The sequence below is a fragment of the Hordeum vulgare genome, chromosome 7H (genome assembly GCF_904849725.1).
Source record: "Hordeum vulgare subsp. vulgare chromosome 7H, MorexV3_pseudomolecules_assembly, whole genome shotgun sequence".
Lineage (NCBI taxonomy): Eukaryota > Viridiplantae > Streptophyta > Magnoliopsida > Poales > Poaceae > Hordeum > Hordeum vulgare.
This window is the reverse complement of record NC_058524.1, coordinates 136,653,872-136,798,050: the sequence shown is the minus strand read 5'-3', so window position 1 is coordinate 136,798,050 and position 144,179 is coordinate 136,653,872. Positions and strand designations below refer to the sequence as shown.

General features: G+C 44.6%; 1 protein-coding gene across 1 annotated transcript; it reads left to right on the top strand.

The window, feature by feature from the left end:
* Window positions 1-67,851: 67,851 nt before the first annotated feature.
* Window positions 67,852-68,745, top strand: LOC123411254 (chaperone protein dnaJ 11, chloroplastic-like). Its single transcript, XM_045104188.1, has one exon. The coding sequence runs from the start codon at window positions 68,143-68,145 to the stop codon at window positions 68,476-68,478; it is 336 nt and encodes a 111-aa protein (XP_044960123.1). The 5' UTR covers window positions 67,852-68,142; the 3' UTR covers window positions 68,479-68,745.
* The last annotated feature ends 75,434 nt before the right edge of the window (window positions 68,746-144,179 follow it).

The window sequence follows — 144,179 nt, the reverse complement described above, 5'->3', positions numbered from 1 at the left end:
AGTCCATAAATGGATCGCTGGAGCTTGCACACCCTGTCAGCATTTTTAGGATCGACAAAACCTTCGGGTTGCATCATATACAACTCTTCCTTAAGGAAACCGTTAAGGAACGCCGTTTTGACATCCATCTGCCAAATTTCATAATCGAAAAATGCAGCTATTGCTAACATGATTCTGACGGACTTAAGCATTGCTACGGGAGAGAAAGTCTCATCGTAGTCAATTCCTGGAACTTGTGAAAAACCCTTTGCCACAAGTCGAGCTTTATAAACGGTCACATTACCGTCAGCGTCCGTCTTCTTCTTAAAGATCCATTTGTTCTGAATAGCCTTGCGGCCCTCAGGCAGCATCTCCAAAGTCCATACTTTGTTCTCATACATGGATCCTATCTCGGATTTCATGGCTTCTAGCCATTTGTTGGAATCTGGGCCCACCATTGCTTCTTCATAATTTGCAGGTTCATTGTTGTCTAACAACATGATTGACAAGACGGGATTACCGTACCACTCTGGAGCAGCGCGTGATCTCGTCGACCTGCGTGGTTCAACAGAAACTTGAACTGGAGTTTCATGATCATCATCATTAACTTCCTCCTCAACCGGCGTCGCAATGACAGAGGTTTCCTCTTGCCCCGTGCCACCATCCAGAGGGATGAGAGGTTCGACAACCTCGTCAAGTTCTATCTTCCTCCCACTCAATTCTCTCGAGAGAAACTCCTTCTCGAGAAAAGTTCCGTTCTTAGCAACAAACACTTTGCCCTCGGATTTGAGATAGAAGGTGTACCCAACTGTCTCTTTTGGGTAACCTATGAAGACGCACTTTTCCGCTTTGGGTTCCAGCTTTTCAGGCTGAAGCTTTTTCACATAAGCATCACATCCCCAAACTTTAAGAAACGACAACTTTGGCCTTTTGCCATACCACAGTTCATATGGTGTCGTCTCAACGGATTTCGATGGTGCCCTATTTAAAGTGAATGCAGCTGTTTCTAATGCATAACCCCAAAATGATAACGGCAAATCAGTAAGAGACATCATAGATCGCACCATTTCTAACAAAGTACGATTACGACGTTCGGACACACAATTACGCTGTGGTGTTCCAGGCGGTGTTAACTGCGAAACAATTCCACATTGTTTTAAGTGAGTACCAAACTCGAAACTCAGATATTCACCCCCACGATCAGACCGTAGGAACTTGATCTTCTTGTTACGATGATTTTCCACTTCACTCTGAAATTGCTTGAACTTTTCAAATGTTTCAGACTTGTGCTTCATCAAGTAGACATAACCATATCTACTTAAATCGTCAGTGAAGGTGAGAAAGTAACGATATCCGCCGCGTGCCTCCACGCTCATTGGACCACACACATCGGTATGTATGATTTCCAACAAGTCACTTGCACGCTCCATTGTTCCGGAGAACGGAGTCTTAGTCATCTTGCCCATGAGGCATGGTTCGCACGTGTCAAGTGAATCAAAGTCAAGTGACTCCAAAAGCCCATCAGCATGGAGTTTCTTCATGCGCTTTACACCAATATGACCCAAGCGGCAGTGCCACAAAAATATGGCGCTATCATTGTTTACTCTAACTCTTTTGGTCTCAATGTTATGTATATGCGTATCTCTATCAAGATTCAATATGAACAATCCTCTCACATTCGGTGCATGACCATAAAAGATGTTACTCATAGAAATAGAACAACCATTATTCTCAGACTTAAAAGAGTAACCGTCTCGCAATAAACAAGATCCAGATATAATGTTCATGCTCAACGCAGGCACTAAATAACAATGATTTAAGTTCATCACTAATCCCGATGGTAGTTTAAGTGACACTGTGCCGACGGCGATTGCATCAACCTTGGAACCGTTTCCTACGCGCATCGTCACTTCGTCTTTCGCCAGCCTTCGTCTATTCCGCAGTTCCTGCTTCGAGTTGCAAATGTGAGCAACAGAACCGGTATCGAATACCCAGGCACTACTACGAGAGCTGGTTAAGTACACATCAATAACATGTATATCAAATATACCTGATTTTTCTTTGCCCGCCTTCTTATCTGCCAGATACTTGGGGCAATTGCGCTTCCAGTGACCCATACCCTTGCAATAGAAGCACTCTGTTTCAGGCTTAGGTCCAGCCTTGGGTTTCTTCGGCGGATTGGCAACAGGCTTGCCGCTCTTCTTCGAATTGCCCTTCTTGCCTTTGCCGTTTCTCTTGAAACTAGTGGTCTTGCTCACCATCAACACTTGATGTTCTTTACGGAGTTCAGACTCTGCGACTTTCAGCATCGCAAACAACTCGCCGGGAGATTTGTTCATCCCTTGCATGTTGTAGTTCAACACAAAGCCTTTATAGCTTGGCGGCAGTGATTGAAGGATTCTGTCAGTGATAGCTTCTTGCGGGAGTTCAATCCCCAGTTCAACTAGACGGTTTGAGTACCCAGACATTTTGAGCACATGTTCACTGACAGACGAGTTTTCCTCCATCTTGCAAGCATAGAATTTATCGGAGGTCTCATACCTCTCGATCCGGGCGTTCTTCTGAAAGATGAACTTCAACTCCTGGAACATCTCAAATGCTCCATGACGCTCAAAGCGACGTTGAAGTCCCGGTTCTAAGCCATACAAGACTGCACATTGAACTATTGAGTAGTCCTCCTTACGCGCTAACCAAGCGTTCTTAACATCCTGATCAGCCGTAGCGGGTGGTTCATCTCCTAGCGCAGCATTAAGGACATAATCCTTCTTTCCAGCTTGTAAGATTAGCTTAAGATTACGAGCCCAGTCTACAAAGTTGCTTCCATCATCTTTCAACTTAGCTTTCTCTAGGAACGTATTAAAATTGAGGATGACACTTGCGTGAGCCATGATCTACAACACAAACATATTCAAAGTGGACTTAGACTATGTTCAAGATAATTAGAGTTCAACTTAATCAAAATACATGCTAAACTCCCACTCAAAAAGTACATCTCTCTAGTCATTTGAGTGGTTCATGATCCACCTACACTATCCCAAGTCCGATCATCACGTGAGTCGGGAGTAGTTTCAGTGGTAAGCATCCCTATGCTAATCATATCATCTATATGATTCATGATCGACCTTTCGGTCTCATGTGTTCCGAGGCCATGTCTGCACATGCTAGGCTCGTCAAGCTTAACCCGAGTGTTCCGCGTGCGCAACTGTTTTGCACCCGTTGTATGTGAACGTTGAGTCTATCACACCCGATCATCACGTGGTGTCTCGAAACGACGAACTGTAGCAACGGTGCACAGTCGGGGAGAACACAATTTCGTCTTGAAATTTTAGTGAGAGATCACCTCATAATGCTACCGTCGTTCTAAGCAAAATAAGGTGCATAAAAGGATTAACATCACATGCAATTCATAAGTGACATGATATGGCCATCATCACGTGCTTCTTGATCTCCATCACCAAAGCACCGACACGATCTTCTTGTCACCGGCGCCACACCATGATCATCCATCAACGTGTCGCCATCGGGGTTGTCGTGCTACTTATGCTATTACTACTAAAGCTACATCCTAGCAAAATAGTAAACGCATCTGCAAGCACATATGTTAGTATAAAGACAACCCTATGGCTCCTGCCGGTTGCCGTACCATCGACGTGCAAGTCGATATTTCTATTACAACATGATCATCTCATACATCCAATATATCACATCACATCTTTGGCCATATCACATCACAATCATACCCTGCAAAAACAAGTTAGACGTCCTCTAATTTTGTTGTTGCAAGTTTTACGTGGTGACCAAGGGTATCTAGTAGGATCGCATCTTACTTACGCAAACACCACAACGGAGATATATGAGTTGCTATTTAACCTCATCCAAGGACCTCCTCGGTCAAATCCGATTCAACTAAAGTTGGAGAAACCGTCACTTGCCAGTCATCTTTGAGCAAAGGGGGTTACTCGTAACGATGAAACCAGTCTCTCGTAAGCGTACGAGTAATGTCGGTCCAAGCCGCTTCAATCCAACAATGCCGCGGAATCAAGAAAAGACTAAGGAGGGAAGCAAAACGCACATCACCGCCCACAAAACCTTTTGTGTTCTACTCGAGAAGACATCTACGCATGAACCTAGCTCATGATGCCACTGTTGGGGAACGTCGCATGGGAAACAAAATTTTTCCTACGCGCACGAAGACCTATCATGGTGATGTCCATCTACGAGAGGGGATGAGTGATCTACGTACCCTTGTAGATCATACAGCAGAAGCGTTAGAGAACGCGGTTGATGTAGTGGAACGTCCTCACGTCCCTCGATCCGCCCCGCGAACAATCCCGCGATCAGTCCCACGATCTAGTACCGAACGGACGGCACCTCCGCGTTCAGCACACGTACAGCTCGACGATGATCTCGGCCTTCTTGATCCAGCAAGAGAGACGGAGAGGTAGAAGAGTTCTCCGGCAGCGTGACGGCGCTCCGGAGGTTGGTGATGATCTCGTCTCAGCAGGGCTCCGCCCGAGCTCCGCAGAAACGCGATCTAGAGGAAAAACTATGGAGGTATATGGTCGGGCAGCCGTGAGAAAGTCGTCTCAAATCTGCCCTAAAAGCCCCATATATATAGGAGGAGGGAGGGGGACCTTGCCTTGGGGTCCAAGGGATCCCCAAGGGGTCGGCCGAGCCAGGGGGGAGGACTCTCCCCCCCCAAACCGAGTCCTACTTGGTTTGGTGGGAGGGAGTCCTTCCCCCTTCCCACTTCTTCCTTTTTTTTTCTCTTTCCTTTGATTTTTTCTTCCTTGGCGCATAGGGGATTGGTGGGCTGTCCCACCAGCCCACTAAGGGCTGGTGTGACCCCCCCAAATACCTATGGGCTTCCCCGGAGTGGGTTGCCCCCCTCCGGTGAACTCCCGGAACCCATTCGTCATTCCCGGTACATTCCCGGTAACTCCGAAAAACTTTCCGGTAATCAAATGAGGTCATCCTATATATCAATCTTCGTTTCCGGACTATTCCGGAAACCCTCGTGACGTCCATGATCTCATCCGGGACTCCGAACAACATTCGGTAACCAACCATATAACTCAAATACGCATAAAACAACGTCGAACCTTAAGTGTGCAGACCCTGCGGGTTCGAGAACTATGTAGACATGACCCGAGAGACTCCTCGGTCAATATCCAATAGCGGGACCTGGATGCCCATATTGGATCCTACATATTCTACGAAGATCTTATCGTTTGAACCTCAGTGCCAAGGATTCGTATAATCCCGTATGTCATTCCCTTTGTCCTTCGGTATGTTACTTGCCCGAGATTCGATCGTCAGTATCCGCATACCTATTTCAATCTCGTTTACCGGTAAGTCTCTTTACTCGTTCCGTAATACAAGATCCCGCAACTTACACTAAGTTACATTGCTTGCAAGGCTTGTGTGTGATGTTGTATTACCGAGTGGGCCCCGAGATACCTCTCCGTCACACGGAGTGACAAATCCCAGTCTTGATCCATACTAACTCAACTAACACCTTCGGAGATACCTGTAGAGCATCTTTATAGTCACCCAGTTACGTTGCGACGTTTGATACACACAAAGCATTCCTCCGGTGTCAGTGAGTTATATGATCTCATGGTCATAGGAATAAATACTTGACACGCAGAAAACAGTAGCAACAAAATGACACGATCAACATGCTACGTCTATTAGTTTGGGTCTATTCCATCACGTGATTCTCCCAATGACGTGATCCAGTTATCAAGCAACAACACCTTGTCCATAATCAGAAGACACTGACTATCATCGATCAACTGGCTAGCCAAATAGAGGCATGCTAGGGACGGTGTTTTGTCTATGTATCCACACATGTAAATGAGTCTTCATTCAATACAATTATAGCATGGATAATAAACTATTATCTTGATACAGGAATTATAATAATAACTACACATTTATTATTGCCTCTAGGGCATAATTCCAACATGCTATACTTAGGAATGGGTCTTGTCCATCACATCATTCTTCCAATGATGTGATCCCGTTATCAATGACATCTAATGTCCATGATCAGGAAACCATGATCATCTATTGATCAACGAGCTAGCCAACTAGAGGCTTGCTAGGGACACATTGTGATCTATTTATTCACACATGTATTACTGTTTCCTGTTAATACAATTATAGCATGAACAATAGACGATTATCATGAACAAGGAAATATGATAATAACCATTTTATTATTGCCTCTAGGGCATATTTCCAACACCTAAAGCTTATTGCTATGGTTAGGCTTTGCCTTAATTTCTCTCTTGTATTTGTGGATGCTTGCGAGGAGTTTAATCATCACAGTGTACTTGTCTTAACCTAGATGGTGCACTAGTTAAGATCCACCCACATAACACTTATCAATACAAAACATAGTACTAGACAGAATATGGCGAAATCACTTGACTATCTCTCCCAATGTCCTCAGGCATGCCTTAGTCTTTATAAGTTTAGTCCCTCGGCTTATACTTTGTGTTCAAAAGGATTGGGCTATTTGCTGCACCTCAGCAACATTTACTTTCCTTGCATTTATTTCCTTGTTGCTTATACCAGGAAACCTATAAAAAGTTACCTTTCGGTACTTGGAGTTATTCCTTGCTCAAGATCGCTTGTCAGTACCTTGTGCTCCTCGTTGGGTTCGACACTATTACTTATCGAAAAGGATACGATAGATCCCCTACACTTGTGGGTCATCAAGACCATTTTTTGTCGCCGTTGCCGGGGAGTGTAGTGCAATTGGTAAGTGAAATTGGTAGGGAAACCTTTACGCTATACGTGCTGTTTTTATTTTGTTGTTTCCGCTTTTTGTCCCTATGGACAACTCTGCTCTTGGTTTGTTGCTTGTGGGGAACTGCCCCAACGCTATTGTGGTGGAGAAGCCTCCCCCACCTACTGAAATTGTTCCCTTTAAAATACCAACTGGTATTATTGATTGTGTCTTGGCTAATCGATATGCAAGAGATAGACATGCATGCGAACACTTGCTATATCTTTCACAACTATGCTCCTTATTTAAGCTTACAGGTATATCGATGGATTTTGTTATGAGAAAGCTATTCTCTCTTTCATTAAAAGATAAGGCTTTGGATTGGTATAGGCTTCTAGATAACTCTCATTTGCTAAATTGGCAAGATCTTATGCATCTCTTTTATGCAAAGTTTTATCCTCTTCATGAAATACATCGAGACAGGAAATATATTTATAAATTTTTGTCTCGTGACGGAGAAGCATCGCTCAAGCTTGGGGGAGATTGAAGTCCCTAACGCTCAAATGTCCCAATCATGAGCTCCCCAAGGAAATTATTGTTACAATTTTTTATGCAAGGCTTTCTCGTCAAGCTAAAGAGATGCTTGATGCCTCCTCTAGTGGGGCATTCTCCAACAAAAGCACTGATGCTAGGTGGGATCTTATTGAAAGGATCCAGAAGAACACTGAAGATTGGGATATTGATAAAGGTATTGAACCCGTTACAAATTATGAGCATGATTACATTGAGAGCTATGTGAAAACTGATTACTTCAATACCTTTTGTGCTAAGATTGGTCTTCATTCCCAGCTTCTAATTGATTTTTGCAAAGACTTTGCCTCTCATATTGATTATTCTAAGAAGAGGGAGGTCAATACCATAAACCTAATAAGGAATTACCTGTTGATATCAATGTTTTTGACCCTACCTTGCCTACAGTTTTATATGAAAAGCCCCCCTTTCCCCACAAGGATGAGGGAGCATTCTTTTGTCACACGTATACCGAATAAAAGTGAAAGAACGACTGATGAGCATGAGGACCTAATTAAGGTCAATCCTCAAGTTGCATTAGTCAAGGATCTTGTTACTAGTAATATTGAGGATTCCAATATAAATTTTTGTGCTGTTTCTACTAACCTTGTTACAACGAAGAATAAAGGCCCAATTTCAGGTACTCTAGTTGTATCTGTTAAAATAGGAGATCATAATTATTATGGGCTATGTGATTCGGGATCCAGTGCTAGTGCTATTCCCTTTTCACTTTATCAAGAGATCATGAATGAGAGTCTGCTATGTGAAATTGAAGACGTTGATCTTACTATTCATCTTGCAAACAAAGAAACTATCTCTCCTATTGGAATTGTGCGAGATGTTGAAGTCCTATGTAGAAAGGGAAAATATCCTACCGACTTTCTAGTACTTGGTTCAGTGCAAGATAGCTTTTGCCCTATTATCTTTGGTAGGCCTTTTCTCAAAACTTGTGGAGCTATTATAGATTTCAGGAAAGGAAAAGTATCTGTTGAATTTAATGGTGAACCATATGAATTTAACTTTTCTAAATTTTCGAAGCAAACTCGTGGTACTGATTTGCCTAGTAATGATAAAATTATTGAAGAGATTGCTTCTATTGCTATTGCTCCTAATGATCCTTTGCAGTAATTTATGGAGGACCACGAGAATGATATGCATATGCAGGAAAGGAATGAGCTAGACGACATATTCTTGAGACAACCTGCTATCCTGAAGCACAACCTTCCAGTTCAGCCTTTGGGAATTTTATCGAAACCAAAAGAAGACCCGGTGTTTGATATTAAACCTCTTCCCAATACGCTCAAGTATGCTTATTTAGATGAAAATAAAGTATATCATGTTATTATCAATGTTAACCTTTCAGGATATGAAGAAGAGCGATTATTGGAAGTCCTTCGTAAACACCGAGGCGCTATTGGCTATATCCTTGATGATCTTAAGGGGATTAGTCCATCTATTTGTCAGCATACTATCAATCTTGAACGTGATGCTAAACCGGTTTTTGATCATCAACGACGGTTGAACCCGAAGATGAAGGATATTGTGAGGACCAAATCCTCAAGCTTCTAGCCGCAGGTATTATCTACCCTATAGATGATAGTAAGTGGGTAAGTCCGGTACATTGTGTTCCCAAGAAAGGAGGTACGACTGTGGTTCCTAATGATAAGAATGAACTAATACCTCAAAGAATTATTATTGGATATAGAATGTGTATTGATTACAAGAAGCTGAACAAAGAAACCAGGAAGGACCACTACCCGTTGTCGTTCATCGACCAGATGCTCGAAAGGTTATCCAAAAACACTCACTTTTGTTGTCTTGATGGGTATTCTGGCTTATCTCAAATCCATGTTAACACTGCCGATCAAGAGAAGACCACTTTTACTTGTCCCTTTGGTACTTATGCTTATAGACGCATGCCTTTTGGTTTATGCAATGCTCCTGCTACTTTTCAAAGGTGTATGTCTATTATATTTCATGGTTTTTGTGAGGAAATTGTGGAGGTCTTCATGGATGATTTCTCCGTCTATGGAACCTCTTTTGACCACTGTCTCCACAACCTTAATAAAGTTTTGCACATATGTGAGGAGACGAACTTGGTACTCAACTGGGAGAAGCCCCACTTCATGGTCAATGAGGGAATTGTTCTTGGCCACAAGATTTCTGAAAAAGGAATTGAGGTGGACAGGGCAAAGGTCGAAGCAATCGAGAGGATGCCTTATCCAAAGGACATTAGAGGTATTCGTAGTTTCCTCAACCATGCTGGTTTCTATAGAAGATTTATTAAAGACTTTTCTAAGACTTCGAAACCCCTCACAAATCTTCTCCAGAAGGATATTCCTTTTGTGTTTGATGAATATTGTAAGGAAGCCTTTGAAGTTCTTAAGAAAGCCTTGATAACCGCCTCTATAGTCCAACCACCTGATTGGAATTTGCCTTTTGAAATCATGTGTGATGCTAGTGATTTTGCTATTGGGGATGTGTTAGGACAAAGGGTCGATAAGAAATTGAATGTTATACATTATGCTAGCAAAACCCTTGATAGTGCTCAAAAGAATTACGCTACTAGTGAGAAAGAAATTTTAGCGGTAGTGTTTGCTTGTGATAAGTTTAGGCCTTACATTGTTGATTCAAAAGTCATCATTCATACTGATCATGCTGCTATTAAGTATCTAATGGAGAAGAAGGATGCCAAACCAAGTCTTATCAGATGGTTCCTTCTTCTTCAAGAATTTGATTTGCAGATTGTTGATAGGAAGGGAGCAGACAACCCTGTAGCAAACAACCTTTCCAGGATGGAGGACATACCACATGATCCTATTCCGGTCAATGATAGTTTTCCTGATGAACAGTTAGCTGTTTTGAAGGTACAATCTAATTCCAATCCATGGTATGCAGCTTATGCTAACTTTATTGTTGCAAAGTTTTTGCCTCCAAGTTTAACATTCCAGGAAAGGAAGAAATTCTTCCACGACTTGAGGTATTACTTTTGGGATGACCCACATCTTTTTAGAGAAGGTGCGGATGGGATCGTGAGGAGATGCATACCGGAGCATGAGCAGAAGGATATCTTGAGACAATGTGATAACAGTCCTTATGCAAGACATCATGCCGGTGAGAGGACCTCACACAAAGTTCTCCAGTGAGGTTTTCATTTTCCTACTCTATTTAAAGACACTAGAAATTATGTTTTATCTTGTGATAAGTGTCAAAGAGTTGGTAATATTAGTGGGAGAAATGAGATGCCTATGAATTATTCTCTAGTCATTGAGCCTTTTGATTGCTGGGGTTTTGATTTTATGGGTCCTTTTCCTCCTTCACACAAGTACACTCACATCTTAGTGGTACTTGATTATGTAACCAAGTGGGTTGAAGCAATCCACAATGAAAGTGCTTATCACAAGACATCTTTGAAAATGCTCAAGGATGTAATCTTCCCTAGGTTTGGTGTACCTAGGTACCTCATGACCGACCGAGGATCACAGTTTATACATGGTGCTTTTAGAAAAGCTCTAGCCAAATATGATGTTAATCATATAATTGCTTCACCTTACCACCCTCAAACAAGTGGGCAAGTTGAGCTCACAAATAGAGAGATCAAGTTGATCTTGCAAAAGACAGTGAACAGTTCTAGAAAGGACTGGTCAAAAAGTTAGGAGATTCCTTGTGGGCATATAGAACTGCTTACAAAAATTCCATGGGAATGTCTCCGTATAAGATGGTCTATGGCAAGGCATGCCATCTACCTTTAGAGTTAGAGCACAAAGCTTTCTGGGCTGTTAGAGAGCTTAATGCTGACCCAAAGCTTGTTGGTGAAAAGCGCCTCATGAACTTGACTTCTCTAGATGAGTGGAGAAGTGAAGCTTATGAGAGTGCAAAAATGTAAAAAAGAAAAGGTAAAGAAGTGGCATGACAAGAGAATTTTGAAATGTGAATTTAATGGTGGTGATAAAGTTTTGTTGTATAGATCTCGTTTCAGGTTTTCTCCACGTAAATTACTTTCCAAGTGGGAAGGACCGTACCATATCAAAGAAGTCTACCGCTCCGGTGCAATCAAGATTAACAATTTTGAAGGCACCAAACCACATGTTGTGAATGGGAAAAGACTCAAGCATTACATGGCTGGAGACCCCATTAATGTAGAGGTGGATGTGATACACGTAGCTACTCATGAAGAACACATTGCAACACTGTGTCAGACACTAGCAGAAGCAGAATAAGAATAGGTACGAAATACGGTAAGGATACTTCGCGAACATCAATAAAAGTTTTGTATTATGTGTTTTTGCAAAATTAGGAAAATTTTGAGCCAAAGTGGAGCCAGAGAGGAGCTCCAGGGGATCCAGCCGACCTGGTGGCGCGGGCTACCTCCTGGCCACGCCAGGAGGCTGCCTGAACCAACCAGAGTCCGTCTCGGACCCCACTTTGGCTTGTTACCTTCCTTTTGGTGCAGAAATTTTTGCTATATATTTTCTGGATCGTCCCGGTTTTGTATCTTGTGGTTTCGTGCATTTTCTTTTCGATCTGTTTGTGCCAGGAGAACTTTCAGCAAACCTAGGTGCCATGGCTTCCCCAAACTCCCCCAAGGACAACTTCCTCGTCAACGTCATCAACCCTTACCTCGCAGAGGCAAAGAGACACCCTCAAACACTTTGGGTGGAGGATGGTGTCCTCCACAAATAAGATCTGAAGGGACCTGTCAAGGAGGGGAGCACCAAGGCTAGGATGGAAGAAGTGGACCAAGAAGTTTTCAAGTACAAGTTGATGATCGAGCGTGGTGTCGAGGCCAACTTCGATATCATCGCCGAGCTGAAGAAGTGACACGAGGAGGAGATGAAGGAAGTGCGATCAATCATATCCGCACTGGAAACCAAAGTGTTCGAGCTTCAAGGGCACATCTATGACCTTCAAAACCAGAACTGTGAGTATGAACTAAAGTTTTTGCGCATGGGCTTATCCACCGAAAGCAGGATCCTGGAGACTGAAGAATCTTGTGCGGAGGGAGGACCTTTGCCATGGACGCTTTTAGCTAAGGATTACCTGAGGAACAAGAACAAGGATGAAGAGTGGAATCTTCTTGGGTAATGGCATTCCCTTAGCTTGTTCCAAGCTTGGGGGAGTGCTCAGTATCTTTATCTTTATCCTTTATCTTTTATGGTCAAGTTTAGTGTCGTATCATGTCTATGGAAGTTATCTTATGAAATAGGTGTTTGCATTGAGGTCTGTCACAAAGAGTCTTGTATCCGTGAGTGTGCAGTTGTCTATGATGGAATATTAATGAGAAGTTTATTGGTTTCTTCGCTGCACCTGGTATTCTCTTCATGCAATCGACCTTATATGCTGATTCTTATGGGAGTATTGATCTTATATATCAGGTATGGCTTCGAAAACTTTATTTTATCTTGGAAAACATAGCATTGGTCATAACAACAAGCATGAGTTTTTCTAGTAGCGACATAGGCAAAACCTTTATATTCTTATGCTTGAAGTGTTAGGCTGACAAGGAAGACAACTTGATGTTTCGTGCCAATTCTTTATGTTAAACTTTATATTGTTTTGCATCCAAGTCAACATCATTTGTCTACTCTCAAAAGCCTTTGCTAGCCAACCCTTGTACTAAGCGGGAATACTGCTTGTGCATCCATACCTTGAAACCTCAACCTTCCCAAGAGTCCACCATACCTTCCCTATATGTGGTATTTCACCACCACTCCTAAAGTATATTACTCATGTTCTATCTTTAAACCTTCAAAATATTATTCCCTATTTTGTGCCTCTGTTTCAGCTCATGAGGAAGTAGTAGATAATCCATGATCTTCTCATACTGTACAAGCTTTATCCTAGGTTTGCATGTCTAATCTGCGAACCCCTAATACAAGGAGGGACTGGCATGAGTGCGCCCAACTCGTAAAAGATAATAACAACAAACAAAACCTCCTTCACACTTTGTTCATGAGAAATCAGAAAACTTTGGTAGTGATAAACAAAGGAGACTAAGGGGATGTGATCGTCCCCACTTTGGGAGTCGTTCCTCAAAACTTGTCCAACATGAGAAGTATTGGGCTATCTGCTACCATTCGTTGACGAATTATGCACCTCTCAAAAACTTGTTTTACAATCTTGTTGATTTCAAAATCTGTAAAAGCTCTAGCACATGAGTTTTTCCTACTTCCCTGTGCGAAGGGCTAATCTTTTACTTTTATGTTGAGTCAGTAAACCTACTTCTTTCTATCCTATGGCTTTGGCAACCGTTCCACCCCCACCGACGGATAATTCATATTCTCACTTTGCAAAAGAACTTTGTCACTTGCTTGCTAGCGTGGAGGCTATTAGCCCTGGAACTGAAAGGGCGATTGCTTGCCTCTTGTTGGGAATGACATTCAAGGGCAAATGCAAGAAGGTGATTGATTTCCCTCGTACCGGTATTGTCACGCCCAAGATGCGACCCTATCCTCAATTTGGCACGAAGGCCTCGTCAGGGATAGAAGCGCATCTCGTCGTGTCGCAAGAATGGATATCGTTACAAGTACATGTACTGAAAAGAAGAGATATATAAAGAATTGGCTTACACTCGCCACAAGCTACATCAGAGTCACATCAGTACATTACATAATCATCAAGAGTAAGAGCAGGGTCCGACTACGGACGAAAACAAACGAGAAAAATAAAAACGACGTCCATCCTTGCTATCCCAGGCTGTCGACCTGGAACCCATCCTAGATCGATGAAGAAGAAGAAGAAGAAGCAACTCCAAATGAACAATCAACGCGCTCGCGTCAAGTAACCTTTACCTGTACCTGCAACTGGTGTTGTAGTAATCTGTGAGCCACAGGGGACTCAGCAATCTCATTTCCAAAGGTATCAATACTAGCAAAGCTTAATGGGTGAGGTAAGGTTAAGTGGTGAGGTTGCAGCAGCGGCTAAGCATATATTTGGTGGCTAAACTTACGAGTACAAGAATAAGAGGGGGAAGATCTACGCATATCGGTCGTGGCTACCGATGATCAAATGAATGATCCTGAACACCTACATACGTCAGACATAACCCCACCGTGTCCTCGATCAGAGAAGGAGCTCACGAAAGAGACAGTCACGGTTACGAACACAGTTGGTAAATTTAATTAAGTTAACTTCAAGTTATCTAGAACCAGTGTTAAACAAAGCTTCCACGTTGCCACATAACCGCGGGCACGGCTTTCCAAAAGATTTAACGCTGCAGGGGGTGCTCCAACTAGTCCATCACAAATTACCACAAGCCGCATAGAAATCCTCAATCACGAAGCTCGCGATCTCGTCGGATTCCCTAGTGGAAAACCTCAACACTGAGATTACCCAAAGCATCACCGGAATCCCGATGCACAAGATATCTCGTCAAAGGTAAAACTAATCCAGCAAGGCCGCCCGGCGTGTCGACGATCCCGATAGGAGCAGCATATCTCGTTCTCAGGACACGACGGATAAGCGAAGCGTACGAGTGCCAAACCTCGAGTTTCCTCACGGTGGCCCCGCACGGTGCTTTGTTTTGGACCAGCACTGGCCCTCCCTGTATTATGTAGAATTACTCCTCGGGTAGCGCTAACTCCCTATGCATTTCAATTTATCAAATTATTATGTTGGGCAAATGTAGTACCAATGTTGGGCCTTGCCAGACCAGCTTTAAACTAAAACGAATTATCAAGGGGGTCCCCATAACAACCCCGATCGTGTTAGGAGCGCTCGATTATGGAACATAACACCAGTAGCCGAAACTAAGGGGGCAAAGGTGGAACAAAACACCAGGCTAGAAAGGCCGAGCCTTCCACCTTTTACCAAGTATATAGGTGCATTAATTTAAATAGCATTAATATGGTGATATGACAAGGAACCCATGTTTTCACATGGAAGCATCTGCACCTGCAACTAGCAATGCTAACAACATGGTTAGGCAAGCAGTAACATAGCCAATCAGTGGTTTGCTAGGTTGAACATGTTGAAGGTTTTCATGGCATTGTTGAGAGGCTGATATTTAACATGTGGTAGGCAACGAGACATAAACGATAGAAGCAGTAAAACTAGCATGGCAATGATAGTAATGGTATCTGGGGAAATGGTCATCTTGCCTGAGATCCCGCTTGGAAGAAGAATGACTCCGTGAAGCAGACGAACCGACGTAGTCGAACGGGTCCTCACACTCCGACACGCTTGCGGAACTCTATCGAGACGAAGGAAGCCGGAAACAAGAATCAACACGCGATATTCAGCACACGATGCACAACACATATGATGCATGAGCAGCTGAATATATGCAAGTCGCGGCATGACAATTCAGACAATCAAACACTACACATTGAGTGAAGTTCAATACGCAACGAGTTGCATATTGACGAAACTCAACGTTTAATTATTTAGTTCACTCCCGGTTATTTACACGGCAATATTAATGTTGTCAAACATGCAAGAGGTGAAGTGGAAATTAAAGTACCTATCTAGACATTTTAAATGAGGTCGGAAATGACATATAGCACCTCCGAGACGACCTCACATGTTAATTCACAATTCTGTCCAGATCTGAACTAATGCATTTAATTAGTCGTTAAACAGCAAAACAAATAGGTTCACGTGATTCTACGCGTCAATACAAGCAATTTACACATTAAGAACATCTCCAACGAAGCTACGGGTCAAAAGTTACAAGCATCGCAAGATATGATGCCATGAATGCAATATGTGTGCAATGACGGTCACGAGCACTTAAAAACACACAACCAGCAAGAGAAAATGAAACTACACAAGATTCTAAGCAAGTTTCATGTAGGACACGATCAAATCGGAGCTACGGTTCAACATCTACGAGCAAAACGAGAATTCAGTGCAATCTGCCAAAATCAGCCACATAGCATTTTCTACACCCCCCAACTACGAGCTATACAACTCCAATTTAATCAACCAAGGCATGACACGAAAGTGGGCAAGAAGCACTACAACAAACAACTAACAACAACTAGCATGGCAGCAAGGAACACTAGAAAAAGAAGTCACAAAATGGCTTCCCACACACTATTTCAGACTTAGTGAAAATAGCACTTCATGAAAGTGCAGTTTTCGATCTGAAGCCATATTGACAGCAGCAAAATCATAAGATACAGGTCTCTAAATGGCATGAAAATTTACAGCATGCTAGAGAAACACAAGGGGTACAACTAACTCCATTGGACCAACCTCAAAAGAGCTACAGATCACAAGCTAGAAGCAAAACAAAACAACAACAAAATATAACAGATTCCAGACTTAGAAATATTTCAGCACCTCCAAATCAGCACTATTTCTAGCAACTTGAGAGCAATCAAACCACACCTAAACATGCTTTTATATTGCAACAAAAAATACCAGGAGCTAGACAAAACATCCAAAAACAACTTCCTAGTTGGCAACTCCGTCAAACGACGCACGGAATAAATCCTACGAATTAAACAAAAGGGCAACATGGCAAAATATCGCGCGAACTAACTTGCTCAAAAGCTAAAACTAATTGCACAAAAAAATCGAAACATATAAAATATGTGGGTTTGCAACACAAAATAATGCCGCACATAAATGCGAGAAAAATAACCTATACGCGGGGAAATAAATTGCCGGCAAACCCTACACGTAAAAAAACCAATGACCGCTCTAAAATACATGGCATAATGGTCCCTAAAACATAGGCATTTTATCTAAGGTATACGGGTAATCCGGGCACGCGCGAAAAATAATACGGGCACTATTCTAAGGGGACAACACGTTACTCTAGGTAAACAGTGGGTCAAACCTCATCAAACATTTATGCAAGTTGCAAAAACGGATACTACGCGAAATTCTACACCAAATACATATCTAATTCATCGCGATCCGACTTACGGATAATAATCTACGGGCGAAAGAAATTAACTAATATTCCTGAAATTAACTAAATCGCATGGGAAAAAAATAGCTAAAATACTACGGGCCGAATCTAGGCACAATGGGCCTAACAGAGGCGCGCAACATAATTTAACATCGCATTGTGCAAAAAAAAAAGAGTGCTCGGGTGTTGGCTCATTTTGGGCCGACCCGTTTGGTGGAGAGGAAGGCCGGCTCGGGATCCAGCTGGGCCGGCCCACAACAGCTGGCGAGGGGACTGGCTGAAGGTCGTCGTCCTCCTCGTGCTCCACCTGGGCAGGGGCTTGGGGTGGCGGTGGCCACATGCTCCACGCGCGGCGGCCGGCGAAGGGAGCAAGGGGAGGCCAGATCCCGGCGGCCTCGGGTGGTTCCGGGCACCGGGGATCAGTTCCCGGCGGTGCACAAGGCGGCCGGCGACTCGAGGAGCGACGCGGCGGGCAGAGGGCGGCGCAAAACGGGACAGGGAGGCGACGAGGAGCTGCGGGCTCGGCTCTCCGCGAGCTAGAGCCGGCGGCGGGAAGAGGGAATCCCCGGAGCGGCGCGAGCAGGCCGGCGGCGGAGGGAGCTGCGCCGCTCGGGGCAGCTCGGGGTGAGGCTGTTGCCTCGGGCGAGCGGGCGGCGGCGGCTCAGGGACGAACCGGGCTCGGGCGGGCCCTAGATGGGCTACGCGGGCCCGGCGGCTGGAGAGGGAGAGAGGAGGCTGGAGAGAGAGCTAGGGTTAGGGGAGGCACGAATTTCGAGGTAGGCCTAGGGTTTGCTGTCTAAATAAGTGGGGAGGTCTATTTATAACAAATGAGGGGGCTAGGTTAGCTAGAATTTCGTTCCGGATCCAACCGTGCGGTCGGATTCGGACGATTCCGAATGCGGGAACGGGTACGCAGCCGTGTAGAGGGGATAACTGGAGACGAGAGGGAGAACGGGCAGCGCGGCAACGAGTTTTAAAACACCGGCAAAGGTCCGACGAGTAACCGGAGACGGTGCCGCTACGGTCGACCGTTCGGGTACCAGACGGACTCCGACCGCGACGAAATTCGACAGGCGGCCTGGCTATAACTAATCATGACCGCATGACAAGTTTCATCCCGATCAGAGAAAGTTTTCAACACACTTTTAAAACAGGGTTTTAACGATGCCGCGGGCGCGTGCGTGTGTGGTCGGACTCAGAACGGACAACGACGCGAACCGACAACTAACAACGGATGCAAGTTTTTGAAAACTGGCGGCAACGAAATGCCGATGCAATGCTGATGATGCGCATGATGCGATGATGATGCAACAAAAGAAAATAGACAAAGGACGAAAACGAAATAAAGGGGGAATCTTCTAGGGAGTCGGCATCGGGCTGTCACAGGTATAATGAAGGGGAAGTCACTAAGGTGCAAAGGCAAGAAGAATGACATCATAGGTAAGGCACGCGCAGCTACTTAGTGCATGATTCTTGATCCCTCGGCTCATCTTCATGGCCTGGGTCGTCTTTATGATTTTAGCATGGTGCATTATCTTTTGTTGAGATGTTTTTGTCGGATTTTATTATGTTGTACAAGCATGAGAGTTATGGTTTTTATGTGTTGGAAGGGTTTGACAGGTTGCATGTGTGCTCGCGGGGTCTCATGATTGATGAATAGTCTAATTACGATAAAATTGTACTGATTTTAGCCTGATTTTCCATTAATTATCTGGTTAATTTTCTTTTTCTTAATTAATCGTTGAGGTAATTCTTTTGCCTTTGTTTTAAAAAAAGTTGTTGTTTTTGCAACAGTGAAACTGTGGCAACGTATCAACAGCGATCAAACAGCGACATGTATCTCTGTCGTTGCGCGTTCTCCGGAGAACATAGGAAGCGATCTACTCCCTTGTCTCATAATATGAACGTTTTTGACATATAAAAATGCTTTTATATTATGAGACAGGGAGTATATAACAAGTTGGTTACTGAAATTTGACGTGGAACGTAACACCTAGGAATTTTCCAGATGCTGTTTAGCACAGGTTGGAGAAACGTTACGGCTATTCTGTACTTGAGGGGATTTTTGCAAAACCGAAGCCTGGGGCATTCGGGTTCATCCTGTACCTACATTCCGAATCCAACGTTTTAGCGGTGCACGGAGGCTGGAGTACCTCGAGCACCAGATCCTTCCTCCCCACGGGCCCTCTGCATTTCCTTTTGGTTATTAGTAGTATTTTTTTTCTGGCTCCCACGCTTGTAAAGCTTCCGGCATCCTGGTGCTATCTTCTGCTCACAATGACGTGCACTTAGGATCCCGTTCAAGAGAAAAACATGCATTCATATATTGAGTAAGGCTGGCCATAACGAGAAGTATCATATAATAGTATCATGCATATGATACTATTATACGATACTAACTTCATAATGCATAGTATAAACTAGTATTATAGATGACTTTATTTATTAATATGCATGATACATAGTAGCATAACATTTAACATGTTAGAGCATGGCTAATAGAGCCGCCCGCTGCTAGCTCTATACGGATGCCATCTCAGCAGTAGCCTGTGTAAAAGAAGTCTCGTGTAATAAGATGGGCTCTATACGAGCTGCTGGATAGTCAGAGTAATTAATATTTACATGCAAGAAAAGAATAAAAAACACAGTTGATTGGCTGGTTGGACACAGGGAATCGGAAGCAGCCAGGGTAGCGCCAGCTTCGTGCTGCAAGCGGGAGGAACTTCCTCGGGTCCTGTGTTGCAGCCGAGCGCTTCGTCAAGCGCTCGCTTCCTTCTCTCTTGCCTTAACTCTTCTTCAAATCACAATTTTCGTGAGGTGGAATCTCTTATAGCCTGCTGAGTGGGACTATTGTACTTGCTTTTATGGTATCTACATATGTTACTTTAACCCTTTTTTTTTATTAATTATCTACCACATTAACATGTTTGCTACTTCCAAGTATATGATACCATATAAGTTACTCCCATAATGGTCAACCTAATGCTCTGAATGGGATTGATGTAACAAATGAACTAATCAAGCATGGAGTCCTCAACCGGCTACGCACACTTTTGCCAGCAGATCTGCAGGTGCAAGGGAATCCATCCCAAAAAGTGTAACAAGCTTATTCTATGATGTCTCTCGTTCCTAGTGCTCTGTTCATGCTTTTGTGGATTTCCCATCTCTTCCCTCTTGTTTTCATCGTTTTCTTCGATCTTACTGTCTTGTTCCATGGCTAAGAAAACTGGGATCTGTTAAATGGACCTAGGTTGTCTGCTCACATATATGAAGCGTAAGGGGTAGAGGTTGGTTGAAGGAATTTGTTGTTCACTCATATTTCACGCCAGGCTGGAATAATAGATCGTGCACTAAAGATTCTGGTGCTTGTTTGATCTATCACATTGAAAATGCTGCCACCTTTACAGAAAGCAAGGGCAGTATAAATTTAATAATGTAGAGTGCTCTCATTTTTCATATCTAAAATCGACGTCGTGGCTGATCCATCTATAAAATGTATCGGAACCAATAACCGGTGCAGTAGACCTAAAACGTACACCACATACACATGTTGTAGAAGTCACCATCATCGTCGAACCATTATCTCATCTTTAGAAGAGAGATCCGCATCATCCTTGCCAGTCCAGCTATATGGCGACGCCACAATGGCGCCCAACGGCGCTACCGCGCTACGCTCGTCCATCTTAACATGGAGACTCGGGAAGATCTGTCGCGCGTAGCACCTGTCGAACATGCATGACAATGCGTAGCACCGTGTCGGTCAAACATGACTTGACATCTTCACCGAAGCTCTGTTCAAGACGAAGCCGCTCCACCTCCTGCCTCTGTATTTCAGCACAACTCCACAAACAATGCTCCCAAGAGAGAAGCGACACCGTAGTGCCGCCACCATCCGATCTAAAAGACCAGATCCTAGGGATTCCCCTGGAGCGACACGAGTGGGTCGACAGTAGTTACGCGATGATGCCTTCATCAAGATAACGACACAGAACGCCGCAATCGCCTGTCGTCGACTCGGTTTTTACCGGCAATTGTGTCTCCCCGACTCGCAGTCGGGACTAGATGACGGATTTAAGATACGAACACCGAGGCTCAGGCCGGCCACCTCCGACGGAGAAGATGACCACCAATGTCGGCTGCACCGGCTAGATCAAATCCGACCGTAGATGCCGCCGAGCAGTCCACCACGCCCTCCACGCCGCCGCCGATCCTAAGCCAAATGGTGCGCCGCCGCAGCATAGCCACTCGCCGCCGCCCGAACTGGACCAGCCGCCACATGTCGCCGCCTGTGACGGGGCTACCCGACACGCCCACAGTCGCCGTCGCCTGAGGCAGGGCCGACTAGTGATGTCATCGTCGCCGCTCCAGTAGATCGGGCGCGCCTCCACACGTGTAGGGGCCCCGCACCACCCCTGAAACGCGGGAGGGAGGGAGTCCCCCGCCATCAGCGTCGGCCCCGGGCGTAACCCGAAGGCGTCCCGCGGTGGCGACGGAGGGAGGAGAGGAGGGAGTGTACGCCCCCCGATGGCTAGGGTTTGGGCGCCGCCCGAGTCACCCAATCAGGGACGACGCAGGGTTATGTAGTTCTAATTTTGTTTTATTTCTGTACATAATAGCACGAAAGTCCTTTTCTCGTGAAACTTTATACATGACTATAACGGTAGACTATATTTCTTGCAGAAATATATTTCACTTTTTACTATTTATCAATTTTCATTTTCAATACAGACGCACACGTGTTTACATCTGTATTTTCACGTAAACCTTCAGCTAAAAATATATACTTCTAAAGAATCTCCCTTATCTTCTAGAAGGTAGGCCCCATGGCTCAAAATACAAAGCATCCTACTCCTGAGTTTTTAAATTTTTTTAAAATTTTACTAAAAACTACATACGGATGTATATAGATATATTTTAAAGCATAGATTTATTTATTATATTTCATATGTAGTTCGTAATTAAATCTTTGAAAAGAAAAACATACTACGTCGAAACAACGAGATTATTGAGCATGAATACATGGGACCTAAAATCTACATCACAACAAGACCAACGGTGCATGAGTTCAACGGCCATGCCCTTGAGAGGGAAACGACGTAAACCGTCATATTGCCGCGTCCGACGGAATGAACAAAGGTTTTCACCTGGAATCATAACAAGGAAAGTGAAATTGCGATAACATCATCAAGAGTCTGTTTTTTTTCAACAATACTGATAAAAGTTCTAAGTGCGTGTAAAATTTCAGCCTTGCAGATTGTTGCTTTCTAACAGATACGCAGAAGAATAAGGACGACATCACGTGTTGGTCGACAGATTTTTCAAAAAGATCCGTCGCTTCGACGGCCGTTTGATCTAACATTATCCAACGACACATATATTTCCTTACCATTACAACAAAGACATTGTTGCAGAATCCTTCTATGCAATAGACCATATGTTGCAGAAACATTTACACAGGGCCGTCCTGGGGGAGGGGGGTCCGCGGGGTCGGCTGCACGGGCCCAAATTTTTTGGGCCCCCCCTGCATATATACATATACTAAGTATTGTACTTCCTCCGTTCCTAAATATAAGTCTTTTAAGAGGTTTCACTAAAATGACTACATATGGGTGTATATAGACATACTTTAGAGTATAGATTCATTCATTTTACTTCGTATGTAGCCCTTTAGTAAAATCTCTAAAAAGACTTATATTTAGAAACGGAGGGAGTAATTAATATAGAAAAGAAATGGAAACTAGGGCCTATTTCGTGCCAGGTTACTACATGGGCCAAGAGACAAATGGGACGGAGCAGTGGAGCTCTTATCAGGACACAGTTGGATCGCACGGATAGATCGATCCCACGGACGCATATCTTTACAGTCGTCTAAGACCAAGATCCGTTGGACACGCTGCCATACTAGTACGTCAATTGATTACTTTTAGTGATTCCTTTTTAATTTTTGGATAGTTTATGCCCTAATTTTGATTCGTACTTATTTATTTTTAGAATTATTATGAAGCCTAAATCAGGTGCTGCTAAAAGAAAAAAAGGAGGAAAACAGATAAAAAATTGGTAGATTCACAAAAAGGATCTCTTCATAAGTTTTTGAAGATTAACCCGGCCACTTCAAAAAATCCAGACGAGTTGGCGTTAGTTCTTGTGGGAGAACCAAGTAATGTGAATCTAGAAGATGATATCCATACAGAAGACAATGTTGACATCGAAGCGGACGATAACAATGTGAGTGATCGTGACCATAATTCATCTCCCACGAAATCTTCTAGTGTTGATGAAGAACCAGTTCATGTGGATATTTATGATGCAGCAAATTGGGCTAGTCTTGATAACAAAGCAAGGGATACAATAGTTGAGAAGGGGCCTATCAGAGAAGATGATATTACTTTTCCTTTAAATGGCAAGAGAAGACATTTTTCATATGCCCATTACTCTAGAACAATGAGCAATGGAGAGGTACGTGATCGAAAACGGTTAGTTTATTCAAAACAGGTTGACAAAATATTTTGTTTTTCCTGTAAGTAGTTTAATCCTATCAACTGCAAAAGTAGTTTGGCGCATGATGGGTATAAAGATTGGCAGCATATTAGTGACAGTCTAAAAGAACATGAAGCAAGTGTGGAGCATATTACGATCGTGATCTCTTGGAACGAACTTAAAAATAGATTGGGCAAACATGAAACAATTGATAAGGAGTTGCAGCATCAGATCACAAAAGAGAAGGAGCGCTTAAGGCGAGTAATGCTAAGAATAGTTGCTATTGTGAAATTTCTTGGTAAACAAAATTTAGCTTTTAGAGGATCCAATGAGCAACTTTATACTGATCTTAATGGTAATTTATTAGATTGTGTTGAGATGGTTGCAGAATTTGACTTGGTAATGCAGGACCACATTAGATGGTTTCAAAATAAACAGATCCAGTATCATTATCTAAGTCATAAAATTCAGAATGAGTTGATTTCTCTTATGGCTTCTAGCATTACAGAAACTATTTTGAAGGAAGTTAAAGAGGACAAATATTTCTTGGTTATTCTCGATTGTACCCCTGATGTGAGTCACCAAGAGCAAATTAGTTTGTTCGTTCGATGTGTTCGTATGGATGGTGCTCAAATAAAAATTGAGGAATACTTTCTTGGTTTCTTGGTGGTGAATGACACATACGGTGAAGGGCTTTTCAATGTATTGGTTGAATCCATCAAATCATATGGTCTTCTTATTGATGACATTCGGGGTCAAGGTTATGATAATGGCTCTAATATGAAAGGAAAGCACAGGGGAGTGCAAAGTAGGTTGCTTAAAATAAATCCAAGGGCTTTGTATATGCCATGTGCTTGTCACAGTCTTAACCTCACTCTTTGTGACATGGCTAAATCATGTGATAAGGTTGTTTCTTTTTTTGAAATAGTGCAACAGATTTATCTTTTATTTGCTGGGTCTACCAAAAGATGGAAAGTTTCGCTAGATCATGTGGAAGGTTTAACTATGAAGTCTTTGTCCAATACTCGCTGGGGGAGTCGAATTAAAAGTGTCAAAGCAATTAGGTATCAAGCTCCCCAGTTCAAATCCACTCTTCTATAGTTAAGCGAAGATGGTGATACCGAACCCAAGGATCGGAGTGGTGCAAAAAAATTATATAAAGTGCTTGGTAAATTTGAATTTATATTTGGTATGGTTATTTGGCATTCAATTTTATTTGCAGTTAACGCAGTGAGCAAGAAGTTGCAGTCATCATCCATGCGCATTGAGTCTACAATACAACAAATAGAAGGTATACACGATTACTTCCGCACCTATAGAAATGAAGGGTTTGCTTCTAGTTTGGATAGTGCCAAGGAAATTGCAACTGAATTGGGTGTAGATCCATCATTTCCAGTAAAACGTCGTGCTTCCAGGAAAAAGCAATTTGATGAAACTGAATGCCAAGAAGCAATCTTGCAAGCCTAGGAGGATTTTAAAGTGAACTACTTTTTGGTTATGGTTGATATGGCAATCACATCATTGCCGAGTAGATTTGAGGAGCTCCAATCATTCAAAAATGTATTTGGATTTTCAATGAGTTCAACATATTTGAAGTCGTTGGATGGTTCTCAACTAAAAGAAAGGTGCACTGAATTTGCAAATACTTTCACACAAGGTAAATGTGATGTCGAGCTAAATGATATGAGTTTTGAGTTGAGTGTCATGCAGTTTACTTTACCAGATAGAACAATGTGTGCTATGGAGATTTTTCATTTTGTGAGGGAAGCGGATTGTTATCCTAATACTTCTATTGCTTATCATATTTTATTTACTATGCCCGTGACTGCTACATCAGCTGAAAGAAGCATTTCTAAGCTGAAGCTATTGAAAAACTATTTGAGATCCATAATGTCACAACAGAGGTTAAATGGTTTGGCAAATCTATGCATCGAGAAGCAGTTATTGGACGAGATTGATATTGATTCCATCATCAACGATTTTGCATGCAGGAATGCAAGAAGGAAATTTTAGGGCGTGTTAGAATTGTAAAACTTATATATCATAGTGGAATTACACCTTTGTGCGCCCGTAGTTATTTTCTGAAAGGGTTTTCCACGTAGAAATTTTTTGTCCCATTTTTTTGTTATTTATTTTGCTAACCTACACTATTTATTTATACTAAGGGGCCGTAAATTTTAGTTTTGCCCCGGGACCCTGAAATCTGAGGATAGGCCGTGCATTTAGAACAGACATTCTGTTACGGAATTATTACTTTTTCGTTTAAACTTTTTTTTGTAACATGTGTGTTGTTGCGGAACGACTTATGCAATACAAATGATGTTGCAGAATATTTTTTGATCTTAACTTTTTTGCAACTTGAATATTGTTGCGAAAAGACTTCTGCAATAAACAGGATGTTGCGAAAAAATTGTTAAGGTGGCAGAGACACGCGTCGCCCATGAATTGAGTCAGAAGAATTGATGTCGTGACTCCCGATTCGATTTAGATGAAAGACTCGAGAGTTTCACAACATTTAGCGTGTTTCAATCCGATGGTTTGCAACACCTATTGTGTCCGATGGAATTTGGATCTAACGGCTGCACGAGTAAATAAACGTTACGCGTAATCGGCCGTTGATTATAATCATTTTCCGAAGAATAATTGACATAGTAGATAAATATGTGTACGGATAGAGAACAATCCCTAACTTACTCCCTTTGTTTTTTAAATATAAAACTTTTTAATTTTTTTACTACAAACTACATATAGAATAAAATAAGTAAATCTAGACTCCAAAATATATTTATATATATTTGTACGTAGTTTGTTGTAGAATCTCTAAAAAAATTATATTTAATGATGGATTGATTACCTTTTAGATCTAATGCGTATGGTACGCATGTGAATTAAAACCACGAATGTCAACACTTGCTGGTTCTCACGAGGCGGACATAGCTCTAGCGCATGCGCCTTGCCTCTGCGGCGGCACCACCCTAATCTCCTAGGTCGGGCCTCCCCTGCTGTGAGGAGATTGCTACGAACTACTCCCTCCGTTCCTAAATATAAGTCTTTTAAGAGATTTCATTAGACGTCTACATATGAAGCAAAATGAGTAAATATATACACTAAAGTATGTCTATATACATCCGTATGTACTCCACTATTGAAATCTCTAGAAAGACTTATATTTAGGAACGGAGGGAGTAGAGGCCATAGCTACGAACTTGCAACTGGATCGAAACTGATTTTGAATTTCAGGAAGGAAAGAGGAATTCCACTGCAACCAGCGTGTCTCACGCCTCTCTGTCTAGACACGACAGAGTTGTTAAAATCCTAGCCGCCTCCTACCGAAAGAGATAACAAAGCTTTACATCGTTACAACCCTTAGTGGGCCCAGTTTGGGCTTGCAAGCCACAAGGGTAGGTTCTTGGGCCTAGTGGATCTTGGTCTTCCCTGTTGGGCTTCATCTTCTTCTCCATCGCCTTCTGCATTGTGGGTCTCTGCTTCGCTGCGCCGACTTGTGCTGGGTTCAGTACCAGCAGGGGTGCTGACATACCCCCTGATGAGGAACGGCTTGACCCCAAGCCATGGAACGAGGAAACTGTTGACATAGTGACTCGAGATCTTCCCAAGTAGCTTCTGTTGGCGATGATCCACTCCATTGGGTCAACCCTTGAGAGATAGTTCATTTGCCCTGTTGTCGCACATGTTGTTGTAGCACACGGAAAGGCACCTGCAGATGGTTATCAAAGGCAGGTAATTCAGTCTGAACAAAACAACTTGGCAATATCACCTTTTTGAGTTGAGACACATGAAAAACATGATGTATCTTGTTGTGACTGGGAAGCTCCAACTTGTATGCAACATCTCCTATCTTGTCAATGATCTTGTATGGACCAAAAAACTTGAAGGCCAGCTTATGATTAGCTCGGTGAACTACTGAAGATTGGACACAAGGCTGTAGTTTCAGAAACACTTGTTCACCCACTTCAAACGATCTTTCAGTCCTGCTTTTATCAGCCATTTATTTCATCCTTTGCTGAGCCCTAAGCAAATGTTGCCTAAGTGATGATGTCACCACTTCTCTGTCATACAACCACTCTTGAATGTCAGTAGGTACAATAGCATCACTAGCAGAAATACCAAAATATCTGGGAGCATGACAATAAAGGACTTGAAAGGGTGATTTCTCCACAACTGAATGTCAACTAGTGTTATACCAAAATTCACACATGGACAACCACTTACTCCACTTGGAAGGATGAGAACTGATGAAACTTCTGAGATAGCACTCAATTTGCTGATTCACTCTCTCTGTTTGCCCATCAGTGGCAGGATGATAAGTAGTACTCATATTCAACTGTGTACCAATTCTATGAGTAAGTGTGTGCTAGAAATTGCTAGTGAAAACAGGATCCCTGTCAGAGACTATATACTCAGGCATATCATGTAATTTGTACACATGATCTAAGAACACCTCAACCACTTTCTGAGTGGTGAATGGATGTCTTAAGGGCATAAAATGGCCATACTTTGTGAACTTACCAATGACCACCAAAATACAGTCAAACTGATAGAAAGGAGGTAACCCAGTAATGAAATCCATGGTGACAGTCTCCCAAGCCTTTTTTTGTACTAGAAGTGGAGATAGAAGACCAGGATACTTGACTCTTTCAGGTTTAGCTTGTTGACAGACCAAACAAGATTGTACATTATCCCTGAGGAACTTCTTCATCCGTGTCCATCTGAAAAGAGAATGGACCCTGTGATATGTGACGGGTAACCCACAGTGACCCCCAATAGGAATGTCATGAAAGGCTAAGAAAATTTTGGTTTGAAGCTGAACATCATTTCCAATCCAAATACAACCTTTGTATCCGAGCAGCCCTTGGACCAATTGAAATTTGGGTATAGCATCAGGGGAAATAGTGTGACGCCCTCGGTTTAATCGTACGCTAAACATACACGCAAATGCATACGATCAAACCCAAGGACTCACGGGAAGATATCACAACACAACTCTAGACACAAATAAAATAATACAAGCTTCATATTACAAGTCAGGGGCCTCGAGGGCTAGAATACAGAAGCTCGATAAACACACGAGTCAGCGGAAGCAACAATATCTGAGTACAGACATAAAACATGGGGTGCCTTAGAGAAGGCTAGCACAAAAGAAACACGATCGAACGAGGCGAGGCCTCCTGCCTGGGAACCTCCTAACTACTCCTATCTTCAGCGGCCTCCATGAAGAAGACACCATCGGGACGGCAGGCATCGGCAGGAAACTCCACTTCTGGGCTCCATCATCTGGACGCAGCAACGGATCAAGGGGACAAAGGGGGAGCAAAACAGCGGTGAGTACTCATCCAAAGTACTCGCAAGACTTACATGAGAACTATGCTAAGTATGCACCAGTATCAAAGAAGGGGTTTTATATGTGGACTCACTGCAGCAATGCGATAATAGAGAGAGAAGGCCTAGTCCTATCGAACACTAGCATCTTCAGGATCTTGCAGCAATAGACGAGAGTAGAACAGGGGTAACACATTAATAGTCATATTGTTGTAGCAATATTAAAGTGAGGTCACGCCTAGAGATCCTCCCTCGACTCCCTGCGAGGAAGCAATCCCGAGGCAACTAATGATCGAGTTAAGTAACAATTGTAGTTGTATAAGATCAGGGCACAACTCCAAGTCGTCCTGTAACCGTGGACACAGCTATTCGAATAGTTAATTTTCATCCCTGCAGGGGTGCACCACATATCCCGTCACGCTCAGTAACACTTTGGCCGGACACACTTTTCTGGGTCTTGCCCGGCCTCGTAATATCAACACGTCGCAGCCCCACCTAAGACTAATCAGAGAGGCCAGCCCGCCGGTCTAACTCCTAAGCACAAAGGGTTCGTGGGCCCAGTTCCCCTTCGCGCTCCTGCATGTGGCGTGTGTGGCCAACGTTAGTCCTAGCATCCCTTCATCACAAGCGCGATGCATCTCGGAACCACTCGGGCGCGCGCCGCTACATTGCTGACATCTGAAAAGCTTCGCCTGATACCGCGACGCCGAGTACCCATAATTCTTCCCGCGTAGCCGGTTAGTGCGAAAAGGACTACGGGGTCAGAGGGGATGACTGCTCCACCTATAGTAAGCAGATTAAACGTACAGGACTGAAAGTAGCACTTCATCAAAAATAGGCTATGCATGAGATATAGGAGCTAACTACAATAGTAGCAAAATACTAATGCAAGCAGTAGGAAGAAAGACATAGGCGATATAGGAATGATCAAGGGGGGTTTGCTTGCCTTGCTGCTCTGCGGCAAAGGACTGATCGGCAGGGTCGTAGATGTACCCGTCAGCAGCGTCAGTCTCGGGGTCTACCGGCAAGAAGAGGGGGAAGAAACAATAAATAATAGCAATGGTGCAACACAATGCATGACATGGCAAGATGCAGGCTAGACATGAGCTAACGCAGCAACATCCGTCATAGACGGGTCGCAAGAATATCTGACGATATTTTCCGGGTCTCGGGCTACTACCGGTCAGACTGGAAACGATGGAAATGTTCCACGTTTTCTATGCTAGGGACACGTGACACACGAATGGACCGTGTATCCGGGTTCGTCTCATTCTGCTGATTAACTTTCATGTTCAAAATATTTTGATGTGACTTACGGATTATTTTATATTAATTTTTAAAGTTTTATTCAATAATTAGGAATTAAAAACAGATTTAATTAATTTAAATAAAAGCAAATATGACATCGGCATGATGTCATGCTGACATCAACAGTTGACTGGTCAACTGACTAGTGGGTCGTGAACGTCATAGACACAAGTTTTTAATTAAGATTAAATAGTAATTAACCAAATTAATTTAGTGGGGGACCCACGTGTCATACTCTAATTTGGTTAAGTATTTATTCTAATTAACAGATTAACTTATATATATATTTAGGTAATTAACTAATTAATTAATATAACTAATTATTCATTTTATTATTATTATTTTTAAGGGTGTGGCTCCGCGTGTCATTGGGACAGCGAGCACACACATACACTTGTGCACACACATATCTACTCATACATATTTTATATGTCCATACATTCCTTCATACATACATACATCTATACATGCATTCACATACACCATTATACACACAAATACATACATCTCATATGCATACTACATATTATCTTCTTTCTTCTAACAACTCACAGGGCTACTCCCCTCCTCCTCCTCACCAGCAGGAGGGAAACAACGCAGGGGCGAGTTGAAGGTCGCGAGAGACCGTGACCAGAACCAAACCGGAACGGGAAGAAGGAAACGGGGGGGAGGGTAGCTCACCGAGCCCTATAGGTGTGCAACGTGGGCTCGAGGGGGGCTCAGTGGAGTGACACGTCGACGACGAACGGAGGTGCGATGGTGCAGTGCCGGCGAGACAGGGTGGGGCCCGGCCGACGGGGTGACCAGGGAGGGGGGCTCGGTCCCGGTTGAGGACGAGGAGAAGGGCTCGCCGATCTGGGGGGTTGCTGGGATCCGGGAGAGGGAGAGGCCGATGGGGTGGGAGGAGGAGAGCCCTCGGCCTCGTGTGGGAGAAGGGATCGGGAGGGGTGGCGAGGCAGGGCGAGGGTGGATCTCGGGGGGTCGGCCTCCAGAGGGGAGAGGGGCTCGGTCCTCGGGCGAGCAGGGGGGGCGAGCAGGGAGGCAGGGGACGATGGGGGGGGGGTCTGTGCATGGGGGAGGGGGAAGACGAGAGAGAGAGATGGGAGATCGGTGGGAGGGGGGCCCCCACGAGGGGGTTGGTGCGCGAGACGTGCGCCCTCGCGGCGGCGGCCAGGGGGTAGCGAGGGAAACGCCTGGGGGAGCGCTAGGGTTCCGAGCACGGCGGCTGGAGGCCTGGCCCGCTCAGCCACTAGGCCCAGTTGGGCTAGGGGTGGTTTTTTTTTAAAAATACTTTCTTTTAATTATAAATTTTAATTCTTTTTATTATTCAATTCTATTTACTTTCTTTTATAATTTATTATATATACTTTTAATTCTTTTATTTATTTATTTGTTTTCATTTACTATCTTTCTTTTACTTATTTTGTTTAAAGCTCATTTTCTTAAATATATTGGGATTATCAATTATTCCAAAAGTGCCTGATTCATTTTTATACTTCGCTAGGTAATCTTTATAACTCCCTTGACATTCTCATTTCAACAACTGAATTCTTTTCTCGCTTGACTTAATCTCAAGGTTCGAATTTTGATTCGGTTTCAACCAACATGAGAACATAGATATAATCCACGATGGCGTGGCATCTTTAGCGCGGGATCACCGTCGCTTAACTACAATCATCACTGTAGCAAAAGTCGAGGATGTCACAATTCTCCCCTACTAACAAGAATTCTCATCCCGAGAATTAAGAGGTAGAAGGAAAGAGCCCGGGGTATTCATCACGAAAATGATCCTCGCGTTCCCAAGTGGGTTCCTCTTCAGAATGGTTTGACCATTGCACTTTAAGGAACATGGTGACCTTGCGACGAGTTTGTCGTTCAGTTTGATCGAGAATGGGGACCGGATGCTCTTTATAAGAGAGGTATTGTTGCAGCTCAAGCATATCATGATCCACTGCTCGAATAGGATCCTTGAAGCCGCGGCGGAGCTGAGACACATGGAGGACATCGTGAACCTGAGAAGGTTTCGCCGGCAGTTCCAATTGATAATCCACTTTTCCACGCTTTTCGAGAACAGTGAAAGGACCAATATAGCGAGGAGCTAACTTGCCATTGATTACAAAATGGTGTGCGCCTCTCATTGGTGTGATACAAAGATATGTCTTTTCGCCAGGTTGATAGACCATATCTTGATGATGACGGTCATACTGACTTTTCTGACGAGACTGAGTAGACTTCAGATTCTCATGAATAATGCGGACTTGACCTTCATCGGGTTGGGCCACATCCACACCAGAGAGGGATCGGTCCATTGAATGATGGCTTTGGAATTTCATACGAAGCCAAGTGCACAGGATACTTCGGAGTCAAATATGTACAGGAGAGTCAGGTTTCAATCCTGTGGAACTTTGGGTTATGGGACCACCATGTGGGCCGAGAGTAGATAGAGGGGTGACATCTTGTATGGTATTAGTAGCAAGACATGTCAGAGGACAACCTGTCAGTTATGTTGGCAACAACGTCAGTACCAAGTGCGGGGGACGAATAGAACCATTTTCCTGCTCGTTGAAACGAGGCGGACCAATAGGCAAAGTTCTCGTCCACCGGCGGCTACCGGAATGTTATCCACAATAGTAACACGGTCTTACTGACAGAGTTGTACACCAAGGTTTATACCTAAACAGGGAATTAACACTGCTTAGATAAGTTATGCCACAAGAAAGGCCAAAAAGGCCAATGGGAATGAGAATGTGTTTCACACACACAAGTATTAAGGTATACCATTCCTGAGGAGAACATAGAGTATGGTATACCTGATATGCCATCAAGTACTTAACCATTCAGATAAAGAGGCAAGAAGAATCATCATGTTTATCCATACCGTGCGGTTTGGATAATTGATCAGGAACAATTTAGCATCGCGCTTCCAATGTTCCTGTTGAAATTTGGAGTACCACATCCATGCTTCGAGGTAGCATCGACACGGTCATCCGATAAAGGTCGGACCAATGGGCACACAAAGAGGATTCATGAGGGTCAACTTATGAAATAAGTCATATAGTTTCCACATGAAAGGGTGGCGAATCTTACATATGGGAGCACTACAAGAAATATGCTCATACATGACGTTTTTTAAGATGTCATTGATAAATTCGTAATAAATCCATGACGATTTCATCCGAGATCGTCGTAAACCGTTTGAGGGGATCAAATCTACATATATATTACGACGATGTGAGACAAAAACGTCGTAACCGCATAAGATGAGATCGTCATAACTTTTATGACGATTGTAAAAATGTCGTAACATGTTCTAACTATGTTGACATGTCACTCGTGGGTCCATTCTATCCCACCTCATCCTAGTTTGTGAAGCAACCTACTATTCTGTCATTCCAAAAATTCTCGAAAAATTCTCATAAATACTTTGGATCATATATTCCTCAAATATGTGAAAACCCTTCCTTCCATAGTTCAAAAATAATTCAGCGATATTCATTTTCCTATTCTGTTCAGAATAGCACTTCGTGAAGGAAGTGCTATTTCTATTTCTTTGATTACCCTCATATTTTTTGGGAACTCTTTCCTATCCAAATCATTGCCCAATGAAAACTTTTGTAACGATTTTCCTAGTAAATCTTTCTCAGCAAATTTCCAAAGTTTGTGTTCAGCTAATAGCTTTGTGAAGGAAGTACTAGATAGGAATATCCTGATGAGTTGAATTTTTTCCACATCATCTATGTTCCCAAAACATAGCTCTCCATAAATTTTTAGCCACATCTAACAATCCATGTGAGCTCATGATCCAATCTTTGTTTCTGGTAATATTTTCATTTTGTGAAGCAACTACATTTTATATTGCTTTATAGTTGATGAAAATTTACCACGGGATGACAGTGACCATATAACCTCACTCCACCAAATTTTAGCTCATTTAATTCAGCCAGTTTCTCTCAATATTTTTCCCAATATTCTGTTCAGTAGAGAGCATTGTGAAGGAAGTACAATTTTGTTTATCCAAAATTTATGAAATTTTTACAGTACCTTAATGTGCCCAAATTATCATCCTCCTCCAAATTTCAGCTCAATCCAATCATCTATGGGAACCCAGTTTCAGTTACCATTTTCTGTCCAGATTGGCACATTGTGAAGGAAGTGTCACTTTGGCATGTCCAAATGGTATAATTTTTATACAGTGCCTTCATATGCCCAAATTAACATCATACACCAAATTTCAGATCAATACATTCATTCATTTGATCCCAGCTTCAACATTCATATTTCTGCACAATGTGTTACTTTGCAAAGCAAGTGCCACCTAGGTTCATCCATTTGAGCTAAACATTTGCCAGTAGAGCCTCCTTAGTAGATGGTCATCCTAAGCTAAAATTTAGGCCCATTGTCTATGTGAATTACCTGCACCGCTAATCAAACACTTGGGTGCTAATTCATGTTTGAGCTTAATTCAGTCTCGTCGTGAGATTGTTCTATTGTATTCTTCTTGCTAACACCTACCGAGGGATTGTCCAACCCACCAGACATGCATATTCCACCTAGAACGCGTGGCAACGCAACGGTCAGGCGGTGACCATGCGGCTCGCATGCAAGTTCACGCGCTCTAGAGTTGGGGCCCTCGACCACAATCCAAACCTCAACGTCAAGGCACCACACCATGTATTTCTGATTAAATATATACTTATATACCTATAAATGATTTTTGGGAAAAATAAAGAGTAAACTATAATGCATTTGCAGTTCAAATCTAACCCGCTTCCAGCTGAATCGACATGAATTTGTCTTTTTCACGAGAGGTGGATAAAAGTTTTTAACATCCAACCATTTTGTCAATTGTACATTAAATATGGACTAGTATTTTATAAAAATGATTTGGTCCAATTTTGAAACAAATACATGGTACGTCCTTCATAAAAAAACTCATTTTGGTCACTTGAAAAATGAAAAATGCATTTTTCATACAAGGAGAATGAAAACTTCCTTAATCAACTTTGTTTGCCATTCCAATATGCACCCTTGTGCATAATATTATATAATTTCAACAAACTATGTCATGAATGTGGCCATAAGATTGATCATTTGGCTTGAAAGCCATGAATCTTCACACATGATAGCCCATTTCTAATAACACTTGTTTCAAATAATTGTCGTATTACTAGTTTATTATTTTTACTGGTAACTTTGTCACATATAATGACACAATGCAATAGTTTTCCATTTTTTTGAATTTGTTTTGAATTGTTCATGGCCATTTCAAAATGCGGTCAAAACAGCGGGTATGACCGTTCCTACCTAGTGGTTGAATCTTGTAAATATTTTGGTGTTTCTATGATTAAATAGATACTTGTGTACCTAGAAATGATTTTTATAAAAAATAAAGAGCAAACTATAATGTAGCTGCAGTTCAAATTTGACCCCCTTTCAGCTAATTCAACGAATATTTGTCTTTTTCACGAGAGGTCGATAAAAGTATTTAACACCCAACTATTTCGTCAATTGTACATTAAATATGTCGTAGTATGTTAGAAAAATGATTTGGTCCAATTTTGCTACAAATATATGGTAGGTCCTTCACAAAAATACTCATTTTGGGCACTTGAAAAATGGAAAATGAATTTTTCATACAAGGAAAATGAAAACTTCCTTAAGCAACATTGTTTGACATTCCAATACACACCCTTGTGCATAATATTAGAGCATTTGAACAAACTATGGCATGGATGTGGCCATAAGATTGATCATTTAGCTTGAAAGCCATGAATTTTCACACACGATAGCTCATTTATGAGAACATTTTTTTTAAATAATTGCCATATTACAACTTTATTATTTTTCCTGGTAAATTGGTCACATATAATGACACAATGCGAAGGTTTTTCAATTTTTTATTTTTAAAAAAAATTTCATGCCTGTTTCAAAATGCGGTTCAAACGGTGGGTATGACCGTTCGTAGCTAGGGATTGATTCCTGCAAATATTTTGGTGTTTCTATGATTAAATAGATAATTATGTACCTAGAAATGATTTTTAGCAAAATTAAAGAGCAATCTATCAAATTGTTGTAGTTCAAATTTGACTTGCTTCCAGCTGAATTAAAAAAAATTGTCTTTTTTCACAAGAGGTGGATCAACAGCTCTTGGCACCAAACCATTTGGTAAATTGTACATTTAATAAGACTTAAAATTTTAGAAAAATGATTTGGTCCAATTTTGCAACAAATATTTGGTAGGTCCTTCACAAAAAACTCACTTTGGAATTATTGGTCATTCACAAAAAAACTCACTTTGGAATTTTGCAACAAATATTTGGTAGGTCCTTCACAAAACAATTATTGGAATCTTATTTCACCCACAAGGGAACAAACATTGCTAATAACAGTTCTTCCAATTAAAATTTCCCGTTGGTTCCAATTTAATTGGAGGATTAGACATTTACTTTGTAGCGGAAAAATGTGAATATAAAATTCATGCACCTTTACAAAAAAATATTCTGTTAAAATTTTAAAAAATTCATGAACTTTATAATCCCTTTTATAAAATCCATGAACTTTTCTTTTCTGAAAATGTTTCTTTTATTTTCAGAACCTTTTATTTTTCTTTTCAGAAAAATCATGTTACTATTACACAAAAATATTCTGTCATAATTAAGAAATTCATGAACTTTATAAAATCCATGAACTATTCTTTTTCTGAAAATCTTCTTTTATTTTCGGAACCATTAATTTTTATTTTTAGAAAAGTTAATATTACTTTTACATAAACTTTGCACATTTTATTTTTCTTTTTATAATCATGTTTTCGTAGGAAAAGAATTCCTAGAAAAAACTTTTGAATCCGCCTAAAACTCTAGGCAGAAAAAAAAGAAAATGGACCGGCTGAGCCGGCCTGGGGCCTTTCGGCCCGAGCCGGTGCCCTGTTGCGACCTGGGCCGGCCTGGGGAAAGGGCTCGAGCCGCCCTGGCTACTGTGGCCGAGCCGCCTTCGCAGCCCAAAGGCCCGATTCAGACCTAGGGTTTGGCACAGGAGAAATCCTGGCCATCCTTCGTCGTGATCCGTCGGTGCACCGCGCCACGTGGAGGGGCAAAAAGAGGCGAGCCGGCTGGGGAGGGAAACCCTAATCCCATTTTCCCATTTCGAACGCAGCTCTCCTCTCTCGCGCGTCGTCCCCGCCTCCCCCGAGCGCTAACTCCGTCCATCCACGTGTCCTACGCAGTCTCGCAACCCCCACTACTCCGGCTGCGTCCCCTCCACCATCCTCCACAGAAGAAAGGGCAATGAGCGACCACAAGCAGAGGCGGCGGAGGAGGATGGGGTTCATGCTGCGGGTGTGGCTGGCCTCCTTCTTCGCTGGCGCGGCTGCGACGAGGGCGGCGTGGAGGTTCGCCATGGCGGGGAGCAGCGAGTAGGCGGCGTCGACTCCAGGGGAGACGGGCGAGAGAACGTCGTCTCCCACGAGGACATGCGTGATCATGGTGGCCGGGAGGAAGGGCGCCACGCTGGCGGCGACCCAGAACCACTCCTCGTCGCAGAACTCGGCCATGTGCTGCAGATGTGAGTCAGGGACGGTGACGATGACCTCTTGGCCGGTGTTGGTGAGGGACCGCAGCAGCTGGTGGTCTCCCCCGCCGCACACCCGCGCTTGCTTGGTCTGCCCGACGATCCTCGCATCGTCTGACAGAGAGCTATCCCCCATAGAATAAGCGCCTGTGCTTCACGCATGAAGGTAAAATTCAGTTCAGTTGTTAGCGATTGTTCAGCGTGTGGCAAAGGTTTTTCTTGTTTGACCACATCTTCATCATTGGATCGATCGTAGCTTCTTCTTGCTGGCTGCAGAGTTATATTTACAGCCGCTCATGGCTTCAGGGTTCACTCTGTGCGGTGCTTGAGCTGAGTGAGTGAGTTGCCTGGGTGGCAAATGTTATTTGGATAACTGAAGGCGTGGATGGAAAGGGAGGAGCGATAATGTGGCTTTTACATGTGTCGATCATAGAGATTTTGCTTGTGATGACTCAGATCGAAGATAAAGAAGACTTGCAAAAGCCCCTTTGTACTGCTGCACACTTTCTTTCTTTCTTTCTGTGGTGCTCTAGGTACGGGAGGAATGTGTGTGGAGTTAATTAATGAATCTAGCTTACTGAATCTTTTCAAAATTCAGTTAACTCATGGTTCCAATCCGATGGCGCACGCGACTCGGCGACGGTGGCGACGCAGAACAACGAGCTGAGGTTCCGGCTGTAGGCCATGGAGCAGCACGCGCAGCTGCGCGACGGTGCGTCTCTTCCCAGTTCCCATGTCCCCCTCACCCACCCTGCCTGCTTGTCGTGCGTGCTCGATCTGCTCGTCAACGTCCGGCCAATCCATGGATGTGCTCGGCACTAGACTAGATTGGATAGATAGATAGATGGTTGTTATCGTATCACGGCTCCTGACGTTGACATGTTTATCTCTTGAGCGCCGTCTTCTCCTCAGGCTCCAGGTTGTTCGTCGGAGGTAAGATTCATACATCTCACTCCTGTCCAGTGTTCATGCTAATGTGTGAATCATACCTCCAGCAATAATGCGCTCTGCTGACTTATGGATCAGGATGCCTTGCGTTCAGTTTCTTGTCAATTGTTTGATGCCTGAACCTGAAAATCTTCACCATTTTAGATCTGAAAGACTTCTTATGAGTTATCTCTGTTGCTAATTTATTTAGTAAGTTCATGCTAGTTCATCAGTCATCCTGCTTGCTGATTTTACTACCACAATGCACCATTGTCGTGTGAAATAGACTCTGTCCTTTTTTTCACTAAATGTAAAATGCAAGAAGTGTGCCGATGACGATTTTACTAAATAAATGGTTCAGGATGTTCTGATCGCCTACTGTTTGGCATTGTTGATTCGGTGGGAGCGGGTGTTCTGATGGTGTACTCTGTCTCAAAATGTAAGGCCTTTTTTAACACTATGGGAATAACAACAAATTAGCACAACACTCGCACATTCATTCGATTCTTGTGTTCATGGAGTTTCTTTGCTCCAAAACTGTAGGGCTAGAAAAAGAAACACATAAATAATACACGGTTGCATGTGCAAAACAGAGGATTGCGAAAGCATGAGAATTTTGGGTGGTTGATTCAAAGGAACACATGAATCCTAAGATTATAGCCAAATCAGGGTCAAAACACATGTTTGGAATCCCTTCTTCACTAATGCAACTTCTGTTGTGTATTTATATCTACACATCTGATATAATTGGTCAGCCGGCACATCGGTTCTCTGTATGCTCCCATTTAGGTGCTCTTGTGTCGAATGAATTTGTGTCTATGTGCTCACTCCTTTCAAACTATATGGTGATTGCAGCACCTGCTCTGCTGTAACTATAGCTGCCATTTTTCCTCTTACAGGTTAGGAGGGGAACGATAAAATTATAGGAGTGGCTTCCATTGACAAACTGCCGACTCAGTAAAAATGTGTTCCTTCTAGTTACATGTAAGGTATCTCATGAAGTGGTATAGCTTTGTCTGTTGGAAAAGCTGATTATTGTAGTACACGTTCAGGCTATTGATTTTACAACCATGTTTAGAGTTCCTTTACGTAATGGATTTGAGATGAGCATGCTGCTGTTTGTTCCATGTTTCCCATTTGCAAATTTGCATCAAGGAAAATGGTATATTGCCGCTTTCTCTATATTTGGTTCGGATGCACTGGCATTGCATTCTATATCAATCTTTGTGCCAAGCATACTTGTCTTTCTATCTGTGGCTTAATTAAATACTATAATTCTACAAAACTATGAACATACCTTTCTGGCAACTAGTATTCAGTAGGAAACTACATGCACAAGTTATGCATTTGAATAGAAGCAAGTAATATATTCGGTGGTGATTGATTTAATGTGTTGGTATGCTTTGTTCTATTTTTTCATTACTTATTTTTCCCTACCAAGTGGCTATATATATATATTAGTTGATCATCATATCCCTCCTAATTTTGTTCTCCAAATCTCAGGCTGCCCCCCTCCTGCTCTTATGAAGGCTGACGTACCTTGGTCAGCCCGAAGAGGCAATCTCTCAGAATCCTGTCGCATCTCGAGCATGTCTCATACGAGAGCGGAATGAAGTCCATTGTACTATTGGGACAGTAGCAGATGTGTCATTGTTCTACTGTGCAATTTTGTTCATTCTTGTTATATTCCTGTGTACGAAAATGTATTCATGAGATGATTTATTGTGTTATGTAAACCTGGGATATGTATTTTGTGATGTTATATGATGGATGATTTTAATTCGACATGGAGTTTTCTTGATTTGAATATGAAATAGTGTTGGATTTAATACTGGACAAATAATTGGGTTGAAAAGGCCCAACAAATATAAATGAATACAAATTCTGGAACAAAAAGTTGCTGAATTCAAAAATGAAAAAAGGCTAAAACTGAAACTGGATCAAATGTATTTGGGCATGAAAAGGCTAGGGCCCAAATTAGAATGATAAAAAAATTCAAAAAAAATACTAAAGTGGCTGTAAATAGGCCAAGGCTCAAAAAGAAGCCCAATAAGAAAAGCCCCAAAAAACAAAACGAGCCCATGTGATCAATTGAAATGGGTTGGGCTGATTTCAACCATGACGTTTTGATTTCATCGTAATATTGCCACGTAGGACTGCCACGTAGGACTGGGTTGGATTGCCAACGACGATTTAGGATCGTCGTAAAGGTTTCGACGATCCAGGAATCGTCGTAAAGGTTACGACAATTTTGAGCAAAACGTCGCTGCTGTTCATTTCTGACGCTCCGTTTTTGACGTTTTGTTTTTCGTCGTGAGATCATCGTAAACTAAAAACCGTGACGATGTAGCGACGAAAATATAGCGTCGTGTATTAGCATATTTCTTGTAGTGGAGAGCTTATAACAATAGGTCCTTCGGCCCGGTGTGCCAGACAAGACATCACCGTACCGGTTTTCCTAAAGACCAAGGTTATAATTATTGGGATATGTGCCCGAGATTCAAATCTGATTGGCGCCGGGACACCTCAGTCTCAAGATGCCTGAGAAGAAAAATGAAGACGCAAGATTCTCATGATATGAACTACACAAGCAATCCTTGAAATACGAGTGTGATGGTAAGGCGCATGAACACCATGTCAAGACATTCGTGCCAACGTGAAATCCTTATCTCAAAATGCAACTAAGTTCTCATTTGGAAACCATCTTCGAGGATAACAAGGCTCCATGTGCAAGTATGGATTAGCTCTTATGAAGGAACTTCTTTTCCCTCGATCAAATCAGTCAGTGGCTTGGCGTGCTAAGAGAAGTTATATGAAGTGAAGATAACAAATCTTCAAAACATATAACACTTTGCACATGCGTTAATGAATTGGTACTTCCCGAGAGGAAGCGAAACAAAACTTTCACATATTCGCGGCGGAAAGAGTGCACATGAACTTTGGGCAAACACTTCTTATACCAAACATACCCTCCATGAGCTAGGCACAAAGATAGTGCTTTCAAAAGCTTCATCACGAACCATGGAGAACTTGAGGGTGCGACCGACGGGCTCAGCAACAATCCCTCAAGATTTTGACAGGGTCGAATTACCAAAATTATAATATCAAGGAGATAGCATTTGTCAAATCAAATGGTATAGTGTCGTATGCTCGAGGGAACAACAACAATTAAACTTTGGTAAAAAGGTGCACTCGGAATTACTGAGTGAGTAGCACGACAAATGCTAAAATGATGAGTCAACACCCTACACACTAAGAATGAAACAATCAATTGTTAACCTCAAGGCAACAGGGTTACCAGAAGTATTGGAATCACACCTTAGAGTTCACTTGTTGGTAGTTCGAAACAACACGGGACCAAGAAATGAATGGTGATGTCAAGAAGTATCACAATATCAAGAATTCTTAAGAGGTGCAATGATGCTCACCACATTCTTGACAGAAAAGATAGTAATACTCCAAGGTAGAAGATAACGTAAGCTGAATAGCAAGGGTTTAAGGGACAACACAAAACATGAACACGTTTGTGTTGGAGGGAAGGTAAACAATGATGCCGATGATAATACAATCATCGAGGGACAACGATGGTATTTGACAACATGCATTCGATTGATACCCTGCAAGAGCTCAGAATGCTGATGATGATCAAGACACATTTGTCGAGAAATTTCATGAGGACGTAAACGTTTAGCGACGATATCAAGCAAGGGAATGAGGAAGCAAGAGGTTGTCGGAATCACAGTTAAGACTGCTAGCTTAGAATTGAGATTGCCTTTCAGACAACCAACATGATGTTGGAACCTCTATGTAAGCTTAACACACAATTTGGAAATGTGCTCCACGGATGTAGGACAGAGATAGCATGGTCAAGCTTTCGCATGACGATGATATTGTAGCCTAACAACTTGGAATGCCATGATCGAGTACAAACTCGTAAACAAGGAAGGTTACTAAAAGTTGTTGAATCGCAATGCGGACTCGATTCAGTTATCGATGTACTCGCGTGTCCAACAACTCAAACACGAGGCAACTGGAATTAAGGAAAACATCATAGTTGACGCGGAGCTCACAAGAAGTTTCATAGCTCCGCGATATCCTCGAGCTACAAGGAATAATACGCGAAGGTAGATCAACTTTAAGGTTTGGACCGGTGTGTTGATCTGAAGAAGACAAGTACTTTAACTCGTCTAAGAATGAAATCAAGGTAGGACAACATGGTCGGAACCATGATTGCAAAGGACAAGATGACCAATACCAGATTTAAACCACAAATTGAATGATTATTGATACGAGAAGTTTCTATGATAGGTTCAAGGTCAACTCCCACTTCATCAATGCATCACCTTCCATTTATTCCTCGCCTTTGATCAGGTTGTAGCTTTGAAAGAAGATCCGGCATAATACCAGAAGACTAAGACTCATGAAAACTTTTCGATTCATATTGATTTAGGAAGGCATAGGTTCAACCAGTCGGGGCATATTAGGAACATATACCACAAACTTCAAGAGTAATTAACACATGCTTGACAAGAGAGCATGGCCGACAAAAGTATAGGATAGATTTTATCAGAGGGAGAAGACACAATTTACCAATGGCATTATGTATCAAGGGAACAATATCACAAGAATTTTTGAATGCAAAGGATGGCGTCGGATAATAACTCAGCAATGTGTCTGGCAATCCACAAAGGACCTCATGTGAGTGTCCGTACTCAATCAGAGGGAGATGGGATGCAATGCATCGGGTTATAGAACATCTGAAAAATATTGATACCTCATTACCAAAGGAATTAGGATTTCCAGGTTGGTGTATCATAATCAGATGCTCCGATCAAATACAAGTAAGCTAAATGGATTTAGATGGACAACCACCACAATTGATTTGTCGAGAACCAGCTCTGTTTGAAAGGACGTCTGAGTCGGAAAGATAATTAATAAGTATCATCAGATGATTGTATTCATTCACACAGAGGTTGAATCAATAAGATCACAGGAAATTCACAAAGGAATTTCATGAATGCGGCTAGACATATGGATTCAACTATAACACAAGTAGGTGAGAAAGGTCAAAAGCAATAGGCTACTGAGGATTCCGGAAGATCAAATAGCAGTTCGAAGAACTTTCGGAACCCATGACAACTGATGACGGACGGACCCCCAATAAGATAATTCGTTGCATCTCTTTAAACAAGAGAAATTGGAGAAGAAAGTATGAACGACATTTGTATGTAGTCATTTGTAGTGGATGACGAAGGAAGGGAAAATTGCAGAAGCAATGAGCAAAACAACTCAAGAGAACATCGAAGAGTAACTGCAGTTCTTCTGAGGGATAAAGCCATCGTCTGGAATACGGGGCTCTCCAGGAGGAAATATTTACGAGAACCTAATGTTAGAGTTAGCAAAATCTTTATCCTGAAAGAGAAGAGAGAGTAGAACCCAGAGTATAGGAAAGGAGTAAAAGATGCTTATACCACCCAATTGAGGTGGGGGCCCGTAAGCCACAACATCAGTGTTAGTAAAGTTTTTCAAGCACTATACTCAACTTCGGCCAAGGAGTTGGAAAGGGGGCTACCTACAGGCAATCGGCTCTGATACCAACTTGTGACGCCCTCGGTTTAATCGTACGCTAAACATACACGCAAATGCGTACGATCAAACCCAAGGACTCACGGGAAGATATCACAACACAAATCTAGACACAAATAAAATAATACAAGCTTCATATTACAAGCCAGGGCCCTCGACGGCTAGAATACAGAAGCTCGATAAACACACGAGCCAGCGGAAGCAACAATATCTGAGTACGGACATGAAACGTGGGGTGCCTTAGAGAAGGCTAGCACAAAAGAAACACGATCGAACGAGGCGAGGCCTCCTGCGTGGGAACCTCCTAACTACTCCTATCTTCAGCGACCTCCATGAAGAAGACACCATCGGAATGGCAGGCGTCGGCACGAAACTCCACTCCTGGGCTCCATCATCTGGACGCAGCAACGGATCAAGGGGACAAAGGGGGAGCAAAGCAGCGGTGAGTACTCATCCAAAGTACTCGCAAGACTTACATCAGAACTATGCTGAGTATGCACCAGTATCAAAGAAGGGGTTTTATATGTGGACTCACTGCAACAATGCGAGAATAGAGAGAGAAGGCCTAGTCCTATCGAAGACTAGCATCTTCAGGGTCTTGCAGCAATAGACGAGAGTAGAACAGGGGTAACACATTAATAGTCATATTATTGCAGCAATACTAAAGTGAGGTCACGCCTAGAGATCCTCCCTAGACTCCCTGCGAGGAAGCAATCCCGAGGCAACTAATGATCCAGTTAAGTAACAATTGTAGTTGTATAAGATGAGGGCACAACTCCAAGTCGTCCTGTAACCGTGGACACGGCTATACGAATAGTTGATTTTCATCCCTGCAGCGGTGCACCACATGTCCCGTCACGCTCGACAACACTTTGGTCGGACACACTTTTCTGGGTCCTGCCGAGCCTCGGAATATCGACACGTCGTAGCCCCACCTAAGACTAATCAGAGAGGCCAGCCCGCCGGTCTAACTCCTAAGCACAAAGGGTTCGTGGGTCCAGTTCCCCTTCGCGCTCCTGCACGTGGCGTGGGCGGCCGACGTCAGTCCTAGCATCCCTTAATCACAAGCGTGATGCTTCTCGGGACCACTCGGGCGCGCGCCACTACATTGCTGACATCTGAAAAGCTTCGGCTGATACCGCGACGTCGAGTACCCATAATTCTTCCCGCGTAGCCGGTTAGTGAGAAAAGGTCTCCGACCAACCGAGATCAAATACCGAAATCCATTAACATTTTAGTTAGGTCATCAACACAGTCTCGCGGGAATCCACCCGTCTTACAACTAATCACCAATGATCCCAGAACATGGCTGTGTAACTGTGTGGTTGTAACATCGGGAGGAATCCGAGGTATCACCCTCGTCGGATTCCGAACGATGTATCCGTCAAGGTGGGCTTAGAGGAATCACCCTCGGGGGTCCCACACTTGAGGGGTTGCACGACAGAGGCATCGTCGGGAATGGTGAAAGAGGAATTTTTGGAATTATGCCCTAGAGGCAATAATAAATGTGTAGTTATTATTATAATTCCTGTATCAAGATAATAGTTTATTATCCATGCTATAATTGTATTGAATGAAGACTCATTTACATGTGTGGATACATAGACAAAACACCGTCCCTAGCATGCCTCTAGTTGGCTAGCCAGTTGATCGATGATAGTCAGTGTCTTCTGATTATGAACAAGGTGCGTTGCTTGATAACTGGATCACGTCATTGGGAGAATCACGTGATGGAATAGACCCAAACTAATAGACGTAGCATGTTGATCGTGTCATTTTGTTGCTACTGTTTTCTGCGTGTCAAGTATTTATTCCTATGACCATGAGATCATATAACTCACTGACACCGGAGGAATGCTTTATGTGTATCAAACGTCGCAACGTAACTGGGTGACTATAAAGATGCTCTACAGGTATCTCCGAAGGTGTTAGTTGAGTTAGTATGGATCAAGACTGGGATTTGTCACTCCGTGTGACGGAGAGGTATCTCGGGGCCCACTCGGTAATACAACATCACACACAAGCCTTGCAAGCAATGTAACTTAGTGTAAGTTGCGGGATCTTGTATTACAGAACGAGTAAAGAGACTTACCGGTAAACGAGATTGAAATAGGTATGCGGATACTGACGATCGAATCTCGGGCAAGTAACATACCGAAGGACAAAGGGAATGACATACGGGATTATACGAATCCTTGGCACTGAGGTTCAAACGATAAGATCTTCGTAGAATATGTAGGATCCAATATGGGCATCCAGGTCCCGCTATTGGATATTGACCGAGGAGTCTCTCGGATCATGTCTACATAGTTCTCGAACCCGCAGGGTCTGCACACTTAAGGTTCGACGTTGTTTTATGCGTATTTGAGTTATATGGTTGGTTACCGAATGTTGTTCGGAGTCCCGGATGAGATCACGGACGTCACGAGGGTTTCCGGAATAGTCCGGAAACGAAGATTGATATATAGGATGACCTCATTTGATTACCGGAAAGTTTTTCGGAGTTACCGGGAATGACGAATGGGTTCCGGGAGTTCACCGGAGGGGGGCAACCCACTCCGGGGAAGCCCATAGGTATTTGGGGGGGTCACACTAGCCCTTAGTGGGCTGGTGGGACAGCCCACCAATCCCCTATGCGCCAAGGAAGGAAAAATCAAAGGAAAGAAAAAAAAAGGAAGAAGTGGGAAGGGGGAAGGACTCCCTCCCACCAAACCAAGTAGGACTCGGTTTGGGGGGGGGAGAGTCCTCCCCCCTGGCTCGGCCGACCCCTTGGGGATCCCTTGGACCCCAAGGCAAGGTCCCCCTCCCTCCTCCTATATATATGGGGCTTTTAGGGCAGATTTGAGACGACTTTCTCACGGCTGCCCGACCACATACCTCCATAGTTTTTCCTCTAGATCGCGTTTCTGCGGAGCTCGGGCGGAGCCCTGCTGAGACGAGATCATCACCAACCTCCGGAGCGCCGTCACGCTGCCGGAGAACTCTTCTACCTCTCCGTCTCTCTTGCTGGATCAAGAAGGCCGAGATCATCGTCGAGCTGTACGTGTGCTGAACGCGGAGGTGCCGTCCGTTCGGTACTAGATCGTGGGACTGATCGCGGGATTGTTCGCGGGGCGGATCGAGGGACGTGAGGACGTTCCACTACATCAACCGCGTTCTCTAACGCTTCTGCTGTACGATCTACAAGGGTACGTAGATCACTCATCCCCTCTCGTAGATGGACATCACCATGATAGGTCTTCGTGCGCGTAGGAAAATTTTTGTTTCCCATGCGACGTTCCCCAAAAGTGGCATCATGAGCTAGGTTCATGCGTAGATGTCTTCTCGAGTAGAACACAAAAGGTTTTGTGGGCGGTGATGTGCGTTTTGCTGCCCTCCTTAGTCTTTTCTTGATTCCGCGGCATTGTTGGATTGAAGCGGATTGGACCGACATTACTCGTACGCTTACGAGACACTGGTTTCATCGTTACGAGTAACCCCCTTTGCTCAAAGATGACTGGCAAGTGACGGTTTCTCCAACTTTAGTTGAATAGGATTTGACCAAGGAGGTCCTTGGATGAGGTTAAATAGCAACTCATATATCTCCATTGTGGTGTTTGCGTAAGTAAGATGCGATCCTACTAGATACCCTTGGTCACCACGTAAAACTTGCAACAACAAAATTAGAGGACGTCTAACTTATTTTTGCAGGGTATGATTGTGATGTGATATGGCCAATGATGTGATGTGATATATTGGATGTATGAGATGATCATGTTGTAATAGAAATATCGACTTGCACGTCGATGGTACGGCAACCGGCAGGAGCCATAGGGTTGTCTTTATACTAACATATGTGCTTGCAGATGCGTTTACTATTTTGCTAGGATGTAGCTTTAGTAGTAATAGCATAAGTAGCACGACAACCCCGATGGCGACACGTTGATGGATGATCATGGTGTGGCGCCGGTGACAAGAAGATCGTGCCGGTGCTTTGGTGATGGAGATCAAGAAGCACGTGATGATGGCCATATCATGTCACTTATGAATTGCATGTGATGTTAATCCTTTTATGCACCTTATTTTGCTTAGAACGACGGTAGCATTATGAGGTGATCTCTCACTAAAATTTCAAGACGAAATTGTGTTCTCCCCGACTGTGCACCGTTGCTACAGTTCGTCGTTTCGAGACACCACGTGATGATCGGGTGTGATAGACTCAACGTTCACATACAACGGGTGCAAAACAGTTGCGCACGCGGAACACTCGGGTTAAGCTTGACAAGCCTAGCATGTGCAGACATGGCCTCGGAACACATGAGACCGAAAGGTCGATCATGAATCATATAGATGATATGATTAGCATAGGGATGCTTACCACTGAAACTACTCCCGACTCACGTGATGATCGGACTTGGGATAGTGTAGGTGGATCATGAACCACTCAAATGACTAGAGAGATGTACTTTTTGAGTGGGAGTTTGGCATGTAATTTGATTAAGTTGAACTCTAATTATCTTGAACATAGTCTAAGTCCACTTTGAATATGTTTGTGTTGTAGATCATGGTTCACGCAAGTGTCATCCTCAATTTTAATACGTTCCTAGAGAAAGCTAAGTTGAAAGATGATGGAAGCAACTTTGTAGACTGGGCTCGTAATCTTAAGCTAATCTTACAAGCTGGAAAGAAGGATTATGTCCTTAATGCTGCGCTAGGAGATGAACCACCCGCTACGGCTGATCAGGATGTTAAGAACGCTTGGTTAGCGCGTAAGGAGGACTACTCAATAGTTCAATGTGCAGTCTTGTATGGCTTAGAACCGGGACTTCAACGTCGCTTTGAGCGTCATGGAGCATTTGAGATGTTCCAGGAGTTGAAGTTCATCTTTCAGAAGAACGCCCGGATCGAGAGGTATGAGACCTCCGATAAATTCTATGCTTGCAAGATGGAGGAAAACTCGTCTGTCAGTGAACATGTGCTCAAAATGTCTGGGTACTCAAATCGTCTAGCTGAACTGGGGATTGAACTCCCGCAAGAAGCTATCACTGACAGAATCCTTCAATCACTGCCGCCAAGCTATAAAGGCTTTGTGTTGAACTACAACATGCAAGGGATGAACAAATCTCCCGGCGAGTTGTTTGCGATGCTGAAAGTCGCAGAGTCTGAACTCCGTAAAGAACATCAAGTGTTGAAGGTGAGCAAGACCACTAGTTTCAAGAGAAATGGCAAAGGCAAGAAGGGCAATTCGAAGAAGAGCGGCAAGCCTGTTGCCAATCCGCCGAAGAAACCCAAGGCTGGACCTAAGCCTGAAACAGAGTGCTTCTATTGCAAGGGTATGGGTCACTGGAAGCGCAATTGCCCCAAGTATCTGGCAGATAAGAAGGCGGGCAAAGAAAAATCAGGTATATTTGATATACATGTTATTGATGTGTACTTAACCAGCTCTCGTAGTAGTGCCTGGGTATTCGATACCGGTTCTGTTGCTCACATTTGCAACTCGAAGCAGGAACTGCGGAATAGACGAAGGCTGGCGAAAGACGAAGTGACGATGCACGTAGGAAACGGTTCCAAGGTTGATGCAATCGCCGTCGGCACAGTGTCACTTCAACTACCATCGGGATTAGTGATGAACTTAAATCATTGTTATTTAGTGCCTGCGTTGAGCATGAACATTATATCTGGATCTTGTTTATTGCGAGACGGTTACTCTTTTAAGTCTGAGAATAATGGTTGTTCTATTTCTATGAATAACATCTTTTATGGTCATGCACCGAATGTGAGAGGATTGTTCATATTGAATCTTGATAGAGATACGCATATACATAACATTGAGACCAAAAGAGTTAGAGTAAACAATGATAGCGCCATATTTTTGTGGCACTGCCGCTTGGGTCATATTGGTGTAAAGCGCATGAAGAAACTCCATGCTGATGGGCTTTTGGAGTCACTTGACTTTGATTCACTTGACACGTGCGAACCATGCCTCATGGGCAAGATGACTAAGACTCCGTTCTCCGGAACAATGGAGCGTGCAAGTGACTTGTTGGAAATCATACATACCGATGTGTGTGGTCCAATGAGCGTGGAGGCACGCGGCGGATATCGTTACTTTCTCACCTTCACTGACGATTTAAGTAGATATGGTTATGTCTACTTGATGAAGCACAAGTCTGAAACAGTTGAAAAGTTCAAGCAATTTCAGAGTGAAGTGGAAAATCATCGTAACAAGAAGATCAAGTTCCTACGGTCTGATCGTGGGGGTGAATATCTGAGTTTCGAGTTTGGTACTCACTTAAAACAATGTGGAATTGTTTCGCAGTTAACACCGCCTGGAACACCACAGCGTAATGGTGTGTCCGAACGTCGTAATCGTACTTTGTTAGAAATGGTGTGATCTATGATGTCTCTTACTGATTTGCCGTTATCATTTTGGGGTTATGCATTAGAAACAGCTGCATTCACTTTAAATAGGGCACCATCGAAATCCGTTGAGACGACACCATATGAACTGTGGTATGGCAAAAGGCCAAAGTTGTCGTTTCTTAAAGTTTGGGGATGTGATGCTTATGTCAAAAAGCTTCAGCCTGAAAAGCTGGAACCCAAAGCGGAAAAGTGCGTCTTCATAGGTTACCCAAAAGAGACAGTTGGGTACACCTTCTATCTCAAATCCGAGGGCAAAGTGTTTGTTGCTAAGAACGGAACTTTTCTCGAGAAGGAGTTTCTCTCGAGAGAATTGAGTGGGAGGAAGATAGAACTTGACGAGGTTGTCGAACCTCTCATCCCTCTGGATGGTGGCGCAGGGCAAGAGGAAACCTCTGTCATTGCGACGCCGATTGAGGAGGAAGTTAATGATGATGATCATGAAACTCCAGTTCAAGTTTCTGTTGAACCACGCAGGTCGACGAGATCACGCGCTGCTCCAGAGTGGTACGGTAATCCCGTCTTATCAATCATGTTGTTAGACAACAATGAACCTGCAAATTATGAAGAAGCAATGGTGGGCCCAGATTCCAACAAATGGCTAGAAGCCATGAAATCCGAGATAGGATCCATGTATGAGAACAAAGTATGGACTTTGGAGATGCTGCCTGAGGGCCGCAAGGCTATTCAGAACAAATGGATCTTTAAGAAGAAGACGGACGCTGACGGTAATGTGACCGTTTATAAAGATCGACTTGTGGCAAAGGGTTTTTCACAAGTTCCAGGAATTGACTACGATGAGACTTTCTCTCCCGTAGCGATGCTTAAGTCCGTCAGAATCATGTTAGCAATAGCTGCATTTTTCGATTATGAAATTTGGTAGATGGATGTCAAAACGGCGTTCCTTAACGGTTTCCTTAAGGAAGAATTGTATATGACGCAACCCGAAGGTTTTGTCGATCCTAAAAATGCTGACAAGGTGTGCAAGCTCCAGCGATCCATTTATGGACTGGTGCAAGCATCTCGGAGTTGGAACAAACGCTTTGATGAGGTGATCAAAGCATTTGGGTTTATACAAGTGGTTGGAGAATCTTGTATTTACAAGAAAGTGAGTGGGAGCTCTGTGGCGTTTCTAATATTATATGTGGATGACATATTACTGATTGGAAACAACGTAGAGCTTTTGGAGAGCATAAAAGGTTACTTGAATAAAAGTTTCTCTATGAAGGACCTAGGAGAAGCTGCTTACATTCTAGGCATTAAGATCTATAGGGATAGATCAAAACGCCTGATAGGACTTTCACAAAGCACATACCTTGATAAAGTTTTGAAGAGGTTCAAAATGGAACAGTCCAAGAAAGGGTTCTTGCCAGTGTTACAAGGTACGAGATTGAGTAAGACTCAGTGCCCAGCAACTGATGAAGATAGAGAGCATATGCGCTCCGTCCCCTATGCTTCAGCCATAGGTTCTATCATGTATGCGATGCTGTGCACTAGACCGGATGTTAGCCTGGCCATAAGTATGGCAGGCAGGTTCCAGAGTAATCCAGGAGTGGATCACTGGACGGCGGTCAAGAATATCCTGAAGTACCTGAAAAGGACTAAGGAGATGTTTCTCGTGTATGGAGGTGACGAAGAGCTCGTCGTAAAAGGTTACGTCGATGCAAGCTTTGACACAGATCCGGACGAGTCTAAGTCGCAAACCGGATACGTATTTATTCTTAATGGGGGTGCAGTAAGCTGGTGCAGTTCCAAGCAAAGCGTCGTAGCAGATTCTACATGTGAAGCGGAGTACATGGTTGCCTCGGAGGCGGCTAAGGAGGGTGTCTGGATGAAGCAGTTCATGACGGATCTTGGAGTGGTGCCGAGTGCACTGGATCCAATAACCTTGTTCTGTGACAACACTGGTGCCATTGCCTTAGCAAAGGAACCAAGGTTTCACAAGAAGACCAGACACATCAAACGACGCTTCAACCTCATCCGCGACTACGTCGAGGAGGAGGACGTAAATATATGCAAAGTGCACACGGATCTGAATGTTGCAGACCCGCTGACTAAAACTCTTCCACGGCCAAAACATGATCGACACCAGAACTGTATGGGTGTTAGATTTATTACAATGTAATTCACATGGTGATGTGAGGGCTAGATTATTGACTCTAGTGCAAGTGGGAGACTGTTGGAATTATGCCCTAGAGGCAATAATAAATGTGTAGTTATTATTATAATTCCCGTATCAAGATAATAGTTTATTATCCATGCTATAATTGTATTGAATGAAGACTCATTTACATGTGTGGATACATAGACAAAACACCGTCCCTAGCATGCCTCTAGTTGGCTAGCCAGTTGATCGATGATAGTCAGTGTCTTCTGATTATGGACAAGGTGTTGTTGCTTGATAACTGGATCACGTCATTGGGAGAATCACGTGATGGAATAGACCCAAACTAATAGACGTAGCATGTTGATCGTGTCATTTTGTTGCTACTGTTTTCTGCGTGTCAAGTATTTATTCCTATGACCATGAGATCATATAACTCACTGACACCGGAGGAATGCTTTGTGTGTATCAAACGTCGCAACGTAACTGGGTGACTATAAAGATGCTCTACAGGTATCTCCGAAGGTGTTAGTTGAGTTAGTATGGATCAAGACTGGGATTTGTCACTCCGTGTGACGGAGAGGTATCTCGGGGCCCACTCGGTAATACAACATCACACACAAGCCTTGCAAGCAATGTAACTTAGTGTAAGTTGCGGGATCTTGTATTACGGAACGAGTAAAGAGACTTACCGGTAAACGAGATTGAAATAGGTATGCGGATACTGACGATCGAATCTCGGGCAAGTAACATACCGAAGGACAAAGGGAATGACATACGGGATTATACGAATCCTTGGCACTGAGGTTCAAACGATAAGATCTTCGTAGAATATGTAGGATCCAATATGGGCATCCAGGTCCCGCTATTGGATATTGACCGAGGAGTCTCTCGGATCATGTCTACATAGTTCTCGAACCCGCAGGGTCTGCACACTTAAGGTTCGACGTTGTTTTATGCGTATTTGAGTTATATGGTTGGTTACCGAATGTTGTTCGGAGTCCCGGATGAGATCACGGACGTCACGAGGGTTTCCGGAATAGTCCGGAAACGAAGATTGATATATAGGATGACCTCATTTGATTACCGGAAAGTTTTTCGGAGTTACCGGGAATGTACCGGGAATGACGAATGGGTTCCGGGAGTTCACCGGAGGGGGGCAACCCACTCCGGGGAAGCCCATAGGTATTTGGGGGGGTCACACCAGCCCTTAGTGGGCTGGTGGGACAGCCCACCAATCCCCTATGTGCCAAGGAAGGAAAAATCAAAGGAAAGAAAAAAAAGGAAGAAGTGGGAAGGGGGAAGGACTCCCTCCCACCAAACCAAGTAGGACTCGGTTTGGGGGGGGGGGAGAGTCCTCCCCCCTGGCTCGGCCGACCCCTTGGGGATCCCTTGGACCCCAAGGCAAGGTCCCCCTCCCTCCTCCTATATATATGGGGCTTTTAGGGCAGATTTGAGACGACTTTCTCACGGCTGCCCGACCACATACCTCCATAGTTTTTCCTCTAGATCGCGTTTCTGCGGAGCTCGGGCGGAGCCCTGCTGAGACGAGATCATCACCAACCTCCGGAGCGCCGTCACGCTGCCGGAGAACTCTTCTACCTCTCCGTCTCTCTTGCTGGATCAAGAAGGCCGAGATCATCGTCGAGCTGTACGTGTGCTGAACGCGGAGGTGCCGTCCGTTCGGTACTAGATCGTGGGACTGATCGCGGGATTGTTCGCGGGGCGGATCGAGGGACGTGAGGACGTTCCACTACATCAACCGCGTTCTCTAACGCTTCTGCTGTACGATCTACAAGGGTACGTAGATCACTCATCCCCTCTCGTAGATGGACATCACCATGATAGGTCTTCGTGCGCGTAGGAAATTTTTTGTTTCCCATGCGACGTTCCCCAACAGAATCACCCTCGATATCCACGACCGACTAGCTATACTACAGAGATATCATCAGGAGTACTTAGCGAGGTGTCACCCTCGGTACCCGATAGTATCCTTGTAGCGTCGTACAACTAAGGGGGGTTGTGTGATGTGTCGGGTCTGGCTCGTCGATCAGGGATCGAGATTTGAAAACAAACGGGGCAACTGGACTACGGGGTCAGAGGGGATGACTGCTCCACCTATACTAAGCAGATTAAAGGTACAGGACTGAAAATAACAGTTCATCAAAAATAGGCTATGCATCATATATAGGATCTAACTACAAGAGTACCAAAATACTAATGCAAACAGTAGGAAGAAAGACATAGGCGATATAGGAATGATCAAGGGGGGTTTGCTTGCCTTGCTGCTCTGCGGCAAAGGACTGATCGGCAGGGTCGTAGATGTACCCGACACGAGTGTCAATCTCGGGGTCTACCGGTAAGAAGAGGGGGAAGAAACAATAAATAATAGCAACGGTGCAACACAATGCATGACATGGCAAGATGCAGGCTAGACATGAGCTAACGCAACAACATCTGTCATAGACGGGTCGGAAGAATATCTGACGATATTTTCCGGGTCTCGGGCTACTATCGGTCAGATTGGAAACGATGAAAATGTTCCACGTTTGTTATGCTAGGGACGCGTGAGAGACGAATGGACCGTGTATCCGGGTTCGTCTCGTTCTGCTGAGCAACTTTCATGTTGAAAATATTTTGATCTGACTTACGGATTATTTTATATTAATTTTTAAAGTTTTATTCAATAATTAGGAATTAAAAACAGATTAATTAATTTAAATAAAGCAAATATGACATCAGCATGATGTCATGCTGACATCAACAGTTGACTGGTCAACTGACCAGTGGGTCCCGAACGTTATAGACACAAGTTTTAAATTAAGATTAAATAATAATTAATCAAATTAATTTAGTGGGGGACCCACGTGTCATACTCTAATTTGGTTAAATATTTATTCTAATTAACAGATTAACTTATATATCTATTTAGGTAATTAACTAATTAATTAATATAACTAATTATTCATTTTCTTTATTATTATTATTTTTAAGGGTGTGGCTCCGCGTGTCATTGGAACAGCGAGCACACACATACACTATGTGCACACACATATCTACTCATACATATTTTATATGTCCATACATTCCTTCATACATACATACATCTGTACATGCATTCACATACACTATTATACACACAAATACATACATCTCATATGCATACTACATATTATCTTCTTTCTTCTAACAACTCATAGGGTTACTCCCCTCCTCCTCCTGACCAGCAGGAGGGAAACAACGCAGGGGCGAGTTGGAGGTCGCGAGAGACCGTGGTGCGGGGCGTCGGAACCAAACCGGAACGTGAAGAAGGAAACGGGGGGGGGGGGGGGGGTAGCTCACCGAGCCTTGTAGGTGTGCAACGTGGGCTCGAGGGGGGCTCGGTGGAGCTACACGTCGACGACGAACGGAGGTGCGGTGGTGCAGTGCCGGCGAGACGGGGTGGGGCCCGGCCGACGGGGTGACCAGGGAGGGGGGGGGGCTCGGTCCCGGTTGAGGACGAGGAGAAGGGCTCGCCGATCTGGGGGGTTGCTGGGATCCGGGAGAGGGAGGGGCCGAAGGGGTGGGAGGAGGAGAGCCCTCGGCCTCGTGTGGGAGAAGGGATCGGGAGGGGTGGAGAGGCAGGGCGACCTCGGGGCGAGGGTGGATCTGGGGGGGTCGGCCTCCAGAGGGGAGAGGGGCTCGGTCCTCAGGCAAGCAGGGCGGGTCGGGCGAGCAGGGCGGCAGGGGACGATGGGGGGGGGGGGGTCTGTGCGTGGGGGAGGGGGGAAGACGAGAGAGAGAGATGGGAGATCAGTGGGAGGGGGCCCCCGCGAGGGGGTTGGTGCACGAGACGTGCGCCCTGGCGGCGGCGGCCACGGGGTAGCGAGGGAAACGCCAGGGGAAGCGCTAGGGTTCCCAGCGCGGCGGCTCGAGGCCTGGCCGGCTGGGCCACTAGGCCTAGTTGGGCCAGGGGGTGTTTTTTTTTCTTTTAATACTTTCTTTTATTTATTAATTCTAATTATTTTTATTATTCAATTCTATTTACTTTCTTTTATAATTTATTATATGTACTTTTAATTCTTTCTTTTATTTATTTGTTTTCATTTAATATCTTTCTTTTTCTTTTTTTAAAGCTCCTTTTCTTAAATATATTGGGATTATCAATTATTCCAAAAGTGTGTGATTCATTTTTATACTTCGCTAGGTAATCTTTATAACTCCCCTGACATTCTCATTTCAACAACCGAATTCTTTTCTCGCTTGACTTAATCTCAAGGTTTGAATTTTGATTCGGTTTCAACCAACATGAGAACATAGATATAATCCACGATGACGTGGCATCATTAGCGCGGGATCACAGTCGCTTAACTACAATCATCACTGTAGCAAAAGTCGAGGATGTCACAAATAACAAGAGCCTGCAGAATCTGAGTAGCTTTATCATCACAAGCATAGATGGCTAATATATCATCCATACACACAGGTTGAGCTTTGGATATATGGAAGATCTGGTCATTATGTGGCCTTCTAGAGAGAGCATCAACGGCATAATTTTCAACACCTTTCTTATACACTATAGAATAGTTTAACCCCATGAGTTTGGTAAGAGCTTTCTGCTGCCAGATAGTGTGTAAGTTTTGGTCTTGCAAATGAACCAAACTCTTCTAATCAGTTCTGATGGTGAATTGTTGGAAGAGAAAATAAGACCTCCATTGATCCATTGCTAAAAAAATAGTGAGATACTCCTTTTCATACACTGACAATGTTCTGTTCTTGGGGCCCAATGCTTTGCTGACATAAGCTAGAGGGTGACCTTCCTGCATGAGAACAACTCCAATTCCTAACTCACATGCATTTATTTCTATAACAAAAGGCTTGTCAAACTGGGGCAGTGCTAGAACTCGTGCTTCAACTAGATCCTTCTTCAAGGTGCAAAAGGTTGTGTTAGTGACCTCAGGACACACAAAGGGAACTCCCTTTTTGAGAAACTTTGTCAAGGGCTTTCTAATCATACCATAGTGTCTCATAAATTTCCTATATTAGCCACTCAAACCCAAGAAACCCCTGACTTCCTTCACATTAGTAGGAGTTGGCCAACTCTCCATTGTTTGAATTTTAATGCAATCAGTAGCAACCCCAACAGTACTAATGGTATGGCCTAAGTAACCAATTTGTTCTTGAGCAAAGGCACATTTGGACAGTTTCACTTTCCAGTGATAAGCTCTGAGAATAGCCAAAACCTCCCTGACATGAGCTAAATGTTCCTGATAAGTCTTGCTGCAGATCAAAATAACATCAAAGAATACTAGTGTGTTTTCTCTGTTAACAGGAGCAAGGGAAGTATTCGTGGCACCTTGAAATGTTCTAGGACCACCACTTCGACCAAAAGCTAGGACTGAGAACTCATAATGTCCCAAATGAGTTTGAAATGTTGTTTTATATTCTCCACCTTCAGCCGGTCTTATCTGATGGTAACCAACTCTCATATCTAATTTAGTGAACCAAGTAGCTCCAGCAAGTTCATCTAGCAATTCATAAATCACAGGTACTGGAAATTTCCCTTTAATAGTGATGGCATTTAACATTCTGTAATCAATTACTAACCTCCATTCACCACCTTTCATTTTGAGTAATAACACCATCGCGTCTCACACCTCTCTGTCCAGACACGACAGTGCCGTTCAAATCCTAGCCGCCTCCTACCTAAAGAGATAACACAACTAAATATCGTTACAACCCTTAGAGGGCCCAGTTTGGGCTTGCAAGCCATTGGGGTAGGTTCTTCAGCATAGTGGATCTTGGTCTTCCCTCCTGGGCTTCATCTGCTTCTCCATCGCCTTCTGCATTGTGGGTCTCTGCTTCGCCGCGTCGTCTTGTGCTGGGTTCAGTACCAGCAGGGGTGCTGACACCTGCACCTGCCCCGTTCAAATCCAGCACCCTCTCCACGCTCTCTTTTAGCCAACGTGCTTCTCCTCCCAGGGTGAGGGCATGGCTACCCATTCCCGACCTCGGGCCGCATCCGCATTGGCCGTGTCGGTGGCGGCCACAACTGCGTCGGCCCCTTCAGCCATGTCGTGCGTCGGCTCCCCGCTACCAGCTGCCCAAGCTCCGAACGTCGCTCTCGCCGCTGCTGCCCATGCATCCTGCCACTCCGACCCAGTAGTCCATGGGGCGGAGGGTGACCCGGACGCTCCTCGGGAAGGAGGCGACGATTTCTACGACAATGGCAGGTCCTTCGCTTTTGCTCCATGTGCTGGTGCGACGTCCATACTACCATCGTCATGCACGGCAGCGCCCGTCTCCGACTCGGCCCTGGCAGCGGCGTGTCTCCATCTAGAGCTCATCTCACCGTCGTGCGAGTGCTCACCCCGTCCTTTGGGTGAGACAAGCGTGAGCTTGGACATAGGGTGGCCCGTGTCATGGGCCTCTCTTGCTGATGTGGATGCCGACGATGGGGACTAGGAGGATTTGCCCTATCATCGCCGTTAGCTGTCAAAAGCTCTCTCGTGACAGCTCTATCGACTGAGATGTGTATGATCCATGCCTCAGGGACGAATGAAGGATGGCAAGAGGTGTTGCCTTGGTGCGGTCAGCGCTGATACGTCTCAAACGTATCTATAATTTTTGATGGTTTCACGCTGTTATCTTGTCTTCTTTGTATGTTTTATGTACCTTTTTATATCTTTTTGGGGACTAACTTATTGATTCAGTGCCAAGTGCCAGTTCCTTTTTTCCGTGTTTTTGACTCTTTTCAGATCTGATTTTGGAACGGGGTCCAAACGGAATAAAATCCCCGAAATGATTTTTTCCCGAACGAAATAAGAGGAGGGACCCTTTGGGCCAAGCCAGGTGGGCCCCAGGGAGCCCACAAGCTTGCACCACGCCACCAGGGGGGAGGCGGCGGTGGGCAAGCTTGTGGCTTCCCTCGCCGCCTCTTGACCTAGGTTTTGCGCCTATATATTTCCGCCGCCGCAAGCTTCCGTTTCCGCGAGATCTCATCTGGAGACCCTTCCCGGCGCCCTGCCGGAGGGGACTTTGGAGGTGGAGGGCTTCTTCATCATCATCATCGCCCCTCCAATGACTCGTGAGTAGTTCACTTCAGACCTACGGGTCCGTAGTTAGTAGCTAGATGGCTTCTTCTCTCTCTTGGATCTTCAATACAAAGTTCTCCATGATCTTCATGGAGATCTATCCGATGTAATCTTCTTTGGCGGTGTGTTTGTCGAGATCCGATGAATTGTGGACTTGTGATCAGATTATCTATGATATATATTTGAGTCTTTGCTGATTTCTTATATGCATGATTTGATATCCTTGTAAGTCTCTCCGAGTCTTGGGTTTTGTTTGGCCAACCAGATTTATGATTCTTCCAATGGGAGAAGTGCTTGGTTTTGGGTTCTGCCATGTGGTGACCTTTCCCAGTGACAGTAGGGGCAGCAAGGCACACATCAAGCAGTTGCCATCAAGGGTAAAAAGATGGGGTTTTTATCATTGGTTTGAGATTATCCCTGTACATCATGTCATATTGCTTAAGGCGTTACTCTGTTCTTATGGACTTAATACACTAGATGCATGCTGGATAGCGGTCGACGTGTGGAGTAATAGTAGTAGATGCAGATAGTATCGGTCTACTTGTTTCGGACGTGATGCCTATAGAAATAATCATTGCATAGATATCGTCATGACTCTGCATAGTTCTATCAATTGCTCGACAGTAATTTGTTCACCCTCCGTCTACTTGCTTTCATGAGAGAAGCCACTAGTAAACACTACGGCCCCCGGGTCTATTCACATCCATCGTTTACACCTCCGCTTTTACTTTGCTTTGTTACTTTGTTGCTTTCAGTTCTCACTTGGCAAACAATCTATAAGGGATTGACAACCCCTTCATAGCGTTGGGTGCAAGCTTTTGTGTTTGTGCAGGATCTTGAGATACTCTTCCGCCGGATTGATACCTTGGTTCTCAAACTGAGGGAAATACTTACCACCGCTACGCTACATCACCCTTTCCGCTTCGAGGGGACACCAACGCAAGGCTCCAAGGCGACGGGGGAAATCCTTTGCATACTTTCCTAGGAAGTCCCTTAAGGCGTAGCTGCAGCTGAAGGATTCCTGGTGCCGTTGCTAAGGAGTATCAAGCAACACTCATATTTTTGGCGCCGTTGGAAGGTCTTTTGTTGCAGTAGCAAGCGCCCACCAACACCAGCACTGCCCCGTCATCCCATCCCGGCTTGGATCTTTGGTAGGTGTTGCAGATGTCTTGTTCCTGGGATTCGAGCTTCCGATTGCAGAGATCCCGTGAGATGCCCCCGCTGTTTGGAGAACGACTAGTTGGTGCGTGGCTGTTGCAATGCTTGGCATCCATTCAGCTCACTTGCATGCCTTCCCATACTGTCACGGCCTCGTCCCATCACCGAGTATTGCCAAGCTCTAGCTCCTTGTGAAGGTCCGATGAAATCCCAACTGCCATCCAAGGTGCTTCATTACAAGTCGCGGGCATCGGTCGTTTCCGCTCATGTTTATCCGGCAACCCCATCGAATGTACTGCTCCAGTCCACTCTAACAGCCCAGGCCGAGCTCCTAGAACGCATTGGAAGATTTCTGGAGCCAGCGGAGGCTGCTCTGGGAAAGCTCTCTCTTGTATCGGTTGTCTTGCAGTCTGCTCCTACGCCATGTGCTCCTAGTGAGGTTGATGTTGGTGGCTCGGTGGAGAACAGGGTTGTGGAGCTCTATGGTTGTTTCTCCCCTAGAGCTGTGGGGAACTCATCATCGTCATTTTCCTTTCCCACCGTGTTGTCTACCGCTGAGGACGGGGCCAATGCCGTGGTTGTACCTCCGATGCTGCAAGTGATGCCCGAACTTCAAGTGCTCTGTGCTAGTTTTGATTCGCCGCTATCAATAGAGCATACGGTGGGACGTAGAAAACCACGTGTGAGGGATATGATTCAACCTTGACATGCGAGTTGCATGAGGTGAACTCACCTGGGCGCTCGGATATGGCTTTGGCACTCGTTCCACCCCCACCGATGGATAATTGAAATGCTCTCTTTGCAAAAGAGCTTTGTGGCTTGCTTGCTAGCGTGTAGGCTATTAGTCGTGGAACTGAAAGGGCGACTGCTTGCCTCTTGATGGGAACGACATTCAAGGGCAAGTGCAAGAAGGTGATTGATTGCCCTCAGACATGTATACTGAAGGCGAAGTTACTAAGGTGCAAAGGCAAGAAGAATGACATCATAGGTAAGGCGCGCACAACTACTTAATGAATGATTCTCGATCCCTCGGCTCATCTTCATGGTTTGGGTCACTTTATGGTTTTGACGTGGTGCACTATCTTTTGTTGAGATATTTTCGTCGGATTTCATTATGTTGTACAAACATCAGACTTATGGTTTTATGTGTTAGGAGGGTTTTGACGGGTTGCTTGTGTGCTCATGAGGCCTCATGATTGATGAATAGTTTAATTATGATATAATAGTATCAGTTTTATCCTGATTTTTTATTAATTAACTGGTCAATTTTTTTCTTTTTAATTAATCGATGAGGCAATTCTTTTGCCTTCGTTTCGAAAAAAGTTGTTGTTTTTGCAACAGTGAAACTATGGCAGCGTATCAACAGCGACATGTATCTTTGTCGTTGCATGTTCTCCGGAGAACATAGGAAGCGTTCTACTCCGTTGTCTCATAATATGAACGTTTTTGACATAGTGTAGTGTCAAAAATGCTTTTATATTATGGGACAGGGAAGTATATTACAAGTTGGTTACTGGAATTTGATGTGGAACGTAACACCTAGGAATTTTTCAGATGCTGTTTAGCACAGGTTGGAGAAACGTTACAGCTGTTCTGTATTTGAGGGGATTTTTTTGCAAACTTCGAAGCCTGTGGCATTCGGGTTCATCCTGTACCTACATTCCGAATCCAACGTTTTAGCGGTGCAGGGAGTACCTCGAGCACCAGATCCTTCCTCCCCACGGGCCCTCTGCATTTCCTTTTGGTTATTAGTAGTATTTTTTTTCTGTCTCCCACGCTTGTAAAGCTTCCGACATCCTGGTGTTATCTTCTGCTCACAATGAAGTGCACTTAGGATCCCGTTCAAGAGAAAAACATGCATCCATATATTGAGTAATGCTGGGCTTGATGTACAGACGTTAACAAATGAACTAATTAAGCATGGAGTCCTCGACCGGCTACGCACACTTTTGCCAGCACATCTGCAGATGCAAGGGAATTCATCCCAAAAAGTGTAACAAGCTTATTCTACGATGTCTCTCATTCCTAGTGCTCTGTTCATGCTTTTGTGGATTTCCCATCTCTTCCCTCTCGTTTTCATCGTTTTCTTCCATCTTACCGTCTTGTTCCATGGCTAAGCAAACTGGGATCTGTTGAATGGACCTAGGTTGTCTGCTCACATATATGAAGCGTAAGGGGTAGAGGTTGGTTGAAGGAATTTTTGTTCACTCATATTTCAGGCCAGGCTGGAATAATAGATCGTGCACTAAAGATTCTGGTGCTTGTTTGATCTATCACATGTGCACACAATGTGGCATTGAAAATGTTTGCCACCTTTCACTGAAAGCAAGGGCAGCTCCCCAGTACATGCACGAGTAAGAACGAGCTCTTGCACTCGAGTAGGAAACCTATAAAACTTGAACCAAAATATACGATTTGTGTGCTAGAACATATGTGTAATGTGTGCTATTTTTATAGAGCTCATAAATCTTCGGTGTGGAATTTTTAAACTTGGGTCTACGTGAACTAAATTTAGCAAAGGAAAGTGTTAAAAAAATAAATATTTTTGATCTATTTTTTGCAACAAACATGGTCTAGTGTTGTACTCGGGTATAAAGTTTCGTGAACTAGAACTTATGGGGACTTCTTGGCAAAGCAAATTGCAGCTACGAAAACGTGCACAGTAACTTTTATGGGTTTTTCTAGAAAAGGAGGTAAACCCCGGGCTTCTGCATCGATCGATACATGCAACCATCTTGATTTACTATCCAAAGTCATCAGTCACATCTATAAATTTGATAATGTAGAGTGCTCTCACTTTTCATTTCTAAAATCGATGTCGTCGTTGATCCATCCATGCAACGTATCGGAACCAATAACCGGTGCAGCAGACCTAAAGCGTACACCACATGCACATGTTTTAGAAACCGCCCTCATCATCGAACCATTGTCCCATCTTTAGGAGAGAGATCCGCATCATCCTTGCCAGTCCAGCTATCTGTCGACGCCACAATGGCGCCCAACGACGCTACCGCCCTGCGCTCGTCTATCCCGACACAGAGACTTGGGAAGACCTGCCACGTGTAGCACCTGTCGAACAGGCATGACAATGCGCACCATGTGTCGGCCAGGCATGACTTGACATCTGTTCAAGACGAAGCCGCTCCACCTCCCGCCTCTGTCTTTCAGCACAACTTCACAAACCAATGCTTCCAAGAGGGAAGCGACACTGTAGTGCCACCATTGTCCGATCTAAAAGACCAGATCCTAGGGATTCCCCTGGAGCAGCACGAGTGGGTCGACAGTAGTTACACGATGATGCCTTCATCAAGGTAACGACACAGAACGCCGCAATAGCCTGTCGTCGACTCGGTTTTTACCAGCAATTGTGTCTCCCCGACTAGCAGTCGGGACTAGATGACAAATTTCAAGATACGAACATCGAGGCTCGGGCCGACCACCTCTGATGGAGAAGATGACCACCAATGTCGGTTGCACCGGTTAGATCAAATCTAACTGTAGATGTCGTCGAGCAGTCCACCACGCCCGCCACACCGCCGCCGATCCTAAGCCAAATGGTGTGCTGCCGCAGCATAGCCAGTCGTCGCGGCCCAAACCGGGCCAGTCGCTACACGCCGCTGCCCGTGACCAGGCTACCAGACGCGCCCACAGTCGTCGTCGTCCGAGGCAGGGCCGACCACCGCCGTCATCATCGCAGCCACCGTCGCCGCTCCAATAGATCGATCGCGCCTCCACACGTGTAGGGGCCCCGCACCACCCCTGAGACGCGGGAGGGAGGGAGTCCCCCGCCATCAGGGTCCGCCCCGGGCGTAGCCTGAAGGTGTCATGTGGTGGCGACGGAGGAAGGAGAGGAGGGAGTTTGCGTCCCCAATAGCTAGGGTTTGGGCGCCGCCCGAGTCACCCTAGCGGGGACGACACAGGGTTATGTAGTTTTAATTTTATTTTAGATCTGTACATAATAGCAGGGAAGTCTTTTTCTGGTGAAACTTTATACATGCACTATAACAATAGACTATTTTCTTGCAGAAATATATTTCAATTTTTTTGCTATTTATTAATTTTCTTTTTCAATACAGACACACACGTGTTTACAGTCATACTTTTATGTAAACTTTTTTTTTGAGCTACAAAAGATATAGTTCTAGAGAATCTCCCTTATCTTCTAGAAGGTAGGCCCCATTGCTCAAAATACAAAGCATCCTACTCCCTCAGTTTTTAAATATAAATATTTTAGAGATTTTACTAAAGACTATATACGGATGTATATAGACATATTTTAATGCATATATTTTTATTTATTATATTTTATATGTAGTTCGTAATTAAGTTTTAAAAGGATTTATATTTAGGACTCGAGGGAGTATATATATGATCACAACAACTAACGTGCAGAGCATGGCCATGAAGTAAGCAAAGGACTTGACACCGTACGTTAGTTGTTGAGCTGGCATTTTCATCCATCCTTAGCCATATAGAATGTGCAAACCATTAACAGGGCTTTCAACCGCTTTATAGATAAAGCATAAATATAGATACATGACCAAACGATATATAATGGTGAGAAAACCCTCAAAGAAGCAGAAAATAAAAAAGAAAGAAGCAAAACATACTACATCGAAACAACGACGTTCTTGAGCATGAATACATGGGGACTTAAAATCTACTAACATCACAACACGACCAACGGTGCATGAGTTCAACGGCCATGCCCTTGAGAGGGAAACGACGTAAACCGTCATATTGCCGCGTCCAACGGAATGAACAAAGGTTTTCACCTCGAACTATAATAGGGAAAGTGAAATTGCGATAACATCATCAAGAATCAGCGCTCACACGCAGAGCTTTCATCTAGTTGTTTCCCCATGCCACGAAGGAACAACAAAGTCAGCCAACGTGATGAAGCCGAGACCTCCAAAATTACATCTAGGCCCGTCCCTTGCAAGACAAACACGGCGCCAAGGTCACCCACCGTCGCATCTCTCCCCGCCCACATGACTGAGAGGCACAACCACCACCGCCATCCAAGGCCGCCGCCCGGGCATCCCACTCCAAATTTCTCATTGACGCCAAAACATGCAAACGCCGCCGACCAGAGTGGAGGTATCAGATACACCCCCACCGATCCTCAAGTCCCAAAACTCCCAATGAATGAAGGACGTATCAAAAAGTTCATCTTACGGGTACCAAGACTGATGGGTATGAGAGTTCAAAAAATAAGACTGATGGGTCTAACCTATGGAAGTCATGTCGTCCATGAGCTCAATCTATACCTAATAATAATAAAGCGGCTATTGCTTTCGTCGGAAAACTCATCGCGGTATTTTTATAAAAAATCCCCTTAATTTTTGTTATTCAACCCGCGCTCCATCATTTATCTGCAACGCAAAAGAAAAAAACAATTCGCTGCAAAAATTATATCCGTACGCATTGCCTCCTCCTGTCGATCCTGGGCCACCCTGGCCTGTGCCCAGTCCGCCGCCACACCACTCGCCGCCGCGGCCGACCTCAACCGCCACCCCTGTCGATCTCAACCCACCCGCCTCCGCGACCGTACCTCTCCCCGCTCACTGCCCCCGTTGCGGCGCTCGAGAGTATCGCGTCGACCCTGGTCCACCCTGTCCTGTGCCCAGGCCGCTGCCACACCACTCGCCGCCGTGGCCGACCTCAACCACCACTGTTGTCGATCTCAACCCACCCGCCTCCACGGCCGTACCTCTGCCCGCTTGCTGCCCCCGTTTCGGCGCTCGAGCACAGCTTCTGGATCAAATCAACGCGGCAACTACAGTGACTTGGGATGATGCGTCTGCTCGATGCAGAACGGCGGCAACGCGACGGAGCGAAGTACTTGCAGGTGGAGGCGGTCCTCTATGGCTCACACGGGGAACTCCGAGGTTATGGCGCGGCAACGGCGACTCCTTATGGCCAGATAGAGGCGCCTAACCCTTGCTCCCCTCATCGTATCCCCTCCTCCGGCAGGAACTCATCATTTGGTGAGATCCCCTCCCCATGCCTCCAACCATGTGCCAAGCACCGGCAAGAAATTTTGTTTTGTGGGGATTTGTTTGCTGATGAATGAATGTATTGAATGTAAGATTGTATTGTTGTAGAGACAGAGAATGGAACACCACCTTCAGTTTGTCATCTGATCCCACATTCTCTACCCCATGAGTGAAATAAAATAACAGTACATTGATCAATTCACGTAGCCTCTATGTTTTGCTTTACTTGTCCCGCTCAATTTCTCAGCATGGTGGAATTAACAATGGACGGGTTGATTTCTCAACAAAATAGGATAGGACTGACTACATTAGTTAGTTAGCTTATTATTTTAATAAATCAAAATGATTATAAAAAGATTAAAAGCGTGTTGTATTTTTTTCTCCCGTTGCAACGCATGGGCCCTTTTGCTAGTATAAACTTAAGTAAAAATTAACTAAATTCAATAGTATTACCTTTCTATCAAAATATAACACGAAATATAAGACCTTTTTGCTGTTCAATTTGAACTGCAAAACTTCTTATATTTGATATGGATGGGGTAACTATGAAGAAAGAAATTACACTCTTTTTTTTTTGGATAACAAAGAAATTACACTCTTGAGCGGGAAGCTGACGACTTTACCACATCGTTGCTTGATGTGGATCAGATCAATAAAAGATCGAAATGTCGTGACCTGGCAAGCTAGACTGCTAGAGTGATGATGTCGTTCTAGAAGGCAGATGCAGCGAGGGCCCACACCGACGGCGCCTCAGAACCGGCCGACCCATGGTGCGACACCAACGGAAAACCATTCCCGCCCTCCTTCCTTCTACTCCGACAGTCGACAGTGACGTCCCATCCCCAACCTAAATAGCAAGTGATCGATGTCATGTCCCCACCTCTCCACCACCTTACATCCAAACCTATCTCGAATCGCTGGCATGCAAGAACCCTTCATAATCACAAGCTTCAGCTCCCCGCCCTCGCGCACACCCAGCCGAAGTGTTCAACTCCCAGCCCACTCGACCCCCCAACCCCCAACTCGACCACGACCAAGCCGAAGGTCTACTCTAGCCAATGGCGGGAGCAGCGCCTGTGGCGCCGCCGATGGTATCCGCGGCGAGGCCGGCGGCGGGGTCGCTGTACGAGGCGCTGCGCGTGGGGCGCTCGGCGACACAGGTGGAGATCAGGACCGCGTACCGCTCCATGGCCAAGCGCCTCCACCCCGACGTCGCCTCCTGCGGCCACGGGTACGGAGGGCCCGAGGCGTTCCTGGAGATCCGGAGGGCGTACGAGACGCTGTCTGACCCGGCGGCCAGGGCGCGATACGACAGCTCGCTCGGGGTGTTCCGCGGCGGCGGCGGCGGCGGCGTGATGCGGGTGCGGAGGTGGGAGACGGACCAGTGCTGGTGATCCATCCACCAAGCCATGATGTCCCAACTCCCATGAACGTGGATGAGCTGCAACGGCCTGCGTAGGTGCAGTTTTTTTTAAGTCGTTCTCGGCGCAGTTAGTGCTAGGTTAGTGGAAAGGTTGTGGTGTGGGCCCAGTCATCTGTCCCTCTATGTAGCTGGCCCCACTTGTTAGTCTTTTTTGCGGGGCCATTTTTTGGTTCGGTGGTGTAGCTTTTGTAAACATATATATTCAAGCTTGCTACTCTTCAGCTGTTTTTCGCCTAAATTTTTAGTTTCAGGTGTTTGAGAGTGAGTAAAATGCATTATATCATTGGACTTATCGTATACGCTCACTTTGATCACTCTACTCAAAAATATGATCACTATATACGTGTTGAGGTGGTTATACGGTCGCTAGTAGATCGTATAGCTCCGTATTTCATCTATTTGACCAGTTAAACAATCTCGTTAGCTCACTTTCTCTCTTTGCTTATGTGGGTTCTACTTGTAAGTGGGTGAAAGAAATAAGCATAGCGAAAATAAAATTATGCGCAAGCGGACAATCAAACCCTACTCGTTTAGCTTATGTGTCCTCAGGCTAACCAGCCGCACAGGACGCGCATCGGGTTTAGCTAGTTGATGATGAATAGTGAACTAAGTACCACGGCTAAGCGTGTCATGGATGCGTGGATCCGTCGTGCAGCGATGCAGCTAGTAGCTGCTACTTGATGAGATTCAATTTGACCAAATAGGGCAGGCATTCACAAGTCACTAGTGCAGGCAATGATCCTGATTCGTAAGGACCTTTGGTGCCGGTTCTGCAACCGGTATTAAAGGGTGGGGACTAAAACCCTCCTAGTGCTGGTTCATCATGAACCGGAACTAAATGTCCACCACGTGGCACGAGCCTATGTCGGGGAGCTCGGGGCCTTTAGTCCCGGTTATTTACACCAACCGGGACTAAAAGATTTAGGAGTTTTGGGTTTATGGTTTATTTTTTCTTTTAATTTTATGTTTTCCATTTAATTATTTTTCACTTCAAACATATTTTACGCTACTACATATTGTACATGTTATGCATATATAAAAATAGAATTTCTTGTAGAACAGATCATATATATATCATCGAATTTCTCGCACAACCATTCACACATACATATATATATGTATATGTATACACACACACACACACACACACACATATATGAATTTCTACTACAATTTGCAGATCATTACATGGAGGCATTACAACTTGTAATGATATTTTTCTTTGGGATCTATGACCCGGTCGAGCAAAAATCCCGCTTATTTCATCTTGAATTGCTCGTACGCGATCCGTTGGTAGGAGTTGATCCCGCGTGTCTTGCATCTTTATTAAAAAAGAAGATCAATATGAATATATTAATTGTGTGTGTGTATATATATATATATATATATAAGATCATGATAAAAAGAATTGTGAATAGTGTTTTCGCAAACGTACCCAAAGTTGTCTATCATTTTGGACCTTTGAGACGTCATCATGCGAATGTTGTCACAAACGTAGTATGCACATAAATTATTCCTCGGTGCCCGCATGAGGCACTTTACCATAATTGAATTCAATCAGGTAATAATTAATCAAGCATGATAATGGTATTGAAACTAAAATTAAAGAGATGGTAGCTAAGTAGTACTACTTAATTAATTACCCTGGGTCGCACACATTTCAGTTTTTGTTTTCATGGGCCTTCAACCTGTTTGATGAACTTTTCCCAAGCCCTACCCGTCGGCAAAGAAAATGAATAAAGGAGTTATTAATTAGTCGATATCAGGAAATGAACTAAAGAGGCCGACATATAGTTCGATAATGTTTGAAATTACCTATCGACCATCCCCCTCACGATTGTGTAGTCTCTATCGTCTTTAAATAGTGAGTCCAGTACTAGAACTTTTCCCTCGTCAACTTCAATGATTAGCAGGATCCAGTGAAAACTGCATGCGCACACGTTTGTATAATTAAGCGGGCATGTGCATATATAACTCATCAACTACACTTATTAAAATCTAGTAAGCAAAAAATGAATTTGTAGTACAAGACAGTGTCACTCACCCGAAGTTGTAAGGAAGTAGTATTTCTGGTTGGGTATTTAGTGCTGGGGATCGTAGTAATTTCAAAAAAATTCCTACGTCATGCAAGGATCTATCTATGGAGAAACCAACAATGAGAGAGGTTGTAGAGCATCTTCATACCTTTGAAGATCGCTAAACGGAAGCGTTGCTAGAACACGGTTGATGGAGTCGTACTCGCAGCGATTCAGATCGCGATGGATTCCGATCTATGCACCGAACGTTGGTGCCTTCGCGTTCAACACACGTGCGGCCCGGTGACGTCTCCAACGCCTTGATCCAGCAAGGAGGGAGGAGAGGTTGATGGAGAGCTCCGGCAGGACGACGGCGTGGTGACGGTGGAGCTGCGTGGTAACTCCGACACGGCTTCGCCAAGCACTACGGAGGACGAGGAGGAGGAGGTGTAGGGTTGCGCCGAGAGAGAGAGAATTCTTGTGAAATCAGCCCCAAACCCTCCATTATTTATAGGAGGAGAGGGAGGAGGGTGCCAACCCTTAGGGTTTCCCACCCTAAGGGGTGCGGCAGCCCATCTAGGGCAAGGTGCGGCGACCAAGGGTGGAGAGGTGGTGGCGCCCTAGTGTGGGCTTGCCCACCACGCCTAGGGTTAGCCCACAACCCTCTCTCTTGCGCCATGGGCTGTTGGCGGTGGCGCACCAGTCCACATATGGGGTGGTTCACATCCACCTTTTGGCCCAAATACCCTTTCGTGGCTGTACGCCCTTCCCGGTGGGCCCCGGAACCCTTCCGGTGGTCCCGGTACATTACCGGTGTCGTCCGAAACAATTTCGATGACCAAATCCTCACTTCCTATATATAATTCTTTACCTATGGACCATTCCGGAACTCCTCGTGACGTCTGGGATCTCATCTAGGACTCCGAACAACCTTCAGTTACCACGTACACTATTCCCTTATAACCCTAGCGTCATCGAACCTTAAGTGTGTAGACCCTACGGGTTCGGGAACCATGCAGACATGACTGAGACACCTCTCCGGACAATAACCAACAACGGGGTATGGATGTCAATGTTGGTTCCCACATGTTCCACGATGATCTCATCGGATGAACCACGATGTCGGGGATTCGATTCCCTTTGTCTATCGGTATGATACTTGCCCGAGATTCAATCGTCGGTATCCCTATACCTTGTTCAATCTCGTTACCGGCAAGTCTCTTTACTCATTTCGTAACACATCATCCCGTGACTAACTCTTTAGTCACATTGACCTCATTATGATGATGGGTTACCGAGTGGGCCCAGAGATACCTCTCCGTTACACGGAGTGAAAAATCCCAGTCTCGATTCGTACAACCCAACAAACACTTTCGGAGATACCAGTAGTGCACCTTTATAATCACCCATTTACGTTATGACGTTTGATACACCCAAAGCACTCCTACGGTATCCGGGAGTTCAACAATCTCATGGTCTAAGGAAATGATACTTGACATTAGAAAAGCTTTAGCAGACGAACAACACAATCTAGTGTTATGGTTAGGATTGGGTCTTATCCATCACATCATTCCCCAATGATGTGATCTCATTATCAATGACATCCAATGTCCATGATCAGGAAACCATGATCATCTATTGATCAACGAGCTAGCCAACTAGAGGCTCACTAGGGACACATTGTGATCTATATATTGACATATGTATTACAGTTTCCGGTTAATACAATTATAGCATGAATAATAGACAATTATCATGAACTAGGAAATATAATAATAACCACTTTATTATTGCCTCTAGGGCATATTTCCAACAGTCTCCCAATTGCACTAGAGTCAATAATCTAGTTACATTGTGATGAATCGAACTCCCATAGAGTTCTGGTGCTGATCATGTTTCGCTCGTGGAAGAGGTTTAGTTAACGGATCTGCGACATTCAGATCTGTATGTACTTTACAAATATCTACATCTCCATCCTTGATGTATCCACGAATGGAGTTGAAGCGGCGCTTGATGTGGTTGGTCTTCTTGTGAAACCTGGGCTCCTTTGCAACAGCAATAGCTCCAGTGTTGTCACATAACAGAGTCATCGGGCCTGACGCACTTGGAATAACTCCTACGTCGGTGATGAATTCCTTCATCCAGACTCCTTCATGTGCTGCTTCCGAAGCACCTATGTACTCCGCTTCACATGTAGATGCCACCACGACGCTTTGCTTGCAACAGCACCAGCTAACTGTCCCATTATTCAAACACGTATCCGGTTTGTGACTTCGAGTCATCTGGATCTGTGTCGAAGTTGGCATCGATGTAACCCTTTACGATGAGCTCTTCAGCACCTCCATATACGAGAAACATTTCTTTAGTCATTTTCAGGTACTTTCGTATATTCTTGACTGCAGTCCAATGATCCACTCCTGGATCACTTCGGTACCTCCCTACCAAACTTATGGCAAGGTTCACATCAGGTCTGGTACACAACATGGCATACATGATAGAGCCTATGGTTGAAGCATAGGGGACGGTACTCATCTTTTCTCTATCTTCCGTCGTGGTCGGGCATTGAGTCGTACTCAACCTCACACCTTGTAATACACGCGAGAACCCCTTCTTAGCCTTATCCATATTGAACTTCTTCAATATCTTGTCAAGGTATGTGCTTTGTGAAAGACCTATGAGGCGTCTCGATCTATCCCTATAGATCTTGATGCCTAATATGTAAGTAGCTTCTCCAAGGTCCTCATTGAAAAACTCTTATTCAAATATGCCTTGATGCTTTCCAATAGTTCTATATCATTACCCATCAACAATATGTCATCCACATATAAAATGCGAAATGCTACAGAGCTCCCACTCACTTTCTTGTAAATACATGCTTCTCCATAAGTCTGTACAAACCCAAACGCTTTGATCACCTCATCAAAGCGAATGTTCCAACTCCGAGATGCTTGCACCAGCCCATAGATGGAGCGCTCGAGCTTGCATACCTTGTTAGCATTGCTAGGATCAACAACATCTTCCGACTGTATCATATACAATTCTTCTTTAAGAAAGTCGTTCATGAATGCCGTTTTGACGCCCATTTGCCAGATTTCATAATCATAAAATGCGGCAATTGCTAACATGATTCGAACCGACTTCAGCATCGCTACGGGTGAGAAGGTCTCATCGCAGTCAATCCATTAAACTTGTCGATAACCCTTAGCGACAAGTCGAGCCTTACAGATGGTCACATTACCATCCGCGTCAGTCTTTTTCTTAAAGATCCATTTATTTTCTATGGCTCGTCGATCATCGGGCAAGTCCACCTAAGTCCATACTTTGTTCTCATACATGGATCATATCTCGAATTTCATGGCCTCAAGCCATTTGTTGGAATCCGGGCCCGCCATCGCTTATTCATAGTTTGAAGGTTCACTGTTGTCCAAAAACATGATTTCCATGACAGGGTTGTCGTACCACTCTGATGCGGAACGTACCCTTGTCGACCTTCGAGGTTCAATAGCAACTTGATCTGAAGTATCATGATCATCATCATTAACTTCTTCTCTAGCCGGAGCAGGCGCCTCAGAAACATTTTCTTGCGCTGCGCTACTCTCTGGTTCGAGAGGAGGTACAATTACCTCATCAAGTTTTATTTTCCTCCCACTTACTTCATTCGAGAGAAACTCTTTCTCTAGAAAGGATCCGTTCTTGGCAACAAAGATCTTGCCTTCGGATCTAAGATAGAAGGTGTACCCAATAGTTTCCTTAGGGTATCCTATGAAGACGCATTTTTTCGCTTTGGGTTCGAGCTTCTCTGGTTGAAGTTTCTTCACATAAGCATCGCAACCCCAAACTTTGAGAAACGACAGCTTAGGTTTCTTGCCAAACCATAATTCATACGGTGTCGTCTCAACGGATTTAGACGGTGCCCTATTTAAAGTGAATGTGGCAGTTCCAATGCATATCCCCAAATTGATAGCGGTAAATCGGTAAGAGACATCATAGATCGCACCATGTCCAATAAAGTGTGATTACGATGTTCATACACACCTTACACTGCGGTGCGCCATGCGGCGTGAGTTGTGCAACTATTCCACATTTCCTTAGGTGTGTGCCAAACTCGTGACTTAAATATTCTCCTCCACGATCAGATCGTAGAAACTTTATTTTCTTGTCACGTTGATTCTCCACCTCACTGAAAAGGTTTCAGACTTGTGCTTCATTAAGTAGACATACCCATATCTACTCAAATCGTTAGTGAGGGTGATAACATAACGATAAACACCATGAGCTTCAACGCTAATTGGACCGCATACATAGGTATGTATTATTTCTAATAAGTTGGTTGCTCGCTCCATTCTTCCGGAGAACGGAGTCATGGTCATCTTTCCCATGACGCACGGTTCGCATGTGTCAAATGATTAAAAATCAGGAGACTCCAAAGCGACACCTCGATATGACCAAGGCGACATTGCCACAAGTATGTGGGACTATCATTATCAACCTTACATCTTTTGGTACTCACACTATGAATATGTGTAACATCACGATCGAGATTCATCAGGAATAAACCATTGACCAGCGGGGCATGACCATAAAACATACAATGAGATTATTAATAAAACAACCATTATTCTCAGATTTAAATGAGTAGCCATCTTGCATCAAGCGAGATCCCGATGCAATGTTCATGCTCAAAGCTGGTACTAAATAAAAATTATTAAGGTTTAAAACTAATCTCGAAGGTAGATGTAGAGGTAGTGTGCTCACGACGATCACATCGACCTTGGAACCATTCCTGACGCGCATCGTCACCTCGTCCTTAGCCAACCTACGCTTGTTCCGCAGTTCGTGCTTAGAGTTGCAAATGTGAGCAACAACACGTGTATCAAATACCCAGGAGCTACTACGAGCGCTGGTAAGGTACACATCAATAACAAGTATATAACATATACCTTTGACGTTGTCGGCCTTCTTGTCCGCTAAGTACTTAGGGCAATTCCGCTTCCAGTGACCGGTTCCCTTGCAGTAATAGCACTCAGTCTCAGGCTTGGGGTCCTTCCTTTGGCTTCTTCACGGCAACTGGTTTACCTGGCGTGGCAACTGCTTTGTCGTCTTTCTTGAAGCTTTTCTTACCCTGCCCTTCTTGAAACTGGTGGTCTTATTGACCATCAACACTTGATGCTCTTTCTTGATTTCTACGTCCGCAGATTTCAGCATTGAATACAACTCGGGAATAGTCTTTTCCATCTGTCGTGGTTTTGTAACGGCAGATGTCCTCGTGAAAGGACTTAGTGATGGAGCCATCACACCTTGGTGGCGACTCAAAGGGGTTGAGCGGAAGCGAGACTCGGGTTTACCCAGGTTCGGCCCCTCCGATGGAGGTAAAAACCTACGTCCTGCTTTGTGTATTTTGATGGTGGGATCGATTACAAGGAGGGCGTAATTCGCGTGACCTAGCTCTCGACAGATTTTTACCTAACCTATCTGCCCTAGGGACTCGCCTTTATATATAGGTCGAGGTCCTAGGGTTTGCAAAAGTCCAGGCCACATTACAAATCGTGGCCTGCCGTATCTCTAAACCACCGTGTCTCCCAAGCTAGGAAACATCCACAACGACTTATCTTCTCCATAGATCTTGAACCGCCATCTAGGCTCATGGGCCCAGCCGACTCCCCGCTCAAGTTCTCCTTGCACCTCTCAGGTCCAAGGCCTTTGTTGATTATGAATATTGAATCGCCGTGCTCCTGACCCGGCCCAATAGGGTGGGTAATACCGGGGGTAATATCCCCAACATTAGGCCCCAGATTGACTTGAATTTATTCACGCCAATAAACTTTCATACATGTCCACGGCGACTCACACATGATCTCTTGACCTTTCTCCTTCAACAAGTGACAAGCCGCCAGTCTTCATGATTCGCCTGAATCGCCAGGTCTTTATGGGTGATGTCATCTTCTCCACTAGTCCAGGGATCTCGATGACGTCATGTCCAATGGATCTTTTGTCTTATCCTGTCATCCCGAGAATCTAGGCGTCATCATTTTTGATTTTCAATGCACCTCCTTGACTCCGGCGCCCAGCATTTCAATTCTTGCCCTAGGCCTTTAAATCGCCGCAGGGAGGAAAGGGGTATCCTCACCTACCTCTATTCCATCACCCCACCGCATCTTCTTCCTCGAGCTTGCGCCACGAACGTCGCGCCGTCAGCGAACCTCCGCTTCGGACCGACTGTTTCCCGGACTGATTTGTGCGTGGTCTTGATGCAAACTTCCGCGGCCTGCTTTCGTCACCGCCTCCACTCAAAAGTTAACTTTTTTCTCCTCTAGTAGATCCAAATCTCGAACTCCCCTAGTTCTTAGGGCGGCATCGGAGCTTCTTGAGCATTTGCGCGTCGCGCCATCGATCCGTATTGGCACCATTTTTAGATCTCTCACTCTAGCAAAGAACTGCGGTAGTCCATCAACACTCCTTGGTAGATCTGTTGTTCCCCCCATTTTGTAGGTCCTTACGACCCGCCAATCCTTCTTATGCAGATCTCCATCCCCATCCTTTAAGCTTGCAGTTATGGGTTCCATCTCCAAGTGCAACTGGTTACCAACAGAAATTGATGATGCCTACCTTGCGAACTTCGTGAAAGTGGGCAATCTTGCACCGAAAGAAACGATCAGCTAGCGAACCGCCCTAGGAGAGCAACACCCCCAACCCGCCGAAGGGGAGGAAGTCGTTTTTGCTGATCACCTCGAGCGAGGCTTTACACCACCCGGCTCAAAGTTCTTCAGGGATGCCCTGCATTTCTTCAACCTCCATCCCCAAGACTTAGGTCCAAACTCGATCAACAACCTTTGCCAGTTCCAAGTGTTCTACAAGGCGTATCTGCAGATAGAGCCTACTGTACTTTTGTTCAGGAAGTTCTTTTATTTGAACTGCCAAACGGAGTTTGCCAACGGGCCCTGCTGATACGTCTCCGTCGTATCTATAACTTTTGATTGTTTCATGCCAATATTCTACAACTTTCATATACTTTTGGCAACTTTTTATACTATTTTTGGGACTACCATATTGATCCAGTGCCCAGTGCCAGTTCCTGTTTGTTGCATGTTTTTTGTTTCGTAGATTATCCATACCAAAATAAGTCCAAACGCAATAAAAAACCTACAGTTTTATTTGGAATATTTATGATTTTTGGGAAGAAGAATCAACGCGAAACGATGCCCGAGGGGGTCACAAGCCCCCTAGCCGCGACCTGGGGGTGGGGCCGCGCCTGGCAGGCTTGTGACCAATCCCTAAGTTAGTTGGGGCCCTTCTTTCGCCACAAAAGGGATAATATCTGGAAGAAAATCGTGTTAAAATTTCAGCCCAATCGGAGTTAAGAATCTCCGGGAATTTAAGAAACAGTGAAAGGCAGAATCTGGGAGCGCAGAAACAGAAGGACACTGAGAGAGAGATCCAATCTCGGAGGGGCTCTCGCCCCTCCGCCACCATGGAGACCATGGACCAGAGGGGAAACCCTTCTCCCATCTAGGGTGGAGGTCAAGGAAGAAGAAGAAGAAGGGGGGCTCTCTCCCCCTCTCTCCCGACGGTGCCGGAACGCCACCCGGGACATCATTGTGTGACGGCGATCTACACCAACACCTCCGTCATCTTCACCAACACCTCCATCACCTTCCCCCATCTATATTCAATGGTCCACTCTCCCGCAACCCGCTGTACCCTCTACTTGAACATGGTGCTTTATGCTTCATATTATTATCCAATGATGTGTTGCTATCCTATGATGTCTGAATAGATTTTCGTTGTCCTATCGGTGATTGATGAATTGCTATGATTGGTTTAATTTGCTTGTGGTTATGTTGCTGTCCTTTGGTGCCCATCATATGAGAGCGCACGTGGATCACACCATAGGGTTAGTAGTATGTTGATAGGACTATGTATTGGAGGGAAGGGTGACAGAAGCTTCAACCTAGCATAGAAATTGATGCATACGGGATTAAAGGGGGACCGATATATCTTATTGCTATGGTTGGGTTTTACCTTAATGAATGTTAGTAGTTGCGGATGCTTGCTAATAGTTCCAATCATAAGTGCATAGAATTCCAAGTAAGGGATGACATGCTAGCAGTGGCCTCTCCAACATAAAACTTGCTATCGGTCTAGTAACGTTGTCAATTGCTTAGGGACAATTCCACAACCCCTACCACCACTTTTCCACACTCATTAAACTAACATAATTCTAACCAGCCCCTAGTTTTATTTACGTGTTCTTTCTTTTCTTCCAAACCTATCCTATCACTCCTACAAAGTAATTCTCGTTTCATACTTGTTCTAGGTAAAGCGAACGTAAAGTGTGCGTAGAGTTGTATCGGTGGTCGATAGAACTTGAGGGAATATTTGTCCTACCTTTAGCTCCTTATTGGGTTCGACACTCTTACTTATCGAGGAAAGCTACAATTGATCCCCTATACTTGTGGGTTATCAAGACCTTTTTCTGGTGCCGTTGCCGGGGAGCAATAGCGTGGGGTGAATATTCTCGTGTGTGCTTGTTTGCTTTATCACTAAGTAGATTTATTTGCTATTCGAAGTTGTTCTCTATGTTTAGTTATGGATATGGAATACGAAATACCAAAGAAATAGGTGTACTTGCTACTCATGGAGATGGGGAACCTCCTAAAACCCTCGATGCTCGTTATGTGGAAAATATTATGCACTTCTTTAATAATCCTGAGAAAACCCCATTAAATTATATAATGGGATACATGTTGGATCAACATGAATACTTTTGAGATTATCGCTTGGCTCAAAAAGGGAAACTATTATGGGATCAAATTCATTTGTTGAAATGGTATGCTTGGGAGCTATGCTCGAGATATGATATTACTTGTTGCTCTAGGATGAAGGCTAACCACCTTCCCTTTTCTTGTAAATTTAATGCTACTGAAACCTCGGCTTCTTATGCTAATGGTATATATGATTACTATGATGTGGAACAAATAGAAGATTTTGTTGCTTTTATGGGTGCTTATGAAATTGAAGCTCTATTTAAAGGGTGTGATGATAATGATGATGCTGCTTACCGATATGAAAATTTGGTTATGCTTTGTTATTGTTATACTAATTATGAATATAATGCCAATATTTATTGATTTATGGAGAAATTCTATGCTGCCCAAGAAGAGACTAATATTTTGCAGGAAACTATGGAAGAAGAAAATGCTGAAACTCTGAGCTCATTAGATGAAAAAGATGACGAGGAGAGTGAAGAACAAAAGGAGGAAGAGCGGACTAGCTACCCGTGCCCACCTTTTAATGAGAGTAACTCTTCAACTCATACATTGTTTAATTTCCCTTCGTTCTTACCGAAGGATGAATGCTATGTTGATTGCTATGATCCCGTGGATTCGTTTGAAATATCCCTTTTTGATCAACTTGATGCTTGCTATGCTTGTGGCCATGATGCCAATATGAATGATGATTATGAAGATGAACTTGCTATAGTTCTTTATGTTAAACATGAAATTGTTGCTATCGCACGCACTTATGATAGTCCTATTATCTTTTTGAACTCTCCCAACTACACTATATCAGAGAAGTTTGCTCTTATTAGGGATTACATAGATGGGTTTCCTTCTACTATTACACATGATGATTTTGATGAATATAATATGCATGTGCTTGCTGCTCCTACTTGCAATTATTATGAGAGAGGAACTACATCTCCACCTCTTTATGTTTCCAATACGATAAAATTGCAAGAAACTGCTTATGCTATGTATTGGCCTTTACTTGATGTGCATGAATTGTTCTTTTATGACATGCCAATGCATAGGAAGAGAGTTAGACTTCATCACTGCATGATATATGTTACCTTGTGCTCACTACTAAATTACAAATCATTGTTAATTAAAATTGGCTTTGATATACATTGGGATCCGGGTGGATCCATTACTTGAGCACTTTATGCCTAGCTTAATGGCTTTAAAGAAAGCGTTGCCTGGGAGACAACCCGGAAGTTTTAGAGAGTCATTTATTTCTGTTGAGTGCTTTTATTTAGTTTTAAAACAAAAAATATAGAGGGGAACTTAAAACTTTTTCAAAAAGAGAAGCGATTGAAAGGTGATGCATTGCGGAAGTGAGGGTCGACCTTGAACACTTGTGTTCATGCTCATGGAAACAATGTAGAACTTTTCATGGAAGTTTCTCGCAAAAATAATTACCCCCTTGTAAAAATCCATTGTATTATAAAAATAATGTGCCAAGTAAAGCCTTTATGATTAGTTTGGGTGATAGTTGTTTGATCATGCTGAAAAAGACAGAAACTTTGCACTCACGAAATCATTTCTTATTTCTATACACAGAGAGATATTGAGTTGATTATTTTTGCTGCTGATTGATATGCAAATTTCCCTATTTTTCATAATTGTTCAGAATTTTTGGAGAATCAGAAGTATGGTATAAGTTCAGATTACTACAGACTTTTCTGTTTTTGACAGATTCTGTTTTCTTTGCATTGTTCTCTTATTTTGATGAATCTATGGGTAGTATCGGGGGGTATGAAGCATGGTGAAGTTGGATTACAGTAGATATAATGCTAATATGAATTTGGAATGAGTTCACAACAGTACTTAAAGTGGTGATTTTCTTTATTATACTAACGGATCTCAGGAAGGTTTTGTTGAGTTTTGTGTGATTGAAGTTTTCAAGTTTTGGGTGAGACCACGATGGATGAAGGAATAAGGAGAGGCAAGAGCCTAAGCTTGGGGATGCCCCGGAAGGCATCCCCTCTTTCGTCTACAATCTATCGGTAATTTTACTCGGAGCTATATTTTTATTCGTCACATGATATGTGCAAATGCTTGGAGCGTCTTTTGTGTTTATTTTTCCTTTTTATTTTGTGCGCCATGCTGGTATGAGATAGTCCTTGGTGGCTTTATAGAATGCTTCATGTGCTTCACTTATATCATTTGAAGTTTGGATTGCCTGTTTCCCTACACATAGAAAACCACCATTTGTAGAATGCTCTTTTGCTTCACTTATATTTGTTAGAGCGGGGACTATCTTTTGTAGAAAGAATTAAACTCTCAGGCTTCACTTATACCTATTTAGAGAGTTAACAAGAGTTGGTCATTGACATGGTTAGTCATAAAATCCTACATAAAACTTGTAGATCACTGAATATGATATGTTTGATTCCTTGCAATAGTTTTGCGACATGAAGATGTGATATTAGAGTCATGCTAGTGAGTAATTGTGTATTCGTAGAAATACTTGTGTTAAGGTTTGTGATTCCCATAGCATGCACGTATGGTGAACCGTTATGTGACGAAGTCGGAGCATGATTTATTTATTGATTATCATCCTTTGTGTGGAAGTCGGGATCGCGCTAGGCTTAACTCCTACCAACCCTTTCCCTAGGAGCATGCGTGTAGTACCTTGTTTCGATGACTAATAGACGTTTGGAATAAGTATGTGAGTTATTTATGACTAATGTTGAGTCCATGGATTATACGCACTCTCACCCTTCCACCATTGCTAGCCTCTCTAGTACCGCGCAACTTTCGCTGGTGCATTACACCCACCATATACCCTTCCTCAAAACAACCACCATACCTACCTATTATGGCATTTCCATAGCCATTCCGAGATATATTGCCATACAACTTCCATCGTTCCGTTTATTATGACATGCACCATCGTTGTCATATTGCTTTGCATGATCGTAAGATAGCTAGCAAGTTGTTTTCATGGCTTGTCCGTTTTTTGATGTCATTGCTATGCTAGATCATTGCACATCCCGGTACACTGCCGGAGGCATTCATATAGAGTCATATTTTGTTCTAAATATCGAGTTGTAAGTAAATAAAAGTGTGATGATCATCCTTATTAGAGCATTGTCCCATGTGAGGAAGTAATAAAAGAGGCCAATGAAGCCCAAATAAAAAAGAGTGGCCAAAGAAGCCCACCAAAAAAATGTGAGAAAAGAGAGAAGGGACAATTCTACTATACTTTACCACACTTGTGCTTCAAAGTAGCACCATGATCCTCATGATAGAGAGTCTCCTATGTTGCCACTTTCATATACTAGTGGGAAATTCTCATTATAGAACTTGGCTTGTATATTCCAATGAAGGGCTTCCTCAAATTGCCCTAGGTCTTTGTGAGCAAGCGAGTTGGATGCACACCCACTAGTTTCTTTTTGAGCTTTCATACACTTATAGCTCTTGTGCATCTGTTGCATGGCAATCCCTAATCACTCACATTGATATCTACTGATGGGCATCTCCATAGCCCGTTGATACGCCTAGTTGATGTGAGACTATCTCCTCCTTTTTGTCTTCTCCACAACCACCATATTCTCTTCCACCTATAGTGCTATTTCCATGGCTCACGCTCATGTATTGCCTGAAAGTTGAAAAAGTTTGAGAACACTAAAGTATGAAACAATTGCTTGGTTAAAACCGGGGTTGTGCATGATTTAAATACGTTGTGTCGGGAAGATGGTGCATAGCGAGACTATATGATTTTGTAGGGATAACTTTCTTTGGCCATGATATTTTGAGAAGACATGATTGCTTTGTTAGTATGCTTGAAATATTATTGTCTTTATGTCAAATGATAGACTATTGCTTCGAATCACTCATGTTTTAGTATTCATGCCATTATTAGATTATATGATCAAGATTATGCTAGGTAGCATTCCACATCAAAAATTATATTTTTTATCATTTACCTACTCGAGGACGAGCAGGAATTAAGCTTGGGGATGCTGATATGTCTCCGTCGTATCTATAATTTTTGATTGTTTCATGCCAATATTCTACAACTTTCATATACTTTTGGCAACTTTTTATACTATTTTTGGGACTAACATATTGATCCAGTGCCTAGTGCCAGTTCCTGTTTGTTGCATGTTTTTTGTTTCACAGATTATCCATACCAAACGAAGTCCAAACACAATAAAAAACCTACGGGCATTGTTTTTGGAATATTTATGATTTTTGGGAAGAAGAATCAACGCGAAACGATGCTCGAGGGGGTCACAAGCCCCCTAGCCGCGGCCTGGGGGTGGGGCCGCGCCTGGCAGTCTTGTGACCAATCCCTAAGGCGGTTGGGGCCCTTATTTTGCCTCAAGAAAGATAATATCCGGAATAAAATCGTGTTAAAATTTCAGCCCAATCGGAGTTACGGATCTCCGAGAATTTAAGAAACGGTGAAAGGCAGAATCTGGGAGCGCAGAAACAGAAGGACACTGAGAGAGAGATCCAATCTCGGAGGGGCTCTCGCCCCTCCGCCGCCATGGAGACCGTGGACCAGAGGGGAAACCCTCCTCCCATCTAGGAAGGAGGTCAAGGAAGAATAAGAAGAAGGGGGATCTCTCCCCCTCTCTCCCGGCGGTGCCGGAACGCCGCCTGGGACATCATCGTGTGACGGCGATCTACACCAACACCTTCGTCATCTTCACCAACACCTCCATCACCTTCCCCCATTTATATTCAGCGGTCCACTCTCCCGCAACCTGTTGTACCCTTTACCCGAACATGGTGCTTTATGCTTCATATTATTATCCAATGATGTGTTGCCATCCTATGATGTCTGAGTAGATTTTCGTTGTCCTATCGGTGATTGATGAATTGCTATGATTGGTTTAATTTGCTTGCGGTTATGTTGCTGTCCTTTGGTGCCCATCATATGAGCGCGCGCGTGGATCACACCATAGGGTTAGTAGTATGTTGATAGGACTATGTATTGGAGGGCAAGGGTGACAGAAGCTTTAGCCTAGCATAGAAATTGATGCATACGGGATTGAAGGGGTACCGATATATCTTATTGCTATGGTTGGGTTTTACCTTAATGAACGTTAGTAGTTGCAGATGCTTGCTAATAGTTCCAATCATAAGTGCATAGAATTCCAAGTAAGGGATGACATGCTAGCAGTGGCCTCTCCCACATAGAACATGCTATCGGTGTAGTAACGTAGTCAATTGCTTAGGGACAATTCCACAACTCCTACCACCACTTTTCCACACTCGTTAAACTAACATAATTCTAACCAGCCCCTAGTTTTTATTTACGTGTTCTTTCTTTTCTTGCAAACCTATCCTATCACTCCTACAAAGTACTTCTAGTTTCATACTTGTTCTAGGTAAAGCGAACGTAAAGTGTGCGTAGAGTTGTATCGGTGGTCGATAGAACTTGAGGGAATATTTGTCCTACCTTTAGCTCCTCGTTGGGTTCGACACTCTTACTTATCGAGAAAGGCTACAATTGATCCCCTATACTTGTGGGTTATCACCTTCCTAGAGTTTGGAGGACTTAATATCCATAGGAGACGAGAATGCGGGTTCCGAGCTACTGCACTGCCTAGTCACCCCAAGGGTTGGGCAAAAACTTGGTTTTACTGCCGTGACACTTCTCCATCCAATGAGAACCCCTTACCAGGCTTTAGGCAGGATTGTCTACCCATGGACTTCAAACTGCCTGAAAAGCTAATTGAGGAGGAAGAAGTTTCATTCTTCCCTATCTTTGCAAAGCTCACGGCCTTAACCGTCAATGGTCTTACTGGCATTGATCTGATCCGCTGTTGGGTGGAGTGGAGAATCATGCCCTTGAGCCGCTGGGATGGCTTAATGTGTGAGTTCAATGGCGACTTAAACCATCCACAATGCTTCTACAACGTAAGACTTGAAGAAGAAGACATTATCGAAATTGTGAAGAAGTTAAGTGGCGAGTCTGTTGAAAACTGCTCCAAGATTGGGTTAAAACCTTTCTGCGTTTCTAATCCGGCTCCAAAGGTAAAACATCCCAACTCGCCCTTCTAGTTTTAGCATACTCAGGCTTGTCTCTGATCCGGGCTTTAATTACGTCAATCAGAGGGGTTCGGCCTTCTGGAACCGAAGACCGAAAACTGTCATCAAGAAAGCACCGAACCCCCCCCCCCAAAGAAGAAGAAAACCAGGGGCAAGGCCTCCACAAAGGAGTCATCCGTTGTGGGCGAGTCTCGGATCGCCAAGGAACAATCAGAGGTAACCGCTCTTTGTCTTTATTATTTTAATCTAATTTGTACTCATGCTTTGCCGCTTCAATTTATAGGACGATGACATTGAGAGCCAAGATGAAGACGTCGAGGTAATTTCCATTTTTTCCGACTCAAACTCTTCTCCTCCCAAGCCAGCAAGGTGAATTTGTAGGAAAGTTCCCCTGTCTCACCCGGATGCTTATTTGGATCCCAGTTTCCTTTTGAAGAAGGCAAGTTTTACGCCCAAACGTCATACTCAAAGCCACTCTAGGGACCTCTTGTCCGGCTTGCCCGAGAAAATGGTTGGTCGTAAACGACTGAACAAGGTATCAACACTTCTTAAACGTCCTTTCTTCATGTGTAAATCATTCTCGCGATGTACTCAATCTTTAAATCCTACATCCAATAGGTTTCACCTCCTTCATCTGGCTACTCAGCTGCCTCAGCTCTTCCCCCATTGATCCGCCTTCAGGGGTAAGTCTTTCATTAACATGCTCTTTTGGGTGCCAATGTTTCTATTTTAACATTTTTACCATCGTTCCGCAGGGCTCAAGCGAAGAACAGGAAAACTCGCGAGTCATCATCTACTCCCAAGGCGGCTGAAATATTTGGAATGAGTACTTCCATCCCAGAAGCTCAACACGAGCCGGCTGAAACTCATGCCGAGGCCTTTGATGATTTCCTTGACATCCGAGACGAGCTTCCAAGTCCTCAGAAGGAGTTAACTGAAGACCTCAATCCGCCAAGTTCTCACAAGGTGGCTGAAGACGTGATACCTGACCCAGATCTAGTCGACGTCACTGGTACCAGTTTTTCCAAACCTGCATCGGCTGTTTTAACCAAGCATGTACCCAAAGATGCCCCAGTTTTTGCAGAGAAGGACATCACCAAACTGAAGCTTCCCAATTATGAGAAACTAGAGTTTGGTGAATTGTACTATGGTTTTATGAGCCGCCTGGAGACGAGCCATGAAATGGAAAAAAGCTTGGTTAACATGATGCAAAGAAAACATGACGTATGATACCTCTTAACCTTCTTGACATGTCCTCCCATTAGCCCTCCAAAGGGCGAGTCATCTGTGACGAACCGTGCTTTGCATAAACTTTTAACCTGTAGCCCCCAAGGGCTGGGCCATCTTTTTAAAGATGAACCAGATCTATTAGCATGTATTTGAAGAAAGCTTCAACCTGTAGCCCCCAAGGGCCGGGTCATCTTTTTAAAGATGAGCCGGGTCTTTAGTTTGTACTTGATGAAAAGCTTCAACCTGTAGCCCCCAAGGTGCGATGGGTCCATCACTAAGTCCTTTCACGAGGACACCTTCCATGACAAAACCATGACACCATCCCTTGCATGTTGTAATTCATCACAAAGCCTTTATATCTAGGTGGAAGCAACTGGAGGATTATGTCAATGACCGCATCATCCGGAAGTTTAACTCCTAGCTGAGTGAAGTGGTTGTGCAACCCAGACATTCTGAGTATGTGCTCATTGACAAAACTATTCTCCTCCATCTTACAGCTAAATAACTTGTCTGAGACTTCATATCTCTCGACCCGGGCATGAGTTTGAAAAACAAGTTTCAGCTCCTCGAACATCTCATATGCTCCGTGTTGCTCAAAATGCCTTTGGAGCCCCGGTTCTAAACTGTAAAGCATGCCGCACTGAATGTGAGAGTAGTCATCACTCCGTGACTGCCAGGCGTTCCTAGCATCCTGGTCTACCGCGGGAATGAGAGGATCACCTAGCGGTGCATTAAGGATATATGCCTTCTTGGAAGTAGTGAGGATGAGCTTTAGGTTACGATCCCAATCCAGATAGTTGCTCCCATCATCTTTCAGCTTGGTTTTCTCTAGGAACGTGTTGAAGTTGAATGAGACATTTGCGTTGGCCATTGGATCTACAATATTTGTAACGATGATTTTAGACTAAGTTCATGATAATTAAGTTCATCTAATCAAATTACTAATGAACTCCCATTTAGATTGACATCCCTCTAGTCATCCAAGTGTTACATGATCCACGTTGACTAGCCCGTGTCCAATCATCACGTGAGACGGACTAGTCATCGATGGTGAGCATCTCCATGCTGATCGTATCAACCATATGAATCATGTTTGACCTTTCGGTCGCCCATATTCGAGGCCATGTCTATACATGCTAGGCTCGTCGAGTCAACCTAAGTGTTTTGCGTGTGTAAACTAGTTTACATCTGTTGTATGCGAACGTTAGAATCTATCACACCCGATCATCACGTGGTGTTTCGAGACAACGATCCTTTGCAACGGTGCACACTTAGGGGAATACATATCTCAAAATTCTTAACGAGAGATCATCTTAACTTTGCTACCGTCATTCTAAGCAATAAGATGAAAAACATGATAAACATCACATGCAATCATATAGTGACATGATATGGCCAATATCATCTTGCTCCTTTGATCTCCATCTTTGGGGCACCATGATCATCATTGTCACCGGCATGACACCATGATCTCCTTCATCATGATTTCCATCATTGTGTCTTCGTGAAGTCGTCACGCCAACTATTACTTCTACTACTATAGTTAACCGTTAGCGATAAAGTAAAGTAATCAACATGGCGTTGCATCTCATACAATAAATTAAGACAACTCCTATGGCTCCTGCCAGTTGTCATACTCATCGACATGGAAATCCTGAATCCTATTACAAGAACATAATAAATCTCATACATCACATATGTAACATCAAATCCTTTTGGCTATATCACATCACATACCATACCCTGCAAAAACAAGTTAAACGTCCTCTAATTGTTGTTGTAAGTTTTATGTGGCTAGTTAGGGTTCCTAGAAAGAACGTTTCTTACCTACGTGACAACGACAACGTTGATATGCCAATGATATTTACCCTTCATAAGGACCCTCTTCATCGAATCTGATCCGTCTAAAGTGGGAGAGACAAACACCCGCTAGCCACCTGATGCACCAAGTGCATGTTAGTCGGTGGAACCAGTCTCATGTAAGCTTACATGTAAGGTCGGTCCGGAACGCTTCATCCCACGATGGTGACGAATCAAGATAAGACTAGTAATGGCAAGAAATTGAGAAAATCAGCGCCCACAACTTTTATGTTCTACTCGTGCATAGAATCGACGCATAGAACCTTGGCTCTGGTACCACTGTTGGGGATCGTAGTAATTTCAAAAAAATCCTACGTCATGCAAAGATCTATCTATGGAGAAACCAGCAACGAGAGAGGTTTGATACGTCTCCATCGTATCTACTTTTCCAAACTCTTTTGCCCTTGTTTTGGACTCTAATTTGCATGATTTGAATGGAACTAACATGGACTGTGCTTTTTCAGCAGAATTGCCATGGTGTTGTTTTTGTGCAGAAATGGAAGTTCTCGGAACGTCCTAAAAATTTACGGAGAATATTTCTGGAAAATATGAAAAATACCTGTGCAAATATCCACAGGAGGGGACGGGCCAGTGGGCCACAAGCTCTGTTGCCGCGCCCCCTGGTCGCGACAACCAAGCTTGTGGGGCCCACGTGGCTCTACCGCCCCTAAACTCAGCTCTATAAATTCCCTTTCGTCCCGAAAAAAAGCAAGAGAGAAGATTTCATCGCATTTGCGATACGGAGGCGCCGCCACATCCTGTTCTTCATCTGGAGGGCAGATCTGGAGTCCGTTTTGGGCTCCGGATCAAGGAGATCGTCGCCATCGTCATCAACCTTCTTCCCTCTCCAATTCCATGAAGCTCTTCATCGTTCGTGAGTAATCTATTCGTAGGCTCGTTGGGCGGTGATGAGTAGGATGAGATCTATCATGTAATCGAGTTAGTTTTGACGGGGATTGATCCCTAGTATCCACTATGTTCTCAGATTGATGTTGCTACTACTTTGCCATGCTTAATGCTTGTCACTAGGGCCCGAGTGCCATGATTTCAGATCTAAAATTATTATGTTGTCACCAATATATGTGTGTTTTAGATCCGATCTTGCAAGTTGTAGTTACCTACTATGTGTTATGACCCGGCAACCCCGGAGTGACAATAACCAGAACCACTCCCGGTGATGACCATAGTTTGAGGAGTTCATGTGTTCAGCAAGTGCTAATGCGTTGGTCCAGTTCTTTATTAAAAGGAGAACCTTAATATCCCGTAGTATCCATTTGGACCCCGCTGCCACGGGAGGGATGGACAATAGATGTCATGCAAGTTCTTTTCCCTAAGCACTTATGACGACACACGGAATGCATGCCTACATCACATCAACGAACGGGAGCTAGCCACATATCTCTCCGTGTTATAACTGTTGCATGATGAATGTCATCCAACGAATTGCCGACCCATTGCCTATGAGTTTGTCCCACTGCTGCTGTTACTTACTTTTCTCTGCTGCTGTTACTACTGTTGCTACTACTGTTACTTGCTGCTGTTACTACTGTTGCTACTGCTGTTACTTGTTACTGCTGCTACTTGCTACTGCTGTCACTACTGCTGTTCCTTGCCACTGCTGTTACTCGGTACATTGCTGCTACCTGCTACAATACTTTTCTGGCACCGTTGTCGGGAAAGAATATTCCCCGTCCATGGGAAACTTCTGGCGCCATTGATACAACCGTTAGGAATAATCTGCCGTCAACAGATCGTATCTGGCACCATTGCTATCATACTACTTTGGTGTTGATACCTTGCTTGCAGATACTAATCTTTCAGGTGTGGTTGAATTTGACACATTCAGCTGCTAATACTTGAGAATATTCTTTCACTTCCCGTCGCGCGAACCAACAAATTTGGGTTGAATACTCTACCCTCGAAAACTGCCGCGAACCCACGCACTGGTGGGCCATTGCAAGACAATTGCTAATTGTTGAGCAACTCGGACGAGCTCTTTTCTAGCTCCGTTGCTGTGGAGGCATCAAGTCAGGAATAGTTGCACGTCAGCAGCATTTTTCTGGCGCCGTTGCCGGGGAACTGTTAGCAGCATTTTTCTGGCGCCGTTGCCGGGGAAGGATTTCTATATTCTCTGAGTCACTTGGGATTTATATCCGCTGATCACTATGAAGAATGTGAAGGACCCAAAAACCAAAGTCTTGCCCTCAACTACGAGGAGAGGTTAGGAACTGCCATCTAGCTCTGCACTTGATTCACCTTCAGTTATGAGTAAGTTTGCGACACCACCTCCTGCTAGAAATCTTGATATGTCGCATGTGCTTGATGATGCTTATGATGATACTACTAGAGATACTATGCCTGATACTGCTAGAGATGCTATGTCTGATACTCAACTACTGGAATTCAGTTATTTGCCGTCTGCCTGATCTTTGCCGTCCGCTGGCTGATGGCAAAGAGCCTCTTTGCCGTCAGCTGCGAGCAAACAGACGGCAAAGGAATGGCTGATGGCAAAGATACTCATTGCCATCAGTGCTTTCTTTGCCATCTGCTGGCGGACGGCAAAGATGAAATAGACAGACGGCAAAGACAAGACTCATGGCAAAGAATGATTTGGCAGACGTTAAAGGGTCACCGCAGCTCAAGTCGTTCCCGTTACCGTTAAGGGTTTCTTTACCATCAGCGTAGGGCCCCTTTGCCGTCTGCCTCGACCCCTTTGCCGTAAGCTTGATCCCCACGCGGACGGCAAAGGGGATGGCCTTTTAACGCCCCATCTCCCCCTCCCATCTGCCCTCTCTCCCAGATCCATATCCATCTGCCTCTCCCTCCCGTCCGTGCGGCTCGCTCCGCCATCGCGCTCCTCCCTAGATCCCATTCCTGCCGACGAGCTCGTCCCCGACCACCCATGGCCACGCCCGCCCCCCGCCTCGCTGCCGCCGTCTAGCCAGCCAGCTACCCGCGAGAAGAGCAGATCGGGCCACGTGACAGCGGATATGCATGGAGGAGGACACGGTCGCGACTGCTGGATTCGTGGGAGATGGGCGACCTCGACGGGGCCGTCACGACTGCCACACGACGGTAGCATCGGCGCCGCACGCCGCCCGACCCCGCCGTCCACGGACGCCCCTCCCATCCATCGTCGCCATCTCCACCACCCCCTCCTCTCCCTCGAGCTCCACCGGAGCTGTCTCGGCGCAAGCCCACGGACCCAAGCCCCTGCCCTGCCCCGCCCCAGGCTTTGGTCCTTCTTCTTAGGCAGGTGAGCACGTACCCTTCCCTCCGGGTTAAGTCCGACGATTAATTGCAGAATATGGTTGGTGCAGGCACCATTTTGCTCTGGCCATTCCAATGTCCTCTAGGTGGTCTGTGTGGTTCCTGTGATGGTTGTTTGTTCCGTGTGATCATCTTGGTCTTAGAGTCACCGGAGAAAAGCGATTCAAGTTAGTGATGTAGCGCTATGCAGCCCAGTTCATGTTCATGTGCTAAATGTGTTTTAATATTTGGTGACCAAGGCATATTCCAGTCCAGCGTGTATTAAACTTTGTATGCTGAATTTAAATTGGCTATCACTATATGCTCCCTCCATTCAGGTAGCTAACTACTAACTGAAAACTAGGATCGACCTCATTGTGTATATGCACAAGCGACTTGGTCGTTTATTCTGCTAACTGGAGGAAAACTAAGCTGGCTACTGAACCAGGCGAGGAGTTACATGTTCAATATTCATTATATCCATTCCTAGGACAAGTATTTCAGGACGGAGGGAGTACTTAGGAGGCAATGACATAACAGTATATGCCTATGCAGATTTATACATGGTTAAAGTAGAGGCTTTGCAAGAACTATTTTCTTAGTAGTAATAAGTCAGGAGTTGATTTTTGCTTCAGTAGCATGTCATACATTATAATCATCAGCTTATGTCATCTGGGATCAAACTTCACTTTTTTCTTAGAAATACAAACCATTACTATGCAGCAGCAATTGGGTATGGTTCATGGAGCAGCTGAGATATATTTTGTAAGCTTCTCTAATACATCCCAAGTGCTACTGTCTATGTTGATATACTTTAGTTTTTTTTTCGAAAGATCTGATGGACAACACTTGCTCAATTATTTGTAGTACTCCCATTACTATGCAGCAGCCAATCCTGGAAGTCTTTCTTTTTTAACAACAAGCTCTAAGTTTGTAGTTGCTCATCAATTCCTTGGTTTTACCCCAGAGATCATTTGTAGTTTTTTCTACTTAAATACTTTGTCTAAACTATAAATGCTTATAAAACTAAGCTAGCCAATTTTTATAGGATTTATTTATGCACTTGTTTGTTACTTTCTTAGTTTAACTTAACCTAAACAATTTTTTTCTCAGAAACTTCACAGTAGTATGGTCCCAAAATGAACTTAGTGGGTCATCATCTAAAACTTCACATTAATTGCAAACAATGTTGTATTGAATTGTAGGAAAAAATCAAAGGCTGAAGCAAGCATTGCAGCTACTTCTTCTCCTAAGACACCAACTAAGCAAGGTACTCAACCTGCTATTGCAACTTCAAGCCCAATGACAAGGTTGAGGGCACCAGCCATTGCAAGTGCTTCTTCACTTCCAAGTGCATCTACAAGAAGCAAAACTACTGATGCTAGCCCTCTTAAACAAGTTTAGTCCATTTGCTTGTGAGAACTAAGTGAGAAATGCAATTGGTACTTCTCTATGTTGAACTATTAGTGTGACCCTTTTGGTGATGTCTGTGACCTGAAACAATTATACTCTATGTTTAACTACTATGTGATGTTATGTTTCTGACATGCGTGCTGTTTCATCATCCTGTAAGGGGATTGAGTCTTCTTACGAGGTCTAATATGTGGGTTCATCTTGGTAGGCAGGCAACAAGATGAACCAAGAGGAGTCGACGAGTGCCGCCGCCGCCGCTGCGCAGCAGCCGATGAGCCGGCCGGCATCGAAGCTCAACGAGAGGATCATGTCGTCCTTGTCGAGGAGGGCAGTGGCCGCGCATCCGTGGCATGATCTTGAGATCGATGAGGACTCAGTTTCTGTTTCTGGATTTACCGGATGCCTTGATAAAAATAAATAAGCATATGCTGATTGCGTTTTTTGGTGTACACGCCTTGGGGCTCATGTCGTGTTCAATGTTGTAAGTGTGCTATCTTTCTGGCTTGGCAGCTGAACATCTTTGTCAATTCAGATATTTGATGTTCTCTTGTCGCAAAGTAAATTAGGAAGTTGGATCTTGGGCAATTGGACCTGGGAGTGGGTTCGTGCTTGCACAAAATTAAATTGCACTCTGTACTTGGGCAAATGGATGCACTTGAGTCTGAATCAAAATCTGGGTGCTTCATTGCACTCTATACTAGGAATTAGGTAGCAGTTGGTTTTCACTTTTAGTGGGATTTCAATGAAATCCACTGAATTTCAGTAGACACTGAAATATTTCCCTTCCGTTCAGAATATTTCAGTAATTTCACAAGTGAATGGTTTGGCTCTATGGTGGAAATGCAAATCAAAATCACTGAAATTTTCTTTTGGTGATTTTGGTTGTTGCTAAAATATTTCCAAAACTGAAAGTGAAAACCGACACATGCCAAACAAGCTATTTTTAGCATATACAAGGTTGCGTTGGGTAAAAGGTGACTTGGGCTATCTCTGAACCGAAATTACTGATGTTTTATCAGTGTAATTTTGTCTGGTTTGAGATTTATTTTGCTGAGTGTATTTTTATATGAATGAATCACACTATCAATTGGCTTGTTACTCACGCCTGTCGGAGTGACTAACAAACTATTGCTTTGATGCAGTAGAGTTTGCGATGGAATGGGCGCTTCCTGAGGTATACTCGTACGCCATGTGACAATGGTGGATGACGACATCGGCTACAAAACCCGAATGTTGAGCTCCTCTCCCTGCTCCGTTACGGTTTATTATGTGGTGCTTGCTTGTAAAGTAAATGATCTTGGGGTAGCTATATATAGACTTGTTTGTTGCTGTTAGATGATCTTGTGGTTAATTAGAATTCTACTCCTCAATTGATGATATGTTATTGCTATGATTCCTAATTCAGTTAGTGCTCTAAGTGGTTAACTAAACTTCTAAGTTTCAGCTATTAAAATCATATTAAACTAAATAATCCTTCTGGACTACTTGCCGCAACACTTGTGTTTATTTTTTGGTATTAAGACATGATTGGTTGGTCTATTTGATAAGATTTCTGGGCCAAAAAAACAGCCCAAACATACTTGAAGCTACACTTCTGTTTATAATTTCCTTGTACCATGTTTTGTTTCCTTCCTGGACATGGTGTGGTTCCTATAGACCTGTTCCTGTTTGATGCTCTTGTAGTTAGGATTCTACTCCTCGAAGTAACGCTCTTGTATTAGTCCCTAATTTAGTTAGTGGTCTAAGTGGTTAACATAACTGCTAACCTTCAGCTACTAAAATCCACTCCCAAATTAAGTTTATTCCCCTGGTTAGTGCTCCCGCTCTTGGTATACTAAATTGTATGCAAAAAATGTTAGTATTTTTTACTGAAAGTTCTAAATCGAATAGTGATAATAGTTAGTCTTTTCTTCTTCTTCTTCTTCTAACTTCCTTAATTACTCCCATTTTTGCAGACTTTATTCATTTCATTGAAGCTGGAATCGATGGACTGTTAGTGTTTAGTTTTTTTCCATTTGTGTTGACGAACAATGTAAAACTTATGTATGTATATATAGATGAACTATGTGAAACTATGTATTGTGCTAGCCTATGTGTTCTCTAGCTTGTTAAATATTTCGTGATGATGTTGAAAATATATATGCTATGAAATATATGTGTTGAAGATGTCTGAAACTATATGTTGTTGAAAATGTGATATGAAAATGCAGGGAAATAATAGAAAATAGACAAAAAAATGAGCAATGCAGGCTCTTTGCCATCAGCGAGCAGACGGCAAAGGGCTCTCGGCAGACGGCAAAGGCTATACAGGGTAGGCAGATGTCAAAGAGGAGGCCAGGCAGACGGCAAAGAAGAGGGCTAGGCAGACGCCAAAGAAGACCGGAGGCAGACGACAAAGCCTCTGTTAGCCCCTAACGGAGGCAAGGCCTGTCGGCTGCCGTCTCGATATCTTTGCCGACTGTTCTTGTCAAAAGATGACGGCAAAGCTCTTTGCCGTCCGCTTCGGGGAGGCTGACGACAAAGAAGTTATAATGCCGTCGTAGGCTGACGCGGAATCTTTGGCGACCGGAGACTGACGGCAAAGACCTTTGCCGTCCGTGGAGATCTCTTTGCCGTCCGCTATGGGAGACAGCAAAGAAGCTGATTCCTGTAGTGACTGCTAGAGATGTTATGCCTGATACTGCTAGAGATGTTATGCCTGATACTGCTAGAGGTGCTATTTTGCCTGATGATGCTATGCTTGATACTGCTAGAGATACTACTTTGCCTAATATGCCACTAGGGGTATTCCTTGATGCTCATATTGCTAGAGTTACTAGCAATGCTTGCTATGCTTCTGAAACTACCGATACTATTGAGATAGAACCTGCTTTTGCTCCTGCTAGATCTAGCTCTCCTAGATATGAATTGCCTGATATACCTGAGGGTTATGTTATGGAGGAAGAGATAGCTGAGGATTTTCTTGCGTGTAAGGATGCCTATGACGCTGAGAAATTACTTCTCAAGTGGAACGAAAAATCTCTGAAAGCTAGGATGAAATACGACCCGAAGTGTGCCACTTCACCTATCTTTATCACCGATGAGGATTATGAATTCCCTGTCGACCCTAAGATAATCACTCTAGTCAAATCTGATCCTTTCCACGGTTATGAGTCTGAGACGGTCGTAGCCCATCTTACCAAACTACACGATATAGCCACCCTTATCACTAGTGAGGAGAAGATCCGCTACTACTATATCCTTAAGTTGTTTCCTTTCTATCATGGTTTTGTCACGACAGATGTCCTCGTGAAAAGACTTAATGTTGGAGCCATCGCACCTTGGTGGTGACTCAAAGGGGTTGAACGGGAGCGGGACAGAGATTTACCCAGGTTCGACCCCTCGTTAGGAGGTAAAAGCCTACGTCCTGCTTTGTGTTGTATTGATGATGTTTCGATTACAAGGAGGGAGTAACTCGCCTGACCTAGCTCTCGATGATTTCTAACCTGCCGTCTCCTTCCCTGGGACTCGCCTTTTGGACCACCCCCAATGCTACTTCCGCACAACACTCACAGAGAATGATATTGTGACCATCATCAAGAAGTTAACTGGCGAGCCCATGGCCAAGTGTAGCCAAATAGGGCTTAAGCCATTCTGCAAGATTAACCCGGCTCCTAAGGTAAATAACTTAACCCGCCTTTGATTTATTCTTTCCGACTTACTTGAATTCTGATTCGCATAATAAAAATTCCACTTCAGAAAGGCGACCGATTCTGGTCCAAGAGGCCGAAAAAGATGGCCCTGAAGCAAGCCAGGACGCCTCCAAAAAATAAAACAAAGAGCAAAAGCAAAGCCGCCATCACTGAATCGTCCGATGTGGATGAATCCCAAATCGGCGACGTATCTTCAGAGGTAAAATTATATCTTCTTTGTCTTGACATCCGTTGCTATAATTTGTGCTTACACCTCTGCATCTCTTATGTATAGAATGATGGTAACGAAAGCCAAGAAGACTCCGTAGAGGTAATTTCTATTTCCTCCGACTCATCTTCTCCTCCGCCTAAGCCGGCCACGCGATTTTGTGGGAAGGTTCCCATGTCTCACCCAAATGCTTGTCTGGATCCTAATTTCCTTTTGAAGAAAGCGCAACATGCTTCCTATCGGAAGACTCGGAGCCACTCTGGAGATTTGGTGTCCGGGTTACCAGCGAAAACTCCTATCAAGAAGCGGCAGAATGAGGTATCCTTTAGCAGCGTCCCCCTTTGCTTCCTTTTGGATCATACTTATAACTTGCCCATATTTTGAGGTATTACTTTTGCAGAATTCTCCCCCTTCGTCGGGCGACTCAGTGATGTCAGCCCTTCCGCCAATGATCCGCGTTCAAGGGTAGGTCCTTATAATACTTACATTTGTCCTGATGATGATGATGCTTGCCTTTAAGCATAACCCCTTCTCTTCTTAGAGCACAAGCGAAGAAAAGGAAAACTGGCAGATCAACTTCCACTCCGTCTCCAGAACCTAAAGAAAAACCGGCGCAGACTCAGGCTAACCCGGCAAAGGATAAACCTGATGACCAAGCAGACCTCCCAAGTTCTCCCAAGGAAGGCACGAAAACGCCCAACCCGCCGAGTCCGTTGAAAACGACAGAAGATCCGGATGCTGTAATCATCATGGTACTGGCTTCTCTAAGCCGACTTCGGCAGTCTTGTTGAAGCATGTATCAACATCAACCCAGCCTTCTACTGGACATGAAATTTCCAAAGCCAAACTTCCCCAGTATGAGAATCTTGAATTTAAAGAGCTCTGCTCCGGCTTCGCAAGTAGCCTGGTGACAAGTTATGAAATGGAGAAGAATCTGCTCCTTATGATGAAGAATAAACATGAGGTATGCCTTAATGCATACCCTCGTCATTAGCCCCCAAGGGCCGGGTCATCTGTTGAAAGATGAGCCGGGTCTTGATATTTAGAAAAAACTTTCAACCTGTAACCACCAAGGGCCGGGTCATCTGTTGAAAGATGAGCCGGGTCTTGATATTAGAAAAAATGTCGACGTGTAACCACCAAGGGCCGGGTCATCTGTTGAAAGATGAGCCGGGTCTTGATATTAGAAAAAAAAACTTTTGACCTGTAACCCCCAAGGGCCGGGTCATCTGTTGAAAGATGAGCCGGGTCTTGATGTTAGAAAAAACTTTCAACCTGTAACCCCCAAGGGCCGGGTCATCTGTTGGAAGATGAGCCGGGTCTTAATGTTAGAAAAAACTTTTGACCTGTAACCCCCAAGGGCCGGGTCATCTGTTGGAAGATGAGCCGGGTCTTAATTTTAGAAAAAACTTTTGACCTGTAACCCCCAAGGGCCGGGTCATCTGTTGAAAGATGAGCTGGGTCTTAATGTTGTATAATTTTGTCTAAAAAATTATACATTAGCCCCCAAGTGTCAGAGATGTTGCTTGCAATAATTCTGAGACTTGCCCCTTGATAATATACTTGACAGGAATCTCTTGCCCAAGCTGTGTCGACGTTGGGCGACTTAAAGAAAAGTTTAGCCGCCAGCAAGACGCGCGGGCTAAATCGGAAGAAAAATATCAAGTGAGATGGAGAAGCTGAAGTCTGCCCACAAGAAGGCTCAAGCTGATCAAGCCGCCGTGCTAAAGCGAGCGGAAAAGGATGAAACAAAACTGGAAACCATGCAACAAGAGCTGGCCGGCTTAAAGCAACATATCTCCAACATGGCACAGGCTATCTTTGGTAAGAAACAACCCCTGATCTTGTACTTTGTAAAAAAAAACTTAGTGTGAAGAAGTTACTGACCATTATTATCCCTTATATTGGTCCGAGAGCCGCCAACCTTCAGGATGACTGTATCTTGAGGTTAAAGGCGATTTACACGTTGACGGAGCAGCTGTATACCGGAAGTGTGCTGACCGTGAAGGCAGTAATGGGCACCAAGGAACCCATAACATCAATCAAAAAGATGCTTGGCTGCTTATCTACCATTCCGCCTCAGATAGGTGAGCTAACCCGATCAGCCGCCCAAAAAGGGGTGCTGACTACGTTGAGTCGGTGTTTAGCATATGCTACAGAGCTGAAACCCGAAGAAGTAGCAACAGGCTTTCCCCAGCTCAAGGACGACGGGTCAGAATTTACTCAAGATGATTATCAGCGTGTTGTCAAAGAATCACGCTCGGCGGCGACTCAGCTTGCAGCAAGCTTGGATTTGTCAAAGTATCAAGCTGCTTATGATGACAAGAACAAGAAAATAAATCCGCCAACCTTTGTGACAACCAGCTTGACTCCTCGTCGGCCCAAGAACCCTTTTGATTTGGAGGCGGATCTCTCGTCATTTTTGAATGATGAAGATGAATTTGCTGCCCTATCCAAGTGCAATTGGGTGTTGGGCGACTTACAACTTGAAGTCGGCCAGAGCTCAAGGCAAGCTGACCCGGGGGCACCAGCAGAGTAGATCTTTAGTGAATTGGCCATCCGAGCCATGTAATAGGTTATTGTAGAAAACAATCATGTTCTAAGATTTTTTTTAAAATCCTTATGTCGCCCTCGGGGCGCCTTATGATGCTTGACCCGCCATGTCAGTAGAGATTTTGATCATCAACCTGTTGGGCTAAAAACATACATCAAACCACCTCACTGAGTAATGGATGATAATAAATGATAACCGACTCAAGATGTTCTGGTGAATTATGTGCAGAAGAGCCTGGTTCAAAAAAGATCCGGCGAGTCGTAAAAATTTGCGAAACCTTGTGGCAGTGCCAGGAAGGTGAAAGTAAGAATTTCCTCGGCTCGTTCAAGTCGCGATAGGATAGGACGAGTTAGATAAACTCAAGTGCTACCCGAGGGAGACTTTTTGTGTAAAAAAGCTTAAGTATTTAGACCGGCTGATCAGGCACGAGTCAAGCTTCAGTGAAGCAGGTTCAGTGAACGAATGGTTTCTCTATTCTCCATGTGGGGCGCTAGCCGGTACCATGCATGTTTTAACCAAGGCGAGTTCAGGGTCCATAAAGCGGAGTAACTCCCCAAGAGTTCATGGGTCCATATGGCGATTCGGCCAACACACAGTCCAGTATAACCATTTGTAATGCGGTAATTTTTCGCTAGCCAAATGGGTAGTAAGGTTGATCTCAGTGAGAGGAAGCCCTCAAGTGACCTATGATTAGGGGAAAGACTGGTCATAGGATTGTAGAAGCGTATACGCTCTTACCACAAAACGACTTGGGAGCAAATAGCCCCAAGTAAGCGGGCCTAATCCACAGAATCATATAAGGCGCCCATGTTTGAATCGCGCGCTTGTAGCGACTTGATCCTCTTTGGATTATCGATACCCAGTGTTGTAATAAGCACAGCATGGCGACTTATGCTCTCTGGTATGGATAGCGTCCATGCTTGGGCGACTTGTCGAAGAGCAATAAAGATCCATGCTTTCAATAAGATGAAGTGGCAGGAAAGCCCCAAAATTCGTGGGCATCAACTTTATTGCTTTATATGAATGAAAGACTTACAATTTTTAAGAGAAGAAAAATCGGAGCCAATAGCTCAAGTGTAATAAGGCCACAAGTGGGCTATGTTCCACGGGCCAGTTGACTCAGCCTCCGTCGTTGGCCGATCAGGCCGAAGATCCACCAGATAGTATGACCCGTTGCAAAGGCTTTTGCTGACGACGAACGGTCCTTCCCATGGTGGTGACAACTTATGCATGCCAGTGCGATCTTGGATCAATCGGAGCACTAAGTCGCCCTCCTGAAAAGTTCGGCTCTTGACCCGGTGGCTATGATAACGCCGCAAGTCCTGCTGATAAATCGCCGATCGGGCGGCAGCCAAGTCGCGTGCTTCCTCCAAAGCGTCCAAAGAATCCTGACGTGCCAACTGGTTGTCCTGTTCCACATAAGCAGCAACTCTGGGCGAGTCATGCCTAATGTCGCTGGGAAGAACGACTTCTGCTCCATATACCAGGAAAAAGGGAGTAAAACCCATAGAACGGTTTGGGGTGGTTCGGATGCTCCATAATACTGAAGGCAACTCCTCAACCCAATACCCCGGGGTGCGCTGCACGGGAACCATAAGTTGGGGCTTGATTCCTCGCAATACTTACTGATTCGCCCGATCCTCTTGCCCATTAGATTGTGGATGAGCGACCGCAGATACATCGAGCCGAATGTGCTCATGGTGGCAAAACTCCTGCATTGCTCCTTGTGATAGATTGGTACCATTATTAGTGATAATGCTGTGTGGATATCCAAACCGTAAGATCGGTTTTTTCAAGAATTTAACTGCTGTTTCTGCATCACAGGCGCCAACAAGTTCTGCTTCGACCCACTTGGTGAATTTATCAACCACCACAAGTAGATGAGTTTTTTTGTTGGATGACATCTTAAAGGGGCAACCATGTCTAGCCCCCAGACCGCAAAAGGCCAAGTGATAGGTATCATCCTTAGTTCTTGAGCCGGCACATGAGCCTGTCGTCCATAACGTTGACAGCCATCACATCGACGAACTATCTCTTCTGCGTTCGCATGAGCTGTCAACCAAAAGAATCCATGACGGAACGCCTTTGAGACCAGGGAACGTGACCCAACATGATGCCCACAATCTCCGGCATGGATGTCGTTCAGAATTATGCACCCTTCTTCGGAAGAAACGCATCGTTGGAATACCCCAGAAGTGCTTCGCTTATATAATTCGCCATTGATGATGACCATGGATTTGCTCCGACGAACGATTTGGCGAGCCAACACCTCATCCGAAGGTAAATCGCCTCGTGCAAGGTATGCCAAATAAGGAAGAACCCAATCGGGCATAACACGGAGAGCCGCCACAAACTGGGACTCAGGGTCTGGTATCACCAACTCCTCTTCTGAAGGCAACCTCACGGAAGGATTATGCAAAATATCTAGAAAAACATTGGGAGGAAATGGCTTACGTTGCGAACCGAGACGTGAAAGGGCGTCATTTGCTTCGTTAAGTCGCCGTTTGATATGATCAACTTGATAGCCATGGAAATGACCCGCCACATCAGACACAGCCCTTCTGTATGCCGCCATCAGGGGGTCCCGAGAGTTCCAAGTACCTGAAACTTATTGAGCCACCAGATCAGAATCGCCAAGACATCCGACACGCGTGAGGTTCATCTCCTTGGCGAGTCGCAAACCATGAAGCAAGGCTTCATACTCTGCAGCGTTGTTGGTGCACGGGAACATGAGTCGGAGAACATAACAGAACTTGTCTCCCTGGGGTGAAACCAACACCACGCCAGCCCCCGAGCCTTCCAATTGCCTAGACCCATCAAAATAAATAGTCCAGTACGTGAGGTCAGGCCTGTCTTTCGGAATCTGCAATTTGGTCCAATCATTGATGAAGTTGACCAATGCCTGGGATTTGATGGCCGTACGAGGGGTGTACCGCACGTGGTGCGGCCCAAGTTCAATTGCCCATTTGGCAATTCGCCCCGTTGCTTCTCGGTTCTGGATGATGTCCCCAAGAGGATCGGAGCTAACCACCGTGATGGGATGCTCTTGGAAATAGTGTTTGAGCTTCCGACTCGCCATAAAGACCCCATAGAACAGCTTCTGCCAGTGCGGCTAACGTTGTTTGGAGCGGGTTAACACCTCGTTAATGAAGTACACCGGGCGTTGTACCGTATATTCCTTTCCTTCTTCCTTCCGTTCGACAGCTTCTGCCACGCTCACCGCCTTGGAGTTCGCCGCGATGTACAGAAGCATAGGTTCCTTTTCAGTCGGGGCGACCAAAACTGGCGGGTTAACCAGCTGCTGCTTCAGGGCTTCAAAAGCTTCATTAGCCTCGTTTGTCCAAACAAAACGGTCAGATTTCTTAAGCAACTGATAGAGGGGAATGGCTTTCTCCCCCAGGCGGCTTATAAAGCGACTTAAAGCCGTGATACGACCCGCCATGCGTTGAACTTGATTGATATTCGCTGGTTTCCCAAGCGAAGTAATTGCCTCAATTTTGTCCGGGTTGGCCTCAATGCCGCGTTCGGACACCAAGAAACCCAACAATTTTCCCGCGGGAACGCCAAAGACAGATTTGGTAGGATTAAGCTTCATCTGATACACCCGCAGGTTGCCAAAAGTTTCCTTTAGATCCTCCAAGAGCGTCTCCCTCCTACGAGTTTTAACCACAATGTCATCAACGTAAGCGTGGACGTTGCGTCCGATTTGTCCACGGAGACAGTTTTGGATGCAGCGCTGGTAAGTCGCCCCGGCGCTCTTGAGCCCGAACGGCATGGACACATAACAAAAAGCCCCAAATGGCGTTATGAAAGCTTTCTTCTCCTCATCTTCCACAACCATCTTGATTTGGTGATATCCGGAATAGGCGTCCAGGAAACACAGACACTCGCAGCCTACCACTGAATCAATGATTTGATCAGTGCGGGGAAGGGCAAAAGGGTCATTTGGACAAGCTCTGTTAAGGTCAGTGTAGTCAATGCACATGCGGAAGGTGCCGTTCTTCTTGAGTACCAGGACCGGGTTAACCAACCACTTGGGGTGGAAGACCTCTACGATGAATCCGGCGGCCAAAAGACGGGCGACTTCTTCCCGATTGCCTTGCGTCGTTCCTCATTGAACCTGCGAAGATATTGCTGAATCGGCTTTGCTTTAGGGTCAACATTAAGATGGTGCTCAGCGAATTCTCTCGGTACACCAGGCATGTCAGAAGGTTTCCATGCAAAGATGTCCCGATTCTCAGGGATGAATTCGATGAGCGCGCTTTCCTATTTGGGATCAAGACCCGCCCCGATAATAAACTGCTTGGTTGAGTCGCCAGGAACGAAATCCACCATCTTAGTGTCATCCATTGGTTTGAACTTGAGGGGCGGCTCAGCATCTGTTGTTGGCTTCTTGAGGGGTGACATATCTACCGGATCAACATTGGCTTGGTGATACTTGAGCTCTTCTGCAGCACAAGCGATCTCTGCGTAATCCACATCTCCTTCCTCACACTCTCTTGCTATCCTCCTATCACCATCAACCGTGACGGGTCTGTTAGGACTAGGCATCTTGAGTTTAAGGTAAACATAGCAGGGGCGAGCCATGAAACAGGCGTAAGCCGGTCGCCCAAACAACGCATGATAAGGCCTCTTTAACTTGACCACCTCAAATATAAGTGACTCGCTCCTCTAGTTGGATGCTGTTCCAAAAGCCACAGTGAGTTTGACCCGGCCAATTGGGTATGCCGACTTACCTGGGACGATACCGTGGAATACCGTGGTTGACGGCATTAGGTCTTTCTCCAGCAGGTTCATCCTTCGAAAGGTGTCAAAGTATAATATGTTGATGGTGCTGCCACCATCCATAAACACCTTCAATAGGGTATATCCTCCAACTTGAGGGGCCACGACCAATGCTAAGTCGCCGGGGTTGTCAATTCTGGGCGGGTGATCCTCCCTACTCCACGAGATAGTCTTCTCGGACCAGTGGAGGTACCTGGGGAGCGCCGGCTCAGATACACTATACGTTCGATGCTTCACCTTCTTATCTCTCTTGCAGGCATTGGTGGTGAGCATGTGGTATTGCCCGCTGCTTAATTGTTTGGGATAGTTGCGGAACCCGCCATGATCATCCTGCCCCTGCGAAGCCCCTGCGGGGGTGGCTGCTGAAACACTCCGGGCGGGTTATACCACTGTTGGTTATGCACCGGATACTGGCCGCTGCTTGGTTGCGAGTCGCCCTGAGCCCCTGGTTCGGGGAAGCCGCCGAACGGGTTCTGACGTTGATTAGGTGCACCGAACTGTTCCTGCCGTTGGCCCTGGTCACCGTTTTGGCCCTTTTTGATTGCCTCCGCCCGGAATTCCTGCATCACGTAACAATCCTCCCAAGAGTGAGTCGCCGGTCCGTCCGCCATGGCATGGTGTGGGCAGGGGCCCTTAAGTATCTCATTATAATTGTGTGGCTTCTTGCCACTGTAACCCCTCTTTTTCTGGCGCTGGTTGCCGTTATTAGCATTGGTGTTGGCGAGGAAGTCCGTGGACCCTTCCTACTGCCTTCTCTTGCCGTTCCCCCCATGATTATGGTGGGCGTGTCCCTGGAGCCGGGTGTGATTTTTGGATGACTCGCCTTTCCTCGGCGAGTTAGCTTTGCTGCTATCCTCTCCTGGATCTTTAGTATCATCTGCTTTGGCATACCTAGTGAGGGTGTCCATCAATTCTCCCATATCATGGACCTTTCACTTGAGTCGCCCTAGCTTCTGCACCAAGGGCTCATAGTGGCAGTTTTGCTCCAAGATCAACACAGCCTGAGCCGCCGTGATGCTGTCTGACGAGTGGATGATTTCTGTGACCCGCCGCGTCCAGTGGTGTGCCGACTCATCGGGGCGCTGAACACAATGCTCTAAATTGACTATCGTCATCTTTCAATTCTGCCCAAGTCTGGATGGAGTTGGGTGGCAGGTTTTTGAACCAAGTGCGTGCCGTCCCTTCGAGCATCATTGTGAAGTACCTGGCACACACCGCTTCATTTACATCAAGCATGTCCATGGCGATTTCGTAACTCTCAACCCGTGACGCCGGCTCAAGGTCCGGGGTGTAATTGGGCACCTTCCTTGGTCATTAAAATCTTTCGGCATCCGCTCATTGCGAAGGGCGGGGGCCAAGCATGGCACCCCTACTTGCCTGCCGCCTCCAATAAGCGGCGCTGGGCCGGTTTGAATGTCCGGGTGATCCCGGCCCGGCGGGTCCCGATGGTCAGGCGGGTTAACCTAAGGCAGGTGTCGCGGTCCGCTGGTTATGGCGGGTTGGTCCTCTGGCCGGCTCCTGGTGGGGCTCGCTTGGGGGTTGGAGTGTAGCCGATCGAGGCTGTGCGAGAATTGTGTGTTCTGAACCACCGCCGTCTTCAACATCTCAGTGGCGTTTCTTGCTTCTATTTCAGCCGGAGTGTTGCCATAAATCGGAAGGGATTCTAAATGGTGAGTTGCGGCGAGCATGTTGTCCACGGGGTTTGAAAAGTGGCCCTGAGGCGTCTGGAAACGGGGAACGCGATCAACTGCTGGCTGAAGTGGCGGGTTTGGCGGCTGACCCGGCCCTCCCCCTGGAGCGTTTCCTGCCCCGGGGGTGCGTGGAGTGTCGAAAAGGCGGGTAGTGCCTCCTGTGATGAACAACGTCGGATGTGCGCTGATGCCTCTCGAGTCGCCAGTTTTTAGTGTTCAAGCGGGCTGTCTCAGCGGTGATCTGAGCTTGTCGGGTCTCGATCCTGGCGGCTTCTGCTTCAGCATCTCGCTGAGCTTTTGCCATCTCATCTCTTAGCTTTGCCAACTCGACATTTATCGTGCCCTGGTTTTCTGCTGTTACAGGGGTCGCCATGATCTTTGTTATCTCCGCCGTCAAGTCCACCAAGATCGCAGCTGGGCTCTTGGATGTTTCGCCAGCCCCGTCGTTGCGTGCAGGGTTTTGCTGGGGTTGAGTCGCCCCTGCCATGTACATGGCGATCTGACGGCGGGTCCAGTCGAGGACCTCGGGATCCATTGCCAGTGACAGGTCTCCGAGGCAGCCCCCGTATAGAGACTGAATTGAATCTGTCTCGCCCATGGATGATTCTTCATCAGTGTTGACCAGCGTAGTCTCCTGAGTCGCCGACCGCTCTGGTTCATCAGATCCCGGTGTGAAGCCAACGAAGACCGGGTGCGTTAGGTTTGGCATCGCAACAGGGCGGACATACCTGGCCGGCTCGACGATGTCGGTGGAGATGTCCGACTCAGGTGCACGCAATCCAACCATGCCGACAAAGATGTTGATCTTACCGAAGGGGACTCTGTAGCCAGATTCGATTGAATCGGCCTTGGGCCCCCACAGCGAGTTGTTGATGTAGTACTTTCCGTGGCGGTTCTGGGTCATGAGCCCAGTCGCGTAGCTCCCTGACCCTGGTAGGGCTCCCTTTGAGAACTCAACTCCACCATGCGTACGCCCCACGGTGGTGCCAACTGTCGTGGTTTTGTCACGGCAGATGTCCTCGTGAAAGGACTTAATGTTGGAGCCCTCGCACCTTGGTGGCGACTCAAAGGGGTTGAACGGGAGCGGGACAGAGATTTACCCAGGTTCGGCCCCACGTGAGGAGGTAAAAGCCTACGTCCTCCTTTGTGTTGTATTGATGATGTTTCGATTACAAGGAGGGCGTAACTCGCCTGACCTAGCTCTCGATGATTTCTAACCTGCCCTCTCCTTCCCTGGGACTCGCCTTTATATACAGGACGAGCCCTTAGGGTTTACAAGAGTCCTTGCCTTTACATAAGTCGTGATTCTCTCTATCTCTAAGTCGCCATCTTTCCAAGACTTGAAGATCGTCCCAATTATGGATCCCCCCGAAGACCTTGAACCGCCATCCGTCTCCTGGGCTTATTGGGTCAAAGCTTGCATTGCCAAAGGATGAGTCGCCCGCCAAGTGACCCGGCCCAACTAGGGTGGGTTACTTGACATATAATATCCCCAACACTTTCTCTCTAAAGGATGACGCTAAAGCCTGGTTCACTTCTCTTGCTCCTGGATGTGTGAGTAGTCCCCAGGATATGGTCTATTACTTCTGTGAGAAATATTTTCCTGCCCATAAGAAGCAAGCTGCCTTGCAGGAAATATACAACTTTGCTCAACTCCAAGAATAGAGTCTTCCACAAGCTTGGGGGAGGCTCGTCCAGCTACAAAATGCTTTGCCTGATCACCCTCTTAAGAAGAACGAGATACTTGATATCCTCTATAACGGACTTATAGATGCCTCTAGAGACCACCTAGATAGTTGTGCCGGTTGTGTTTTTAGGGAACAAACTGTAGAACAAGCTGAGACTCTACTGAATAACATCTTGATCAACGATAATGCTTGGATTATTCCCGAACCACCTCCTAAGCCAACTCCTAAGAAAAGAGGTATTCTATTCCTCACTCCCGAAGATATGCAAGAAGCCAAGAAATCTATGCAAGAGAAAGGCATTGCTACTGCAACAAAAGACCTTCCAACGACGCCCGAAAAAAGCATGCTGACGGGAGACTATTCTTGTCTTGATACTCCTCAGCAACGGCATCCGGAATCCTTCTGCTACGGCTATGCCTTTAGGGACTCCCTAGGCAAATATGAAAAGGATTCCCCCGTGGCCTTGGAGCCTTGCATTGGTGTTCCCTCGAAGCAGAAAGGGTCATGTAGCACAGCGGCGGTAAGTATTTCCCTCTATTTTGAGAACCAAGGTATCGATCCAGTGAAGGAATATCACAAGTACCTGCACAAACACAAAGAGCTTGCTCCCAACTCTATGAAGGGGTTGTCAATCCCTTATAGATTGTTTGCCAAGCGAGAACTGAAAGCAACAGAGAAACAAAGCAACGTAAAAGCGAAAGTGGAAACGATAGGTGTGAATAGACCCCGGGCCGTAGTGTTCACTAGTGGCTTCTCTCATGAAAGCAAGTAGACAGTGGGTGAACGAATTACTGTCGAGCAATTGATTGAACCGCGCAAAGTCGTGACGTTATCTATGGCAATGATTATATCTATAGGCATCACGTCCAAAACAAGTAGACCGATACTTTCTGCAATTACTCCACACGTCGACCGCTATCCAGCATGCATCTAGTGTATTAAGTTCATGAGAACAGAGTAATGCCTTAAGCAAGATGACATGATGTAGATGGACAATCTCATATCTATGATAAAAGCCCATCTAGTTATCCTTGATGGCAATAACACGATGCGTGCCTTGCTGCCCCTTCTGTCACTGGGAAAGGTCACCACACGGTATGAACCCAAAACCAAGCACTTCTCCCATTGCAAGAATCATAGATCTAGTTGGCCAGACAAAACCCAAGACTCAGAGAGACCTACAAGGATATCACATCATGAAAATAAGAAATCAGCAAAGACTCAAATATATATCACAGATAATCTGATCACAAATACACAATTCATCGCATCTCAACAAACACACCGCCAAAGAGGATTACATCGATAGATCTCCATGAAGATCATGGAGAACTTTGTATTGAAGATCCAAGGGAGAGAAGAAGCCATCTAGCTACTAACTACGGACCCGTAGGTCTGAAGTGAACTACTCACGAGTCCTTGGAGGGGCGATGATGTTGATGAAGAACCCCTCCAACTCCAAAGTCCCGTCCGGCAGGGCACCGGGAAGGGTCTCCACATGAGATCTCGCGGAAACGGAAGCTTGCGGCGGCGGAAAAGTGTTTTCGTGGATCCCCTGATTTTTTCTAGATTTTTAGGGAATATATAGGCCAAAGACCTAGGGCATGGGAGCGCCAGGGGGGGCACAAGCTTGGTTGCCGCGGCCTCCCCCTGGCCGCGGCAACAGGGCTTGTGGGCCCCCTGTGGGCCCACTTGCTTGGCCTTCAAGCCTCCCGATCTTCTTCCGTTCTAGAAAAAAATTCATTTCGGGGATTTTATTCCGTTTGGACTCCGTTCCAAAATCAGATCTGAAAAGAGTCAAAAACACAGAAAAAACAGGAACTGTCACTTGGCACTGAGTTAATAATTTAGTCCCAAAAAAAGATATAAAAGGTAAACAAAACATCCAAAGTTGACAAGATAACAACATGAAACCATCAAAAATTATAGATACGTTTGAGACGTATCAAGCATCCCCAAGCTTAACTCCTGCTCGTCCTCGAGTAGGGAAGTGATAAAGAATGAATTTTTGATGCTTTCATGCTACCTAGCATAGATGTCCTTTGTAACTCCTCTTATGTGACGTGAATGTTTAGATCCATTAGATTCAAAACAATAGTTTGCTATTGACGTGGAGACAATAATAATTCAAGCAAAGTAGCAAAGTAATCATGAACTTTCAAAATAACAAGGCCAAAAGAAAGTTATCCCTACAAAATCATATAGTCTGGCTATGCTCTATCATCATTGCACAACAAATTTAAATCATGCACAACCCCGGTATTGGAGAAGCAATTGTTTTCACACCTTTACTTTCTCAAACTTTTTCAACTCTCACGCAATACATGAGCTTGAGCCATGGTTTTAGCACTATAAGTGGTGCGGAGTGTGGTGGAGGTTGCAAGACAAAACAAGGAGAAGCTGATCACATTGACTAGGCATATCAATGAGCTATGGAGATGCTCATCAATAGATATCAACGTGAATGAGTAGGGATTGCCATACAAATGATGCACTAGAGCTAAGAGTATGCGAAAGCTCTTAAAGAAAACTAGTGGGTGTGCATCCAACTTGCTTGCTCACGAAGACCTAAGGCAAATTTGAGAAAGCCTATCATTGGAATATACAAGCCAAGTTATATAATGAAAAATTTCCACTAGCTATATTGTGGTGAAAAAACGAGAGACTCTCAATCATGAAGGTCATGGTGCTTAATATGCACAAGTGTGGAAAAGTGGTAGCATTGTCCCTTCTCTCTTTTTCTCTCATTTTTTGGATGGGCTCTTTGGCCTCTTTTTATGTTTTATTTTTTTATTTTGGTGGCCATCTTTGGCCTCTTTTATTTCCTCACATGGTACAATGCTCCATCAATGATGATCATCACACTTACAGCTCAAAACTTAGAGCAACAATGACTCTATATGGAATACCTTCGGTAGTGTACCATGACAATGATCTAGCATGGCATGGACATTAATGGAAACATCATGCTAGCTATCTTACGATCATGCAATGGAAATGTAGAAGTGGTGGCACATGTCATGGTGGTAGTTGCATGGTAATATATCTCAGAATGACTTTGAAAAAGCTATAGTAGGTAGGTATGGTGGCTGTTTTGAGGGAGGCTAACGGTGGGATTTGTGCACCAACGAAAGTTGCACGGCACTAAAGAAGATAGTGATGGTGGAAGGTGAAAGTGCATCTAAACCATGGACTCAACATTAGTCATGAAGAACTCATATACTTGTTGCAAAAGTTTTATTAGTAATCGAAACAAAGCATTCGACGCATACTCCTAGGGGAAGGGTTGGTAGATATAAACCATCGCGCGATCCCGACCGCCACACAAAGGATGACAATCAATAGACTAATCATGCTCAGACTTCATCACATAGCGGTTCACCATACGTGCATGCTACGGGAATCACTAACTTCAAAACAAGTATTTCTAGATCCACAACACCTTACTAGCATAACTTCAATATTACCATAACCACAACTCAAAACTAGTTGAGATGAATCAAACTTCTCTAACTATTCAATGCACATGAAGGTGGAAGTTTTTGTATCCCTTTCGATAACTACCCCTTTTGAGACTACTTTAAAGCATAGATCAACTACCAAGCCACGCACCGCCGTGCTCTAAAAGATATAAGTGAAGCACATAGAGCAAAATCAACTAGCTCAAAAGATATAAGTGAAGCACATGTGAGCTGAATTGTCTAACCAAAGGATATAAGTGAAGCTCGACAAAATCATGGTGAGTGCATGTCTCTCTCTCTAGGTGTGCAGCAAGGATGATTGTGACAGAACAAAAATAAAAGACTCCTACGATACAAGATGCTCCAAGCAAAACCCATAATATGCGGTGAATAAAAATATAGCCCCAAGTAACGTTACCGATGGATTGAAGACGAAAGAGGGGATGCCTTCCCGGGGTATCCCCAAGCTTAGGCTTTTACGACATCCTTGAATCATCTTGGGGTACCTTGGGCATCCCCAAGCTTGAGCTATTGCCACTCATTATCTTTTTTTCATACGAACTTCACCCAAAACTTGAAAACTTCACAACACGAAACTTAAACAGAAACTCGTGATAACATTAGTATAAGAAAGCAAACCACCACTTCCTTAGGTACTATAGGAAACTTAAATTCTACTTATGTTGATGTTGAGTTACTGTATTTTCAATCTTCCATGGCTAATACCCCCCGATACTATCCATAGTTTCATCAAAATAAGCAACCAACACAACAAAAACAGAATCTGTTAACAGCAGACCAATCTGTAGCAATCTGTGTACTTTGTATACTTCTGGTACTTCACAAATTCAGAACAATTACCACATTCTGAAGAATTTGCGTAGCAATCAGCAGCAAAAAGAGTAAACTCAAAATCTCTTAGATAAAAAAATGAGAATTCTTTTCGTGAGCAGAAAGTTTCTGTCTTTTCCAGCATGACCAAACGATCATCCCCAAGACTAATCATAACGGTTTTGCTTGGCACAAACGCAAAAAGAAACACAAAAAACACAATCATAACAGAATTATGAAATTTTGGAAAACACAAAACAGAAATAAAAAGGATAGATTCGTTGGGTTGCCTCCCAACAAGCGCTATTGTTTAACGCCCTTAGCTAGGCAAAAGGTGATGGAATCACGTATAGTCATCTTTGGTGCTCAAACCATAAGTAGCCCTCATCATAGATTCACAAGGCAATCTTATTTTCTTTCTAGGAAAATGCTCCATGCCCTTCTTTAGGGGAAATTGAAATCTAATATTCCCTTCCTTCATATCGATGATACCACTAATAGTCCTTAGGAAAGGTCTACGAAGAATAATGGGACATGAAGGATTGCAATCTATGTCAAGTACAATGAAATCCACGAGTACATAGTTCTTATTTGCAACAATAAGAACATCATCGATCCTTCCCATGGGTTTCTTGACAGTAGAATCCGCAAGATGCAAATTAAGAGAACACTCTTCAATGTCATGAAAACCAAGAATATCACATAAAGTCTTTGGAATCGCGGAAACACTAGCACCCAAATCACACAAAGCATTGCACTAATAGTTTTTGATCTTGATTTTGATAGTAGGTTCCCACTCATCATGAAGTTTTCTAGGTATAGAAACTTCTAGTTCAAGCTTCTCTTCAAGAGATTTCATCATAGCATCTACGATATGCACGGTAAAGGCTTTGCTTTGGCTATAAGCATGTGGAGAGTTTTCAATGGACTGCATCAAAGAAATGCATTCAAACAAGGAGCAACTATCATAATTGAATTCCTCCAAATCCAAAGTGGGAGTTTCATTACTACCCAAAATTTTGATTTCTTCTACTCCACTCTCCACACCTTTATCATCAAGATAGGTGGACTCCGAATCATTAGGGCGTTTTTCACCAAAGTGGATTCATATCCAGCCCCTTCATCAATAGGTTCGACACTCGAAAACAAAGATTCAAGAGGAGTCACACCAAGCACTTTAAGATCTTCGTGATTTGCATCACTAGAACGCACCCTTTTAAACCATTCATGCCTAACGTGAATTTGGGCGGTTCTTTCTTTGCTCTCATTCATGGAGACACGCATAGCTTTTAAAGTTTCATCCAAGTTGACCTTGGGAGGAGCACATCTAACTTTCAAAGCATCAATATCACAAGACATCCTATCAACGCTCTTAGCCAAATCGTCAATTTTGAGTAGTTTTTCCTCTATGGACGCATTGAAAATCTTTTGAGAGTTGATAAACTCTTTGATATTACTCTCTAAATCAGAGGGTAATTTGTTGTGATTTCCATAAGTGTTGTTGTAGGAATTTCCATAATTGTTAGAGGAGTTACTAGGAAAATGCCTAGGAACATAGTTTCCTCTAAAAGCATTGTTGTTGCCAAAATTGTTCCTACCAATAAATTTAACGTCCAAACTAGCGTTGCTATTCTCAATCAAGGAAGATAGTGGCATGTCATTAGGATCTAAAGGAGCGTTTCTACTAGCAACCAAATTCATCAACTCGTCCATCTTAGCACTAAGCGAGTTAATTTCTTGTATAGCGTGTACCTTTTTGCTAGCTGGTGACCTTTCAGTCTGCCACTGAGAGTAGTTGGTCATGATATTGTCTAGGAGTTTTGTAGCGTCTCCTAATGTGATTTCCATGAACGTTCCTCCTGAGGCGGAGTCCAAGATATTGCAAGAAGCGAAATTCAAACCAGCGTAAAAGATTTGTATAATCATCCACAAACTCAAGCCATGAGCGGGACAATTTGTAATCATTAACTTCATCCTCTCCCAAGATTGTGCAACGTGTTCATGATCAAGTTGCTTGAAATTCATGATATCGTGACGTAAGGAGGTAATCTTAGACGGTGGAAAATACTTGGATAGGTAAGCATCTTTGCACTTATCCCAATAATCGATACTATTTTTAGGCAAACAAGAAAACCAAGTTTTTGCACGATCTCGCAACGAGAAAGGAAAAAAGCTTCAACGTAATCACGTCATTATCCACATCTCTTTTCTTTTGCATATCGCAAAGCTCAATGAAGGTATTGAGATGGGATGCAGCATCTTCACTAGGAAGGCCAGATAATTGCTCTTTCATGACAAGATTCAGCAAAGCTGCGTTCATTTCATACGATTCCGCACTAGTGGCGGGAGCAATCGGAGTACTAATAAAATCATTACTATTGGTACTTGAGAAGTCGCAAAGTTTGGTGTTTTCAGCCATGATGACTTCAACAAACAAACAAGCACACAAGCAAGCAAGAAAACCGGCAAAGGAAAACGGCAAAAAGGCAAAAGGCAAATGAAAACGGCAAAGGAGAAAGGCAAATGAAAACGGCAAATGTGAAGTGGGGGAGAGGAAAACGAGAGGCAACTAGCAAAAAAAAAGTAAATGCAAGAGATGAGTTTCTGAGACCTACTTGGATAGATCTCTCCTTCCTCGGCAACGGCGCCAGAAATACTTCTTGCTACTGCAACAAAAGACCTTCAAACGGCGCCAGAAACAATCGTGCTGACGGGAGACTATTCTTGTCTTGATACTCCTCAGCAACGGCACCAGGAATCCTTCTGCTACGGCTACGCCTTTAGGGACTTCCTAGGCTAATATGCAAAGGATTCCCCCGTGGCCTTGGAGCCTTGCGTTGGTGTTCCCTCAAAGCGGAAAGGGTGATGTAGCACAGCGACGGTAAGTATTTCCCTCTGTTTTGAGAACCAAGGTATCAATCTAGTGAAGGAATATCACAAGTACCTGCACAAACACAAAGAGTTTGCTCCCAACGCTATGAAGGGGTTGTCCATCCCTTATAGATTGTTTGCCAAGTGAGAACTGAAAGCAACAAAGAAACAAAGGAAAGTAAAAGCAAAAGTGGAAACGATAGGTGTGAATAGACCCGGGGGCCATAGTGTTCACTAGTGGCTTCTCTCATGAAAGCAAGTAGACGTTGGGTGAACGAATTACTGACGAGCAATTGATAGAACCGCGCAAAGTCGTGAAGTTATCTATGGCAATGATTATATTTACATGCATCACGTCCAAAACAAGTAGTAGATGCTTTCTGCATCTACTACTATTACTCCACACGTCGACCGCTATCCAGCATGCATCTAGTGTATTAAGTTCATGAGAACAGAGTAACGCCTTAAGCAAGATGACATGATGTAGATGGAAAATAACATATCTACGATAAAAGCCCATCTTGATGTGTGCCTTGCTGCCCCTACTGTCACTGGGAAAGGTCACCACATGGCAGAACCCAAAACCAAGCACTTCTCCCATTGCAGGAATCATAGATCTAGTTGGCCAAACAAAACCCAAGACTCGGAGAGACTTACAAGGATATCAAATCATGCAAATAAGAAATCAGCAAAGACTCAAATATATATCATAGATAATCTCATCACAAATCCACAATTCATCGGATCTCGACAAACACACCGCCAAAGAGGATTACATCGGATAGATCTCAATGAAGATCATGGAGAACTTTGTATTGAAGATCCAAGAGAGTGAAGAAGCCATCTAGCTACTAACTACGGACCCGTATGTCTGAAGTGAACTACTCACGAGTCATTGTAGGGGCGATGATGTTGATGAAGAAGCCCTCCAACTCCAAAGTCCCCTCCGGCAGGGCACCGGGAAGGGTCTCCAGATGAGATCTCGCGGAAACGGAAGCTTGCGGCGGCGGAAAAGTGTTTTCATGGATCCCCTGATTTTTTCTGGATTTTTATGGAATATATAGGCCAAAGACCTAGGGCAGGGGAGCGCCAGGGGGGCCACAAGCTTGGTTGCCGCGGCCTCCCCCTGGCCGCGGCAACAGGGCTTGTGTGCCCCCTGTGGGCCCACTTCCTTGGCCCTGAAAAGCCTCCCGATCTTCTTCCGTTCTGGAAAAATTTATTTCGGGGATTTTATTCCGTTTGGACTCCGTTCCAAAATCAAATCTGAAAAGAGTCAAAAATAGAGAAAAAACAGGAATTGGCACTTGGCACTGAGTTAATAAGTTAGTCCCAAAGAAGATATAAAAGGTAAACAAAACATCCAAAGTTGACAAGATAACAGCGAGAGACCATAAAAAATTATAGACGTTTGAGACGTATCAGGCATCAGATCTGAGATGTCAAAAATCTACCGCCTATCGAAGAAATCCATGGTCTCGATAACCCGATACAAGTAGTAGAATTAAATTCTCTGCGTAGGTTTGATGAGAGTGATATTCCTTTTGACAAACCTGCTAGCCTATGCTTTGATGAATTTGACAACTTTGTTGCCAAACAACAGAGTTTCAATGATTATGTTAGCAGACAATTGGAACAATGTACTCGTATGCTTAGTCATTTAAGTGCTTGTGTAGACATAAATATCAATGATCTGAAGCTTCTGAGTAAACATGCCTCTATGATTACTACTCAGGTAGAACAAGTACTTAAAGCTCGGAATGACTTTCTCAATGAATTAAATGACAACTCTGTCAAAGTCATTACTAGAGGAGGCAAAATGACCCAGGAACCTTTGTATCCTGAAGGCCAACCTAAGAGAATTGATCAAGATTCTCAAGGAATTAATGGTGATACACCATGTCATCCTAAGAAGAAGGATGATAGAAACCTACATGTCAGTTCACCAAATACCGTCACACCTGAAGAACCAAATAATATTTCTGTGTCTGATGCAGAAACACAATCTAGTGATGGACATGAACTTGGTGACAATATGGACAACGATGTTTATAATACTGCTCAACCTAGCAATGATGAGGATGTGGAGATTGAACCTACGGTTAATCCTGATAACCCACAACCTAAGAGATACGAGAAGAATGACTTCACTACTAGGAAGCATGGTAAAGAAAGGGAGCCATGGGTTCAGAGACCTATGCCCTTTCCTCCTAAGCCATCCAAGAAAAAGGATGACGAGGATTTTGAGCGCTTCATTGAAATGATAAGACCCGTCTTTCTGCAGATGAGGTTAACTGATATGCTCAAAATGTCTCCGTATGCCAAGTACATGAAAGATACCGTGACTAATAAACGAAAGATACCAGATCTTGAGATCTCCACTATGCTCGCCAATTACACTTTCAAAGATGGAACTCCTAAGAAACTTGGTGATCCCGGAGTGCCCACTATACCTTGCTCCATTAAAGGAAACTACGTAAGAACTTCCTTATGTGACCTTGGTGCCGGTGTTAGTGTTATGCCTCTCTCTCTTTATCGTAGACTTGAACTGGATAAGTTGACACCCATTGAAATTTTTCTACAAATGGCCGACAAATCAACTGCTTTCCCTGTCGGCATTTGCGAGGATGTGCCTGTTGTGGTTGCTAACACCACTATCTTAACAGACTTTGTTACCTTGGATATTCCCGAGGACGATGCCATGGCTGTCATCCTCGGAAGACCCTTTTTAAACACTGCAGGGGCTGTTATAGATTGCAACAAAGGCAATGTCACTTTCCATGTCAATGGTAATGAGCATACGGTGCACTTTCCAAAGAAACGATATCAAGTACATTGCATCAATGCTATCGAAAAAACATCATCGATTCTTATTGGGAGCTTTGAATGCCCTGTTCCTCGTGTAAAGATGAAGTATGATTTGCTTGTTGGGGAGATTCATATCCCCATTGAGGTGACTTAGTGACTATTCGAAAATTCTCCGTTCTGTTTTGTGATTCAGAAAAGTTTTGTCAGGAGGATTTGATCAACCCCATTGACGGATTTCTTTCGATGACCATGAAATGGATGAATTAAAGAGTCACATACCTGTGTTTTAAGCTTTCACTTTTTTTTGCTTGGAAGAAAAATGATAGATTTAGTTTAGTTTTCCATGTTTCCTGTTTTAGCGTCCCGGAGAAAAGTACCCCAAAAATAAAAGTTCTCCAATGGTCCTGAAAATCTAGTATGATTTTTTCTGGAATATTTGAAAAATACTCGGACTGAGAGCTGGCATGGGGGCCACACCAGTGGGCCACAAGCCCTGTCACTGCGGCCACCCCCTGGCCGCGGCAACAAAGCTTCTGGGGCCCACGGGGACCCCCTCCACTCATTCCAGCTCCCATCCTCTTCTTCTACCTCCAGAAAAAATCGTTTCGCAGCTCAAACCCGTGTTCTTGCTCATTTGGCTGTGATTTTCGATCTCCTTGCTCAAAGCACCATTCTCCGAACCGTTTTGGGGAAATTACTCCTTGGTAAGTGACTCCTCCATTGGTCCAATTAGTTTTTTCTCTAGTGCTATATCCTTCACGTATTCTTGCCACCTTGGTGACCCTGTTCTTGAGCTTGAAATGTTGATTTTAGCTGGTCCCAAGTAGTTGTAGCGCGTGATATGGTCCCTAGGCACTAGTAGGAGTAATTGCTACGAGTTGGATTAATCTTTACTCACTTTTCTTTCGAAGTCTCTAAAACTTCAGAACTTTTAAAAGCTAGAAAAAGGAAAAGATGAGGAGGTTCTTGAGAGGCTCTTCAAGCCGTAACCCCAAGGAGGATGAGAAGAACCACCCCAAGTACGTGGTTCCTCGAGTCACAGAAGTTCGAGCGTGCGAGTGGCCAAGTAATGAATTTTTGCGCGCCGCCAGGCTTTATGAAGACTTTTATTAGTTGGTGGAGAACGCAGGTCTTACTGCGTTCGTTGAAGATAAGTGCTCACAATACCTCCTACTCACCAATATTTTAGTTCAAAGCTTCAACTTTTATCCGAGGAAGAATCCTCCTATGGTTGAGTTCATGTTGTACAATATCCCCCAGTGCATGACACTACAGGAGTTTTGCAATGTATGCAAATTACCTTATGTTGGGGATATTCATGATCCTCGTCCACGGGACTTGGAGGATTTCATAGGTACTATTGCTGTTGGAGAGGAGAGAGGAGTGTATCACGCTAGAATTGCTAGCATACATTTTCCTGTGCTTCGGTACTTCTCATTATTTGTGGGAAAATGTTTGATTGGCCGTGGGGAGGCTGGATCACTTAGCTCTCCAGACCTTGCGGTTTTGCGCAAAGGCCTTTATAGCAATAAGACTTATAGCCTAGGTGCTATAGTAGCTCAGCGGTTGAACACCAACCGCGCTAAAGGTGTCGTCTATGGAGGTATCTATGCTACTCATCTTGCTAGACACTTTGAGATACCTATTAGACTTTGCGAGGAAGAAGAAATGCTTCTTCCTGAGAAATATCTGGATTATAACAGCATGGTTCGCCATGATTTTCTGGATAGAGATGCTAGTAGACGGATGATTTATAACCTGGTATTTAGTCAGGGTACTCGAGAGACTATTACTTTGCCTCTTCCTTCTTTGTTTGATCTTCATGCAGGAAGGTACATTATTATGCCTTCGGACATCTACGCATATTGGGGCTTGGCCCAACCACACGTGCCCGTGCCCGAGTCGCCAGTCGAGTACCAGACGCCAGTTTATCAATGGGAGCCAGAGGAGCTCACACAGCAGTGGTATCCACAGTCCGCTCCGGAGTATCTGGGAGCTGGTTATTTCCCTCCTTGGGAGTAGACCAAGCTAGGCCAAAAGCCTAAGCTTGGGGGAGTACGTGTTCTCACCGACTTTACATTCATGCTTATGCTTTCACTTTATTAGCCGGTGTTTACACTTTTCCACTGTATTATCCATGCTAGTTTCTTTTATTTTTCGTTTTCTTGTTTTCTTGTTTTGTGTCCTTTTGAGAAAACCCAAAAATATTTTCCTTTCTTATTTTTCTTGTTGGGAGCTTTCCCGTGTAAATAGTTTTCTTTTTCTTTGGGTTAAGGTAGAAGATATTGGTTACAATGTTTAGTGGCTCTTGCATGCATACCTGTTTAGCTTTCAAAGAGCTATATTACTTTGTCTTCTCCTTTCTGTTTGCCTACAGATTATAGCTTAGTCCAATGCACGAGCACTCTTATTATTGTTCACATCGTTCGATCGTGCAAGTGAAAGGCAACAATGACGATATATGCTGAAGTGACTGAGACTGGAAAAGCTGGTATGAACTCTATCTATTTTTATTTTGTAAATATGACTAGCTTGTCGTTCCAGATTCAGCTTTGTTGAGAGAGAACCATGTTTGCAATGACAACTTAGAGATCATAGTTTCTGATGCCATGCTTATTTGGCTAGGAGCTTATAATGGTTTGTCTTGAATGCCAACATAGATTTTGAGATGACTATGATGTAGTATGATAGGATGGTATTCTCCTTTGAATGATTCAAGTGGCTTGACTTGGCGCATGTTCATGCATGTAGTTGAAACAAAATCAAGATAGCCTCTATGATGTTCGTGTTCATGGTGATTTATATCATGTTCATTCTTGCACTCCATGTTAGTCAAACTCATTGCATCTTGATGATTGTTGTCGCTCTCTAGTTGGTCGCTTCCCAGTCTTTTGCTAGCCTTCACTTGTACTAAGCGGAATACTGCTTGTGCATCCACTTCCATAAACCCAAAAGGTTCTCCACGAGAGTCCACCATACCTACCTATTTGCGGTATCTACTTGCCGTCCCAAGTAAATTTGCATGTGCCATTCTCCAAACCTTCAATAAATAATCTGTTTTGCATGCCCGAATCGCTCATGTGGTGACAGGGGGCTATTGGTATCTTCCGTGTTAGCCGTGTTATCCTTGACATGTGTTTATTCACTGTCATTCATCAGAAAGGGGCCGCTAATTGGAATGCCCAGTTCCACGTTTAAATCGAAAACATAACTATAAAACAAGACTCCCCCCGGATTGATGTTAGTATGGACGGTACCCGAGGATTCGGCTAGCCGTGGAGTGTGATTTATTGGTGGTGGGGGAGTTAAACCTTTACTTTTGTGTTTGGGAACCGCCTATAGCCTGAATAGCATGGAAGATATTGAGAACTCTTGGTCATTGCATTGGCAATGAAAGCATGCCACCCAAAATTATTATCTCTGTTTTCAAAGCTTGAGCTCTGGGACCTCTGCAAATCAATGCTTCCCTCTGCGAAGGGCCTGTCTATTTATTTTCCTGTTGAGTCATCCTCCTCTTACAAAAGCACCAATTAGGGAGCACCTCTGTCATTCTTATGCTTTGCTTTTGATTGATATTGAGTATGACTATGACTGGATCTTCGTTGCCATGAATTACAATGTTTAGTCAGGCCTTGATCTTGGAAACTGCTCTGCATTTATGTTTTGCGGTCTCAAAAAGAGCTAGCGAGATACCACCTATTCATATTGCTTCATGCTTGTTTTGATTGACTTGTTGGTATCTAAAACTCATTATTATTTGCTCGCTAGCTGATTATGCCATTGATATTAGTTTACCGTGAGACCTTTGTGTCACTTGCTTATGTGGTTAACTTGTGATCTTGGTGAAATTCTGGTTATGAGTTAGACATAGTTGCAACAACAAGATCAAACAGAGTTTGTCAAACTTTTTCTTTCTCTTTCAGTTTGTCATCTGAGTTGCTTGAGGACAAGCAAGGTTTTAAGCTTGGGGGAGTTTGATACGTCTCCATCGTATCTACTTTTCCAAACTCTTTTGCCCTTGTTTTGGACTCTAATTTGCATGATTTGAATGGAACTAACCCGGAGTGACGCTGTTTTCAGCAGAATTGCCATGGTGTTGTTTTTGTGCAGAAATGAAAGTTCTCGGAATGTCCTGAAAATTTACGGAGAATATTTCTGGAAAATATGAAAAATACCTACGCAAAGATCCACCGGAGGGGACGGGCCAGTGGGCCACAAGCCTTGTTGCCGCACCCCCTGGCCGTGACAACCAAGCTTGTGGGGCCCACGTGGCTCTGCCGCCCCCAAACTCAGCTCTATAAATTCCCTTCCGTCCTGAAAAAAATCAAGAGAGAAGATTTCATCACGTTTGCGAGATGGAGGCGCCGCCACATCCTGTTCTTCATCTAGAGGGCAGATCTGGGGTAATCTATTCGTCCCTTCAATTCCATGAAGCTTTTCATCCGGATCAAGGAGATCGTCGCCATCGTCATCATCAACCTTCCTCCCTCTCCAATTCCATGAAGCTCTTCATCATTCGTGAGTAATCTATTTGTAGGCTCGCTGGGCGGTGATGAGTAGGATGAGATCTATCATGTAATCGAGTTAGTTTTGATGGGGATTGATCCCTAGTATCCACTATGTTCTGAGATTGATGTTGCTACTACTTTGCCATGCTTAATGCTTGTCACTAGGGCCCGAGTGCCATGATTTCAGATCTGAAATTATTATGTTGTCACCAATATATGTGTGTTTTAGATCCGATCTTGCAAGTTGTAGTTACCTACTATGTGTTATGACCCGGCAACCCCGGAGTGACAATAACCGGAACCACTCCCGGTGATGACCATAGTTTGAGGAGTTCATGTGTTCACCAAGTGCTAATGCGTTGGTCCGGTTCTTTATTAAAAGGAGAACCTTAATATCCTGTAGTATCCATTTGGACCCCGCTGCCACGGGAGGGATGGACAATAGATGTCATGCAAGTTCTTTTCCCTTAGAACGTATGACGACACACAGAATGCATGCCTACATCACATCAACGAACGGGAGCTAGCCACATATCTCTCCGTGTTATAACTGTTGCATGATGAATGTCATCCAACGAATTACCGACCCATTGCCTACGAGTTTGTCCCACTGCTGTTGTTACTTGCTTTGCTCTGTTGCTGTTACTATTGTTGCTACTACTGTTACTTATTGCTGTTACTACTGTTGCTACTGCTGTTACTCGTTACTGCTGCTATTTGCTACTGCTGTCACTACTGCTGTTCCTTGCCACTGTTGTTACTCGTTACACTACTGCTACCTGCTACAATACTTTTCTGGCACCGTTGTCAGGAAAGCATATTTCCCGTCCACGGGCAACTTCTGACGCCATTGATACAACCGTTAGAATAGTCTGCCGTCAATATATCGTTTCTGGCACCATTGCTATTATACTACTTTGCTATTGATACCCTGCTTGCAGATACTAATCTTTCAGGTGTGGTTGAATCTGACACATTCAGGTCCTAATACGTGAGAATATTCTTTCTCTTCACGTTGCGCGAACCAACAAATTTGGGTTGAATACTCTACCCTCAAAAACTGTCGCGTACCCACGCGCTGGTGGGCCATTGCAAGACAATTGCTAATTGTTGAGCAACTGAGACGAGCTCTTTTCTGGCTCCGTTGATGTGGAGGCATCAAGTCACGAATAGTTGCACGTCAGCAGCATTTTTCTGGCGCCGTTGCCGGGGAACTGCTAGCAAGGTTGTAGAGCATCTTCACACCTTTGAAGATCGCTAAGCGGAAGCCGTTGCTAGAACGCGGTTGATGGAGTCGTACTCGCCGCGTTTCAGATCGCGGTGGATTCTGATCTATGCACTGAACGTCGGTGCCTCCGCGTTCAACACACGTGCAGCCCGGTGTCGTCTCCAACGCCTTGATCCAGCAAGGAGGGAGGAGAGGTTGAGGGAGAGCTCTGGTAGCACGACGGCGTGGTGACGGTGGAGCTGCGTGGTAACTCCGTTAAGGCTTCGCCAAGCACTACGGAGGACGAGGACGAGGAGGTGTAGGGCTGCGCCGAGAGAGAGAGAGAATTCTTGTGAAATCAGCCCCAAACCCTCCACTATTTATAGTAGGAGAGGGAGGAGGCTGCCAACCCTTAGGGTTTCCCACCCTAACGAGTGTGGTAGCCCATCTAGGGCAAGGGGCGGCAACCAAGGGTGGAGAGGTGGTGGCGCCCTAGGGTGGGCTTGCCCACCACGCCTAGGGTTAGCCCACCACCCTCTCTCTTTGCGCCTTGGGCTGCTGGTGGTGGCGCACCAGCCCACATATGGGCTGGTCCCATCCACCTTTTGGCCCAAATACCCTTTCGTGGCTGTAGGCCCTTCCCGGTGGACCCCGGAACCCTTCCGGTGGTCCCGGCACATTACCGGTGTCGCCGGAAACAATTCCGGTGACCAAATCCTCACTTCCTATATATAATTATTTACCTCCGGACCATTCCGGAACTCCTCGTGATGTCCTGAATCTCATGTGGGACTCCGAACAAACTTCGGTAACCACATACACTATTACCCTATAACCCTAGCGTCATCGAACCTTAAGTGTATAGACCCTACGGGTTCGGGAAGCATGCAGACATCACCGAGACACCTCTTCAGCCAATAACCAACAACGGGGTTTGGATATCCTTGTTGGTTCTCACATGTTCCACGATGATCTCATCAGATGAACCACGATGTCAGGGATTCGATCAATCTCGTATGCAATTCCCTTTGTCTATCATTATGATACTTGCCCGAGATTCAATCGTCGGTATCCCTATACCTTGTTCAATCTCAGTACCGGAAGTCTCTTTACTCGTGGTGTGGTGTGCTGTGTGCACCAGAGGGATCCTGGGTTCGATCCCAGAGCACCCCCCTTTTTTTTGCTGTTTTGCATTGTTGTTTCACTTGGCTTTGCTTCGGCAGCAAGCTTAGTGCTTCCTTTAGCTAGAGTTTGTGGTGGTTTATTCTTACTACCTAGGTGTATGCATATGTGTGAGTGTATGCAAGTGCATGTGTGTATGTAGGTGTGAGTGCACTAGTATGTGTAGGAGGTGTGTGCATGTGTGTATGTGTATGGGTTTGCAAGTTTGCACAAACTCATGAGTGTGTGAGTGTGTGTGCAAGTGCTTGTGCATGCACTAGTGTGTGTAGGTGGTGTGTATGTCATGAGTGTTGTGTGTATGTGCTTTAGTGTATATGTGAAGGGATGAGGATATACATATGTGTGTCTGTGTGGGTATGTAATTGTGTGTAGGTGGTCATGCATGTGTGTGTGTGGGCATGAGTGCACCTATGCACTTGTGCATGAGGGCTAACCCCTCATGCTTGCCAATATGTTGAGGTGATGGTGTATGAACCTTGATTGTGTGCAATGGTAGGTATAGAGATGTAATGTATGCTTTATTCACATGTGATGATGTCTTATATAAGCATGTTGATTTCTATGTTGTTTTTCGAGCTAGCTTTGTGCCTACTTGTTCCATGCAAGTACCCATGTATTATATATGCTTTTGAGGTAGAATCATCCCAGAAATCCACTGGAGGAATCAGATTTCACTTTAGAGCAACTTCATAAACTATCATTTTACTGTCTTGATGCCATCTTTAGAGCTTAGTGTCATGTGTTGTGTTGGCCCTATGAGGATGAATCCTTGATGTGGCAGTAGTGGGTGAACCCCTCTACAACATGGAGTCTTTGTTTTATACATAGGAGTTTGTATGCACTTGTTGTGCCTTGTCAAATTTCACACTTGGCTGAAATTGTCAACTTTGTGAAAATCTGTGATTTTCACTAAGTCTGAGAAACTATTGTTATTTTCTTCCCTTGTTGATGTGGTTGCACAAGCTCATGTGTTGGGAATCAACGCATGCAACAAACTAAGGTTTGTGAGATTTTAGGTTTGTCTAGCTCTCTGTTAAATTTCATGCTCTTTCACATCCTGTAGATATCATTTTGGAGGCTGCCAAAATGCTTGAGAGCATAAGCAGCTATTGAAAATCTGAGATTTTCACTAAGTCCGAGAATCTGTTATTTTTGTCCAAGTTTGTGTCCATAGATCTTCCCATGTGTGAAGCCTTTGCAGTAGCTTCTTGCTCAGGCTTGTAGAGCTTTTGAATGGCTTTTGCCACATATCTTGGTTGGCTCATTTGGGTGCCTGTAGGTACTTTGAATGTTGTAGACAAACTGCTATGATGTTGTTTAGGACAGATTGCATGTTTTAGTTGTTTTGAAGCTTGTGTGAGCATTGTTGATGGTGTGGTGTGTTTCTTTCCACCACCCACTTATATTTGGTTTGTTTGATCATGTGGCAACGTCGGAACACCAGAAGAGTGCCATTGGAGTGTGCTTGTGGTGGATTTGAACCGTAGGACTCCATATCTTGTTTCGTAGTTTCCGGTTGATCCATAGCTCCGTTCTCAATGTACTTTATATGTTTTTGCATCGTTTTCTCGTGATGCACCTGTTCATGCCATTCCCATGCATGTCAAGATAGCTTAGTGTGAAGTTCTGTCCAGAAGTTTATCTTCTCATCTCATGCATATGAAAGTGACTAGAATAGAGGTGCATACTTCCTTCCCATCTCATGCATCATATTGTTTGTTGCATCATGTGGTGTTGGTGTTCATTGGCTGTTACTTTTATCTGGGTAGCACCGGGATCAGAGAGCGAGTACGTGGATTTTGGAGAGTACGTGCAGGACGATCAAGACCAGTTCCAAGCTGAAGACATCAGAGGCAAGATGACCGTGACCTTGATACCATATCTAGCTTTGTTATGCTTAGAATCACGTTTCCTTCGATATATGATCGCTGCCTACCACTTGATAAATATGCCACATGTCATTGCCATGAAACCCAAACACCTTCCCCTCCTAGCTAATGTTGTTTGGCTAAGTAGGCTTGCTCAGCTTATAATGTATAGCTTTGCTAGTTGCAGGTGCCAGCTGTCTCATGTGATAACATGAGTATTTTGATATCATTATGATTAAACTCCTATTTAATTAATGCACCTATATACTTGGTAAATGATAGAAGGCATAGCCTTTTGCCGGGTGATTTGTTCCGTTATTGTCGACTTAGTTTTGGCTACCAGTGTTTGATTCCATAACTGATCGCTCCTAACACGTTCGGGGTTGTTATGGGGACCCCCTTGATAAATCGCGTAGTGTTAACATTTGTCCGGCAGGACCCAACATTGGTTTTAATTTGCTAATCACCTAATAATAATTTGCATAGGGAATAGCTACCCCGAGGATTTAATCAACAACCCGGGCCAGTGCTCCTCATGAGTGTTGGTCCAACCCAGAGCAGCTTATTACGCTCCCCGGGGCAATTCGGTGTTTTGGCGTGTTAACCATCGCTCATCCATCGTGTCCTGAGACTGAGATACGCGGCTCTTATCGGGGTCGTCGACACGACGGGAGGTCCTGCTTGATTTGTCTTACCTTAGCGATATATCTTGTGTATAGAAGTCCCGGTGAAACTTTGGGTCTCCTCAAAGTTGAGGTTTTCCTCTAAGAAATCCGACGAGATCACGAGATTCGTGATAGAGGATTACTTTGCGGCACATGACAGTTTGTGTCGGACTAGTTGGAGCACCCCTGCAGGGTTTAATCTTTCGGAAAGCCGTGCCTGCGGTTATGTGGCAAACATGGATAATTTGTTAACATCCGGTTCTAGATAACTTGAACTAACTCTAATAAAACTGCCAACTGTGTGCGTAACCGTGCCTGTCTCCTTCGAAGACCTATCTTTGATCGGGAACACGGCGGGGTTATGTTTGGCGTAAGTAGGTGTTCAGGATCACTTAGTGATCACCTAGTCTTCGACCACTCGCGTAGACCACCATATCAAACACTCTGATCTTCGTAAGTTAGCCACCATATATGCTTAGGATGTTGCAACATATACACTAAACCTTCCTCACCTAATAACTTGACTAGTTTCGGTACCAAGGTCATCCGATTGCTGAGTCCCCTTGGCTCACAGTTTACTACAAAACCCCTACAGGTACAGGTACACCCGACGCAGGAGATCCTGACGGCATGCAGCTGGCGTGGCAGTACGATGAGGAGAATGACCGACTGTACATCAACTATCCGGAGGACTGAGGCCGTGGTCGTGATCGTCGGCCAGTATGCGGGATATCATAGTCTTTTCCTTGTTTCATGTTGTCCGTAGCGGGACTAACTTGTGTGAATAATTGTGTGGATGTAAACCTTATATTATACTATGTGAGATGGCAAATGTATGCCCTATTTGTCATTCTTCGATTATGTATTGCTATGATTATCTCGCTTGTGAAACGTTTAGATGCGCCTCTTTCCCTTTTGGAGCATCGCCCCCAAAATAGGAAAGGGTCGCATCTTAGTCGTTACAAGTTGGTAATTAGAGCCTTACGACCATGGGAGCCTTTGTGTGATCGAACTTCGCCGAGTCGAATCTAGTAAAATGTTTTGAGTCTTAGTTATATCGGAGAGTAGGTTTCTTTTTTCTCCTCTTATATGCTCTGGTGAGGTTCTCGACTTAGGAAATCTTAATTCTACTCCTCTTCTCGCTCAATTTTTTTAGGATCACGCGGGTATTTTGAAATCTATATGATATCGATGTGACGGAGGTTTGTCTTGGTGCCTCTTGTCTGACTTGATTTCTTCCGGGCAGTCGAGCTCCAGGGGATTCTTGTGCACATCACCATCATTCAGATTTCTTAGTATCTCAAAATGAAGGATGTTCGAAATTGCTTCAATACTAGTAGTGGCGAGATAACCTGATGTCCCCAGTACTGGTGCAGATTGTTCGGGAGTACTGCCATACTTTGTATCGTTGTGATTATGAGGGTCCGTAGTACATGAAGGTCCGAGATTCTGGTTATGTGTTGACGGATATGATACACTGGACGAGTTAGTATAGGAGTTGTGTGAAATATTACTCCTTGTATCCGTATACCAGATTGCATGACCAGATATTTCGGGAATTCATAGGTGGGATACCAAGTAGTGACTTATAGGGCAATCTTCCTACAGATGCATGATGTGAGGTTGGGATTCAACATTCAGTGGGTACGTATGTTCACGATCGTCTTACAGCGGTTCTCGTTGTATCTTAAAGAGTCCTTGTAGCTTGCTACGACTCGGGGACGCTTCGTAAGTCATGTGCACTGCCTTGCACAGGATGGCATTTGTAAATTCGAGCCCGTGTGATCATATCCACGAAGATATCGGATGGAATCTCGATCATAAGTTTGTTCCGAGCAGTTCTAGCTCATACTTGGTTTGCAAGTGGTCTTAATCAGATTTTGTCGACACACACTTTGAGGAAGCATTCTTACTATTTTGCTCGAGTGCAATTGCTAATATTCCTGTTCAGATATTCCTCCCTTTTGATTCAGCTTTACCTTCAATTTTTTTCTATGGGCTAATGTGTTGTCCGTCTTCAGGATGGCTCCACCAACTCATCAGAATCCGGGTCGTGAGGGTGCTGAGATGCCGCCACCACCCCCTCCACCACTTCCTCCGCCGCAGCCTCCTCCTGCAGAGGCTTGGCAAGCGGTGATGGCTGCAACAAATGCTAACACTTAGATGTTGATCCAGCTGTTGCAAGAGAGGACTAATCAGCAGCAGGGCAACTTCAACCATGGTGGTAATCATTTTGCATCTCTGAGTCAATTCCTGGCAAACCAGCCGAAGACCTTCACGTCGTGTGATCAGCCGTTTGACGCTGAGGACTGGATTCGGGACATGAACAAACACTTTGAGTGCAGCAATGTCCGTCCAGAGGACTTCGTCAAGTTTGCAACATTCCAACTCAAGGGGCAGCCAGCAGTTTGGTGGCAGCAGTTGAACGACTCCAGGGGTGCCAGAGTGATCACTTGGGATGAGTTCTGCAGAGATTTCAGGTCCCACTATATCCCGTCTAGCTTTGTGGAGGAAATGTGTGAGAAGTTCAGGCGCTTGAAGCAAGGTGGTTCCTCCGTGTACAAGTACAACATCGAGTTCCACGAGCTAGCCCGATATGCCTTGCAGGACATTCCAGATCAGAAGAGCAAGATCTATCAATTCGGAGGTGGTCTGAAAGAGGACTTGCAGCTGGCCCTCGCCTTCCACGATCCTGATGAGTTTGATAAGTTCTACAACTTGGCTCTCAGGGCTGAGGCAGCTTTGCTCAGGGTGGAGAATTCGAAGAAGCGTTTCAGAGATTCCAGCTCGTCTTCCTCAACTCAGGTGGTTCAGAAGCAACAGAAATATTGGGTGTCTCCTCCTCCTCCTTGGCACACACAGCAGTTCAAGCAATCAGGTGGTCGTGGTTCTTCCCACCCACCCAACCCATCTTTCCAGCAGAGGTTTCAGCAGCAGAAGCAAGGGAATCCTTAGTCACAGTTCCGTCGGCCGGCAGCTGTTAATTTTCACAAGTGTGGGCAGAAGGGTCACTATGCCAACAAGTGCACCTCTCAGCTGCGTCTTCCGCCTCCTCCTCCAGGCAAGCCTCCAAGCAATGCTATAGTGAAGTTCAACCCCAGGTCTGCGAGAGTCAATATGGTGAATGCAGCTGAAGCAGAGAACTCCTCAGACGTGATTATGGGTAATCTCTCAGTTAATGATATTCCTGCTAAGGTTTTATTTGATTCTCGTGCATCGCATTCATTCATCTCAAGGCCTTTTATTGCTAAGCATGACATTCCCGCAATTCACTTGGATAGTTCTTTCCGCGTGGTTTCTCCGAAAATGCGTATGAGTTCTCATATGATGGTTCCGGATGTTTCTGTCAAGATGGGTAATTATGCTTTTCTAGCTTCTCCTATTGTCCTTGGCAACTCCCATATTGATTTGATCCTTGGGATGGATTGGTTGGCTATGAACAAGGCGTCTATTGATTGTGAAGCTAAAGAAGTGAAGCTAACTCATTGTTCGGAGGACGTGATTATCTTCGCAGCGCGTGATGACACGGTCCGTCTATTTTCTTTGAATGAGAAAGGTGAGATCTCTCCTATTTTGCAAGTCCCAGTGGTCTGCGAATATGAAGATGGTTTTCCGGAAGAACTGCCAGGAATGCCTCCGCACCGAGCAGTTGAGTTCGTAATTGAGCTTGAACCGGGTACTGAGCCTGTGTGCAAACAGCCGTACAAACTGGGTCCAGAAGAGGTGAATGAGCTGAAGAAACAACTTGATGAGCAAGAGCGTCTCGGTCTGATCAGACCAAGCTCATCTCCTTGGGGTTGTGGAGTTCTTTTCGTCAAGAAGAAGGATGGTACAGAACGACTCTGTGTCGATTACCGCCCATTGAATAAGAAGACGATTAAAAACAAGTACCCACTTCCTAACATCAATGATTTGTTCGAGCAATTGAAAGGGGCTAAGATCTTCTTGATGCATGATCTCAGAATGGGTTATCATCAGATTTGCATTCGCGAAGAGGACATTCCAAAGACTGCTTTCAGAACAAGCTTTGGCTCGTATGAGTATACAGTGATGTCTTTTGGTCTGGCCAATGCTCCATCGACCTTCTGTCGTATGATGAATTATATCTTCTCCCCATTCAATAATGAATTTGTCTTGTTGTATCTTGATGATATTCTGGTCTTTTCGGAAACTGAGGAAGAGCATGAAGAACATCTCACGCTGGTGCTTGATAAGCTAAGAGAGCATAAGTTCTATGCCAAGTTTTCCAAATGTGAGTTCTGGATGAAAGAAGTTTTCTACCTTGGGCACATCATCTCTGCCGAGGGCATCAAAGTTGATCCGTCGAAGGTGCAGGCCATTGTTGAATGGGAGCCTCCGCAAAATGTGAAGCAACTTCGAAGCTTTATCGGGCTTGCAAGCTATTGTAGAAGATTCGTTGAAAATTTATCCAAGATTGCTAAGCCTCTCTCAAGTCTTCTTCCGAAGGGTGTGAAGTATGTCTGGTCTCCAGAGTGTCAGTTGGCTTTCGACACACTCAAAGAGAAGCTCACTTCTACTCCAGTCTTGGTTCCTCCTGATGACTCCAAACCTTATCAAGTGTTCTGCGATGCCTCTGTTCAAGGTCTTCGTGCAGTGTTGATGCAAGACAAGAAAGTGGTAGCTTATACCTCGAGGCAGTTGAAGCCAAGTGAGAAGAATTACCCCACTCATGATCTTGAGTTAGCGCCAATGGTACATGCTCTGATGACTTGGAGACACCTCTTGCTGGAATGAAAGGTTGAAGTGTTCACCGATCACAAGAGTCTCAAGTACATCTTCACCCAGCCTAACCTCAATCTTTGGCAAACTCGTTGGGTGGAAATGCTCCAAGATTTTAATCCGAGCGTTGAGTACACTCCAGGCAAAGCTAATGTCGTGGCAGATGCTTTGAGCAGGAAGGCTTACTGCAACAGTCTCGTTCTGAAGCCTCTCTAGCCTGACCTTTGTGAATCTTTCAGAAAGCTCAACCTTCAGTTAGTTCCTCAGGGATTTCTTGCAAATCTTCAGATCTCTCCTACCTTGGAAGACCAGGTCCGACAAGCTCAACTTCTTGATGCAATGGTGAAGAAAGTTAAGATTGGCTTGGCAAAGGGAGTTCCCAAATATAAGTGCTTCAATGTTTAGAGATACATTATTCTTTGAGGATCGTCTTGTCATTCCAAAAGGGGATCTCAGAAAGGTAATCATGGAAGAAGCTCATAACTCTCTTCTCTCCATACATCCAGGAAGTTCCAAGATGTATCAGGACTTGAAACAGACCTTCTGGTGGACTCGCATGAAGCGTGAATTTGCTCAGTTCGTAAATGAATGTGATGTATGTCGAAGGGTGAAAGCAGAGAATCAACGTCCAGCAGGTCTTTTGCATCCTTTGCCCATTCCCGAGTGGAAGTTCGACCATATTGTGACATCCTCAACTTTTGCTACACTGATGATTGTAATTAAGATACAGTGATCACACGCTAATGATGCCATGCAACGGTGATTATTATCGTTGCTCTCGCGATTGTTAGTTGAAACCGAATTAAAGTTCGAAACTTAAACTTAAAGTCGAACGAGAAAGGTTTTATGTTGTTAAAATAAAAACGTCGGGGAGTTATAAAAATTCTCTAACGAATTATAAATGGGAATCGGGAACTATTGAAATTATTAGGTGATCCCTACATATTTAAAAGAAAAGCTTTGTGTAAAATAAATAGAGGAAAGAAAGTAACTAAAAATAATAATAAAAGAATATAAAAAAGCAGAAAAGAAAAAACCCCTGGCCCAGCCAGGCCACCCCTATTCGACCCACCCACCTGGGGTATATAACCCCACGGGGCAAACCCTAATCTCCCCAGCCCCGCTCCCCATCCCACTCGCCGCCGCCACCCCGCACGCTTACCTCTCCCACTCACGAACCGCACGACCAGCGCCACCACCCCCACCTACTGCTCTCCTCATGAGATCCTCCCCTCGCGGCTCCCTCCACACCATCGAGGCCCCTTCTCTCGGTCTCCCTCCCTCCCCATGACACCCTCCCTCCACACGAGAGCCCCCACCTCTCGTCGCCTCCTGCTCCCTCGCAGAGTGCCGCCAGATCCCGCCGGCCCTCCCCATCCACAGGAGCCCAATCCCCGCCGGCGACCCCACCTCACCTCCCCGTTGGCCGTCACCCACACCCGGCCGAACCCCCCTTGCAACTCTTCCCGTCGTGACACCATCCCTCCCGCTCGATCCAGGAGGGATCGGGCAGGGAGTTCGCCCTCTCCCCGTCGGCCTCAACCGAGTAGCCGTCCCCGGCCCTCTCCTCACTGGCCGGCCCCTCCGGTCACGCCGGCCTCTCCGACGACTTCCACCGGCCGGCCCTCCTCGTCACCAACTTCACCGCGTGACCACCACCGCCGCCACCTCGTCCTCCTCCACGCCATCTCCTCCGCGCCTCCCGAGAACTCCGGCTTCACCGGGCATTCACATCAAAGCCGGTGAGCCCCTTTTCGGGCTCCTCCCACCGTCTCCTTCCCTGCGTCGTCCCGTTTCCATTCCGGCAAACGGCACTCCGTTCCGACGTCGTGGTGCTCATGTAGGTGTAGGTGTAGATAGGCCCCTCTCTCCGTGTTGAGATGAGAGAGATGTACACACAGATGCGAGTGAGGTTGGAGATGAGATGTGAGAAAAAGTAAAAAAATAAAAAGATGTATGTATGTATGTATGTATTAGATGTCATATGTATTCTGGATGTATGAGATGCACGTATGTATGTATATATGTATGTAGGTATAGGGAGAAATACTTTATGTTTAATATGTGTTTGTGGCTACTGCCACTTACTGGTGGGGCCATACCTCCTCACCCACTTACAAGGAGGCCCCACACGCTTTGAAGAAAAATGAAAATTAAAATATAAAAATAAAAATATGTTTTTATTAAATAAATAAATAGATATATTATTTAGCAAATTTGTTAATTAATTAAATGGGTAATTAGAATAATTAGAGTATGACTCGTGGGTCCCCCACTAAATTAATCTGGTTAATTAATAATTAAACCTAATTAAAAATGTGTGTCTATGACGCATGGGACCCACTGGTTAGTTGACCAGTCAACTTCTGATGTCACCGTGACATCATGCTGATGTCATAATAGCTTTTAATTAAATTAATTAAATCTGTTTTTAATTCCTAATTATTGAATAAAACTTTAAAAATTAATATAAAATAATTCGTAAGTCAGATCAAAATATTTTCAACATGAAAGTTGATCAGCACAGCGAGACGAACCCGGATACACGGTCCATTCGTGTGTCACGCGTCCCTAGTGTAGCAAACGTGGAACTTTTCCATCGTTTTCCATGTGACCGGTAGTAGCCCGAGACCCGGAAAATACCGTCAGGTATTCTTCCGACCCGTCTATGATGGATGTTGCTCTGTTAGCTCATGTCTAGCCTGCATCTTGCCATGTCATGCATTGTGTTGCATCGTTGCTATTATTTATGTTTTCTTCACCCTCTTCTTACCGGTAGACCCCGTGACTGATGCTGCTGCCGGGTACATCTACGACCCTGCCGATGAGTCATTTGCCGCATAGCAGCAAGGTAAGCAAACCCCTCCCCCCTTGATCATTCCTATATCGCCTATGTCTTCTTCCTACTGCTTGCATTAGTATTTTGCTACTTTGAAGTTAGCTCCTAATATCTGATGCATAGCCTATTTTTTGATGAACTGCTACTTTCAGTACTGTATCTTTAAATCTCCTTAGTATAGGTGGAGCAGTCATCCCTTCTGACCCCGTAGTCCAGTTGCCCCGCTTTTTTTTCAAACCTCGATCCCTGATCGACGAGCCAGACCCGACACATCACATACACCCTCCTTAGTTGTACGACGCTATAGAGATACTATCAGGTACCGAGGGTGACCCCTCGCTAAGTACTCCTGATGATATCTCTGTAGTACAGCTAGTCGGTCGTGGTTATCGAGGGTGATTCCTCTTTTAACATTACCGACAATGCCTCTGTCATGCAACCCCTCAAGTGTGGGATCCCCGAGAGTGATTCCTCTAAGCCCACCTTGACGGATACATCGTTCGGAGTCCAACGAGGGTGATACCTCGGATTCCCCCCGATGTTACAACCACACAGTTACTCGACCATGTTACTGGATCATTGGTGATTAGATGTTAGACGGGTGGATTCCCGCGAGATTGTGTTGATGGCCTAATTAAAATGATAATGGATTTGGGTATTTGATCTGGGTTGGTTGGAGACCTTTTCGCACTAACCGGCTACGCGGGAAGAATTATGGGTACTCGATGTCGCGTATCAGCCGAAGCTTTTCAGATGTTAGCAATGTAGCGGCGCGCGCCCGAATGGTCCCGAGATGCATCGCGCTTGTGATTAAGGGATGCTAGGACAGACATCGGACGCCAATGCATCGTGCAGGAGCGCGAAGGGGAACTGGGACCACGAACCCTTTGTGCTTAGGAGTTAGACCGGCGGGCTGGCCTCTCTGTTGAGTCTTAGGTGGGGCTGCGACGTGTCGATATTCCGAGGCCGGGCATGACCCAGAAAAGTGTGTCCGGCAAGAGTGTTATCGAGCGTGACGGGACATGTGGTGCACCTGTGCAGGGATGAAAATTAACTATTTGAATAGCCGTGTCCACGGTTACAGGACGACTTGGAGTTGCGCCCTGATCTTATACAACTACAATTGTTACTTAACTGGAATTAGTTGCCTCGGGATTGCTTCTAAGCAGGGAGTCGAGGGAGGATCTCTGGGCGTGACCTCACTTTAATATTGCTGCAACAATATGACTTAATTGTGTTACCTTGCTCTATTCTCGTCTATTGCTGCAAGACCCTGAAGATGCTAGTCTTCGATAGGGCTAGGCCTTCTCTCTCTATTCTCGCATTGATGCAGTCAGTCCACATATAACCCCCCTTCTTTGATACTGATGCATACTTAGAATAGTTCTGATGTAAGTCTTGCGAGTACTTTGGATGAGTACTCACCGTTGCTTTGCTCCCCCCTTGTTCCCTTGATCCGTTGTTACGACCAGATGATGGAGCCCAGGAGATGGAGGTCCCCGCCGACGATGACTCCTACCCCGACAGTGCCTACTACTACGTGGAGGCCGCTAAAGACCATGAGTGGTTAGGGGCTCCCACGCAGGAGGCCTCGCCTCGTTCGATCGTTGTATATTTTGTGCTAGCCTTCTCTAAGGCACCCCATGTTTTCTGTATGTACACAAATATTGTTGCTTCCGCTGACTCGTGTGTTTATCGAGCTTTCGTATTCTAGCGCTCGAGGCCCGTGGCTTGTAATATGAAGCTGGTATTGTTTTATTTTTGTCTAGAGTTGTGTTGTGATATCTTCCCGTGAGTCCTTGAGTTTGACCGTACGCATCTAAGTTTATGATTAGCGCACGATTAAATCGAGGGCGTCACAAGTTGGTATCGGAGCCGACTGCTTGTAGGTAGCCCCCTTTCCAACTCCTTGGCCGAAGTTGAGTCTAGTGTTTGAAAAACTTTACTAACACTGATGTTGTGGCTTACGGGCCCACATCTCAATTGGGTGGTATTAGTATCTTTTATTCCTTTCCTATACTCTAGGCTCTACTCTCTCTTCTCTTTCGGGTTAAAGATTTTACTAACTCTAACATTAGGTTCTCATAATCACATCGACCCGGAGCGCTGGACTATCTACTCTGTACTTCTGAATACATATTACACACACTGCCATTTGACATCCGTCAATCTTATTTTCAGAGGCGTCCCGCAAGACAGCACGTGCGCATGACACAGGCCACTGAGATGACTGGGTTCCCGGCCATTTTGGTCGACCTCCTGACCAGGCTGGGATATCGCTGGTACCCCAAGTACACTCTGTACGAGGACTTCCGCGAGTACAACAAGTACCAGTACGAGGCTGAGGTTCTCATCTTTGACCAGATGGGCGGCGACACCCTCGAGCACCACGTCTTTTGTGGTATTGGAGTGTCGGTCGAGATGGCCGTCCATGATGCGGCCTACATCGCGATCACCCATCTCCGTGGAGCGTACCCTCACCTGGAGGAGAGCTCTTTTAGATACATCCCGCATGCTCCTGCTGGGGATGAGACTAGGTCTGATCTCACTGCCTACACTGCTAGCATTCGGGAGCGCAGCGACCGATCCTACGTCGTTGTCTGCTCCCCCTACGTGATGGGTCGCTATGACGCGCGGGTTCTGGTGCAGTACACTGAGGCACTGGATCGTGCTTTTCGAGCTCTGACTATGGAGTTGTACGCTACACGTGCTCGTCTTTACGACGCGTTGACAGAGCTGCAGCCAACACACCACCCGAGGGTTCCCCCTATGCACATCCACGAGCCGAGCAGGACAGAGCTACCATCAGGTCTCGAGTGGACCGATGTTGGGGGTAGAACCCCTGCACTTGGACCTCAGCTCCTCGAGTGGATGCGGTACCCTCACCAGAGTCACAATGGGACACAGGGTCCTGTTCCTACCTTCTATCACCACCAGCTACCAGGATTCGTTCGTCCACTCCGACATTGATGTAGCCTTATCGCTATATCTCGTTGTGGTACTCTTCCACCGCGTGCATGCATGCCGCCTAGTGAGTCTAGGGTATCGTCTAATGCGGCTAGGCTATTGCCAAATTTCGAATCTGTAATCGTTGGTCTGTAATCAAACTTATGTATGGGTCTGTATGTCGAACTTAACTACTATGAAGTATCTATCGCATTTCCCTTTCATCATGCTTGATTACTTCATGAATGCGTGCGATGCCTTTGCAATTACTTTAAGCTAAACTACTCCTGTTAAATTTTATCAGGATGGTTAGACCAGCTGGCCGCCCGCGTGGCCCTGCCAATGATGCACCACCCCCGCCTCCTGAGTATATGGCGGGGATGATCCAACAATTTGAGATGAACCGCCAGTTTATGCAAGGGCTCATGGATCAGTTCCAAAGGCCGAACATGAACCAACAGCAAGGCGTGACACTTCAAGACTTGTGCCGCCTCAACCTTGCGATCTACCGCAGCTCAACTCAGCCTTTTGATGCTGATGACTGGCCCCGTGACATTGCTTATGAGCTGGAGTCTGCCAATGTGCCCCTGGCGAGCTATGTCAACTTTGCCGCCTACTTCCTGAAGGGTCCCGCTGCTCAATGGTGGGATAGCCACAGACGCTCTCAGCTCGATGGAACTGTCATCAGTTGGGCAGAGTTCAAGGTTGCTTTCCGTGCTCGCTACATTCCTCAGGGAATCATGGACCGGAAGAAGCGTGAGTTCCGCAACCTGGTCCAGGGCAACAAGACTGTGGATGCTTATCAGCGGGAATTTCTGGACTTATATCGCTATGCTGAAGAAGACATTGCAACTGATGCACGCAGACAGGAGAAGTTTCGTGAAGGCCTTCACCCTGATATCAAGATGACACTCCTCGTTCAGGACTATCTTGATTTCGCCACCCTGGTGAACAAGGCTATTCAGGGTGAGACTGGTCTACAGGAATACAAGGATAGCAGCAAGCGCAACCGTGACATGGGCTCATCTTCGGGCTCATCTGCAAATAAGCGGAAGATCTGGATTCCCAACAACATGTACCATGCACCTGCTCCTGCTCCGACGCCGTCCTATGTTGCACCTTGCATGCCTCTTCCACCACCTAGGCAGCCGAGGCTTCCAGCTCCTCCACCTCGAGTTCCTCCTTCCCGTCCCGAGGACGGGTTGTGCTTCAAGTGTGGCCGTCCAGGTCACCGTGCTAGAGACTATAGGTAGAATCCGAATCAGCTAACACTTCCCTCAACTGGCAGTGGCAACAACCAGAACCGCAACTTCAACGCTAAGCCTACTTATGTTCGTGGTGAGGCCAACAACATTGATATGGGTCAAGCTCAAGACCAACCTGCTACCGTGATGGGTACACTTCTCGTTAACTCAGTATCCGCTTCTGTATTGTTTCATACAAGAGCATCACATTCCTTTATGTCGGAAAATTTTGCATACATGCATGACATTAGAAGCGAAGAGATGAACATCTCGATAGTGGTAAACACCCCTGGGGGCGAATGCCGAACCTCTGTGGTTTGCCCTCATGTTTCGGTTGAAATTGAAGGATTAGAATTCCTTGCCAACCCCATCCTACTAAAGTCATCCAACATTGATCTCATACTGGGGATGTACTGGTTGAAAGCTCATACGACATCGATCGTTTGTGCCACCAAGACCATGCACCTCCTACACCCTTCAGATGAATTAATAAGCTACCATGCTCATCTCATTCGAAATGTTGAGGCACGGCTATATGCCTTGAATGCATTAAATGTGTCGCCTCTTGAAGGGATTGAAAACATTCCAGTGGTCCGAGAATTCCAAGATGTCTTTCTAGAAGAACTTCGGGGATTCCCCCTGCTTGAGCTGTCGAGTTTGTCATTGACTTGGTACCCGGTACCACTCCTATTGCTAAGTGTCCTTATAAAATGCCGCCACATGAACTCCTTGAACTTAAGCAATAAATTGACAACTCGCTTCGTCTGGGTTTCATTCGTCTGAGTTCCTCTGCTTGGGGAGCACCTTCTCTCTTTGTTAAGAAGAAGGATGGGACAAATCAATTGGTTCAAGACTATCGTCCTATCAACCAGGCCACTATTCAAAACAAATATCCTCTCCCTCGAATAAATGATTTGTATGATCAACTTGCTGGTTCGACCATCTTCTCTAAGCTCGACTTGAGGTTGGGATACCACCAGATCCGTGTTCGCAAAGAGGATATTCCAAAGACCACCTTTGTTACTCGTTATGGATCATACGAGTACACCGTCATGTCCTTCAGCTTAACCAATGCACCGGCAAATTTCTCTCGATTGATGAATTATATATTCATGGACTACCTCGACAAATTCGTCGTGGTATATCTAGATGATATTCTATTATTTTCGAAGAATAAAGAAGAGCATGTTGAACATCTTCGCCTTGTACTGGATAAACTTCGGGAGCATAAACTCTACGCGAAGTATTCCAAATGTGAATTCTGGCTAGACGAAGTGACTTACCATGGTCATGTGATTTCCAAGGATGGTATTGCAGTCAACCCCGAACGAATTCAAGCTATTCTTGACTGGACTCCCCCGAAGAATGTCAAGCAAGTCAGAAGTTTTCTCGGACTCGCCAGCTATTGCCGTCGATTCATCGAGAACTTCTCTAAGATTGCGAAGCCCTTAACCAACCTGCTTCACAAAGGTGTTAAGTATGAGTGGACTGATAAATGTCAAGAAAGTTTCCAGGTGCTCAAGGACAAACTGACATCCTCTCAAGTACTTGCTCCTCCGGATACAAAAAGGGATTTCGTCATATATTGTGACGCTTCTCGTCAAGGAATAGGTTGTGTCCTGATGCAGGATCGCAAGGTGATTGCTTATGCTTCACGTCAACTGCGTGCTCATGAAGAGAACTACCCAATTCATGATCTTGAGCTTGCCGCAGTTGTTCATGCACTGAAAGAATGGCGATAATACCTTGTCGGTAATCTTTGTGAAATCTACACCGACCATTAAAGTCTGAAGTACTTGTTCACTCAACCGAAGTTGAATGTACGACAACAAAGATGGATGGAGCGTATAGCAGATTTTGACTGTAGTATATCATATACCCCTGGCAACGCTAACGTAATGGCTGATGCCTTGAGTCGCAAGTCATAGTGCAACCACCTCCAGGTTCATAAGGTTCACGATCGTCTGCAAGAGGAATTCCGTAAGCCGAACCTCCATATTGTTCCTCAGGGTTACCTCCTTCCCCCTCTTGAAGAGTGTCAAAAGATGAACCTTCGTGTTGTTAATCAGGGTGCCCTCAGTAACCTAGTTGTTGAACCAGATCTTGTGGGCACCATAAAGAATCTGCAAGGCTTTGACGATGATGTCGACAGCATTAAGACCTATATTGCGAAGGGTAAACCCTCCTTTTTCACTGTTGCTGAAGATGGCGCCTTGTACTTCAAGGGTCGCCTATTTGTCCCAAATAAGAAGGAAAATCTCAGAATGACCGAAGAGGTGATGAAAGAAGCTCACGACACACCATTGTCTATTCACCCGGGTAGTACCGACATGTACCAAGACATCCGGCAAAGATTCTGGTGGCCCAATATGAAACAAGACATTGCACGCTATGTGGTAGAATGTGATAGATGCCGGCGTATCAAAGCAGAACATCAAAAGCCCGCTGGAACTCTGCAACCTATCTCTATTCCTGAGTGGAATTGGGACCATGTTGAAATGGACTTTGTCACTGGTTTTCCCAAATCTCAGAAAGGTAATGATGCTATTCTTGTCGTCATTGATCGACTGTCCAAAGGTGCACATTTCCTAACCGTCAAAGAAACAATTAATACTAGTCAACTGGCAGATATTTATATGTCAAGGGTTGTTTCACTTCATGGTATTCCATTGGTAATCAGCTTGGACCGTGGCAGCTTGTTCACTTCAAAATTCTGGGAAAGTTTTCAGAAGGCTATGGGGACTCATCTATCTTTCAGCACTGCATTTCATCCTCAATCCCAGTGACAAGTTGAACGAGTCAACCAAATTCTCGAGGACATGCTTTGAGCTTGTGTCATATCTTTCGGTAAGAAATGGGAGGAATCTCTCCCGTATGCCGAGTTCTCTTACAACAATAGCTATCAAGCTAGTCTAAAGATGGCCCCTTTCAAAGTATTATATGGACGAAGGTGTCGAACTCCTATGAATTGGTCAGAAACTGGGGAACGGTCACTCTTCGGTCCGGATATTATTCAACATGCCGAAGATCAAGTCCGCATTATTCATGAGAATCTAAAGGCTGCTCAGTCTCGTCAGAAGAGTTAGTATGACCGTCATCATCAAGATATGGTCTATCAACCTGGCGAAAAGGCTTATCTTCGTGTCACACCAATGAGAGGTGCACACCGTTTTAGGATCAAGGGCAAGTTAGCTCCTCGCTATATTGGTCCTTTCACTGTTCTCGAAAGGCGTGGAAGAGTGGCTTATCAATTGGAACTGCCGGCAAACCTTTCTTAGGTTCACGATGTCTTCCATGTTTCTCAACTCCGCCGCTGCTTCAAGGATCCTATTCGAGCAGTGGATCATGATATGCTTGACCTGCAACAAGACCTCTCTTATAAAGAGCATCCGGTCCGCATTATCGACCAAGCTGAACGTAAGACGCATCGCAAAGTCACCAAGTTCCTTAAAGTGCAGTGGTCAAATCATTCTGAAGCTGAAGCCACTTGGGAACGCGAGAATCATCTTCGTGATGAATACCCCGAGGTCTTTCCTTCTACCTCTTAATTATAGGGACAAGAATTCTTGTTAGTAGGGGAGAGTTGTGACATCCTTAACTTTTGCTATAGTGATGATTGTAATTAAGCTACAGCGATCACACGCTAATGATGCCATGCCACGGTGATTATTATCGTTGCTCTCGCGATTGTTAGTTGAAACCGGATTAAAGTTCGAAACTTAAACTTAAAGTCAAACGAGAAAGATTTTATGTTGTTAAAATAAAAACGTCGGGCAGTTATAAAAATTCTCTAACGAATTATAAATGGGAATCGGGCACTATTAAAATTATTAGGTGATCCCTACATATTTAAAAGAAAAGCTTTGTGTAAAATAAATAAAGGAAAGAAAGTAATTAAAAATAATAATAAAAGATTATAAAAAAACAGAAAAACAACAAACACAAAAGAAAAACTGATGTTTGTTGTGTATCCCTTGCAACGGCGCCTGAAATAGTTGTGTCGACGGCACGAGGAATCCTTCAGCTACGGCTACACCTTAAGGGACTTCCTAGGCAAGTATGCAAAGGATTTCCCCCGTGGCCTTGGATCCTTGCGTTGGTGTTCCCTCGAAGCGGAAAGGGTGATGTAGCACATCGACGGTAAATATTTCCCTCAGTTGAGAACCAAGGTATCAATCTGGCAGAAGAGTATCTCAAGATCCTGCACAAACACAAAAGCTTGCACCCAATGCTATGAAGGGGTTGTCAATCCCTTATAGATTGTTTGCCAAGTGAGAACTGAAAGCAACAAAGTAACAAAGCAAAGTAAAAGTGGAGTTGTAAATGATGGATGTGAATAGACCCGGGGGCCGTAGTGTTTACTAGTGGCTTCTCTCATGAAAGCAAGTAGACGGAGGGTGAACAAATTACTGTTGAGCAATTGATAGAACTGTGCAGAGTCGTGACGATATCTATGCAGTGATTATTTCTATAGGCATCACGTCCGAAACAAGTAGACCGATACTTTCTGAATCTACTACTATTACTCCACACGTCGACCGCTATCCAGCATGCATCTAGCGTATTAAGTCCATAAGAACAGAGTAACGCCTAAAGCAAGATGACATGATGTAGAGGGATAATCTCAAACCAATGATAAAACCCCCATCTTTTTACCCTTGATGGCAACTGCTTGATGTGTGCCTTGCTGCCCCTACTGTCACTGGGAAAGGTCACCACATGGCAGAACCCAAAACCAAGCACTTCTCCCATTGCAAGAATCATAGATCTAGTTAGCCAAACAAAACCGAAGACTCGGAGAGACTTACAAGGATATCAAATCATGCGTATAAGAAATCAGCAAAGACTCAAATATATATCATAGATAATCTGATCACAAGTCCACAATTCATCGGAGCTCGACAAACACACCGCCAAAGAAGATTACATCAGATAGATCTCCATGACGATCATGGAGAACTTTGTATTGAAGATCCAATAGAGAGAAGAAGCCATCTAGCTACTAACTAAGGACCCGTAGGTCTGAAGTTAACTACTCATGAGTCATTGGAGGGGCGATGATGATGATGAAGAAGCCCTCCAACTCCAAAGTTCCCTCCGGCAGGGTGCCGGGAGGGGTCTCCAGATGAGATCTCGCGGAAACGGAAGCTTGCGGCGGCGGAAAAGTATTTTCGAGGATCCCCTGATTTTTTGCGGAATATTTGGGAATTTATAGGCCAAAGACCTAGGTCAGGGGGCGGCCAGGGAGGCCACAAGCCTGCCCACGGCTGCCTCCCCCCTGGTGGTGGAGTGGGGGCTTGTGGTCTCCCTGGAGCCCACCTCGCTTGGCCC

Excerpts from the sequence above, each read along its gene's own strand:
- LOC123411254 (XM_045104188.1), top strand. The coding sequence starts at position 68,143 with ATGGCGGGAGCAGCGCCTGTGGCGCCGCCGATGGTATCCGCGGCGAGG.